Source organism: Gopherus evgoodei, chromosome 12 (assembly GCF_007399415.2).
Source record: "Gopherus evgoodei ecotype Sinaloan lineage chromosome 12, rGopEvg1_v1.p, whole genome shotgun sequence".
NCBI classification, from domain to species: Eukaryota; Metazoa; Chordata; order Testudines; family Testudinidae; genus Gopherus; species Gopherus evgoodei.
The window spans coordinates 4,524,434-4,646,329 of record NC_044333.1 but is presented as its reverse complement, the minus strand read 5'-3'; the positions used below and the strand labels follow the sequence as shown (position 1 = coordinate 4,646,329).

At 50.7% G+C, this 121,896-nt stretch overlaps 2 protein-coding genes across 7 annotated transcripts; both read left to right on the top strand.

Annotated features, from left to right (window-relative positions):
* The first annotated feature begins 13,623 nt into the window (after positions 1–13,623).
* On the top strand, positions 13,624–74,265 carry GFOD2 (glucose-fructose oxidoreductase domain containing 2). Of its 5 annotated transcripts, XM_030581870.1 has the most exons (5): positions 13,645–13,706; positions 35,357–35,452; positions 37,653–37,758; positions 45,505–45,848; positions 71,906–74,265. In XM_030581870.1, the coding sequence occupies exons 4-5, from the start codon at positions 45,590–45,592 to the stop codon at positions 72,802–72,804; spliced, it is 1,158 nt and encodes a 385-aa protein (XP_030437730.1). In that variant the 5' UTR covers positions 13,645–13,706; positions 35,357–35,452; positions 37,653–37,758; positions 45,505–45,589; the 3' UTR covers positions 72,805–74,265. The 5 variants fall into 5 exon arrangements, with proteins under 5 accessions (XP_030437729.1, XP_030437733.1, XP_030437730.1 ...); XM_030581871.1 differs by lacking the exon at positions 37,653–37,758; XM_030581872.1 differs by lacking the exon at positions 35,357–35,452 and having other exon boundaries at positions 13,674–13,706.
* Positions 74,266–102,429: 28,164 nt separating this feature from the next.
* On the top strand, positions 102,430–119,537 carry ENKD1 (enkurin domain containing 1). Of its 2 annotated transcripts, none has more exons than XM_030581741.1 (9): positions 102,430–102,500; positions 105,302–105,406; positions 109,346–109,449; positions 109,969–110,193; positions 114,523–114,695; positions 116,390–116,551; positions 116,710–116,879; positions 117,791–117,927; positions 118,463–119,537. In XM_030581741.1, exons 3-9 carry the CDS (start codon positions 109,365–109,367, stop codon positions 118,621–118,623), a joined length of 1,113 nt encoding a protein of 370 aa, XP_030437601.1. In that variant the 5' UTR covers positions 102,430–102,500; positions 105,302–105,406; positions 109,346–109,364; the 3' UTR covers positions 118,624–119,537. The 2 variants fall into 2 exon arrangements, with proteins under 2 accessions (XP_030437601.1, XP_030437600.1); XM_030581740.1 differs by having other exon boundaries at positions 109,323–109,449; positions 118,463–118,623.
* The last annotated feature ends 2,359 nt before the right edge of the window (positions 119,538–121,896 follow it).

Sequence of the window (121,896 nt, the reverse complement as noted above, 5' to 3'; positions counted from 1 at the left end):
GTTTTTTATTTGGGGTATACCTTGAAGTTGGGCCTCTATTATGGTGTCTTTGAAAACTGTTCATGCAGCTTGCAGGGATTTCACTCTAGTCACTGTACCTTTTAATTTCTGTTTAACCTCCTCATTTTTGCGTAGTTCCCCTTTCTGAAATTAAATGCCACAGTGTTGGGCTGTTGAGATGTTCTTCCCACCACAGGAATGTTAAATGTTGTTATATTATGGTCACTATTTCCAAGCGGTCCTGTTATATTTACATCTTGGACCAGATCCTGCGCTCCACTCAGGACTAAATGGAGAGTTGCCTCTCCCCTTGTGGGTTCCTGTACCAGCTGCTCCAAGAAGCAGCCATTTAAAGTATCGAGAAATTTCTTCTCTGCATTTTGTCCTTCGGTGACGTACCCAGTCAGTATGGTGATAAGTGAAACCCCCCACTGTTAGTGAGTTCTTTATTTTGATAGCCTCCCTAATCTCCCTTAGCATTTCATCATCACTATCACTGTCCTGGTCAGGTCGTCGATAATAGATCCCTACTGTTATATTCTTATTAGAGCATGGAACTACTATCCATAGAGATTCTATGGAACATGTGGATTCATTTAAGATTTTTACTTCATTTGATTCAACATTTTCTTTCACATATAGTGACACTCCCCTCCCCCCCCTCGGCCTGTTCTGTCCTTCCGATATGTTTTGTACCCCGGAATGATTGTGTCCCATCGATTGCTCTCAGTCCACCAGGTTTCTGTGATGCCTGTTATATCAGTATCCTCCTTTACCACAAGGCACTCTAGTTCACCCATCTTTTTATTTAGACTTTTAGCATTTGTGTACAAGCACCTTAAAAACTTGTCCCTGTTTGTCTGCCCTTTTCTGATGTGTCGGATTCTTTTTTATGTGAATGTTTCTCATCTGATCTGGCCCCTACTTTATCCTCTTCCATCCTCTTCTCCTGACTGAAACCTAGAGAATCTTGATCAATAGACTGTCCCCTAAGGGAAGTCTCTGTCCGATCCACGTGCTCCTCTGCAACAAACGGCTTTCCCCCATCTCCTAGTTTAAAAACTGCTCTGTAACCTTTTTAATGTTTAGTGCCAGCAGTCTGGATCCACTTTGGTTTAGGTGGAGCCCATCTCTCCTGTATAGGCTCCCCCCATCCCAAAAGTTTCCCCAGTTCCTAATGAATGTAAACCCCTCCTCTCTACCCCATCGTCTCATCCACGCATTGGGACTCTGAAGCTCTGCCTGCCTGCCTGGCCCTGCGCATGGAACTGGGAGCATTTCTGAGAATGCCACCATAGAGGTCCTGGATTTCAGTCTCTTCCCTAGCAGCCTAAATTTGGCTTCCAGGACATCTCTCCTACCCTTCCCTATGTCACTGGTACCTACATGTACCACGACCACCGGCTCCTCCCCAGCACTACACACAAGTCTATCTAGATGCCTCGAGAGATCCGCAATCTTCGCACCAGGCAGGCAAATCACCATACGGTTCTCCCGGTCATCACAAGCCCAGCTATCTGTTTCTAATGATCGAATCTCCCATTACTAACACCTGCCTTTCCCTAGCAACTGGAATTCCCTCCCCCGGAGAGGTAACCTCAGTGTGAGAGGCAACCCCAGCACCATCTGGAAGGAGGGTCCCAACTGTAGGAAGGTTTCCCTTTGCTCCCATTGACTGCTCTGCTTCCCTGGGCTTTTCATCCTCCTCAACAGCGCAGGGGCTGTCTGACCGGAGGTGGGACAATTCTACAGTGTCCCGGAAAGCCTCATCAACGTACCTCTCTGCCTCCCTTAGCTCCTCCAGTTCCGCCACCCTGGTCTTCAAAGTCCGTACGTGGTCTCTGAGGGCCAGGAGCTCCTTGCACCGACAGCACACATACGCCATACGCCCACAGGGCAGGTAATCGTACATGCACACTGAGCGCAATAAACTGGATAACCTCACTCTGCTGCTGGGCTGCTGCCTGCATTGTCTCCTACAGCTGCCTAGGTTAGCGACAGGGGTTTTGTGTAAATCAAGAAGTTTTGATTATAGTTTAGTTTAAAGGTTTTAAAGACTGGCAGGTGTGCCTCGCCCCTTTCCCACTGCCCTTCCAAACTCCCTCTTGAAACTCCCTGTTAGCTGCCCCTGGGCGCAAAGCTGCACACTCCCAATCTCACCTTTCCAAAGGGTCTGCACTTAGCTGTGTTACATCCCCTTGCACGCTCAGTAGCAGCACCAGAGGATTGCAGTACTTCTACCACTTACCCAGATGGCAGCCCAGACAGGGATGTTTGTCCCTGGAGCAAGCGTGCTGGAATGACTTGAGTGTAGTTTTGCTTCTGGTTTGCATGGACCCCTGGGGTGAGCTGTGAGGATGCTGCAGAAGTGCACAGCTGGCTCGTTTCATGCTCCCTAGTAAAGGGACCCATCACGCACAGCCTGGGGCAACAAGCTTTCACTGAAGGGATTAGCATGCAGGCGTGTGGCAACTTCCTCCGAGGGGCTGGTTTCAGAACCGGGAGCCTTGGGGAAGGTGCCCTTTTAGTGGCTCTGTGCAGGGAGCATAGTGGGGTAGTTTCACCCTGACTTACTTTGTTGGGGAGAGAGGTGTCATCAGAATCCCCTGGTGGGCACCACGTGCTGCATTGGGACCTCTGGAGAGCCCCAGGCTGGAATAGCAGTGGCTACATGTCAGGATTAAAGGTCATTGGCAGTGGTGGGGCAGGAGCTTCTAGGATCTGGTTTAGCGGGGGAGCTGTGGGGCAGGGCTGAGGGGTGTTGCCAGAGTTGGGGGATGGGGTGGGGAGCTGGACTGAGGGGCATCAGCAGAGTGGCAGAGGTGGTGTGCCAGCTTCCCCCACCTACATTGGTTGGCTAGTGGCACCAGGCATCAGGAAAGAGGTAAGGAGGAGCCAAGAGAGGATGGCTTGGGGTCCAGTCAGAATTTACACTGGAATCCCAGAGCTCTCTCCTGTCTCTGTCTGAGTGCTGGCCCCACACGTGCCTTTTCTCCCCTTGTTGTCTCGTCGGTGTACAAGGAATAACCCAGTGGGGTCAGAGTCTTGTGGGCTGTGAGCCGATCAGCGTGCGGGGAACTGAGAGCTTCCTCCTTTGCAAGAATCCTGCCCAGCGCTGGATCTGAGTGACTAAAATCCTATGTCTCTGCAGTATAGATAACTCCTCAAACCTGCTTCCCCGAGGTTCTGTGCCCCCGCTGTTGTGTTGGCCGGGGATGTCACCAGATGTGACTGACAGGCCATAGGACAGTCGTGCTAGGCTGGTAACGGGGAACAACACCCAGGAGCCTTTCTAAACTAGCTCATCTCTGGGTTCCAGCCCTGTTATTTTCAGGTCCATAATGTTGCGTATGCTTCAGGTGTGAGTGTGCCCCAATAGTCCAGTGTCTAGTAAGTCCAGAGCGTGCCACGGGACGCTGGCATGAGGGCGACAGTGTCTGCGCCTCTGGCTGTCTGTAGCATGACTCAGTGCCGCAGAGGAGGGCAGAAGCAGAGGCTGGTTGGTGCCAGCTCTTCTGCCCTGTAGCTCTGGCTCCCAGAGGCTGTGGTGTCCTGTGTGTATGTGGGAAAGTGGTGTCTGAGGGGATCAGCTGGGCAGGGGGCTTCATCTGAGGGTCGCCTGGGACAAATTCTGACCTTCTGGTTGGAGCCATGGTTCCCCAGGGCCAGGGGAAGTACCGATGAACCACGCTTTGCCTGGTGCTGCTGGATGAGTTTCAAGACCTGCTCGACAGTGACTCTGTTTGCCCCCTTTGATAGGCTGGGCAGCTGTGGTTGCTATTTAGGCACTTGGCCCTGTCAAGGAGCCTGGTGGGCCATTTCCTCCCAGAGTGTTGCCGGTAAAGCAGCTGCATTGATCCAGCCCTGGGAGGAGCTGGAGCCATCCCAATGCCCTCCTGCACTGTGGCCCCTGTTCCTGATTGCAGCAGCAGTGGGTACCTGGCATGTAGGGCAGGCTCCTGAGAGAGGAGGGGCAGTGCTTTCCTCTAGGGCAGCCGGGCCCCGGACTCACGCCTGTGGCTGTAGCAGTTGAGTGTAACAAGACTCCTTGCAGAAGGGCTGGATGTGGCCCCAGCTCTGTCGTGTTGACCAGGTTTGGAGCCTGCTGGCTTGAGGAGCGACCAGGCTGTTCCTGGCATGTTTGGGGAGCTAATGTGCAACAGGAGGCATCACACCTGCTTCCCGAATCCCCTGCCCTTCTGCCTCCAGATGCCTGCAGACCCCACAGGCTGCCTCGGTTCTCCCCCGGTGTAAATCGGGACTCACTCCACTGAATTGAATGTCTTACACCAGTGCTATCTGAGACCGGAATCCTCCTGTGGGTCACGTGGGGTATTTCCTGCAGAGTCTAGAGATGGAAACGACCCATTGGAGCAGCCAGTCCCTCTCCCAGGGCCAGGTCCTGCCATGCGTCTCTTCAGGGGCAGTCTGGAGTGTGCGCAGTTCAGCCCTGCGGTGATGGGACCAGCCCATGCTGGAAATGGGCTGGTTGCATAAGTGCCATTGTCATTCATATTGGAATCAAACTGAACATTGGCAGCTGCCTGTGTGTGGGCCGGGGCTTGGCTGACCATGGGGTCCCCGCCGGAGAGAGGGGCCCTGGTTTGTCCAGCAGTTCCCCCAAGGCTTGGCAGGGCAATGGACAAACACACTCACCTATCCCGTGGGGGGCAGCGCAACATGGAGGCTGGTTCACCGCACCAGTGGCCGGGGGAGGATGTTGACTTATTTTGTGCCTTATCTCACTATCTCCAGACCTTTCGGTTACCACTTCCTGCCCCCACTAGGGCCAGGCTATTCCCAATGCTTAGCTCTCCGGCAGCAGGACGCTGCCCGGGGACACTGGCTGCACACAGGGCATGTGGAGGAGAATGGGTCCCCTCTGCAAGAGTTGCTGCATTGCTCTCCACGCTCCGTGCAGCTGCCTGCCCTGCTCGGTCACTGCTGCTGGTGGGCGTTAGCCGCAGCTCCATCAGAGGGAGACCTGGGCTTGGACTATGCCCAGAGCTGCTCTGGGGAAAGCGTGATGTTAAACGGGTTTAGCTGAACTGCTCCAACCCAGGTTTAAACTGAAGGGAGAGAGTCCAGCCCAGTGCCACATCACAGCCTGGGTTAAACCGCTGGAGCTCGGGGAAGGCTGTGGTGCCACATGCCGGACTGTGCACAAATCGGATAGCTGAGCGTGCTCCTCTTACAAGAGGCAGCCTGGGCCACAGGCAGGGCTCTGGGCTCTTTGCCACTGGCCTCCTGTGAGCTGGGCCAAATCGCCTCACCTCTCTGGGCCTCAGTTTCCCCAGTGCTCCTTTAAGTGCTTTAAGAGCCACGGATGGAAAGCCCCACATGCTGTTAGTGGTAGCGTCCAGCTGGCTGTCATGCACGCCCCTAGCTGCTGTGCATGCCGTTAAGGGCAATGTACATTGGTAAAGAACTGCCCCTAAATTGCCTCTGAATCTGCTTCCTAGTTAATGAGGCCTGTTAGGGTTTCTTCTTTAAACTGGCTCCAAACCTCCATGACACTGAGCTGGGGCTGCCATTGGTCAGAGGAGGCGAGGGGGTGGTGTGACTTGTCTCTCCTGCGGTGATTTGTGCATGGGCCCGGCTGGGTGACTGCAATGCTGCTGCCCAGCACCTTGCCACGCCTTCAAGAGTGCCAGGGTCAGAGGGCAATTCCAGGCAGTCGGCTCTTACCATTTAGCCGCCCTTCCCTGGGTAGGGAGATGGGGCCCACTGGCCTCCAAGCGCCAGGTTTGGGAGGCTTTTTAGAGCAGGCCTGCGGTGGGGGGGCGGGAGCCAGCGGCTGCCTAAAGAGGAAACACTGGGTCTCTTTCGTGAGGGCTCACATTTGCCCCCCAGGTGTCCGTCAGCAACAGCGGCAGGTGAATGAATGCCCCGTGACTCCTTCTCTCCGATGAGCTAGTGTTATGGTCTGTGGGCTGTTGCCAGCTCTGTGCACCCCAGCTAGTAATGTGAGATGGAAAGTGTCATCCTAGCCAGAGAGCACCCACAACATGGCCTGGCCACATAATTCATGACGCCAGCCTAGGGGCAGGGCTGTGGTTGGGATCTGGTTCTGGGTGTGCACCTAGGAAGCTGATCACGTAAGAAGAGGATCTAAAATGAAAAGAAACATTTACTTTACGGGCAGTTGTTTTAACCTCTTTTTCTACTCACAGCAACCAGATCACTGTGGGGGTTTTGCACTTTAAATCACAAGACGTGTTCCACGTGTTCACATGTTAGACACATTCCAAATGTCCACCCGACACCCCATTCCTCTTAGAACCACCCTCAACTGCTTTGTTTTTCTTCTGTTCTCCACACGCTTCAAAAGACAAATGCCAGGACCCAGGATGGCTTTATCCCAAATTAGTAGGAAGAGCACAGTGAGGGAGTTGGATTTTGCACGGTGGGCTCTTTGAAGTTGGAAATTGGAGCAGATGAATGCCTTTGGGGGCGTGGGCTTTTCTACAGGACATTTTAAATCTAAATACCACCTGGGTGTGACGCTGTTTAAGGTTAATATCCTCTCTAGTGATTTGAGTTGGGTTTTTATTTTTCATCTGTGCACCTGTGCTCCTCTTGGCTCTGTAGACAGCACCGTGTGGATCGCCTGGCAGTAGGGGGGTTTTGATGACCTCTTCAGTTTCTTTCTTACAGCATATTATAAAGGAAAACCAATCCAATGAAGTACACATTGTAATTTAATTTTCTTCTCCCGATGGCTCAAAACTCAGGTACGAAAAGTTCAGCTCCAGCGTGGAATGTGAGGACACTTGTTCGTTTTGTTTCCTTTTTACCAGCCCTGTCGGCTATAAAAAAATAAATAAATAAATAAATAAAACTCCACAATACAACTGGTGCGTGAGCAGAGTCTTTGCTCTTCCGGATTTATCCTCTTTGTTAATAACATCGGCTAAATGGACATTCTACAAGTTGTGCACATTGGTTCAGTCTAAGCTTAGTATTTGTGAATTAAGTTACCCAATGCTAGCATGAAATTCTCAAAAGTGGCGGGGGAGGAATTTTAACTGAAGAAAAAAATGTAAAACTGTACTGGAAATATGGTAACATTCTGTTGTATTTTGACAGAATTATTTTTATTAAAATACACATCCATGTGCAAGAGCTGGTGTGGAGATGTGTGTTTTGTGAGTCTGCGCTTCATTTGTGCAATCAGGGTTATCTGTCTCCCCAAGTTAACCTCCCACCCCACGCACGCGCGCACACCCTCCGCTGCCTCACTGGCTTGCCTGGGATGCCAACACTACTGCGTTTGTCCTCAAATGATCAGCATCGCAGTGGGAGGGGGAGAAGACAATGCAGTCGTGGACTTTACAGCACGTGCTCCCCCTCCTCCTGTGTATCTGGGGCCTGGCCTACAGCTAGTGGCAGTGACTGGCACCAAAATGCCTTAAACTGGGTTCAGGTCACACTTTGGTTATTTTGCAGACCTGTGTGGACATTCTGATTTCTGCCGCTTTTGATTTAGGGTAAATTTATTAGGATGCTTGTAATCCCCGAGAAGTGTCCTCCCGCAGACTTGCTTGAGAATAAGCATTGCCAGCTCTTGTGATATTTGTTTTTCTTTAACTCTCTCTCTCTCACTCACACACACACACACCCTGCTGTTGGAATCAAGAGGGTCTTGGTAACTGAGTGTTTTTAGCTCTTGTGGTTTCAGATAAAAGCCTGAAACCGTGACCTACAGCCTCAGCAACCAGAGGGCAGAAAAACAGAACCTACAGTGTATTTTAAAATAGCTCCCGCTGCTCGTGTGTGTGTCTGCCCCACCATTGTTTAATGTGTAGGCCATACGGCTAACAAAAGCGGTATGTGAACAGTAATTGGGTTACATCTGCCCCAGAGTGTGTGGACCAACCCTCGTCATGGGCCTATCATAAGCTGGAGCCAGTCCTACAACCCTGCCAGGAAGGACCAGCCGTAACCACCCCAGGTCTCGTCTGCCTTCCATGAGTCCCCTGCTGGGTGCTCCACTAACCACCCTCCTTCCCCTCTGCTTCGGATTGTTCCTTAAAGGATGTTTGGATGGAGAAGGATCTGAGGGGGGTTTGCCCAGGCACCCCTGGCTACCGGTGTCCAGCATGAGGAGGTGTAGGGCACACGGGAGCCAGACAGACAATGCAACTGACCATCTCTGATCAAGGTTCAAGAGCCACAGGCACACTTGAAGTGGAGCGTCCAGAGGCGGACACATCTCAAAGAACCGCAGTTACTGCACATGAGGAGTAATCTCTTCATCATCGGCGTCATCAGGAAGTCCTTCTGAGACGGTCAGATAGAGCCACCCAGCCTCCCTTCCAAAACCAACCCAACCCACCTTCACTCCCCCTGCTGCCTGAAGGCAGGGCCTGCTATGTGCCAGCCATGGGGACCAAAGCTTGGTTCTGTTCCCTGCAGAGAAACTAACTGCTGCTACTGCCGTACGAGTGACTCCCTGTAAGGGCAGGTGTCCCCAGCATCCTAGCACATCACACAGCCAGCCGAGGGGAGGGGAGGGGAGAGGAAGGGGGCAGGTGGGCATGCTAAACAGCAGCGGCGGAGCTGCTGGGGGAACTGGCAGCAGCAGCTGAATAGCCTGAATCAGGTACTTTGCAATGGAAATGAGACCACAGGATGACCTTAACAATCAGGGCTGGATGTGGGATGTCCTGCACAATTCATGCCAGTTGAAAGGTGTGCCCTGCACACTTCTGCTGCACCCATGGGCGTGGCCAACCCCCTGGCTTTGGAAATGATCCACCTGCCCCAAAATCATTAGCTTGTCTTAAAATGCAGGAGGTTTTGAAAAATAAAAAGTTGGAACTTCCTTTACTTTCTAGTATCTGAGCCTGGGGTGACATGTGGGTCATGTTGTCAAGCTTTTAGCTGCACTTGCAAAGGCTAAAAGTGTTGTTGGTTGTTTTTTTTTGGTTTGGTTAGGGTTTTTTTTAAGGAAGCTGACAGTCTTATGTAATCACATGCTACCAGGAGCTGGGGCTTTCTGAAACATACCAACTATCACAAGATTCACTACAGCTTTAGCAACACTGTAGAAAGGGCATTTCTACATCCTTTCCATGCCCTTTCTGGATGGGGGGAGGAGTCATTCCTGTGTGTACTCATTACTAACTGCTAATGTAGCCTCAATATTTCTACACTGGAACTGGAGGTGTAATTTCCAGCTCAGGTGGCCATACCATTCTGATCCAGGTAGCGCAACCAAAATAGCAGTGTAGCCATGGCTACAGAGTGGTGGTCAGGCAAACCACCCCACTTACAATCCCATCTGAAACCTGCACTTGGGTTGGCTCACTTCTCCTGCCACCTATGCAGCTGGGGCACTGAGATGGGGATGGGGGGTTCAGATGGTGTGTGTGAGGGGCGGTGAGGCAGAGTGGGAGGGGTACATTAAGGAGGGTGCTGAAGAGGAGGGTGTATGGGCAGAGCACAGAGGTGGTGTGCGGGGGTGCTGAGGCAGATTCTATGGGGGTGCTGAGGCAGAATATGGGGGGTACAGAGGTGGGGTGTGAGTGGGGGATGTGTAGGCAGGATGTATTAATTGTGATGGGGTCCCTGTGGTGCAACCTGAACCACGGGACTGTGGAGTCCTCCAAACCCACCAACCTGGGCTGCCTCTCCCTATGATACTCATGTCAAACTAGGAGCCTCTGCTAGGCACTGAACTGACACAGCCATCTACAGGTGGGGACACATCCGAGTTACATGAATGATCTCCCAGCCACTCATGAGCCATACATCAATAGGAAGGCTTCAGCCAATTCCCACCAGTTCTCCAGTCTTACACCCCAGAACTCTACCGTCTTGTACTGCTCAGAAGTCTGACCAGTGTAAACTCAATACCAACTTCACCACCCTCAGTGTGGAATGGACACACGCCTGCCTGTGTACTCTGCGCTGAGATTCCCCAAGCACTTCAACCTAAACATACTGTTTTAGGTAAAATAGAAAAGATTTATTAACTACAGACAAATTTTAAGTTGTTGTAAGTAGCAGGTATAGAGCTCAAAGTCAGTTACCTAAGAAATAGAAATAAATTTGAGGTCTGAATTCTAACTGAAACAGACTAAGCAGGATTTGAATCAAGCACTCTCTCCCCCTAACAGATGGTACAAGCAGGTTACAATTCCTCAATATACAGCCTAGCCCCCCTTCCAGCCTGGGACCAAACTTACCCAGTTTGAAATCTTTGTCTTCCAGATGTCCCTCCAGCTGTTGAGATTGGGGGTGGGGAGTGATGACCACTCGCTGCCTCTTATACTTTCTTCCAGCTGCTAAAAAGATCCTTGTAACGAGGATTAGTCTCTTCCCCCCCCCCCCGGTGGGGAGTCTCTGGGGTAGGGGACTGGGTGTTGATGAGCCATTAACGCCTGTCTGGCCAGTGATAGCTATGCCTTGATTGCAACTGAAAGACCTATTTCAGTAACACTCATAGCAATACTTAATAACTTCACATACAATGATAGCGCACACAGTCTAACAGGCTATTCATGTTCAGAGGATCAAGACTTTACAAATGATACCTCACATTATATACTTTGTACAAAACATATAATTATATGACTGGTGATTATGGGAGTTCCAGGGTGCTGCTTTGAGGTACAATGTCATAATGGGTTGGTGGTGAGGTGGGCTCTAAGGGAGGGCACAGAGGTGGGGTGTTGCGGGGGGCAAGGCAGGTTGTACCTGGGGTGCTGAGGCTGAGTGGGGGGAGGGACACAGAGGCAGTATGTGTTTGGGGCGGGCAGAGGTGGGGTGTATGTGGGGTGGGATGCTGAGTGTGTGGGTGGATGCGTTGAGGTGGAATGTGTAGGTAGGGATACTGAGGCTGGGTGGGGGGGGCTGAGGTGGGAACTATGTATGAGGGAGGTACTGAGGTAGTGGGGAGTGGAGGAGGCACTGAGGCAGTGTGTTTGGGGGGGCTCAGAGGTGGGGTGGGATGCTGAGGGTGGGTGAGTGTGGGTGCGTTGAGGTGGGATGTGTAGGTGGAGACACAGGCTGGCTGTGGGGGAGGCAATGGGGGGTGGGGTCTGAGATGGGGTGGACTGAGGTGGGAGGTGAATGAGGGAGATGCTGAGATAGGAGGGAGTAGAGGAGGCACTGGGGCAGTGTGTGTACAGGCTGATGAGGCAGGGTGTGTTGGGGGGGTGCCAAAGTGGGGCCTATGGGGGCACTGAGGTGGGGTGTGTGTGAGGGAGGAGCTGATGAGCAGGGGAATAGAGGGGGCACTGAGGTTATGGGTGTGGAGACAGGGTGTGTGGGGTATGTTGGCACTGTGGCAGAGTGTGATGGCGGTGTGGGGGTGTTGCAGGAGGGCACTGAGGTGCGGTGGGGGTGAGGCAGGGTGTGGGGGGTATGTTGGCGCTGTGGCAGAGTGTGATGGCGGTGTGGGGGTGTTGCAGGAGGGCATTGAGGTGCGGTGGGGGGTGAGGCAGGGTGTGGGGGGTATGTTGGCGCTGTGGCAGAGTGTGGTGGCGGTGTGGGGGTGCTGCGGGAGGGCACTGAGGTGCGGTGGGGGGTGAGGCAAGGTGTGTGGGGTACGTTGGCTCTGTGGCAGAGTGTGGTGGCGGTGTGGGGGTGTTGCAGGAGGGCATTGAGGTGCGGTGGGGGGTGAGGCAGGGTGTGGGGGGTATGTTGGCGCTGTGGCAGAGTGTGGTGGCGGTGTGGGGGTGCTGCGGGAGGGCACTGAGGTGCGGTGGGGGGTGAGGCAAGGTGTGTGGGGTACGTTGGCTCTGTGGCAGAGTGTGGTGGTGGTGTGGGGGTGCTGCGGGAGGGCATTGAGGTGCGGTGGGGATGAAGCAGGGTGTGTGGGGTATGTTGGTGCTGTGGCAGAGTGTGGTGGTGGTGTGGGGGTGCTGCGGGAGGGCATTGAGGTGTGGTGGGGAGTGAGGCAGGGTGTGGGGGGTATGTTGGCGCTGTGGCAGAGTGTGGTGGCGGTGTGGGGGTGTTGCGGGAGGGCATTGAGGTGCGGTGGGGGTGAAGCAGGGTGTGTGGGGTATGTTGGCGCTGTGGCAGAGTGTGGTGGCAGTGTGGGGGTGTTGTGGGAGGGCACTGAGGTGCGGTGGGGATGAAGCAGGGTGTGTGGGGTATGTTGGCGCTGTGGCAGAGTGTGGTGGCGGTGTGGGGGTGCTGCGGGAGGGCATTGAGGTGCGGTGGGAGGTGAGGCAGGGTGTGTGGGGTATGTTGGCGCTGTGGCAGAGTGTGGTGGCAGTGTGGGGGTGCTGCGGGAGGGCAGTGAGGTGCGGTGAGGGGTGAGGCAGCGAGGTGGGTGTTTGTATGGGGGTTGTCCCTGTTGTCAGCATCAGGCTGAGGGATGGGCTGAGGGAGCGGTCCCTTAAGTCAGTGCCAGGTGGGGAAGGCAAGGGAAGGGAATGGCAGGGGTGTGAATGAGGGGGTCAGTGCCGGGTGGGGGCGGTCCCTGGGGTCGATGCTGGGCAAGGGCGGGTGGCGCTGTCCCTGGGGTCGGTGCTGGGCAGGGGTGAGTGGTGCGGTCCCTGGGGTCGGTGCCAGGAAGGGAAGGGCAGGGGTGTGAATGAGGGGGTCAGTGCCAGTTGGGGGCGGTCCCTGGGGTCAGTGCCAGGAAGGGAAGGGCAGGGGTGGGAATGAGGGGGTCAGTGCCGGTTGGGGGCGGTCCCTGGGGTCAGTGCCAGGAAGGGAAGGGAAGGGCAGGAGTGGGAATGAGGGGGTCAGTGCCGGTTGGGGGCGGTCCCTGGGGTCAGTGCCAGGAAGGGAAGGGAAGGGCAGGGGTGGGAATGAGGGGGTCAGTGCCGGTTGGGGGCGGTCCCTGGGGTCAGTGCCAGGAAGGGAAGGGAAGGGAAGGGCAGGGGTGGGAATGAGGGGGTCAGTGCCGGTTGGGGGCGGTCCCTGGGGTCAGTGCCAGGAAGGGAAGGGAAGGGCAGGAGTGGGAATGAGGGGGTCAGTGCCGGGTGGGGGTGGTGCCAGGCAAGGGCGGGTGGTGCGGTCCCTGGGGCCGGTGCTGGGCAGGGGCGGGTGGTGCGGTCCCTGGGGCCGGTGCTGGGCAGGGGCGGGTGGCGTGGTCCCTGGGATCGGTGCCAGGAAGGGAAGGGAAGAGCAGGGGTGGGAATGAGGGGGTCAGTGCCGGGTGGGGGTGGTGCCAGGCAGGGGCGGGTGGCGTGGTCCCTGGGGTTGATGCCAGGCAGGGGCGGGTGATGCGGTCTCTGGGGTCGGTGCCGGGCACTGGTGGGTGGAGCCCAGCAGGGGCCTGGGAGGCTGCACGTCCTGGCTGCGGGGTCACTGTGCTCTGTGCAGGGCAGGGCAGGGGGCTGCGCTGGTGCCAGCCCGTGGGTCTGGCCCTGGTCCCCCCACTCCTACTGTAACCCGCCCGCGGGCGCCCCCTGCTGCCTAGCACAGGGGCTGTAAAATTCGAAGCGGCTCCTTTAAGGCTTGGAAGAGCCCCTCCCTTCCGCGCATGCGCACGAACTGCCGGGGTGGGCGGACTGTCTCCCGCGCAGCCTGGGCGGCGCGCGCTGCACCGTGTGCTGCCAAAGGGGCCGCGCCCAGGACTCACCGCAGCGCCGCGGGAGCGCGCGCTCCCCTGCTTCTCTGCCTCGCGGGAGCGCGCCCCGCCCCGCCCCGCCTGCCCGCCAGGAGGATGCGCCCGGGGGCGAGACGGGGCCGCTGCACTTCCCGGCCCCAGCGCCGCGCCAGGTGCCGCCTCCGGCCCGCAGGTGAGAGACGCGCCCGGCGGGGCGTGGGGCTGGGGGCGTTATGGGAGGAGCCAGGGGAGGGGGGCGTGGGGCTGGGGGTGCTGTGGGGGTGGGTGCCTGGAACTGGGGAGTGTGGGGCTGGGGGTGCTGCGGGGGGGGAGCGGGTGGATCTGGGGGTCTAGGGGGTGCTTGGAGCTGGGATGGGGGTGCCACGGGGGAGGGGTGTCGAGCTGTGGGGGTGCTACGGGGAGGGGAGTGGGGGTGCTGTGGGGGAGGGGTGCTTGGAGCGGTGGGGTGGGGGGAGTGGGGGTGCTCAGGGGAGGGGTGCTTGGAGCTGGGATGGGGGTGCTGCGGGGGAGGGGTGTCTGGAGCTCTGGGGGTGCTGCGGGGAAGGGTGGGGGGAGTGGGGGTGCTCAGGGGAGGGGTGCTTGGAGCTGTGGGGGTGGGGTGGGAGGAGTGGGGGTGCTCAGGGGGAGGGGTGCTTGGAGCTGTGGGGGTGGGTTCCTGGAACTGGGGAGGCGGGAGGGGAGTGTGGAGCTGGGGGTGCTGTGGGCGAGGGTGCTGAGCGAGGAGTGGGGAGTGTGGGTTGGGGGTGGGGGTTCCTCCCACATCCCTATGGCTGTGGGACGGGTTGCACTGATTTCATGCTCTGCTCAGCCCCACTCTTCTGGCTTGGGTCACATCACTGCTTGTCCAGGATCCCTTGCAGCCCCTTGGTGGCACCAGCTCTGGGGAGTGGGGTTTGTGTGTCTTGACATTTAATTCCTGCAGGGAACTAGATTGAGCTTTGAGCAGTAATGTCACAATGACCTTTAAGCAGCTTTGTCTGGCATATCTGATGGCATTTGGGGCCACAGAAACACACTAGCAAATCATCTAGTGATGGCTGGGAAAAGTGTGCGTTTGTCAACAGTTGCTCCCAGTTACATGTGTTGTGCTCTAGTTTGTCCCTGTAGAATAGGTCTCTGCCATTGTTGTGTGGTAGTGATTGACAAATATGGACTTTTAGTGGTTAATAATCTAGTCTTGAAGCCTTTGTACTTGCATATCCTTTGTGTTGCCTCTCTTCTTTTCCCTTCTGCCCATGAGAGCAGAGCAGATGAGCTCTGTACTGAAATGTGTAAGAATTTGCTATGCTAGGAGAACAGCCCATAAGTAAGAAGCATAGAAGCAGATGAGGGACAAGGTCAGTAGTGTTACATATCTGCTCTTGCATTAATTGGTAGCCACTGATTCACCATCATTCAAAATGTTCCTTTTAGGGTTTGTCTACACTGCAACCGACAAAATTTAAGAAAGCTCACGCCCCCCCCCCCGGCGAAAGACAAAAGTTTTGCCAATGCAAGCAGCAGTGTGAACGCGGCTCCTGCTGACAAAGCTGTGTCGACACAGCCTTGTTGCTTAAAGCTGGGTAGTGCAGACAAGCCCTCAGCTAAAGCACAGGACTGACTGGGTGTTTGTAGTGGCTGCACCACAGACTTCCTTTGTGACTTTAGGCAAGTCTCAGTTTCCCCATTGGTAAAATGGGGTTTATATCAACTCACGGGCACTTTGTAGATTATTTGTAAAGTATTTTGAGATTAAATATCTTTTCTACACAAGACAAAATTTACTCTCGGAAGAGCTATGTGGTGCCCCCTAGCAAACTTGTAACATCTCTTGCATCTGCGTGTAAAAGTGCTCAAACTGTTTACACGCATACACAATATCTTTTGGATCAGTACTGTTATGAGCTGGGTGAAATCCTGACCACATTGACGTTGATAGGTGTGAATTCTGTTAACATAACTAAGCATAAGCTACACCTAAAGCAAAAGGTGTGTCTGAAACCACCCAGGACTTTTGGCTGACTATTGTGTTGGGTAGGGGTGTGTTTGCGTGGGAAGAGAGATCACGCACACAAATTGAGACCCTACAAGAACAAAGAGAGAGGGAGAGGCCAGGCAAGAAAGCCAATCAGGAGCATGTAAGCAAAGTTTGACCCTGGAAAAAGCTTGAAAGAGAGCTTTGGGGTCTGGTATTGGCTAAATAAAGAGCCTTGCTGGCTGTGTAAGCTCAGAAAATAATCCTTTTGTTCTTGGTTCCTTCTGCATTCAGAGACACAGGACTTTGTACATTCTTTGCAAATAAACAAGATTGCATCAAATAAAATATCAGACTCCATCCATTTCTACTTCCAGCTGGAATATCTCCAGGGCCCCAAACTTTTCAACCCAGTATTTAGAGTTGCTGAAAGCAAACCTGATTTAGTCCGAACCAGTTCAGCCTGCATGCATCTATTGCCAGTGGGAATGGAACTGAAATTGTTCAGATACTCTCCCACTATTGTCTCATAGTGTACCAGAGTCTTTCAGAATCTGAGTCTGCTGCTTCTGGGAGCTGTGCAGTAAACTGTGGGATAGATACCTGGAGGGAACTGTATCACAGATTATTAACCGAAGTAGTTCAGAGCAGCACTAGTAGGGACTCAGGACAAAGCTTCATGGTTCAGAATACAACTCAGTATGGCTAATGTGTTTGCAGTGGATAGTTTGTGCTTAAAACAGTTCTGTCAAAGCACTTCAGTTGGGAATTATTCCTGTCTGTCTGCAGACCATGTCTATACTACAAACTTTGGTTGATGCAAGTTATGTTGGCATAAAGCCAGCCATCTGTTAGTATACATTGCTTGTGAGTGTGCTTACTTGGCTGCTTGCATCAAAGCTGCCTATACTCACCATGGGGGATATCCTAGTGTGCAACACATCACCATCCAGCACACTCTGTGTTGGGAAGTTTGGAATAGATATTGGGGCAGAAATGAGTTGTGCGGGGATGACTGTGAGCAAGGGGTTGGCTTCCCAGCATGCAGTTGTTCCCCATCCCATAATGCCATCTAAAGCATATAATTTTCACCACTTTTTTAAAAATCCCACCAACCCATGCAGGCTGTCTTCTATTTTTGCTGATCCTGGCAAATCAACTTGAAGCACGCCTTCCATTTATAGTCACTTCTAACATTAAAAAATTGTAAAAGCAGCAAAGAATCCTGTGGCACCTTATAGACTAACAGACGTTTTGGAGCATGAGAATGCTCCAAAACGTCTGTTAGTCTATAAGGTGCAGGATTCTTTGCTGCTTTTACAGATCCAGACTAACACGACTACCCCTCTGATAATTAAAAAATTGATCAGGTATGATGTTCAGAGCATTAATTGATAAATGGTGGCTTGTGACTGACAATACTGTATTAACTTTGTGAGGACTGCCTATTAAAACTGTGTTAATGTATAATTTTAAGAAGTTGATTTTTAAACATTTTCTTGAACATATATTTACATAATTGTTCTAGACTTGTCATGTTTTGTACCTTGTGTTTGTGGGAGAAAAGGCTTTTGAATGATAGCTAACCTGATCTATTTCCAGAGGTGTATTATCAAAATATCCATCAACTGAAGGATCTGCAGCTGAGGAGGCAACAAGTCCCTCCACTTGCCATGCCACAGAGGATGATACCATTGAAATTACGATTTTTACAACTCCAATGACACCTCCCTTTCCTTTCTATCATTAACTTGCCCACGGAATTACACATGCTCCCAGACTGATAGATACGGTGAATTTATTTAAGGACATCTTTTGATCAGCAGAAGTGCAAAGATATGACACAAACTTTATCTTCAGGCACAAATGGGTTTTCCTGGATAATAGTGGCAGAGTGAACCAAAGAGTATTTTCTTTTCATGATAGTTAAAATTCAGTGTCATCGTAGACCATATTTTATACAAAAGTAATCTATTTACGTGATAAACAACCACAATGCATCTGATGTTTAATGTTGCTTGTAAAGTGAGGAGGAAGGACCGGAGAAATGTGGATCATGATGAGCCTCTCTCCACCTTCTGCTTCAAGTGTGCCACGCACATTTCTTTGGTCCTGCCTTCCCTGACATAAATATATAGCAACATGTATATTAAAACCAACAACCTGAAAGTATACCAAACCAAGATAATTTACTGTACATGCTTCTCCCCTGGGAGAGGGTGAGACAACAAACACAATAGCTGTGTAGCAATCTTGCTTACTGCTCAATGAAGGCACTCAGATGACTGTGGTATAAGAACCTATTGAATATGATATTAGAGTGAGCTTTAGTTCATATTTGACTCTTGCCATTAATCTTTCTCTGCATAGTCCTCCTAGACTGTCTCATAAGGTTTATGACGTCTGAGGCAAGCCACGAAATACAGAAATACACAAGATCCAAGTAGTCCCCCGCCCCCCAAGATTTTCATTCAAAAATGTTAATGCCAGAAGGGACCATTAGGTCTTCTAGCCTAACCTCCTGTATATCGCTTGTGTTTGGCTAAAGCCTGTCCTCCAGAAGGAGATGCAGACATTTTTGGTTTAACGACATCAAGATGTGGAAAATCCACCACTTTGCGTGGTATTTTGTTTTTATCATTAAAAATGTATGCCTTATTTCTAATTTGAATTTGTCAGGCGTCAGTTCCTGGCCACTGGTTCTTTTTATGCATTACTCTGCTAGATTAAAGACTCCTTTTGTATGAGAGATTTTCTCCCTATGAAAATACTTACACACTGTAATCAAGTCACTTCTCATTCTTTTTTCATAAACTGATTAAGCTCTTTAAATCTCTCACTGTAAGTAAGCCATTTTCTCCAATCCTCAAATCATTTTTGTCTTTTCTGCACCCTCTCCAGTTTTTCAACATTCTTTTAAAAATGTGGACACCAGAGCTAGACACTGTATTCCAGTATCTGACTCATCAATACCACATGCAGAGGTAAAATCCGCTTCATGCTCCTCCTCGCTGCTCCTGTTTTTATACATCCAAGGATCACATTAGCCCTTTTTGCCACAGCATAGCACTGGGAGCTCATGTTCAGTTGCTTGCCAGGTGTGACCTCTAGTACCTTTTCAGAGTCTGCTTTCCAGATTACAGTCCCCCATTCTGTTGGTATGGCTTGTATTCCTTGTTCCTAAACGTATAACTTTGTATTTGCTGTATTAAAACACATTCTGTGTCCTATAGTTAACATGATAAAGGTTAAGCTATATGTTAATGATTTTATTAAATGTGAGTTCCATGCTGATGAAAGGTGCCATTCTGACAACCTTGGAGACTGAAGACTCTTATCTGTAGGACAGGTTCAGCAAGAACAGTAGAAATGCAGACTTCACCCATATGCAGCCAATGTACCTTTTCCATGTTCTGAAAAGACTGACACTAGTATTTGAGAAGTAGTCATTTCAGGATATAGGTGTACACAAATTTATACTCCATTTTGAGTCTTTTTTTTAAACTGATAAGGTGGATTATTTTTCCTTATGAGCAGCCTCCCCTGATTACTTGATGGATTTGAACCCCTTATTCAACTTTCAGAGAACGAACTGCCACTTTCAATTTTGATCATATTTTTTCTCTTGGGAGAGTCAAATGTGTCCCCCCCCGCAAACTTCTCTCCATGTCTGCCTGCCTTCCTCTCATATTCTGCTTGTAATTCACAGAAATGGGAATACTGGAGTGGCTAAGCAAAGTGTAAGGTTGTATGGGTACCTGTGTTAGGACTTGTATAACTGAGGTTTTATTTGCCTACTGAAATATCAGCAAACATTCTTTTAAAGTGCAGATTATAGAGCAAATATGCAATGGCTCCCTTGGAACCAGTATAGTCAGCAGTGTAAAGCAGTGTGCTTGAGGCACACAGTATATACTGTTCAGACAGCAATACAGAGTTGTAATAACTATCAGTCCTTCATATAGTATAGTTTATGATACATTAAACTTCAAAAAAGAAAAAAAAAAAAGAAAAAACAACCTATGTCCAGTTTGGAGGTGACTAAAAGTTATTCCTGTCTAGCTGTTTGACCTGTGTGAAATAAACATTGGATAAAAATAAGCACATAAATCACCTAGACAATTGGCACTAATTGGGCCCTTTGTTTCTACTTAGTAGAGAGGTGAAGTATTGAATCAGCACCAGACTGAGAGAGGTTATTAATTGTGGGAGGTGTGTGTGGGTGAGAGAGAGAGAGAATGGTATGCCCTTCTGTTAATTTTAATCCATGAGATGTAGGTTTTGTGCATAGACACAAGATTTTAATCTCCATCATATCGATCTGACACATTCCCCCTGCACTAAATTAATTACAAAACCGAACCAAAAAAACACTACCTCAAATACCTTGCCTCTTGTTGAGGGCCTGCAAATGTAACTTTTTTTTAAAAGGCTTTGAGTTGTACCTGTGCAAAAAGTCTGAAATAGCAATATCATAGAGAAAACCTAAAGGCAACCTTTTGTTCAGGGCAGCAAGCTGGCAGAAATTCACTAAATAAGGTACCATGCCAGATGCCTCAAATTGCAGAAGGAAAAATGGATGTTCAGTATGCCTAAGCTTTTTATTTATTTGTTTTTTGTTTTTTTTTATTCTTGTACTAAAGTCTCCCAGAGTGAAGCTCTGAAGCCCCAGTACACGCCATGAAGAGGTGTGGTCTGAGCACAGCACAGGGATCTGTGTACTGGCTCACACCACTTTGACAAGTCATTTCACTTCTCCCTGTCTTAGTTTTTCCAACTCGTAAAATGGAGTAATACTTGCCTCACAGGGGGATTGTAAAAGTTCTCTGTATTACGCTATAATGACATAGCTATTACAGAACTGGTGGGGAGGGGGAAGGCAAGCATTTACAAGTACATCTTCAGTTTAGAAATAGCACTTTAATATGCAAAATGTTAATTTGTTACACTAATCTTTGATATGACCAATAACAGTAGAATTTGAGGAGGAATCTCTCTCATCAACTTTTGTTTGTGTGAAGCACCTTGTGTATAGTTAGTTTCCCTGTAGCTTTCTTGGATCTTTCAGGAGAGAGAGAAATTTTTAAAATGAGAGAATCTAACTGTAACCCACAAAACTGTCAGGGGCATTCAGGAGCAGGGATAGGACCTGCAAATACTTTAAACTCATTTTTAAAATGTTACTATTCAGAGTTGACTATATCAAATTCTCTTCTGAAACTCTATAATGTTTGGGATATAAACTTGTTTATTTAATATTGAATCATATGCTTAATGGACGTAATGGCCTACCTGTGACTTTGAACGTTCAGCTCAGTCTTAGATCCAGAATGTCATCAGCTTTGTGTAATAATATCTGAGTGCGTTTCAGAGATTCATCGTTTTTAAGGACAAGCCTTGGCCATTGTGATCAGTCTTGTCTAATCTGTGTTGTATAGACCATAGAACTTCAACTGGTGATCCCTGCATGGGATGTGGTAACTTGTAGTGGAGATAGAGCGTATCTCTTTTAGAAAGACATCCAGTCTTGATGTAAAGATTTGAAGTGATGGAGAATCTACTGCATTTCTTGGTAGGCTGACCCAATAAATGGAGTGACTCAACCACTTCCTAACTGAGACTTGGTTGAGAATGAGCAGATTGATACTCAGTCTAGACAAAATGGAGGCAATGGTTGTGGAATGGAAGAAGGCATGGGAAGAATTAATGGAGGTAATTTCAACCTCTTTGGTTGGGGAAAGAAATAAGTTTGCTATTTGTCACATGAATTTGCAACCTAGCAATCTTCTTTGTGCTCCAGGCTTTGTTCTTTCTGCACCTGGCTAGAAATCTGTGATTATTTTGTTCAGATGTCTGGGGTCTTCATCACTTTAAGATTGGATTGCTGGAATGTTCTGAGTGTAGGTCTGCATTTTAAGATTTGGAATTTGTCAACTAATGAGGCAGCCTTCTTACTTAGTGATATCTCCCACAGGGATTGCATCACAGCTGCACCCTACCTTTGCACTGGCTCCTAGTTTTGGTTTTGGGTGTAATTCAAGGTTTTGGTTTGATTTAAATTTGTTTAAATGGTTTGAGCTCTCAGTGAGACCTCTCTTCCCTGTGTGTGATACAACTACAGTTGAGAGCAGCTGAGGCATACAAGCTGAAAATCCTCTGTCTTTAACGGAGTATGTTGCTTGGAGGACATTTCAGAGGGGGGCTCTAAAGCTTGCTTTACTCCCCTGCTCCAGCAAAGCCCAAGTCTGACCTTTTGGGGCATGCTCGCAAGGTCAGTGTGTTTTCCCATGCTTTTGAGAAGAGAGAGGTTAAGGCAGATTTAGGCAGCTGCTGATCTAATGGTTTAATTGTTTAAGGCAGAGTAAGCTATTTTAATTTTCTTTTTATACACTTTTAACAATTTAAAGGCAAATAATGCTAAGTATCATAGGCCCTTCTCACATCCTAAGAATACAGTAGTTCTAAAGAAAGCCAAAAGATATATTTTTTTGTCCGCAGTTCAGTGTTGAATGACCATTCATAATTTAGCATAGAGTAGCAGCAGAATGAAATCTCATCAAGCATGACTTAACATTTAAAGGAACTCTGTCCAATTAAAAAATCATTCCTCCTCCTTAAAAGAAAATCTAGTATAATTAGAAATAAAACTTACACTATGAAAGTTTAGAAGGGAAAATTTGTTTTTATTTTTTACATTGTACAACCTTTTGTGTAAATTAAGTTTTGATTTCCTCTGCATTATCAGTTAGGTTGCAGTCTTGTAAAGACTTAGCATGTGCTAAACTTGCTTGAAGTTAAGCGTGTGCATAAGCCTTGGCAGGATTCAGGACCTTAGTCACATTCGCTCCTTTGTGTTGTTTTACGCAACAGGGAAAAGAGAGAGATTTAAAGAAAAATGTGATTGTAAAACCACAGCACTGGAGAGTTACAAAGCAGATTGTTTTTACAGTACCCCACACAATGGAGCTTAGGCCTCTAGGTGCTACTGCATTACAAATAATAAATAATCAAATATTTTAATACCACTTCCATTAGTTAAAAAGGTCTGACTGCTTGTTCTCATTGCACTGTACTTTATCTCACTGTTCTTCTTATCACTCTTTCCTCTAAGGAGCTACTCTTAGTTGATAAAGTTCTAGTTTACTTCCATTTTAGTTTGGGGCCATCCATTCTAGTCTAGAGTGACCAGGGGTGAAAGTACCTTACAGGACTTACCGGTACTGCCGGAGTCCTGAGGGGGGAGGGGGCGTGGCCTCAACCAGAAGAGGCTGGGCTCTCAAGATTTAAAGGCCCTGGGACACCGACTGTGGCTGGGAGCCCCAGGGCCTTTAAATGAACCCAGGGCTCCAAGCTGCAGAGGTGGCTGGGAGCCCCCGGGGCTCAGGGGCAAATTAAAGGGCTTGGGGCTCCGGCCGCCGCGGAGTTCCGGGCCCTTTAAATCCCAGCTCCAGCCTGGGTGCCAAGCTGTGGGAGGGATTTAAAGGGCTGTGGGCTCCCCGCAGCTGCAGGAGCTCTGGGCCCTTTAAATCCCAGCCCCAGCCTGGCTGCTGGAGCTGTGGGAGGGTGGTGGTGTGTGTGTGGTGATTTAAGGGCTCTGGGTTCCCCGCAGCCGTAGGAGATCTGAGCCCTTTAAATCCCGGCCCCAGCCCGGGCATCGAGCTGTGGGGGGGATTTTAAGGGCTCTGGGCTCCCCACATCCGAAGAAGTGAGCTGTAGCCCACAAAAGCTTATGCTGAAATAAATTTGTTAGTCGTCAAGGTGCCACAAGTACTCCTGTTCTTTTTGCAAAAGAACATGGATATCCAGGATAACTGCACCTCTGTTTGTTTTTATACATGACTGTAGTACTCAGATTATGAATTCGTCAGTTGTGAAATTTAATGTTTTAACTGTGCTTTACTTGCATATTGATGCTGACAAGCATTGGCCAGAAAGGTGTAGTTATTTAAAAACAAAATATTTGTGAGTGGAAGTATGTAGAAGATGTAGTAAAATTTATTTCTTGCTATTGAAATCATCCTACCAAAAACTGTCTAGTCTTCTTGTCATAAAGATTTTAAACACAAGCTGAATTGTCAGAGAACAATATTTTAGTTTTACCCCTCAGGTTTAATTCAATATTTCCTCCATTTTGGTTCAGCAACAATTAACTATATCAGGGAAGTATCCACAATTACACAACAAGGACTAAATTGGCACCAGGCAAATGTTATGGAATAAGGTATTCTGGCTTGGGGAGAACAACCCGAGAACATGCTCCATGACCTTTTCTTTGACTGGCACTGGATAATTGTTTGGGATATTTTGTGCATGTGTGTGATATTAGTTTAGACTGTAGAGCAGTATATCCAGAATGAAGGATACTGTGTGTATCTCTGTAATTAGTCATGCAGCCAAACCTGAAGGTGTAGTTTGGAGTTGGAACAAATGAAATTGGCATAGTGGCGCTGTATAGTCTCTGTCCCCCCAACAGCAGTTCGCACAAGCATATGCCGCTCAAGCTGTTTATCTCTGCCTTTGTTCAAGCTTAAAGTATATACATGCAGTAGTTTAATGAAATACATTGTTCTCTGCACATTTCGTTACTGTAAAATTTGTAGATGCTTTTAATTCATAGGATTATGTCTTGTGATCAAAACTTCCGTGGCATTAAGATGTCCTCTTAAGTGTAATGAACTCCCTCCCCCAGCTCTTAATAAGTTGTCTAATAGAAAATTGAAGAGTTCTTTGCCAACAATGGGCCCCTGGAGTTGAATGGCTCACTTTTCAAATTAACCAAAGTAGTTTTGAAAGAGGTAGCAGAGACGCTAGAGTTATTGTATAGAATATATTCCAGGATTGCTTTGAATTTCACAGATTATGAATACAAATGTCTGAGGAATGTCTGTCTTTCACAGAAAACATAACCAAAGCCAAAGGCAATTGTTAGGGGCCAAAATCTCTCACTTTGTAATTCTCAAAATAGCCAGTGTTACAAGAATGATTAATAAACTGCTACCTGTGATATGTGTTCTTTCCGTCAGACAGCTTCATCAAAACATGGGGCTCTGCATGTTTTTCAGAGAGTAGTTGAGTAACCTTATCTCTCTCTCCAAATATCAGTAAAAATGTGAGTTTGAAAGGGAAAGTTTCCTGCAGCACTGTGCAGCTTTGGATGTGTCTCTGTGTTGAAGTCACATGATGGCAAATGGGGGGGAATAATAGTTTTGTTCCTCCAACAGGTCCTTTACTTTAGATTTAAACTTCCAAAAATACACATCTTGCAAGTAAGAAAGAACAAAATAGCTTTATTTCAAATTTTATAACTCCTTACTTGTTTGCACTTAGCCCTGGTCTACATTACAGTGTGAGGTCGACATAATTATGTCAGTGTACGCACTAAAGCCTTGTCCCCCCCAATTTAAGTGCCCTACTACGCCAACATAATAACTCCACCTCCACAAGAGACATAGATCTTATGTCGGAATAGTTAGGGCGATGCATGTCCCTGTAGACACTGCGGGTTACTTACATCAGCTGTTGGCTGTCATTCTTGTCACTTTCATGGCAGAGTCATGACTACCGCCTGGGTGCCCTGCGCCCTTGCTGGGAGCTGGGCTGCCACGTGGGAGCCCAGGTGCTGCCCGGGAGCCCCGCTGTACCATGGCTTCCGGTGCTAGAGATCATGGGAGTCTTTTTGACAAGCAGTATTTGTTGAGTGTGGATATACTCTTTGGTCCTTGTGCTCTGCACACCTGCCACCATTCAGTTCCTCTCATGGCTTAGAGATGGAGCTCAACAAACGGAGAGACCGCCAGCTCCACTGACAGTGTTAGCCAGTAGTTTTACAGTTAGTTTTATAGTCGAATTAGTAATTTTAGGAGTTCGGTTGCCCATTGCAACTTTTAGTTGCTAGAATTCACTCGTTTGGTATGGTGTCATCTGGCTTGGTCAAATGTAAACACTACCTCTCGTGCAAGGGAGCTGTCCCAGCTTTGGCTGGACACTTGAAGTGCCTGTATTGACTGGGAGAATCAGATATCCTCAGTACTGTTATTGTGCAGTTTGCCAGTCTTTCAGCTCCCAAGGTAGGAAGGACAAGGAGGCCTGCTGCCAGGTCTTCCTAATAATCTCAGTGAGACCTGCTTCTGAACTGACTTCACTGGACCTCCCTGTACAGAGACCATCAAAACTGAAGAGCATGAGTTCAGGCCGTTTGCCTTTGAGAGCTCTGACTTGAATTGTGACTATGATAGCATAGTCCTCAGACAGGCCTCCCCCTCCCAGGGTCTGGGAGGCAGGAGCTGTAGGGGGCCACTTCTGGGGGCCCAGTAGGCCCAGAGTGGCCTGGGGGGTTAGCGGGGGGCTGGGAGCAGCCTTCCCTCGCCCTCCCCAGCCATGTCGCTAGGGAGAGGGGGCTTGGGGGAAGGGATCCCCCCACTCACCAGCAGTGGAGAGAAGCGGAGCAGCCCAGCCTCAGCCCACTCCACTCTGGCAGCTCCCAGCTGCGGCACTCCACTTCTCGCCGCCAGTGAGAGCCAGGAGCAGTCCTTTCCCCAACCATAGCGACGGGGCTGGGGCTGGGGTTGGGGCAAGGGAAGTGGAGTGGGTTGGGGCCGCGTTGCTCTGCTTCCCGCCGCCAGCGAGTGCAGGGGGCTGTCCTTTCCCCACACTCACCAGCAGTGGGAAGCAGAGTGCTGCAGCTGGGAGCTGGCGGAGCAGAGCGCGCTGGGGTGAGGTTGCTCTGCTTTCCACTGCTGCCGTTGAGTGCAGGGTCACTGGGGGAAGAGGTGGAATGGGGGCAGCCCGGGGGTGGAGCGGGGGGAAGGGTAAGAGGTGGGGCAGAGAGAGTTGTCCGGGAGCCCATGCCTCCCTAGGGATGGCCCTGCCCCGCCCCTTGCAGTGGGCGTGGCCCGTGGGGGGATTGGCTGAGGGATGGGGCTGGTCGCCAGGGCTGGTGCTGTCACGTATGCAGCACGCAGCTGCCTGGGGCCCCAAATTTCATGGTGTCTTACGCAGCTGCATATACCTAAGGATGGTCTTGTGCCTAGGATAGCATTAGAATCACCCCGCCCCTGACTTTCCTATATGTGTCATGACAAGAGGCTCAAAGACAGGAAACCCATGGGACAAACAGGTAAAATCGGCCCCGAGTTCCATACCTCTGGGTGTCTAGAAAATTCCTCTGCCCTCTCAACAGCTCAGAGTAACACACTTGGAAAACAAAAAGGGTGAATGAAAACCAATGTGGTTATTTCAACGCAAGCCTGTGTGTATGCTCTTTGGGTAATAAAAGTGCTTTGGTGGTTTGTTAAATGGTGTAAGTTTATAAGCAGCCCAGGCCTTAGACATTCTTCTTCAATTTGGGCAAAAACTGTAAGGTAAAAGCCAATCATAGGGCAAGGGTAAGACACCTCAGAGTATCATTTTGGATCTCTCACTTTGGCTAAAGAAATGCTCTAAAAAACTTAAAGGGTAGATGTGAGTCTTGTAGAGGCAAGAGGGGCACAGAATCAAGGCAGTAGTATGTTATTCTGTATTTAGCAAATGCAGTGGCAGATTAATGCACGAGCCCATGGGCCCCATGCCTGGGGGCCCCCGCAGGAGCACTGGAACCTGAGTAGAAGTGGGGGGCCCCACCAGTGCCGGAACCGAAACTGTGGCACTGCTCTCTGTTGCTTCTCTTCCTCCTGAGGCACCATTCCATGGCCAGGCCACAAGCTGGAGCTAGGTAGTGGCCCCAGTCCCTCCACTTGCCTTGGGCGGGGGCTATGTTGCCTGAGAGCAGCCCCCAGCCTGTGTCCCTGCCCCCTGGAGCATGCTGCTGCAGGTTGGACCCAGAGGCGGGGGCTCTGGTCTGGTCTCCTGTCCCCTCCCTGCAGACATGTTCTGCAGGGAGAGGAGGCCCTGCCCCCACTGGGAGGTGGCAGGGAGGCAGCCTCCAGTGCAGCTCCCACTGTTACTGGCCTGGCCTCAGTGGCCATCACGCTCCACCTGGGCTTGCTCAGTGCCCTTGCTGTCAGGCTGCCCCTGCTGGGTCCCTCCTGCTGACAGACTGCCTCAGCTGCCACCTGGGCTTTGTGTCTGTGGCAGCAGCCACATGCAGCACCGCTCCTCCTGTCGCCTCTGGCCTGAGGTTTGCAGTTTGAGGGGGCAACACCCATGCCATTGCTGCTCTGCACCTGCCTGAGCTTATGCTCATGTTAAAAGGGGGGAGGGCCTGGCCCTCCGTCCCCTCTGTTTCTGGTGGCCCCCAGGGGAGTCAAAATGATATTGGAAGGACCAAAATGTTCTTTGTGCCCAGAGCTCCAATAAATCTTAATCTGCTTCTGATCAACATGATGACTTTTGTCCCTACTTCTGTCGATAATTGTTTTGAGTGTAGTTTTTATTAGGATTAGATATTGGAGTTACTTTTTCATAAAAATAAATCTCATATTTAGCATAAATAACCTTCATGTTAAAGGAAAACAAAATCCGCTGGCATTTCTGCCTTTGAATGTTTTGGAGCTACTGAGGCCATGTCTACATCTAAAATTTTGCAGCGCTGGTTGTTACAGCTGTATTAGTACAGCTGTATAGGGCCAGCGCTGCAGAGTGGCCACACTTACAGCAACCAGCGCTGCAAGTGGTGTTAGATGTGGCCACACTGCAGCGCTGTTGGGCGGCTTCAAGGGGGGTTCCGGGACGAGAGAGCAAACCGGGAAAGGAAACCAGCTTCCCCGCGGTTTGCTGTCTCGGTCCCGGAGCCAGCCAGCAAACCGCAGGGAAGGAGACCTGCTTGCTCGGGGTTCCGGGACCGAGAGAGCAAACCGGGAACGCCGCGGTTTGCTCTCTCGGTCCCGGAGCCAGCCAGCAAACCGCAGGGAAGGAGACCTGCTTGCTCGGGGTTCCGGGACCGAGAGAGCAAACCGGGAACGCCGCGGTTTGCTCTCTCGGTCCCGGAGCCAGCCAGCAAACCGCAGGGAAGGAGACCTGCTTGCTCGGGGTTCCGGGACCGAGAGAGCAAACCGCGGCGTTCCCGGTTTGCTCTCTCGGTCCCGGAACCTCGAGCAAGCAGGTCTCCTTCCCTGCGGTTTGCTGGCTGGCTCCGGGACCGAGAGAGCAAACCGCGGCGAAGCTGGTCTCCTTTCCCGGTTTGCTCTCTCGGTCCCGGAACCCCGAGCAAGCAGGTCTCCTTCCCTGCGGTTTGCTGGGTGGCTCCGGGACCGAGAGAGCAAACCGGGAAAGGAGACCAGCTTGATTACCAGAGGCTTCCTCCTTCCACGGAGGTCAAGAAAAGCGCTGGTAACTGTCTACATTGGATTACCAGCGCTGGATCACCAGCGCTGGATCCTCTACACCCGAGACAAAACGGGAGTACGGCCAGCGCTGCAAACAGGGAGTTGCAGCGCTGGTGGTGCCCTGCAGATGTGTACACCTTCAAAGTTGCAGCGCTGTAACTCCCTCACCAGCGCTGCAACTTTCTGATGTAGACAAGCCCTGAGTCACTCTGAGCCGTAGACCACACTTGGCTTTAGAAAGAGGATGATTAATGACCTGTAAATGGAGTTTTTCAAGGGTATTGCTATCTATGGATACATAACAGGAGAAGCTGGCCTTACTAGTTTAACCTAAATTGGAAAAAAAAAAATTACCAGTTAGGTGTGATGAGTGTGGTATTTGTTTTGAGGCAGGCATGGTGTATAATAATAGTGCCTTGTGGCTAAGATCGTAATTTACAGAACTATAAATCTCCAGCAATGCCATGTGATATAGGAAGGTGGAAGTCTACAGCACTACACTGAGAACATTACAGATATGTGACCTTTCTTGAATAAAGTCTGTGTGTCATCAGACCTCTAGAAAGAGTGGGTATCTTAGATATAATTCTGAGATATTGAATAAATGCCTGGAAATACTTGAGTCCAGGTGCATTTCTCATGATTTTGGCCTACTCCCATCATGGTCCTCAACTTAGCAAAATTTTGATGCTTCTGGTTTAAATAGTGAAGCGTGTGCAGATGGGAAAAGTGATCCCATCATGTGAACAGATTGCCCAATTTTGATCCTTAGGGAATGCTGCTGTCTCCTGAAGCTAAAATTAGTTGACTGACTACTTGAAAGTAGATTATCACTATGAAGAATTGATGGAAATGTCTAAATATTGGTATGGGCAAGTTTCTTCACCTTCTGAGTGTTCATAGAATCATAGACGATTAGGGTTGGAAGAGATCTCAGGAGGTCATCTAGTCCAACCCTCCAGTCAAAACAGGACCAACCCCAACTAAATCATCCCAGCCAGGGCTTTGTCAAACTGGGCCTTAAAAACCTCTAAGGAAGGAGATTCCACCACCTCCCTAGGTAACCCATTCCAGTGCTTCACCACCCTCCTAGTGAAATAGTGTTTCCTACTATTCAACCTAAACCTCCCCCACTGCAACTTGAGACCATTGCTCCTTGTTCTGTCATCTGCCACCACTGAGAACAGCCGAGCTCCATCCTCTTTGGAACACCCTTTCAGGTAGTTGAAGGCTGCTATCAAATCCCCCCTCACTCTTCTCTTCTGCATACTAAATAAGCCTAGTTCCCTCAGTTTCTTCTCATAAGTCATGTGCTCCAGCCCCCTAATTATTTTCATTGCCCTCTGCTGGACTCTCTCCAATTTGTCCCCATGCTTTCTCTAGTGAGAGGCCCAAAACTGGACACAAAACTCCAGATGTGGCCTTACCTGTGCCAAATAGAGGGGAATAATCACTTCCTTCGATCTGCCGGCAATGCTCTTACTAATGCAGCCCAATGTGCCGTTGGCCGTCTTGGCAACAAGGGCACACTGCTGACATATATCCAGCTTCTCATCCACTGTAATCCCCAGGTCCTTTTCTGCAAAACTGTAGCAGTGCATGGGATTGTTCCCTGCTAAGTGCAAGACTCTGCACTTGTCTTTGTTGAATCTCATCAGATTTCTTTTAGCCCAATCTTCCAATTTGTCTAGGTCACTTTGGACCCTGTCCTTACCCTCCAGCTTACCTACCTCTCCTCCCAGCTTAGTGACATCTGTGAACTTGCTGAGGGTGCAATCCATCCTGTCATCCAGATCATTGATGAAGATGTTGAACAAAACCAGCCCCAGGACCGACCCCTGGGGTACGCCAATTGAAACTGGCTGCCAACTAGACATCAAGCTGTTGATCACTACCCGTTGAGCCAGATGATCGAGCCAGCCTTATAGTCCGTTCATCCAATCCATACTTTTTTAACTTCCTGGCAAGAATACTGTTCACTGATGTTGGGGTCTGTCACGGAGTCACCGGGCGATGCTCTGGAACTGCTCCCCACCAAGCCAGTCAGGACTTTGGGGAGCCTCCTCTCCCTTGGAGCAGACTTGTTCAGGGCAAGAAGCTCATACGTCTTCACCTCCTGGGTCTCTCCTTGGAGCATTCAGCATCCTCTGCCCCTCCGTGCGCTTCCCACAGCGAGTCCACCCCAGCGGGGTCCTGGGGAAGCCACCGGGTCCTGCACCCCCACTTTGCAGTCAGACGTGACTCTCAGCCAGCCAGTAAAACAGAGGTTTATTCGATGACAGGAACAGGGTCTAAAACAGAGCTTGTAGATACAGCGAACCGGACCCCTCGGCTGGGTCCATTCTGGGGGGGCAGTGAGCCAGACCCCCAGGTCTGCCCTCCACCCTTGACCCCAGCCAGCTCCAGACTAACAACCCCTCCCAGCCCCTCCTCTCTGCTCAGCCCCTTTCCCGGGCCAGGAGGTCACCTGATCCCTTTGTCTCCAACACCTTCAGCTGGCACCTTTGCAGAGGAGGGGCCCAGGCCATCAGTGGCTAGGAGACAGAGTGTCAGGCATTTAGGTGCACTGGCCATTGCTCTGCCAGATACTTAAGAACTGCCATGGGGACACTGAGGCACCAACACAGTATTCAGAGAAAACATTAAGAACATTCCCAGTTCGTCACATCTCTCCCCCCTTCGAGACCAAACTGAGCGAGGTCACTCCAGCCAGTGACCTGGGGAAGTTCAAACCCACCAACGTTCCCATGCATGCCCCAGCATCTCTCTCATCCCTTGGTGTGAGTTACACCAGGACAGTCCAGTCTCACGCCCTCCCTTAGGTCGGGTGTGCTTGATGGCACTTGCAGACCACATGTGGGAAGGTTTATGCAGCCCACACCCTTTGCCACCCCAGTACCCCTGGGGTTCAAGCTGGGATTGGGTCTTTTCCCAGCACTCTGGTCTGTGATTCGGGCTCCCTTGGTTAAGAGCCCCCATCTTGGCCTTGGACAGCTCTGGGCTTGGGCAGCTGCTTCCCACCTTGTGGCCCAGACACAACATCTCTGCCGTCCCCCCTTGCACTTTCCAGCTTTTATCATCAGTCCCACCTCCTTGAGGCAGCCCAGCCCCCTCTTCACCTGGGACACCTGTTCCTCCCAGGTCTGGCTAAAGATGCACATGTTATCAGTGTCTGCCAGGGCCAAGTTCTCCATCCCCCTCAGATTGTCTAGAATCTCCCCAGGCCTAGGCATGGGGTCGGCATCGGACACTGTGATGGCTTTAAGCTTCTGATAGCCCCCATAAAACCAGATCATCCTGTCTCGCTTGGGGATCAGCCCCATGGGTGAGGCCCATGAGCTGTAAAATGGCTGGATCCCATCTAAAGCCAGCATGTCCCTGACCTCTCTCTCCAGGTTCTGGGCTGCTTTCCCAATGACTCTGAATGGGGAATACCTGATGGGGAGATTGGCTCCCACCTCAGGGAAGAGATCCCCCCGGGGGTCTTCCCCCTTCTTCATCCAATCCTCCCTCTTCAGGTTCAGGGGTCCCCTCACTCTCCTCCCATCCAGCAGCTCGAAAGGGAAGAACCCTGTGGATTCCTGGGGCACCACCAGCTGCCTCCTGATTCCCCCCAGTTCTACTTCCCCTTGGGGAGCCCATTCCCGGTACAGGAATCCCTTCTCCGGCAGGACTCTGTCCCTGCAGCCTTCCCCAAGGGGGTTTGCAGCGCTGTGGCCAGCAAGTTCCCTCAGCTTCTCCAAGGAGGGATCCCTCTGCAGCTCGGTCTGGGATTCAGCAGCTGGGGCAGGGAGTGGGACCTGTTCCCTCTCGCTGGCTGGGCCTGGGGTCACAGCCCCCCTGAGCCCTGTCCCTGGTAGCTCCCTCCCTGCTGTGTAATCACTTCCCAGCAGCACGTCTGGACCAGGCAAACCTGGTTGGCAGCCGACCTGCCCTGCCTGGATGTCCCCCCACTCAGCTGGGGTCTCAGCTCCCCCCGTGCTCAGCGCTGCCCTTGCTGTCCCAGTGGGGACAGGCAGCGAGCTCTCTGCTCTGGTCACAGCATCAGAGCCAGCGTGAGCCCCCTCTCCGGTGTGCAGGGGGGCGGGGAGCATCTCTCCCTCCCACTCAGCCACAGGGGGCTGGTTACAGGTAGGCAGGTATCCTGAGCCCAGCAGCCCCTCCCCCCTGCCAGCCAGGTTATTTGCATTTTCACTGACCATTTCCATCCTAGCCAATTGGTTCCCTGGATTTGAATTCAAACCCTCGGCCGTTACAGGAGCGGGGCCTGGATCCTGTCCCATGGGGAGACAGTCACCCCCCAACAGGGCCTCCCAGCCGATATCCTGGAGAACCCCAACTACCAGCCAGCCCGACCCCTTCTGGGTCTGCACAGGGATCTGGGCCATAGACAGGGCGAGGGGCTTCATCCCAGGGAACTTCACCCAGGTCCCACAGTCCCTCAGCATCTGGGGCTGCACCACCACAGTTCTCTCTGTCCCAGGGTCTCGCCCCTGCAGGCGTGTTTCCCCACTGACCCCTGGGCAGCCCCCTATGTCTCTCTGCTCCACCATCACCAGTCCACGCTGCTGCTGCTTCTCCTGCAGCTTTTCCTCGGGCTCTTGCTCTCTCTCATGGTCCTCTCGCTCTCTCGGGCTCTGCTCCCATCCCATCCGTCTCCAATCTCCTGATGGGGAACCCAATCGTGAAGACCCTCGTCTGATTGGGGACCAGACTCCCGGGGATGCCTGGCTGATGCTCCAGCTGCTCTCAGATCCTCTTGTAGCCCCATCTGGGCCAGGAATCCGCTCCTCAGAGCGGTGCTTCTCCTTCAACTGCACGATTAACTGTGCCTTGGTGAATTTCCCCATGCGTAACCCTCTCTTTGTGCACAGGATCACAATGTCCTTCTCAAGGAGATGGTGATAGGCCATCACTTCACCGTTCCCAAGTGGCTCTGGACTCACAGGCCTGTGTGCTCTTGGCTCCCCCATGGTTTCCAGGAAGAACCCCTGGTGTGCCAGCCCTTCTTGTGATCACCACCTCCTTGCCAGGGTCGAGCTGCAGACTCCTCCGCCCCTGGGACTGTTCCTGCAATCCCCCGGGGAACCCTGCTACTGCAAAAATCCTTCTCTCTCCCAGGGTCGAGCGGCAAGCTCCTCCGCCCCTGAGACTGCTCGCTGCAGTCCTCAGGGGGACCCTGTTACTCCAACAGTCCTTCTCGCTGGTCACACGCTCCCAGAGGTTAACCGCCCCCTGAAACCGTCCCTCTCTGAGCCTTCAGCACGCCCGGTCCTCATTATCCCTCCTTTGTTTTACTGCTCCCCAGTCACTTACTGCAAGCAGCGCCATTCACGGGGTGCAGTACGTCCCGCCGCTGCCACCAGTTGTCACGGAGTCACCGGGCGATGCTCTGGAACTGCTCCCCACCAAGCCAGTCAGGACTTTGGGGAGCCTCCTCTCCCTTGGAGCAGACTTGTTCAGGGCAAGAAGCTCACACGTCTTCACCTCCTGGGTCTCTCCTTGGAGCATTCAGCATCCTCTGCCCCTCCGTGCGCTTCCCACAGCGAGTCCACCCCAGCGGGGTCCTGGGGAAGCCACCGGGTCCTGCACCCCCACTTTGCAGTCAGACGTGACTCTCAGCCAGCCAGTAAAACAGAGGTTTATTCGATGACAGGAACAGGGTCTAAAACAGAGCTTGTAGATACAGCGAACCGGACCCCTCGGCTGGGTCCATTCTGGGGGGGCAGTGAGCCAGACCCCCAGGTCTGCCCTCCACCCTTGACCCCAGCCAGCTCCAGACTAACAACCCCTCCCAGCCCCTCCTCTCTGCTCAGCCCCTTTCCCGGGCCAGGAGGTCACCTGATCCCTTTGTCTCCAACACCTTCAGCTGGCACCTTTGCAGAGGAGGGGCCCAGGCCATCAGTGGCTAGGAGACAGAGTGTCAGGCATTTAGGTGCACTGGCCATTGCTCTGCCAGATACTTAAGAACTGCCATGGGGACACTGAGGCACCAACACAGTATTCAGAGAAAACATTAAGAACATTCCCAGTTCGTCACAGGGTCTAGTGTCTGTGTCGTATCAGTTTACTTCCTTAGAAACCACTGTGTGATTTCTAAGAGTTGTCAGGACAGGAAATACACAAAAAGTAAGTCAAAACTTAAAAGGAGTTAAAACAGTTAATTCAGTTTGAGTGGCAAGGGCCCGCAGTTAAATATTTTATGAAGTGGTATGTTTGGGATCATATTAACGTCAAGCAGTTTAGGCCTTCGTAGACTCATTTCATATGCTCTGTAGTTTTGACTCTGTCTCTACATAATTGCTGGAGGCTATGATATTCTTCCTACCACATGCTGCTGCTTGCTTTTTAGCCCCAACCCCACCAAATGTAAGTGTATTGTTGCACTAGCATTCTTCACAGTCATAGAAAACTGCCATTTGGGTAGAAGGCATTATTAGCTGATAAAGTTAAATAAGCATGAAAGTGAAAAGTGTTTCCTATCAGTGAAATGAAATCTTTATATACATAATAAATGTCCTTCAAAGTCCTTTGGTACTAGACTTGTTTGACAGGGTTCCATTTCATGTTAGATGCTTATTAACTGGGAGTGAATTCCAATTGCAGGTGAGCTCTGCAATCTGCCAATAAAAAGAAGCCAAGGAGTATGGCGCTATACGAGTACCAGCACACAGAACAATGAATAGATGTCAAGCACATTGGGTAAATATTTGGTAACTTTTTATAGCCTCCATAAACATTTATTCACCTGAAGCAAAATAAAAGCTCAGTGGTGCTGGGCTTGCTTTGCTATTTCTCTGATTAACTTGCGTCAGAAAGCCAAATATAGTACCCAGAGGCCAGATTATGGCCTCATTTTAGCAGGCACTGCATGAACATATGTGGAGGCCCAGGCTTTGCTCCAGAGTGCTTACTAAGCACTAGCAACTTGTAAAAAAAATTGCTATGTTAATAGTGAGACTCATTTAATTTTACAGTCTCATTTACTGTTTAACTTACAATGTGGCTTTTCTAGGAGGGGAAGATGTGTAGGGAACACTATAAATGGTGCTTTGCTCTTTCTCTCTTACCAAAAGGACAATGCTTTTTGTTGCTCATAGAAGGGTTTGTAGACATTTTTTCATGACAGTTCCCCTGTTTGACCTGCTATTGCTAAGGGTCTGTCAACAATTCTCTTTGACATCCCCATTTTCAGCTTAGAAAGGAGACTGTTGCTCTCCAAAAATGAGCTTTTAAAGAAAAGCAAACATAAATCCTTCCATACTGTTTTAAAGGAAGAAATGTACTTGACTTTGTAACTCTGAAAAAGGTCAAGAGTGGACACGATGTTGGATGTGAATTTGCAATGGGATATATAACAGTCCCCCCAAAGCCAAGCTTGGACTGTAGGTGTCTCGGAATGGGGAGTGGGGGGGCTGCTTTTCGTGTAGTTCTGGTGAGACAACACTTCAAATACTACAGACAGGTTTGGGCAGAGGAAATTCAAAGAAGGGCATTAACTAAATAGCTGGAGGGACTGATTTTTATCAGGAAAGATTAGAAGAACTAATTATGTCTGGATTGGCTAAATGCCTGGCAAATGTGGGGACATAGTAACTGTATACGAGTATCTGTGTTTGCTGGAGGTAAATTCCATGAAGAGAGAGGAATTGTTCAGTGTGTTCCAGAGTAAAGGAAAATGACAGCTGAATATTGGAAATAGTTTTCTAACATGGCAGAAACACCTTTGCTCTTGTATCTTCTTTGTAATGTCATCAGGGACAGTCTTGCTCTGGCCTCTGTAGGGTGTTTTAGGAATAATCGAAGAAAGCTTTTATCTCTTCCTCCCCTTCCCCCCCCCCCTTCTTTGTCTCTCTCTGAACAAGAGAAATGTGGTCCCTTAAAAAAGTTTCCTAAACACAGAAGGAAACATAGTTCCAATTAACTTAGGGTCGCCACCAGTGCAGTTTTCACCTGGACAGTCTGGGTTTTGGCTTGTGTGTCTGGATGCCATTTGACAAGCCCTGACATCTGTTTTTTTGTTTTGTGTTTTTTTAAATGGAGGCAATTGGCGGAGAAAGGGGTGGGGCTTTGGGGGAAGAGCAGGAGAAAGGGGTGAGGCCTCAGAGTCTGGTTACCAGCCATTAGAAAGGTGGCAATCCTAGGTTAGACAAACAGAAATTTATACACATTTGTGTGTTGGAATATTAGAGACAAAGCCACAAGAGTTCTGTAAATTGGTCAGCAAAAGCACATTAAAATGTAAGTCAGTGATAGATGGTGAAGAAGTCAGTTCATTGCAATAGCAGGTATAATGCGGTATTGGGCAGAAGAAATGAAGGAAGTAATATCGGGTTAACAGTGCTACTCAATATGGTCTCGCATTTCCGTTAACAGTGACACTAAGGGCCGGATTGTGATACCCTTACTCACGCATTGAGTAGAGCAATACTCTACCCATAGTGCCACTGAGTCAGTGAGGATATTCAAGGAGTAAGGTATTCTCAGCATGAGTTAAAAGTTGCAAAATCTGGTGCTCAGTAAAGTTTCAGCTCTCTATAGACAGTTCTTATTTTAATTTTAAAATATTTTATTTATCAATAAAATGTCAACGTACTGATGCACTTAGAGAAAGAGGGATGTGGTAAGAGCCTTAATTTCCATAGGTTTCTACTTTATAGGGAAATAAAAACCTATTAAAGGAACACTCTTAAGGAGCCCAAGCAACAAATAATATCTCTCTATGTAGCCATAAATAGGACAAGAACATCTAAGAAAATCAATGGGCATTGGTACATTGGCGATGGCGATCATCTTTTAGAATGCAAGTATATTGGCTGGTAAAGGGCTTGCAAAATACCATTGATCAAATTATTAGAGGTTATATAACTGAAACATGATAGTGTCTGATTAAATATTTCAGCAACAGAAAAATGAACATATAAAACAAGATATATGGAGAGATTACACATGGCCACTTTTTACAAAACATAGTTACATACAAACTGGAATTGTTTACAGTGCTGAAGGTGAGAAATGTAACAAATTTTCATTTGATTTCATATTTGTATTTAGTTATTAACTCATTTTTCTTTTATGTAACTTAAGCAAATGTTAAACCAGAAATACCATAGGAACTGCTTCTCATGCTATATTTTTCATCTATTGTACCTGCAAACTGAGTTGTTTTTTTTAAATGTGTGTGAGCAAAAATAATTTTATCGCTAAGGAACATGCAGTTCTTGTAATTAAATACCCTTTTATTTAAAAATCAATGGGAGAGATCTTATATAAAACTGCTAGTTCAAGAAAACATGTTCTAGCTGTTCTAATCAAGTAAGTTTAGTAAAACTTCCTATCAGTGACACTGGAGCACATTATAAGGGGAAATCCTGGCTGGAGTAAAAAAGCATAAGCAGAACAAACACAGTGAGGAGACGGTGTTTGCTATGGAAAGAAGCTTTTTATAGACAAATGCTGTGGAACATCCTTATATAGTAGGCGTCAGGAATACAAACTGTCCGTTAGCTTTCCTGTTAAAGTAGAGTTGTGAAACTTCATTTTATTGTCATGTCTCCCCCTGCTTACTTTGTTTCACACTGCTTAAAAGACGGTTACTCACCTTTGTAACTGTTGTTCTTCGAGATGTGTTGCTCACATCCATTCCAGTTAGGTGTGCGCGTCGCGCGTGCACGTTCGTCGGAAACTTTTTTTTGTACCCTAGCAACTCCAGTGGGCCGGCAGGTCGCCCCCTAGAGTGGCGCCGCCATGGCGCTCTATATATACCCCTGCCGGCCCGCCCGCTCCTCAGTTCCTTCTTGCCGGCTACTCCGACAGTGGGGAAGGAGGGCGGGTGTGGAATGGATGTGAGCAACACATCTCGAAGAACAACAGTTACAAAGGTGAGTAACCGTCTTTTCTTCTTCGAGTGATTGCTCACATCCATTCCAGTTAGGTGACTCCCAAGCCATACCTAGGCGGTGGGGTCGGAGTGAGAAGTCGCGGCCCGGAGCACTGCAGTTCCGAAGGCCGCATCCTCCCTCGACTGCTGGACCAGGGCGTAGTGGGAAGCAAAGGTGTGGACCGATGACCAGGTCGCTGCCCAACAGATTTCCTGGATGGGCACACGGGCGAGGAAAGCCAGCGACGACGCCTGCGCCCTGGTAGAATGCGCAGTCACACGGCCCGTAGGGACATGGGCCAAGTCATAACAAGTCCTGATACAGGACGTAACCCAAGAGGATACCCTCTGGGAGGAGATAGGAAGACCTTTCATACGATCTGCTACCGCCACGAAAAGTTGGGGGGATTTTCGGAAGGGCTTAGTCCTCTCTATGTAGAACGCGAGAGCCCTACGGACATCCAGCGAGTGGAGCTGCTGCTCCCTGCCTGAGGAGTGAGGTTTTGGGAAAAAAACCGGAAGGAAAATCTCTTGGTTGACATGAAAGGCTGAGACCACCTTGGGCAGAAAAGCAGGGTGTGGCCTCAGCTGCACCTTATCCTTGTGGAAGACCGTATATGGGGGGTCTACCACCAGAGCTCGGAGCTCCGACACCCGTCTAGCTGAGGTGATAGCCACTAGAAAGGCAGTTTTCCAAGAGAGGTAGAGCAGGGAGCAAGTAGCTAACGGCTCAAAGGGGGGCCCCATGAGCCGGGACAACACCAGGTTAAGATCCCAGGTTGGAGCAGGGGGACGGACGTTAGGGAATAAACGTTCCAGCCCTTTAAGGAATCTCGACACCGTCGGGTGAGAAAAGACGGAGCGACCGTCCGCACCCGGGTGAAAGGTGGAGATAGCTGCTAGGTGGACTCGCAACGACGATAAGGCCAGACCTTGCCCTTTGAGGGACAAAACGTAGTCTAAGATTTCGGATACCAAAACTTCCATAGGGCGGAGATTTCTCTCTACGCACCAACAGGAGAAGCGCTTCCATTTCGCTGAATATGTGGCTCTTGTGGACGGTTTCCTACTGCTCAAGAGCACCTCTCTCACAGGCGTAGAGCAGCGCAGCTTGGAACCAGTCAGCCACGCAGGAGCCACGCCGCTAGGTGCAGCGACTGCAGGTCTGGGTGACAGAGGGTCCCGTGGTCCTGGGTAATCAGGTCCGGATGAAGGGGCAGGGGAACTGGGTCGGCTATGGCCAAGTCCAGCAGCATGGTGTACCAGTGCTGCCTGGGCCACGCCGGGGCCACCATGATCACGAGAGCCCTGTCCCTGCGCACCTTCAGGAGGACCTTGTGGACCAGAGGGAACGGGGGAAATGCATAGTACAGGTGGGTCGACCACTGGATGAGGAAGGCATCCGCTATCGACCCCGGCTCCCTGCCCTGAAAGGAGCAGAACGCTTGGCACTTCCTGTTCCCTTTGGACGCGAAGAGGTCCACCCGGGGATAACCCCACCTCCGGAAAATGGAGAGAGCGACGTCCGGGCGAAGGGACCACTCGTGTGACAGGAAGGATCTGCTCAATCGATCTGCCAGAGTGTTCCGTACTCCAGGGAGGAAGGAAGCCCTGAGGTAAATGGAGTGGGCTACGCAAAAGTCCCAGAGACGTATCGCCTCGTGGCACAGGGAGGAGGACCTGGTGCCTCCCTGCTTGTTGATATAGTACATGGTCGTCGTGTTGTCCGTGAACACGGCGACACAACGACCCTGAAGCTGATGACAAAACGCTTGACAAGCAAGGCGGACCGCTCTCAACTCCCGCATGTTGATGTGGAGCCCCACCTCCTCCTGGGACCACAGGCCCTGTGTCCGCAGGGTCCCTAGGTGGGCCCCCCAGCCTAGATCTGAGGCATCCGTTGTCAGGGATACCGATGGCTGAGAGGGGTGAAAGGGAAGACCCGCACATAATACGGACTGGTCTAACCACCAGCCGAGAGAATCTAAGACCTTCTGGGGGATTGTGACTAACATGTCTAAAGGTTGCCTTGCCGGCCTGTAATGACTGATAAGCCACAGCTGGAGAGGCCTCATGTGGAGCCGAGCGTAGCCGGTCACAAAAGTGCACGCCGCCATGTGGCCTAACAGGGTTAGACATGTCCTCACTGACGTCAATGGGGCCGACCGCAAACGTTGAACGATCGCCGCCATGGTCTGGAACCGTTGTAGAGGCAGCGAGGCCCTGCCCACAGTGGCATCCAAGACGGCCCCAATAAATTCCACCTTCTGCGTGGGCCTCAGAGTGGACTTGTCTGTGTTTATCAAGAGGCCCAGATTTGCAAATATGGCGGTGATCATGCGGACATGGCTGTTGACCTGCTGTTCCGACGTGCCCCGAATCAACCAGTCGTCCAGATAAGGGAACACGTGGACACGGTTGCGCCGAAGATGCGCCACGACAACTGCCATGCATTTTGTAAACACCCTCGGGGCCGTGGACAGGCCGAATGGGAGGACTGCAAACTGATAATGAAGAGCCCCCACAACGAAGCGGAGAAAGCGTCTGTGGCGTGGCCAAATGGCAATGTGGAAATACGCGTCCTGCATGTCGAGGGCGGCGTACCAGTCTCCCGGATCCAGGGATGGAATAATGGTCCCCAGGGATACCATGCGGAACTTCAACTTCACGAGGTATTTGTTGAGTTCTCGCAGGTCGAGGATAGGCCTGAGGCCCCCCTTGGCCTTGGGGATCAGAAAGTAGCGGGAATAAAACCCCTTGCCTTTCTCGTTTTCCGGAACCGCCTCTATAGCTCCTTTGCTGAGGAGCGTCTGCACCTCCTGCCGAAGGAATTGCTCGTGAGAGGGGTCCCTGAAGAGGGACGAGGAAGGAGGGCGGGAAGGAGGAAACGAAACAAACTGCAGGCGGTATCCCGTCTGCACCATGCTTAAGACCCAGCGGTCCGATGTTATTTGGGACCACGCCGGGAGGAAAAACGAAAGGCGGTTGGAAAACGGGGGGGAAGGATCCATAGGGGAAACTGTTACCGCGCCCTCGGGCGCACCTTCAAAATGAAGGCTTAGGACCAGGCGGGGGTTTTGAGGAGCCTTGGTTCTGCCCCCCTTGGTTCCCAGACTGCCTGCGCCTGCCGTTCCTGCCGCGGCTCCTGTAAAGGTCCTGCCGCTGGCGGAACTGGGAAAACGGCCTACGTTGTTGCTGTTGTTGCGACCTAAAGGGTCTACGCTGCGTCACGGGGGTGTGCATCCCGAGGGACCGCATGATGACCCTGTTGTCTTTTAGACTCTTGAGTCTGGGGTCTGTCTTATCGGAAAACAGGCCCTGGCCTTCGAAAGGAAGGTCCTGTATAGTGTGCTGGAGCTCTGGCGGAAGGCCGGAAACCTGCAGCCAGGAGATGCGACGCATCGTAACTCCTGACGCGAGGGTACGGGCAGCCGAGTCCGCAGCGTCCAAGGAGGCTTGTAAGGCCGTGCGTGCGACCTTCTTGCCTTCGTCCAAGATGGCCGTAAACTCTTGGCGAGCATCCTGTGGCAGCAGCTCCTTAAATTTGTCCACTGCCACCCAGGAGTTAAAGGCGTATCTGCTCAGCAGGGCCTGCTGGTTAGAGACCCTGAGCTGCAGCGCCCCAGCCGAATACACCTTACGGCCAAGGAGGTCCATCCGCCTGGCCTCTCTGGACTTGGGGGCCGGAGCCTCCTGGCCGTGACGCTCCCTATCGTTCACCGATTGCACTACCAGTGAACCAGGAGTCGGGTGAACATGTAGATATTCATAGCCCCTAGAAGCCATGTACTTCCTCTCGACCCCTTTCGCTGTCGGAGGGATGGAGGCCGGGGACTGCCAGATGGTATTGGCGTTGGCCTGGATGGTCCGTATGAAGGGCAGGGCGACCCTGGTGGGAGCATCAGAAGAGAGGATGGTGACAATTGGATCCTCTGTCTCCGAGACCTCCTCTGCCTGCAGACTCAGGTTTTGAGCCAATCGCCTGATGAGGTCCTGGTGCGCCCTGAGATCCAGCGGGGGGGGACTGTTGGAGGAGGTACCCGCCACCGCCTCATCCGGGGAGGAGGATGATGAGACCCCAGGCACGATAGTGTCCAACTGAGGGTCTTCCTCAGCCCTCGCCTCTGCCTCCGGAGCCACAGCGGAGTCTTGCTGTTTGGACCCTTCCTCCCCTTCCGGGGAGGGAGGGGGGCGAGACAAGGAGGCTTCAGGGGCCCTACGCTCCGCAGTCGCCGGTCTAGCAGGGAGCTGCTGGGGGCCCTGGGCCTGATGGTATGCCCAGGGTGTCCAGAATCCCCACTGTTGTGGGCCTTGGTCTTGCAGCGGCGGATCCCCGAACAGCGCCGCCTGCCGGTCGGTGCCCAGCGCATACCCACTGTCCGTCTGGGAGGATACGGACGGCTGTCTCGAGGGCCACGGTGGGGCCGACCCCGGATGGTAAGGGTCTGCGCGGGCCGGCACGGAGGATCGTCTCGGTGCCGGGGACCGGTGCCGGGAGTCATATCGGTGCCGGGACCGGGATCTATCACGGTGCCGGGATCCTGATCGGTACCGGGTGCCGCTTCGGTACCGGGACCTGCCACCAGCTCGGTGCCGGGAGGTCGACCGGGACCTACCACCAGCTCGGTGCCGGGAGGTCGACCGGGACCTACCACCAGCTCGGCGCCGGGAGGTCGACCGAGACCGGGACCTGCCACCAGCTCGGTGCCGGGAGGTCGACCGGTGCGGCGAGTAGCGTCGGGACCTGCTCCTGGAGTCGCGGTGCCGGTGTCGCCGACTGGAGCCTGACCGCGACCGTCTCGATGCCGACCGTTGCCGCGAGTGCGACCGGTACCGCTGAGGGGAGCGGTGCCGGGACTGCGAGCGGCGTCGGGATCTGGAGCGCCCAAGACGTCGGGACCTGGATGGCGAACGACTGTCTCTGGGCGGCGCCGACAGCATGGGCTTGCCTCTGGACACAACCCGCACCGGAGGTACCGGGGGTGGCAGCCGAGTGGGCTCAGTCAGGGCAATAAGGTCCCGAGCCGAGGCGAAGGTCTCCGGTGTGGATGGGACCACTACCTCAACCCCAGATCTCATGGGGGAGCTCGGCGGCACCGGACTCAACGGACCCGCCGGGCCCGGAGTCAACGGTGCTGACGGTGCCGGCGGCGCCGCGGCCGATGTCGAGGCCGGGCGCTCAAGCCGGGTCTGCCTGGCCGGAGTATCAGACTTCGACGGCCTTGGCTCTGATTCCGGTGCCGGAGAAGGTCGGTGCCGGGGAGTCTTCTCGGTGCCGGAGCAATCCGGTGCCGGTGCCGATACCACGGCCTGCGAAGCCGACGGGTCAAGTGCCGCCTCCATTAGGAGAGTTCGGAGCCTCTGATCCCTCTCCTTTTTTGTCCTCGGCTTAAAAGCCTTACAGATGCGGCACTTGTCGGATCTGTGCGATTCCCCGAGGCACTTCAGGCACGCTTCGTGGGGATCGCTGGTCGGCATGGGCTTCTTGCAGGCCGCACACTGCTTGAAGCCCGGCGAAACAGGCATGAGCCTGGCGCCGGGTGCCGGGAAGGGCTAAGCCCCCGGCGAAGAACTACTTAACAACTATTTAACTAAACTATCTACTTAACAAACTAATTAACAACTATAATGGAACTAGAGATGAACGATAGATAAACGAGAGAGAACTAGGAGAGCTAGGGACGTGGAGGACAGCTAAGCCGCGCTCCACAGTTCCAACGACCGACACGGCGGTAAGAAGGAACTGAGGAGCGGGCGGGCCGGCAGGGGTATATATAGAGCGCCATGGCGGCGCCACTCTAGGGGGCGACCTGCCGGCCCACTGGAGTTGCTAGGGTAAAAAAAAAAGTTTCCGACGAACGTGCACGCGCGACGCGCACACCTAACTGGAATGGATGTGAGCAATCACTCGAAGAAGAACTTAAAGTACTTCTTACATGTACCAAGGTACTGTACCCTCACTGTGAATAGTATTATATTGCTATGATAACTAATAGACACTTTGAGGGGTATTTTAGTTAGACAATTGCTGATGTGAGAATTGGGCAGAAGGGAATTACATCAGCTAGGCATCAGATGCACAAAGAATTTATATTTGAACTGCTACAAGGCACTAATGGTGGTGTATGGAATGAATCAGGCATAGAATGTAAAATGTGGGAAGGAATAAAAGCATAAGCTAAGTACACCTCCTTCCCCTTCCTCTCACTGAAGAGAACACTTTCATCGTATTAGTTGTTAAAACTTTGTTTTTAACTAAATCTTATTGTGCAGTGATGATACAGAGTTTCCCTACAGTTAAATAGCTTGATAGGTTTTTTTTGTTCTATGCAGTAGTGCTTCCCTTTAACCAGGGCCAGCTCCAGGGTTTTTGCCGTCCCAAGAGGCGGAGGTGGGGGGGAAGCTGCGGTCGCGATCTGCGGCAGCTCCAACGGGCTGCTTTCTTCTTCAGTGGCAAGTCCTTCCTTCCGAGAGACCTGCCGCCAAATTGCCGCTGAAGAGCCCGACAGTGCTTCCCCAAGCACCAGCTTGCTGAGTTGGTGCCTGGAGCTGACCCTGTCTTTAACTCTTCATATGGAAGGTTGCTGCCTTTGCACTGCCTCAGGCTTTGGCCTTGGCTACACTGACGCTTTACAGTACTGCAACTTTCTCGCTCAGGGGAGTGAAAGAACACCCCCCTGAGCGCTGCAAGTTACAGCAATGTAAAGTGCCAGTGTAAACACTGCCCCAGCGCTGTAAGCTAATCCCCTTGAGTGAGTCTCTCAGCATTTTGCATACGACACCAAAATGATAGACGCTAACATTCAGTAGTGAATGCATTTGATGTAAAAATGTACCCTTTGGTAATATCCAACTGTAACATTTGCTGTTTTAGGAGCTGTGGTTGAGATGGAAGGCTGAGGAGCTAAACCTTATGCTGGTGGTCTACGTATGAACATTCAGGCTTGAGTGAACACGCAATGAAAATGCTTCCTGGAGTGGGCGTTTTTGGGACTGGCAGCTCTGCCCGGGTACTGGTACCTTTGTTGAGAGCAGAGGGTTTCTCCATCAAAGCACTTTGGGGGAAGACTGAAGAGGAAGCAAAGCAACTGGCAGAGGAAATGAACATTGAGTTCTTCACAAGTCGGACTGATGATATCTTGCTGCATCAGGATGTAGATTTGGTTTGCATCAACATCCCTCCACCAGTAACCCGGCAAATTGCTGTGAAAGCGCTAGGTACTGTGTTTTCTCTTCTGAGTCCCAGCAAAAGTGTTTTGACTATTTGATTGAAAAAACACTTTTTCTAATAGATTTAAATTGGTAGCTGTTGACTTGTCAATGAATAATCAGTAGTACTATAGAAACACCATCCAAATTGTGTTGTATTTTGAGCTAGTAGTGCTGCCTGTAGTTAATTACCTGACACTTCCCATTAGAAGACCCTATTTATAGTTTCTTATAACTTTTTAACTGTTTAGGCTGAAATTTCCCCTGCTGGGTGTCTGCCTCAGGCTGAATTTTTTTTGGAAAGTTTCAGAAAAAATGGTCAGCGACTTTGGAGAATGAGATTAGGGCAGAATACATTTTGTTGCCCACGTTCAAAAAAATTTTTTTTACAGGGGTTTAACAGAACCTCCAGTGCCCCCATGCTGTGGAGCAGGGATGGTGTGGTGCTGGCTCCCTCCCCCTCCCCCTGGGTCAGGGATTTTTTTTTTGCTGTTCACATAAAAAAAAAAAAGACCAAATTTGTCCAAGTGATGAGATTTTGAAAAAATCTGCAGATGCTCAAGAGCCTTGTGAGCTTGGCAGCTAAATTCTTCGACTATTCAGTACTGAGCATGCTCCATCCATTTTAATATAAGAACTAAGGGTCATCAAATGAAATTAATGAGCAGCAGGTTTAAAACAAATAAAAGGAAGTTCTTCTTCACGCACCGCACAGTCAACTTGTGGAATTCCTTGCCTGAGGAGGTTGTGAAGGCTAGGACTATAACAAGGTTCAAAAGAGAACTGGATAAATTAATGGAGGTTAAATCCATTAATGGCTATTAGCCAGGATGGGTAAGGAATGGTGTCCCTAACCTCTGTTTGTCAGAGGGTGGGGATGGATGGCAGGAGATAGATCACTTGATCATTGCCTGTTAGGTTCACTCCCTCTGGGTCACCTGGCATTGGCCACTGTCGGTAGACAGATACTGGAATAGATGGACCTTTGGTCTGACCTGGTGCGGCCGTTCTTATGCTCTTATGTTCTTATCCAGGGGTTGATCTGGGTTCAGTTGCTGTGGGCTCCTATGGCACTGCACATACAAATGGAAAGCCTGGAGAGTATCTCTTGTTGCTCTGTCTGCTGGCACCTGGCAGCATGGTATATGAGGAGGAATCCTCCTGACTGAAATAGAGAGGGGATAAAGGCTGAGCGAAGATAAGGGTGAAAGAAGTGGATTAGACAAGAACTCAGGAGGGGGCGGGCTGAGAGCTGATGGGGAGAGGGAGAGATACTGGGACTGGCTGCACAAGGAGACTGGGAACTGGCTGCATAGGCAGTTTGAGTTCACCAACTTCCTAACCTTTGATTTCTTGATCTTAATGTGTTTATACAGGGTGGTGAGTGCCTATATATAGTCTTGTAAATCTGAAGTTTGACTTCTTGTTGACTCTTAATAGAGATCAAAGTGAATGGGTTTATAGGATTGGGGAATATGTCTTGCTGTATCAGATTGGGTAATCCTTTATTCTCTGCCTTTTAAGTAGATTTTTGTGCTAGAGTAACTTGCTTTTGAAGTATACATCTCATGCTAACCCTTCTAAGATGTCAGTCGGATGTTTGGGGACATGATCTTTGGGTTTTGTTTTCACGTTGTTGTTAGACTTGTATCAAGTGCTTTATTACTGCTAGTCCTAGGTCCCAAGGAACTACTGCGATGGGAAGTTTAATGTACACATGAGAATTCATTGCTAGAAATAAGCTAAAATCTCTTCTAAATGCTGTTTAAATGGGGACTGTTTCACTTGCTATGATACCCTCTGCAGGTTACATGAGAAGTGAGATGAATTTATGTGGTTGAATCTTTTCTGGTAAACTAAGCTGAACATGAGACAAATGTAGGTTGTTAATAAAACTCCCATTTCTCAAAGGTAAGGAAACATGAAATGGCATCACTCCAGTCAAAGGAGGTGAAGAAAATGAAGTTGAGAGACACGTGTTTATGCAGTTAATGGAGAAGTGAAAAGAGAGGGACTGATGGCTTTTAAGAGATCAACAAATAAACTCTGGAACAGCAGAGGATTCTTTATTTTTCATTTATTTTTATTTTTCCTGAAGTGGTCTCGTCTAAAGACTGTCTCATGTGGCCGTTTCAGAGTCAATAGATAATTACTAGCTCTCTATCTTTCAGCTTTTTCTAAATTTGTCTAGGATGTTCCTTAAACACATTTCTGGTAGGACCAAATTCCAGAGACATGCGCATACTGCCAAGAATGTTCTTCCTTGGTCCAGAATTTTGGAAGAACACCTGTTACATGATGGGCTCAGAGATGGCAAGTATGGCTGCTAGGATATCAGCATTAAAATAGCAGTCATTACATATAGAGAATTGTGTGTGGCTGGGGCATACTTGTACTTTACCAGCCAGGAGATCAGGGAACTGAGAATGGCTGGACTGCTATGCAATGAAAGCCAGTCTACCATGTCAGGTGTTGGCCATGGGAGGAGGCAGTGGTGCCAGGTGGCACTAATATTACTTTACATGTTTTTAATTTATTGGTAGCCATAAACAGTTAATTAACAATCCAGTAACACGTAGAAGTACAATCCTAACGTAAGTGACGTAATATTAACTTCGAGCCGTGAGCAAGGCATAGCTGGTCAATGCCTAGATAGTAATCAGAATTAAGACCAGCGTGACTAATAAGTAACCAGTAAGGCAAGAAACTATTTTACATTTATGTACCACTTTTCATCCCAAAGGATCTAAAGCCACTTCATAAAATGTTTCTCTGAAATGCAGTCACCTCTTGATAGAATGCATCAGTTTAAGGTGGAAAGCAAAAATAAACATATCTAACTAACTGAAATGGCTTGGGATGGGAATTTAGGGAGGCAGAATATTAGAAAAACCCAAATTAGATTTTGTTCAGGACACCAGAGCCAACATGGCTGCACTTTCCCTGCTGATCCTTTAAAGAGTTGATTTATGGAGTAGATAAAGAGGGAGCCATTCAGCTGCTCTCTCTTGGCTTAGGTGGGATGGTACTTATTTGAAAGATAAGAGAGATCTTTGTGATGTATGCTTTGTTTGTCAGTCTGGCTTTGTGGGATAATGTATTACAAATGAATTACATGTATGTTTGTCTTGAGGTAGACAGAAAAGGACTCAGTCACTGTTATTGCATTTTTCGATAATTCACCCTTGTGGTTCCTAGACCAGGTGTCCTGTGATGTTGACCAAGTATATTACTGTTAGCATTTGCGTACAGCTTTTCTATCTCCTTATCGCAAGCAGTGGGAGGATTTTTGTGTTTCAGAGCTTGTGTAAACAGGAAGTAGCAAAATGAAGGAAAGCATTTTGGGCTGCATAGACGGAGTTGTCACACATTGGCAGTACTTCAAAACAGGCAGGATTTTTGATGTTTGAAACATAGCTGGTCATTTTATTACGGTTATGACTGAAATTGAAATTTGCTCAGTCCCTCCCAAATGCCTGTGGAGGACAGGGCAATAGAGGTGCATACTTCTAGTTATTGATTATATATCTCCATGAAGTGTATCCACATGCACGTCACTTCACACTGCTCAGAACCATTGATGAGCCTGTGGACTAAGCCATGCTAGGATTCTTTAAAATTTCCTGTGATAGACATTTAATGTCGGATAAGTAGCAGTACTGGTGGTGATGGGATCAACATTGTAACTTACACGTTTGGAGGCAGGAGGGGCAAACTGAAGTGAATCTGGTATTTTGAGAAGTGTTGGGTAGACAGTTCTGGGAACTGCAACCATGTCAGTTAATCACTCAATAGGTGCGTCAAGGATGGTGGTCATATGGTTGCAGAATATTTGTAGTGTAATCTTCCTGCAACTCAGCTGCCAGTGTGCACAAGCCCTGACCTTAAAGGGACCACCGCACTCAGGAGCAAGAGGGGGAATTGATTTTGTGTAGCCTTGAGCGGGGCCGGCTCCAGATTTCTGTTTGTTTTGGGGGGTGAATTCAAGTAATATTCTTTGAAATCTGCTGATGAAAAGCACTGTATAAAAGCTAGGTCTTTTTGATGATTGCCTAGCCATAGCATATCTGAGATAGCATATTCACTGCAAGCCTCAATGAGAACCACAACTGTCTAAATGACCGTTAACGCCCACTGACAAACATTTCTTTTTCTCTTTAAAAAACTAGCAAATTAAGTAGCAGAAAACTTCATTACCACAGATTTAAGGTTGCCCAGTGATAGCTCATGCCCTTCCAAAACATCAAGTTCAGCAAAATCAACCTTTGGCGAACCGGGAAATACAGAGCTAAGGTAAACGCCCACATAGTTAACTCTACCTGCCTGGTGCAGGCAATAGCCACTAGTAATTCTCTGCACACACTCCGGCTGTATCACTGTGTTAGATGTAGCTGTTGAATGGTGGAGAAATAAGTTGAAGCAGCTTGGAAGAGCTGTGATTGTGATATGAGGAGATCTGGGTTTGAGTCATCCCCCCTTTGTGTGTTATCAAAGAGAAAAGGTTTATATGTACCTTGAGGTTCCAGTCTGCATCATTTCAGTACAGAATTATGTAGGCTGTGTCAATAGCAGGGCACTGGGGTGGTCTTGCCATAGGTATCCTCAGTAGTAAGGTGATATAAGTGAGCAGTCTGTGGCTTTAATGATGGGCAGGGGAAATTACAGGTTTAGGGGGTATCCTGAGGTCTAGTGGTTATTAAATTTTACAAGTGTGCTATTTGATCGGGGGAGCAGGCTCTCTGTTCGAGCATAGGGCAAGTGCAGGTCATGCCTGTCTGTTACAGTTAAAAGGCAAAGTGGGAGTGAGTGTGTTTTATGGGCATATTTTGGGGCATTGCTTGAAGAGGGTAGTGTTCAGGTGCATGGGCATTTACCTTAACTATGTAGCCCCTGGTTTTTAGAAGGTTGAGTTCTGCTAAACTTGCCATTCTGGAAGGGCATGCGCTATCACCAGGCAACCTTAACTCTGTGTAAACGACTTTTCTTGCAATTTACTATGAAAGATAACTTGGGTGTAGTATCATCATAGAGATGCTACAATTGTTAGTACCCTATATGTAACAGTTATTCTGCTATGCAAATACCCATATAATTTACCATTTTGCCTAAACCTCTTTGCCACACATTCCACAAAAATAACACCTTCCAGTTCCTTGACTTGTCCATCCATTTCACTTTCTTTCCTGTATGTTTTTACCACAAGGGGGAGTTCAGTGCTTTTCCAGAAGTGCAGCCCTTAAAGGACAGAGCATGAGACAGAGAGAGAGATCCTGGATGGTTCAGAACAGCAAGAACCATCTCCTAGAGCGCATGTACGCAGGGCAGTTTACCAGTTACACCGGTATAACTGCCCTTGTGGACAACCTTATTCCAGAACAGGTAGCTTTTTTGATTTAGCTTAAACTTTGGCCAAAGTTACATAAAGTGAACAGAAAAAAGACACACTTATGTTGGAATAAGAGTGTCCAAGTGAGAGTTATACTGGTATAACTATAGCAGTTTAAATTCACACGTTATTTATACCAGTATAAGTTTCCTGTGTAGACAAGCCCCTAGAGGCAGGGGGAGAAGGGTTGATGTAGTATGTGGGGAGAGATGTCTAAGAGAGAGTACTTATTTAGGGCTCCCTGACCCAGAGTAGGGTGACTAGATGTCCTGATTTTATAGGAACAGCCCTCATATTTGGGTTTTTTTCTTATATAGATGCCTATTACCCCCCACCCCCGTCCTGATTTTTCACGCTTGCTATCTGGTCACCCTGACCCAGAGAGGCACAGCTGTGCTGCTTAGTGCATGGCTGCTGGGTTCCCTTTCATGCAGTTCTTCTGGGCAGGGCTTCAAAGCTGCATAACAGCCATATATGGCTCCTAAGGCCTGCCAGAGTAGTGAAGTACTCTGGATAGCAAGTAACGCTTCCTGCAAGCCTCCCTTCCTCCTCCCAAGGTAGTGCTTGCCCTCTTACTACCTCTCATGCCACTGTGTGGCCCCTGCTGCACTAGTTAGTCATAGAATCATAGACTTAAAGGTCAGAAGGGACCATTATGATCATCTAGTCTGACCTCCTGCACAATGCAGGCCACAGAATCTCACCCACCCACTCCAGCAAGTGACCCATGCCCCACGCTGCAGAGGAAGATGGAAAACCTCCAGGGCCTCTGCCCATCTGCCCTGGAGGAAAATTCCTTCCCGACCCCAAATCTGGTGATCAGTTAAACCCTGAGCATGTGGGCAAGACTCACCAGCCAGACACCCAGGAAAGAATTCTCTGTAGTAACTCAGATCCCACTCCATCTAACATCCCATCACAAGCCATTGGGCATATTTTCCATTAGTAAAGACAAATAAATTAATTGCCAAAGTTAGGCTATCCCATCATACCATCCCCTCCATAAACTTAAGCTTAGTCTTAAAGCCAAATGCGTTAAATTAGATCCACTGCATTTCCTTTGTCTAAAAAATCTGTTACCTTCTCAAAGAAGGAGATCAGGTTGGTTTGACATGATCTATCTTTTGTAAAACCACGTTGTATTTTGTCCCAATTATCATTGACCTCAAAGTCCTTGACTATTTGTTCCTTCAAATTTTTTTCCAAGACCTTGCATACTACAGATGTCAAACTGACAGGCCTGTAGTTGCCCGGATCACTTTTTTTCCTTTCTAAAAGATAGGAACTGTGTTAGCAATTCTCCAGTTATATGGTACAACCCCTGAGTTTACAGATTCATTTCAAATTCTTACTAATAGGCTTGCAATTTCATGTGCCAGTTCCTTTAATATTCTTGGATGAAGATTATCTGGGCCCCCTGATTTTGTCCCATTAAGCTGTTCGAGTTTGGCTTCTACCTTGGATGTGGTAATATCTACCTCCATATCCTCATTCCCATTTGTCATCCTTCCATTATCCCTAAAGTCCTCATTAGCCTTATTAAAGACTGAGACAAAGTATTTATTTAGATATTGGGCCATGCCTAGATTATCCTTAACCTTCATTCCAACCTCAGTGTTTAGCTGTCCTACTTCTTCTTTCTTTGTTTTCTTCTTATTTATATGGCTATAGAATCTTTTTTACTATTGGTTTTAATTCCCTATGCAAGATCCAACTCTACATGGTTTTTGGCCTTTCTCACTTTATCCCTACATGTTCTAACCTCAATAAGGTAGCTTTCCTTGCTGATCCCTCCCATCTTCCACTCCTTGTAGGCTTTCTGCTTTTTCTTAATCATCTCTCTGAGATGCTTGGTCTACAACTCCTGCCTATGATTTTTTCCCCTTTCTTTGGATGCAGGCTTCTGATAGTTTTTGCAACTTTCACTTGAAGTAATTCCAGGCTTCCTCTGCCTTTAGATCCCCAAGTTCTTCAGTCCAATCCACTTCCCTAACTAATATCCTTAATTCTTTAAAGTTAGCCCTTTTGAAATCAAAAACCCTAATCCCAGATCTATTTTTGTTTATCCTTCCATCTAGTTTAAACTGAATTAGCTCATGATCACTCGAACCGAGGTTGTCCCCTACAACCATGTCTTCTATGAGGTCCTCACTACTCACCAAAACCAAATCTAACATGGCATCCCCTCTTGTTGGTTCCTCAACTACTTGGTGACGGAATCCATCAGCTATCACATCTGGGAAAATCTGAGCCCTCTTATTGTTACTAGCACTTGTTCTCCAGTCTATATCTGGGAAGTTAGTCTCCCATGATCACACAATTCCCATTAGTGTTTACTTCATTAAAAACATTAAAGAGGTCTCTATCCATATTCAAATCAGATCCCGGCGGTCTGTAGCACACCCCAAGCACTATCTCAGGGGAGGCTCTAGTAGTTTTCTTCCCCAGTGTGATTTTGCCCAGACAGACTGTCTTGTCCATTCTATCCCTTCTTATTTCTTTACAGTCTACTTCGTCATCGATATGCAATGCTATTCTACCACCTTTGCCTTTATTTCTGTCTTTCCTAAACAGCACATAGCCTTCAATACCTGCACTCCAGTCATGACTACTATTTTACCGTGTTTCTGTTATCCCTATAATATCCGGTTTCACTTCCTGCACCAGTAGCTCTAGTTCTTCCATTTTCTTACCTAGGCTCCTCGCATTGGTGTACAAACATCTTAATTCTTGTTGTTTGGCTTCACTCACATTCTTTACCTGATTAGGCCCAGACGTTCTACCGCCAATATCCCCTATTCGAATTGTATCTACAGTACCCTTCCTCCTTATGCCCATTCTCCTGCCCACGACGGTATCCTTTCTTGCTTCGTTTTCTTCTCTCTCAATGTTTAAAATCTGGCGTGGCGATTACCTGGACATCTCCCAACCATCTCCCCCCAATTCCTAGTTTAAAGCTCTCTTAATCAGTTGTGCCAGCCTCCATCCTAGAAGTCTATTTCTCTCCTTACTCAGGTGAAGTCCATCCTGAGAGAACAGTCCTCTGTCCATGAATGCCTCCCAGTGGCCATACATCCCAAAGCCCTCCTTATAGCACCCCTGCCTGAGCCATCTGTTGATCGCCATAATCTTGTCACACGTTTGTTGCCCTTCTCTAGCAACAGGCAGAATCCCACTGAAGATCACCGGAGCCTCAATTTCCTTAAGTGTCTTCCCCACCCTGTCATAGTCTCCCTTGATACGTTCCACCGAGAATCTAGCCGTATCATTCATTTCCACATGAAGGACAGTCAGCGGATTCTTTCCCGTTCCCATTAGTCACCCCAAAGAGGCTCCTTCCTCTCTGCTCCCTCTGCTATAGAGGGCACAAATAATCTACTTCAATATGGCATATTTTGTATAACTATTTCCTCACCGCTGATGGTTATCTAGTCACTAAAGTTACCAAGTAATTCAGTTTGCTTTAGGACTCGATGCAGCTCTGCCATGTAGATTGGAGTCCCTTGCCTAGTAATTTGGGCCTAATGCACTGTACCAAAATTCCTGTAAAGAGGGTGCATAATAACCAGTGCTACATCTACTAACCTGCTCATTTCAATTTGTTGGAGAGTTGACATGCAGATTTGTGGGGTGAATGCAGTCTCTCTTATGCAGCTGGAGAAGGCTTCAAAGTTTACACTGTGTATCTTGTTCTTGTAGTTTAGAAATGGGATTTTTCTAGATCTCTCTTTCACCTCTTCTAATCATAACTGGTTGTTACGTGAGCTCTCTCGCTAATATGAAATCCTTTAAAATCAAACATGAGAAAAAATCTATCTAAAAACCCAATACAGATTCATTACATGCTGCAGATTGATAAGCAGAGAAATGTCAACAGAATTAGTGTTTACTGCCTGATTCTGCACCCCTTAGATAAGAGTGGCAAAACTTCCATTGACTTCAGTGGTGCAGGGTAAAATATCCTTAGTTCTGATGTACATACTGTATTGATCTCTGCATTGGTTACTAAAACTGAACCTGGTTGACTGCTAAATGACCAACAGAATTCAGAGATAACTAGTGTTCATTCATTGCCCAATGTTCAGGTCATTCACCTCTTTAGTGCAATCAGCAAATTCTAGGAATCCACGAAAGGAGTAAATTATTGAAATTAGCAAATTCAAAAACAATCAACTTTTGTCCTTTTAAGAAGTGTGCAAGCACTTTAGTTTACTATAAAGTAAAATGGCTGAAAGGTGAAACCCTGAAGATAAGAGCTCAGAATGGACATATGCTGGATGACTTGCCTTGTAACCCTAGATCACTTGGGTGAGTTGCTGTAACATTCCATTAATTTTTGTTTTAGTTTAATTGCTTATTTAGTCTGCCTAGGAGACATTTTTAATAGCAGCTTTCCAGATTTTCATGATCTCACAGGAAGAGGTTCTGGGATTAATTCCTTATTAGGTTTGTTTTGGATAAACTAACAGTGTCAAATGAATTGGCTAAGTAAAAGGTAGAGTAGAGCACACTTTTAAAACACCTCAAGTCTTGTAAAATTACACTATCCCATGTGTGCAGGGCAACATCACCTCTGAAGTCCTGTTAAACTTCTGTTGGAAGAGTTCTAGATGACAACATGCAATTGCATTTTAATATTTGCAATACACTTCCATTATTATGCAATATAAGTTGCCTTTAAACTAGAGAGAGTGTGTAATGAGCCAAGGCAAATGGGGGGAAAAAATGCACTGCCATAACTTGAAAAGGAATCTAGTGTAGCTGTCCTGACGATGTGTGTTGGAACTTTTTGGAGGGATTTTATTTTTTTAAAGAGACCAGTCATATTAGCCTACAGCCCCTTTCCGCTGTTTCAATCTGCAGAGTACTTTGTAAGGAACATCCTCTCACAGGCCCACCTGCTGTCTTGGCTCCCTGATCACCCACATATTTTGGTTTTCAAAATATTTCATTCTCTGGCCACTGCTCTAACACTGTGTTCAGAAAATTTGAATAGGTGCTGTCTTTATGGGAACATGTATAACTAAATTTCAGGGAAGACTTTTATTCATCTTTTCACTTAGATCACATTTGTAAAGCCCTGGAGTGTGCTATATAATTACAAAGCATTGAGCAAAGCATTAAGCCTGCTTTTGAATGAAATTTTGCACTATCTCGGATGTAGGTGTTAACTTGGAAGAAGTATTGTTTTGAACACTTTACATTCAGCTTGAATTTTTTTACCTGTAATTTGATGTTTCTTTTGCATTCAGGGAATCATGTGGCTGATTGAAATCTGAATTTGATTGAGTCAGAGTGTCTGCTTCATGTTTCGGACATGGTGTGAATTCAGTCACTATTGATCTTTTTGGAAATAGTAAAACACATCAGGCCATACTGGAACTCATGACCTAGAGGTGAAAGACTCCATATCACTGTGACAGTGTCCTGGTAACTGCACCTGAATCCCCCCCTTCATGGTCCCTCAAGGGCATCCACTTAAGGTTTCAGGCTCCCAGCTGGTAGCTCTCTTAGGCCTTGCCTACGCTGGCAAGTTTCTGCGCAGTAAAGCTGCTTCCTGCGCTGTATCTCCCGAGGTGCACACACTGCCGAGCCACTGAGTGCGCAGAAACAGCACAGCTGCAGTGCTGTAAAAAAACCACCCAACGAGAGGCATAGAGCTTTCTGCGCCGGGGCTACAGCACTGCTGTACCAGTGTAGACACCTTGGTCGATTACAGGTCTGTGATTGGCCTCCAGGAGGTGTCCCACAATACCTGTTCTCGCCTCTTTGGTCATCGATTTGAACTCTACTGCCCTGCCCTTAGGTCACCAACTGTGAGCCCCACCCCTTAAATTCCTTGGGAATATTAAAGACCCTTCCTATTTGCTCGGTGACATGTGGAGTGGTCTCAGCGCATCTTTCCAGATGACTCTGCCTGTTCCACGCAGCAGCCAATCCCCCCCCTTGGAGCAATGCTTAGCTGCTGGACCTCATCAGCATTAGGAAGAGGAGGCTGTCCAGTCCCAGCTGCGCTCCAGCCATAGGAATTATGATACCTATGGACAGGTTTCACAATGCATGACAGAAAGGGGCCATGACTGGGACACACTGCAGTACAGGGTCAAAGTGAAGGAGCTGCGGAACGCTTACCACAAAGCGTGGGAGGCAAACCACTGCTCCAGTGCTGCACCCACGAGCTGCTGGTTCTACAAAGACCTGGACGCGATATTCAGTGGCGATCCCACCTCCACTGCAAAGGCCACTGTGTATACTTTGGTGGCTTGCAGCCAGTCAAGAGTGGACCAAGCCAGGAAGAGGAAATCTTGGATGAGGATGTGGAGAAGGAGAGGGAACCAGAGGCAGGATGACTCGAAGATCAGTGATGCATGCAGCCAGGAGCAATTCTCTAACCTGGAGGAGGCTAGCCAGTACAGCTGTCAGAGCTTGGCGAAGCACAAACAGGAGAGGAGGCCCTGGTAAATGGCTTTTATTTTGGGAATCGCTGAAGCGAGTTGTTGGGGGCAGGAGGGTTGCAGAAACTAGGCTTGTGTCTGTATGAAGCATGTACCATCACATGCCTAGACTGAGCAGTGGAACAGGGTGTTGATTGACTCTCTCACTTCCCAGTCATCTCCCTCAGAGATCTCCACGAAACTCTCATGGAGATACTGGGCAACCCGCTGCCGCAGGCTCTTTGGCAGAGCTGCTTTGTTTCTTGCCCCATTAACGGTAACTTTCCCACCCCACTCTGCTGTAATGTGAGGGGACACCATTGCTGCACACAGGCAAGCTGCATAGGGGCTGGGGTGGAAGCCGCAGGCTTGGAGAAGACCCTCCCTTGATTCTCTACTCACCCTCAGCAGCGAGATATCTTCCATAATGAACACAGCCTGTGGAAAGTGTGGGGACAGGAATGAACACGAACACACACACACACTCTCTCTCCCCCCCCCCGCTATACAATATTGTCCTGTAATACTGATTTCCCCTGCGGTTATTTACCGTTTTGGGGGTCTTGTGGCTCATGTGTGCTTGCCTGGGGTCAGCCACTTAGTGACAGGTATGTGAATAGTGGCTGTGTTTAAAATCGCTGAATCAGTGTTCTGTGTGTTGCAGACCAGACTGCTTCTGTAAAATGATGCATTTTGGCTTCACAGAGGTGACCGTGGGAGCCCAGCCTCCCTCTTTTTGTTATTGCTGGCTGAACGGCTGTGCAGAATTAGAAAGCGGCCACGGAGAACTAACTGCATGGTATCATGATGCACTCCACCGAAAAACAAGAATTGAAGGAGTGGCAGGACAGCGAGAAGCGGGACTGAAAGGAGAACGCGGCACACCAGAACAAGGCCACGGAGCAGGTCTTAAACGTTATGGAGCACCGAGCAGACACCGCTCCAGGTGATAGTAGCACTGCCAACTGAGCAGCTCTGTGCCCGCCCTCCCATGCGCCCCCCAGACACTGCCAACACACACTTATCAACTTCCTGGCTCCAGTCTGTACCCACTGCATTCCACTCCTGCCCCATCACAGTCCAGCCCTGTGGACTCCTGGTACCCACTGCACTCAACACCCGTCCCTCTGCGGTTTGGCCTTGCTGAAGTACAGTACCCGCTGCACTGTACTGTAAAGGACAAGGCTGCATGTGGTACTTGGACGTACACAAATCTTTAACTGTACCAGGACCCCACCTCCTCCTGGGACTTCCCATCTCCCTTCCCCCACACGGATGATGTTTTTTTTTTCCGTTTGTTTTGCTCCTCCAGTTGTTGCTTTTTAATAAAAGAATTGTTTTGGTTTGAAAGCAATCTTTCTTCCATTAACTGAAAGAAAACAGAGCCCTGCAAAGCAACAGGCAATTTCTTAAATTGTCTGCACCAATCACAGTCACCTCCTGGCATTACAAGCACTGCACTCCCAAGCATAGCAACAAATATTAGTGGCTTTCTGCTTCAAATTGCTGCCTCAAGGCATCCCTGATCCTTATTGCCCCATGCTGGGCCCCTCTAATAGCCCTGGTCTTTGACTGTTAAAACTCAGCCTGCAGGCACTAAGCCTCAGCTGTCCAGCTCTGAGTGTAGCTTTCACCCTTCCCTTCACAAATATTATGGCGTATACTGCACCCGGCTATAAGCATAGGAATATTGTCATCAGCCACGTCCAGCCTCCCATATAGGCAGCATCAGTGGACCTTTAAACGGCCAAAAGCACATTCACAGTCATTCTGCATTTGCTCAGCCTGTTGTTGAACCACTCGTGGCTGCAGCCAAGTTGCTCCATGTATTGCTTCATAAGCCACGGCATTAAGGGCTAGGCAGGTTCTCCAGGATCACAATGGGCATTTTGACTTCCTCTACGGTGATCATCTGGTCCAAGAAGAAAGTCCCTACTTGCAGCTTCCTGAACAGGAGAGTGTTCCAGAAGATGCATGTGTCATGCACCTTTCCGGACCAGCCTGCGTTCATGTCTGTGAAACACAGACGACGATTCACAAGCACCTCGAGAACCATAGAGAAATACCCTTTCCGATTAATGTACTTGGAGGCTAGGTGGTCTGGTGCCAGAAATGGAATATGCATGCCATCTGTCACCCCTCCACACTTAAGGAAGCTAAGCCATCCATAGTGTCACGCATAATACCCAGAGTCATGGTCTTTCAAAGCAGGATGCGATTAATGGCCCCGTACACTTCCATCAACACACGTCCGACAGTCGACTTTCCCACTCCGAACTTGTTAGCGACTGATCGGTAGCTATCTGGAGTAGCCAGTGTCCACAGTACAATTGCCACCCGCTTCTCCAGTGACAGGGCATCTCTCATTCTCATGTCCTTGTGCTGCAGGGCTGGGGCGAGTTCATCGCACAGCCCCATGAATGTGGCTTTCCTCATCTGGAAGTTCTGCAGCCACTGCCCATCATCCCAGACGTGCATGACGATGTGATCCCACCACTCAGTGCTTGTTTCCCGAGCCCAAAAGCGGCGTTCCGCTGTGGTCAGCACCTCCGTGAATGCCACAAGCAATCTCATGTCATAGCTACTACGCACGGTGAGATCAGTGTCAAACTCCTCTTGCCTTTGTAGTTTAAGAAATAACTCCACTGCCGCTCATGACGTGTTCTTGAGACCGAGCAGTAGTGCAGGATCCATTCCTGCAGACCAAAGAGGCAGAGCGCACACTACACAAATCGTTGAAAGATGGCGCCAAATGCGGACGGAAGCTCAGGGATTGCTGGGATTCGAAGCAATGCATCATGGGCATTGGGACAGGACCCAGGATGCCCCGTGACCCCCTCCGCCATCACACAACTCTTAGTGGCAGAAGAGGAAGAGGTGCTCTGTGGGATAGTTACCCAGAGTGCACCGCTCCGAACACAATTGTGGCACTTTCAGCAGTAAACACGCTATCTTGCAGGCAGCTGACAGTGTGAACACGCAGCAGCAGTTTCCCTTCAATGCTCTCTAAGCGGCTCTGTAACTCTGCCACTGTAAATGTACTCTTAGGCAAAGACCTGCTGTCTCTCTCTCCCTCCTTACTGGGGATTTTAAGGCTGCACAGCCCCTGCCATGGACTGTGATAACCCCATCAAGCTCGTCTGCCTAAAGGCCAGCGCCTATGGGTTGCTTTCTCTCCAAGAACAATGACCAGGGTATGCCAGCAGTTACAAGTTACCATGCAGCTCTGCCAAAGCAAAATACTTTTATTCTTAGGGCAAAAGAGAAAATATTGGAAGGGGAAAAAAAAACCCAAAATCCCATAACCCAAGTCTACACACATGCTAAGGTTTATCAGAGGTCACCCCCAACTCCAACACAGGGTTCTGGTGCGTATCTGTCTCTCACACCCTTCAACTGCATTTGCTCTTGTGGTTACTGTCATGAAGTGTGGGGAAGACAGGGCCCTGCGCAGCCCTCTCTGCTTGCACAGCTCAACCAGGTCCCTCTTAAGGCGATGGTTATACATCTCCCCGCTGGCCCCAAGTTACTTTAGTTACTGTGGACTCAGACTTGTGTGCTCTCAACTCCCCACAGTTTTCAGGAGGAACTCCTAGTGTGCCAGCCCTTCTCCAGGTCGCCACCTCTCTCCCAGGGTCAAGCTGCAGACTCCTCCACCCCTGTAATCACTCACTAGGGGGACCTCGTTCTTGCAACAGTCCTCTCCTCTCCCAGGATCAAGCTGCAGACTCCGCCACCCCTGGAACTGCTTACCGCAGTCCCCAGGGGGACTCAGTTACTGCAACAGTCTTTCTCGCTGGTCACACACTCCCAGGGGTTAAGCGTAGCTTCTCTGTCCCCCCGAAACCGCTCCTCTCTGAGCCTTCAGCACGTCTGATCCTTGTCAATCCCCCTTCACTTTACTGCTCGTCAGTCACTCACTGCAGGAAGCGCTGTCCACGGGGTGCAGTACATCTCACCTCTGCCACCAGTTGTCACGAAGTGTGGGGGAGACAAGGCCCTGCGCCCCCCACTACCTGTGATTCACCGTGACTCTCAGCCAGCCAGAAAAGCACAAGGTTTATTTAGATGAGAGGAACATAGTCCAAAACAGGTCTTCCAGGTACAGACAACAGGACCCGCTTAGTCAGGTCCATATTGGGAGGCAGGGGGTCTCCCTCTGTTTCCCCAGCCAGCTCCAAACTGAAACCCTCTCCAGCAGCCTCCTCCAGCCACACCCCTAGCTTCTTCTCCAGCCTTTGTCCAATTTCCCGGGCAGAAGGTGTCACCTGGCCCCATCCCCCTCCTGGGCTCAGGATACATGCTCAGCTATCGCCCCTCAAGTGAAGTCACACCCTGATATCCCATCACCAATGTAGACAGTACCTGCCGAATTCCCTCGCAACATTCCCAGGTCAGTCGTCCCCTCTCCCTGCTCTGTCACAGTTACCAGTTCATGTCAAGTTTTAGATCAAGAACAATCTTGGGACAGTTCAGCTGATTCTTAAGTCTGGGCCTTTGATCTCTGTCCTTCCGTACAGGTCAGTGGCCTGCTCCTCAAGGCTAAGTTTCAAAAGGCTGGATTTTTGCACAACCAATGTTAGGGAATTTGCATTAATCATTCCGCAGTGATGCCAGATTCTGCAAGAAAGGCCTCCCCACTGCCCCCAGTGAGCCAGGCACGCACAAATACATATCACTGATATTGATACAAAGGGCTATGAATATTCTACAACTCATACAACGCTGGCCCATCTCAGTATAAGGAGTCTTGAGGTTTTCCCCAAAGATGATGCATGTGGCTACAATATTTGTCACAATCTCATTAACAATTCCCTGAGATCCTCTTGCTGTAAACTGTCCCACCATTATAGTATCAAAATGTCGAAGATTGAAATTAAGTGATATGAAAGAGAACTTGGATATATAGCATCATCATGGGGTGCTCTAGTTATCATGACCCTTCCTAAATTCAGTGACCATCTGTTCCAGTCTGTCCTATCCCCCATCACTAGTGATTGCTGGCTGTTGTCTGAGAGTCCACAATTAGTTAAGCGTTTCAGTTTATTCCTCTTTATTGTCTTTCTTCTAGAAGTATTATTTTTAAGTAGGCGGTGTACTGCTGTAGGTAAGTCTCTTCATTCTGGGGCCTGCTTTCCCTTAACAGGGTATTATCCCTTCCCACCTCTCATCAGTGTATCTTTGAGCTCAGACTGCTCAGCCTGGAGACCAGCATTAATGCTTCTCCAATAGAAAACCAACTAGAGGTATTGGGTTATGGAATATTAGGGGAAAGGAATTGGTTTGTGTGAAGGAATAACAGATTTTTAGATGAGATTTTAAATGAGATGGGGTGCAGAGGCAGAAAGACACAAGACAGCTGTTCCAGGTGATAGGTGCCACAAAGGAGAAGGTTCTTGCCTTAGCAGTGGTGCACTTTTGAGGCTAGAGGAGACTGGGACTTGATGAATGGGGAGGAGAGTAGTGATCAAAGTCCATCTGTGATTGCTTAGCCCACAACAGGGGGATCTCTCCAGTGCACCACAAGCCCTTCTTGGCATGAATCTTTCTTTAGGAATCCTACAGTGTAGAGATTAGGGTTAGGAGGGGCTACCATGAAAGCAGATTGCATTACAAGGGGACTAGGGGGGTGGATGTATGATCTGAAAGTAATGGTGTTCCATGACCCGATTAATGAAAACTCTAAATGTTATTAGTGCCAGGCTTGGATTACGAACCCCCTTTTGGAGGCTAGAAAGAGAGAGGAAGCATGACACAGCTGGGATAGCAGAGAGAAAGTGTGTCATGGTGCAGTCAATCCATATTCTAAGACAAAGCGCTTTCCTATTGTTCCCTCCTTCCTGTTTTGATGCCTTGCGGAATCTTATTTTTGTAACTGGAAGTGCATCACTTTCTAATCTCCTGGTGTCAGTGACAGGGATTTTGTTAAAAGCATCAAATCCTAATACAGCTGCTCTCACTTGTGTCTCTAGTCCTAACACTGTCTGTCATCTTTCCTTTGTGTGGAGTCCATCTGACCTAGGAGGAAACTTTGCTGAGATGGGACTGAGGAGCCTACCTGTGCAAAGATTATTTTATTCACAGGTGACTGAAAGAGATGCAAGCATTTCCAGGGAATATCCTGGGACAAGTCTGTCTCCCCTTTCCTTCCTCCATAACCATTTCAGAGAATACATAAATCCTGCTGTGATCTCAAAACTCATTACAGTCACTAGCTCAGAGCAGTGTGATTCCCCCTGCAAACACCATCTGAGGGGAGCATAAGGAATACAACTGAATGGTTATTAATGAGCGTATTGCAAAGTAACTGCACTGTTACCCTCGCACTCTAGGGCACCTCACCTTTACCCTTCCGTGGGCTCAAGGCATAACCCGGTTAATTTAGGCACCCACGCCCTTTCCCAGTTCCTAGGGCTCAGGGCAAAAGGCACCCACCTTTACCCAGTTCCTAGCACTCAGGGCATAATCGTCTGCTGGTTTGTGGGGCCTTTTACCATTGAAAGAGCCTTACGCAGTAATATCCTTAACCTCTGTTTATTAACAACAGAACAGAATATACTTGTTAAGCATGCAATGCTCACCACTCCAAATAAGACAGAAGAACTTTTCTTGGGGGCTAGTCAAGATTAGATCATCGGCAGTTCCAGCTTCTGCACAGTGTGGTTGGCAGGGTGTTGATGTCTGGCTGCTCTGATCTTGGGCTGTGTCCTGGAGTTCGGTTCCAAAGAACTTCCTCTTTGGATCCTGACTGTTTATGTAGTTAAAACTTGAGTTCTACTTAATGTGGCAGACCCAGGCCAGTGGGGTGCAGGAGTCTGGTAGAGGGCAAATATACTGGTCACTGGCTGAGTAGTTTTCTGTTCCCTGAGTGACCAGAGCAGGGGCTGCACTAGAGTAATCAGGAACCTGCTAGAACCAACTGAGGCAGCCAGACTGATTAGAACACCTGCAGCCAATCAGGGCAGGCTAATCAGGGCACCTGGGTTTAAAAAGGAGCTCACCCCTAGTCAGGAAGTGGGGAGGCAGAGGAGAGGAAGTGTGTGTGAGAGGAGCTGGGAGCAAGAGGCACTGGAAGCTGAGTGAGAAGCTGTGCTGCTGGAGGATTGAGGAGGACAAGCGTTATCAGACACCAGGAGGAAGGTCCTGTGAGGATAAAGAAGGTGTTTGGAGGAGGCCATGGGCAAGTAGCCCAGGGAGTTGCAGCTGTCATGCAGCTATACCAGGAGGCACTATAGACAGCTGCGATCCACAGGGCCCTGGGCTGGAATCTGAAGTACAGGGCGGGCCCGGGTTCCCCCCCAAACCTCCCAACTCCTGATCAGACACAGGAGACGTTGACCCAGACTGTTGGGAAGATCACTGAGGTGAGCAAATCTGCCAAATAAGCGCAGGACCCACCAAGGTAGAGGAGGAACTTTGTCACATTAGCTATATCTTAACCAACCATTTTAAATGAAAGTACTGCAAAACGGTATTTTTCATCAATCCTCACTTCCTTAACCAATCATACGCCACTACCTTAGTCGATTTAAATCTTGCAAAATTAGTTATGCAACAGACAGAAACAAAGACTCAGACAGAAACCACACCGATAAACAATAGAGAAGTAGTATAGATTTCAGTCACAATTGTTGAGTAGTGGTTCCTTGCCAGGCAGAATGCTATCAAAAGTTTTCTTTAAACATCTTAAGATCTGTTTCTTTACATGGCAATGGTGGGTACTACTGGGGCAGGAGCCTTCTTTCCAGACCAATATTACATTGTTTTGATGCAATTTAGTTGGAATGTGAGGATGTGACTCTGCTTCTTAGATCATGGCTGCCGGGGCTCCGTACTGCAGACAAAGGCCTCAGCATTGGGTTCGCTGTCAGAAGGATGCTGCATTAATCACTTTAAACCGTTTTCTTTACATTATTTTTGACTATTTCTTAGTGTCTGCAAGTATCTGTTAAAGTGTGTTTCTCCATTTAGACATCAGTTTTCATTATCTTCCTAAAGTGAGAGGGACATGGTGATGAGGTAAAATCTTTTATTGGACCAGCTTCTTTTGGCGAAAGAGACAAGCTTTTGAACTTACACAGACAGAGCTGTTCTTCCGATCTGGAGTGAGAGAGTTCGTTTCCAGACAGTTTTTTCTACTGTCTAGATTTCAAGCAGCTCTTTTGTATGTGGAGCAATTATCTCCACTGAGACTCAGCTGGAACATGTTGATTTTACATTTTACCAAGACACATTACCTGCAGTGAGCCAAGAAACTACTTCACAACCAAAAGAGCCTCTCGCCCTGTACCCGGATCAAAAGGAGCCATTTCTAGTATTCTGTCAGTGAAGGATCCCTCCCATGCTTGTTTGCACCTTCCCCTTTAATGAAGACTGTAGCAGACAGATACTTTTGCTTAGGCTGAAGATCAGCTGGTACTCGGGAGCTCATGTGTTGCTCCTAGACCTGGCTAAATTAAATCAGAATAGTCATTCTTCAGCTTTAGGGCTAGTCACATATGATCTTTACAGCTGTATCATGATGTAAAGTTAATACTAATCTCTTACTTGCCATCCCCCAAATCATACTGCTTTCTGTTCCGATAGCAACTTCTGACCTGAATGATTAAAAATGCATTACAATACATATACATAGATTACCCGAAATGCAGAATGGGGTATGGTGAGTAACAGTGGACACAGGGACAAATCACTTTCCATACAAAAAGTGTCTTGACATCTTTTAATACCCGCACAGAGCAGACAGGACATCTGTTTTCACAGTTTCATCTGAGTGACGTACGCACAAGTCATCTGCATGGAACCGAAAGCAACTCCGAGGGAACACACAGAGTTTATTACGGTAGAATGATGGGAGATTAATGTACTAAGCAACAAACGCTGCCTAGCCTAGTAGTAATTCCTGTGATTAATGCTGGCTTACAATGACCTCAGGATTTTACCTCCAGGAAACTGTTTTCTCACAAAAAGCAGTGGCACTGCTTTTTGTGAGAAAGGAAGGAAAAAGCTGGCAGCAAAATCAAAGATGCTTGATAACTTGAAAGTTTTCTGCAGAAAGCTGACTGACTTAACTAGTTCTTTGGTTGCTAACCAGAAATGAGTTCAGATTTCTAGCCTGAGGCTTCATAGGGACCTGACAAGGACCTTTCCTCTGTCCAGGGGAGGAAAATATCCAACTGACTTGTTCTTAAATGCTAACTCTCTTTCTAGTCGGTCTAAAACAGTTTCGGATTGTTTCAGTAGGGCATAAACTTCTTGTAAATAAGATGCCTTACTGGCAGAAACCCTATTTGCACCAGATTCAATCATCAAAAGTTGAAAGGATTTTTAAAAAAATACTTAGTCTATTTACTAAACCAGGGCACTGTTTTGGAAACTCTTGGTTTGGCTTTTGTTTCTCACACGTAGGATGATGATTGTTTACTTTAAAGAGTCGTAGGAATGATATCATTTGATTTTTTTTCTCCCTCACTTATTATATCCAATTAAAGGGATATGAACATAACTGAGAATAGTGTTTCCTTGTTCACTAAGTAACAAAGGATTTAAAGTGTGGATCCACCCAGAAAAGTAAGTCTAAAGAAGCTTGTGCGCAAGAACTAAACTGGGTGTGTATTCAGAGTCAGATCTGATCCTTTAGTGACAAAACGGAGTCTTTCTTGTTTTTCTTCCTGTGAGCCCTGCAGAGCCAGCGTGGCTAAATGTGAGTGAAGTGGATTCTGTTCCTCCTGGTATATAATCAGTTATTTACTATGCTGTCGTTGATGAGTAGTACATGCCCGTTCAAGGCAGTGGAGTTACTGGTGGCCATGTTTAAGATAAGATAGCAAGGGTCTAGCTTTACTCTCAGATTCCAGGCTGAATTTGCACATCTGGTAGTCAGGGAAAAAAAAAACAAGTTTTTCACTTGTAAGCTGAGCACCTTTTGAAACAGAAATTGGGAAGAAAAACATGGAGCCCTATGATGCCACTTTTAGAACAGTGTTTCAGCTGCTGAAAAGCCTTTTGATCATTAGATTTGCTGTTCTTGTTTCTACCCATCACTGAAGCTGCATTTATTCAGTTCCTTCTGGAAGAGACTTAAAACTGTAGAAAACCTGAAGAATATTTGGGTTACCACTCTGTGTCTGCTCAAGAATTTGCTATTTGGAGAAGAGGTGTTCACATTCTTTCAGGTGACTGCCAGTGACTAGTGTGTTGGGACAATATTGTAGTAGTATATTTGCACGGATGGATCCCTAAGTGTATTTATTAGAAATAATGTTTTAGAGGAGTCTTTAACTTTGCTGTAAAATTTCTTTCATGGTTTGAATTAGACGTATAATGGCAAGTGCAGATTTCTGTTTGTTCTTGTTCCTATTGGGCAAGAGGAATTTAGTCTGTTTAAATGTGTCTGGAAAGTTTAGAAAACCTGTCTTCTATGGATTTATTGTTAAAGGGTCTAACTATAAAGGGTTTTGAGGTCTAAAAAACCTGCCTTCGGTGAGATTAAAGAACAATAATCTGTTTATAGTTTATCCAAGAGAAGGTTAAGAGTTGACTTGATCATGGTCTGAGTGCCTGTATGGGGAGAGGAGCCCTGATAGTAGAGGGCTCTTTAATCTAGCAGACAAAGGCATGACAAATCTGAATGACTGGAAACTGAATCTAGACAAATTCAGGTTTAGAAGTAAGGTGCATGGTTTTTAACAGTGCAGGGTAATTCACCTTTGGTAATTAACCAGTTGACCATGAGATGTCAGGCATTCTCTGTCATTTGAAGTCTTTACATCTTTCTAAAAGATATTCTCTAGATATTCAGTCAGAAGTTAATGGATTTGATGCAGGAATTCCTGGGGGAAATTATATGACCTGTGTTATGCAAGAGGACAGATTAAATGATTACGTTGATCTCTTCTGACCATAAAATCTATGAAAAGCAAGGACATTCTGAGATAAGAACCAGAATCTGCTCCAAGTGTGGAAGAGCTTCCAGACAAGTGGCTGCTGTCACTTGCCTTGTTTTTTTTTTTAATTTCTTATGTCCAAAATGCTGAAATTTGAGTCTGACACCTGTTAATGTCTTCTGGTTTCAGGCCGATCTCTAATATTAAACGATGAGAGATTGCTCAGTATTTCATCAGAATAGACATTGGGACAAGGGTGAAACAATGCTATTGAATGATAGAGAATGGAGAGTTTGGTTGAAGCTTACAGCGGAGTTGTATGTGCTGTATTCTGTTTTATAATCTATGAAGTTGCATGTCATGCACATGTGCCCACATAACAAGGAGTAGGGTGAAGGATCCAGGTGTATGTTGGAATGTGGGTATTGCATACGAACAGACATAAAAACGGCCATACTGAGTCAGATCAATGGTTCATCTATCCCAGGATCCTGTCTTCTGACAATGGCCAGTGCCAGCTGCTTCAGAGGGAATGAACAGAACAGGGCAATTATTGAGCGATCCATCCCCTGTTGTCCACTCCCAGCTTCTGGCAATCAGAGGCTAAGGACGCACAGAATATGGGATTACATCCCCAACTATCTTGGCTAATAGCCATGATGGACCTGTTGTCTATGAACTTGTCTAATTCTTTTTTGAACCCAGGTATAGTTTTGGCCTTCACAACATCTCCTGGCAATGAATTCCACAAGTTGACTGTGCATTGTATGAAGAACTCTTTCTTTTTTTGTTTGTTTGTTTAAACGTGTTGCCCATTAATTTCATTGGTAATGCCTGATATGTGTGTTATGTGAAGGCATAAATAACATTTCCTTTGCTTTCTCCATACCATTCATAATTTTATATGCCTCTTTCATACCACCCCTCATACCACATCTCTTTTCCAAACTGAACAATCCCAGTCTTTTTAATCTTTCCTCATATGGAAGCTGTTCCATCCCCTTAATCATTTTTGTTGCCCTTCTCTGTACCTTTCCCAATTCTAATATTTCTTTTTTGAGATAGGGTGACCAGAACTGCGCGCAGTATTCAAGGTGTATTCAAGTATTCAGTGGCATTATGATATTTCCTGTCTTATCATCTAACCCAGGGGTTGGCAGCCTTTCAGAAGTGCTGTACCGAGTCTTCATTTAGTCACTCTCATTTAAGGTTTCGCGTGCCGGTAATATATTTTAACATTTTTAGAAGGTCTCTTTCTATAAGTCTATAATATGTAATTAAACTATTGTTGTATGTAAAGTAAATAAGGTTTTTTAAATGTTTAAGAAGCTTCATTTAAAATTAAATTAAAATGCAGAGCCCCCTGGACCGGTGGCCCCGACCCGGGCAGTGTGAGTGCCACTGAAAGTCAGCTTGCATGCTGCCTTCAGAACACATGTTATAGATTGCTTATCCCTGATCTAACCCTTTCCTTGTGGTTTTTAACATCCTGTTAGGTTCTATGACTGCCACTGCACATTGAGCGGCTGTTTTCAGAGAACTATCCACAATGACTCCAAGATCTTTCTTGAGTGGTAACAGCTAATTTAGATCCCATCATTTTACATGTATAGATGGGATTATGTTTTCCAGTGTGCATCACTTTGAATTTATCAACATTGAATTTCATCTGCCGTTTTGTTGCCCAGTCACTCAGTTTTGTGAGCTCCCTTTGTAACTCTTTACAGTCTGCTTCGGACTTAACTATCCTGAGTGATTTTGTCGTCTTTTTTGCCACCCTGATCTTTAGATTATGTATTAATTATATTGATTACCTAAGAATCCCCAGTTCTCACTTTGAGGATTGACAGGTTCTTGTCCCAAGATCAGGCCCAGTATTATTTAAATTATTATGTAGTTGGGAACCCTGATGTGCACAGTTATTACATGCACACTATAGGAACTCTTTTATATTTACAAATACGGTTTATTAATACATTTAGCACAGTCATAAACACTCCAGCTTAGTAAGAGCTACGATAGAATGTGCATCTGCACATCTGTATACTCACACAATCCCTTGCAGAACAACCTGAAATGTTAGCCATCATCTTCTTTATCATCATCACCTTCCCCATCATCCCTAGTGGCTGTCACTCTGGCACCTCCCAAGGACGACATCTCTGTCTCCTACTGCCCATAGGCAGGGATGCCACTTTTATAATATGTTACGCTGATGCTGCTGTTTGATGCATTTTCAGTAGGGGATTTTTCCCTTTTTCCTTATTTGTATTTCCTCACCTTGCTAATATTGGAGTGTCTTTTTCCTATAGGTTAGTATATCAATGATCTCAACTTATTATATACATCAGTTCATTACCGTGGCCATTTTGTGGTTAGGTATCACATTTTTATTTCTGTCCTAACCAGTTATTTTGAGTCTTTCCAAGTTCCAAGTTGTGGTTTACCTGTTAAATTTAAAAGGATATGAACTTAGGAAAGCCCCTGTGCCAGCCTGACTCAACGCATCCTGTATCTAGCTATGGCAGAGGTCGCAGCCATACATGGACCTTACACTTTCTTTCATCACCATCTTTAGCTGAAAGGTCCCAAACATATGTATGCTAACTTGTCCTAGCTTAACATACAAAACGTGGCTTGTAGGTCCCTTGGTTATACCCAAAATATAAACCTATTATAATAAAACCCATAAGAAACTTACAAGAAAAGGTGGGGTGGGTGGGTGGAGAGAGAGAGGCTAGCATTAGATGTATCTTATGTATCGGTTATGTACATCAGTCGGTTTTCAGGACAGTTCTGTGGTTGAATCATGTACCTGTGGTCAAACTTCCCCTTAAAGTCTATTTTCAGCTCCCCAAATACTTGGGGTTTTTCGCTGGGCCATTTATCTGTGCCATGTTTCTGTTCAAAGTTTATAGGCCTCAAGCCTTACGCTAACTTGTTGAAGCTAATGTCTTACAGGATACAGGCCTGTAGGTTTCTTGCGTTACTGCTGAATATAATGCAAAGCAATAAGGCAAGCTATCCCACTGGGCTACACACCTCACTCTTTACCCATTTTTCCAGATCATTTTTGAATATGTTGAACAGCACTGGTTCCTGTACAGATCCCTGTGAGACACCACTATTTACCTCTCTCCATTGGGAAGACTGACCATTTAGTCCTATCCTTTCCGGTGATTGTTGACAATGCTCTGTATGTTTTATCTTGGCACATGCTTCTAGACAATATTAGTTGACGCTATTTAGTAATTTTAAAAAATGAAATGGAATCTAAGTGCCTTTAAGTTAACTGAAAAGCCTTCAAAGTAATATTTTACCTGCATGGAAGAATTTTCACATCTGTCTTGTTGTCTGCAGGTATTGGGAAGAATGTGATCTGTGAGAAATCAGCTACTTCTGTGGATGCCTTCAGAATGGTTACAGCTGCCAGATATTACCCCAAGCTGATGAGCATTGTTGGTAATGTCCTCCGTTTCCTGCCTGCCTTTGTCAAAATGAAGCAGTTAATAGAAGAACACTACATAGGCCATGTGTTGATCTGTGATGTGCGAGTGTACTGGGGAAGCCTGCTCAACCACAAGTACAACTGGATCTGTGATGAACTAATGGGAGGAGGTGGACTGCACACAATGGGCACCTATATTATAGACCTCTTAACTCATCTAACCAGCAGGAAGGCAGAGAAGGTCCATGGCTTGCTTAAGACTTTTGTGAAGCAGAACGCAGCTATCAGTGGAATCCGTCATGTCACTAGTGATGACTTCTGCTTTTTTCAGATGCTTATGACTGGAGGTGTCTGTAGTACCGTGACTCTCAACTTTAACATGCCTGGATCATTTGTTCACGAAGTCATGATCGTTGGGTCCACAGGTCGCCTTATAGCTCGTGGGACAGATTTGTATGGGCAGAAGAATACTGCGCTCCAAGAGGAACTACTGCTTACAGATTCTCTGACCATCAACACAGGCCTTCTGGACAAGTGTTTTAAAGACATCCCCTTGCTGTACCTGAAAGGAATGGTATACATGGTGCAAGCTCTGAGACTGTCTTTCCAAGACCAGGAAGACCGTCGGACATGGGATCACAAACCAGTCTCCATGGCAGCTTCTTTTGAAGATGGCCTTTATATGCAAAGTGTAGTAGATGCCATTAAAAAATCCAGCAGGTCTGGGGAGTGGGAAGCTGTGGAAGTGATGACTGAGGAACCAGATGCCAACCAAAACCTTTGTGAGGCACTTCAAAGAAATAACCTATAAAATATAAACATTCCTGGTGTCCACTATGGAAAATGAGAACAGTTGAAGATGTCCAGACATAACTATAGAAGTTTCTCAGTTTTTAGGACATGTAGGTTCTTATTTAATACTTTGTTTTTTCATACTTGTGGGTAAAACATGTCATGGTCTGATGAAACTGTTCCTCCCTGGGCAGATTATTTTGTTTTTAAACTCGTTTAGAGAGTTTTAAATGTTTTTGGGTTTTGCTGGGGTTTTTAGTGTTTTTTTAAAGCTGAATTTCTGTTTTGGAGATTGTTAGGAAAACTTGAATTGCCCTTTGCACTTGCAATAGCTAAAATGAAGTGAGGGATCTTCTGTTTCTGGATTGTTGGGAGACAGGACACAGTCCCTCTTGCACATAGTTCAGTTATTTTTACAATTTTAATCTGAGTGCGAGTAGAGGAAGATCAGGGAGTATGTACTGTTCTTGCTCTCGCTAATAGGACTTTCACTGACATTTTTTAAGTTTATTTTTCAGCTTGTAAAACTTTAATAAAGAAAAGTGTAACGACATGGCAAATCTCTAAACTTGTGTTCAGAAGAGTAGAAGGGACCGAGCAAAGTCTGTAAGATGCAGATCAGGCTTAGTGTTCTGCACATAGTGACTGTGCTGAATGTTTCAAATTAATTTAAACTGGTATCTAATTACCCCATGGATTCTCCATTGACATTATTGATAAAGTCTCTGCAGCGATCATTAGACGAGTTGGAACACTATGATTATTTCAACTGTTGTTCCATCTGTGTGATTGTTCCTCCATAGCAAATACTTTGGAGAGTAATACCTCACGTCAACTTTTTTCCGCAACTTCCCTCCCCCAGACCAATTGTGAATTTGTGTTCACTGTCTTGGTAGCATGTATGCCAAATCTACATCAGTGTTTCCAGTCCTATATGACATAGTAAAGCCCCTAGTAGCTTACCAGGTGGTGTCTCTGGATTCCTTAATATGCTATCTATTTGATAATGAGACGGGAAGACATTAAGCTTTCTAGGAACTTGAACTTGGATGAAAAAGTAGGAAATATGCCATTACTATACTCTTCTGGGCTGGCAAGGGAATCACTACAATACACAGGCCCTGCTAGGTAAAGAAAACAGTAACTGAATCATTAGGGCAGTGACAGCCTTTGGTTTGGGTGAGCCTGTTTTAAATCATGCACACTGGATAATATTACTCCTCCACATACACACACACACACACACCTTATAGTTTTGTACCCGGTGGGGATAATTTGTGCTGCTGGCAGATCTTGAATGAATTTCCACTCCATCCCAGAAGTATGTTTGTTCATTAAGTTGTCATTAAGAAGGAGAGAATTTTTATTGAGTTTATCTTGTTTACTTGAATGTTTTAATGTTTCCCACTAGGTTTTAACCCTGTATATTTATATAAAGCATTAACATGCAAACATAACCTTTTCATTAAATGGTCCTTTCTGAAAAGTGTGTCTCATTTGTTTTCTGTAGCAATAAACATTTATGTTTGCTGAGGACAGACTTTCATAGAGCTGATTATTCTTTAGACAAACTGAAAAGTACCCCAACAAAGGTCACCAGGAGACCATTGTTTTTCCTTTACTGGCACAAACCTCTTATTTGTAACTTGTGTTTCAGGGCGGTGAAGAATACCTCACTGTAGAACCATTAGTATCTGTTCATTGCAACTGTCCACAGAGATTGGGCAAGTCGCTGCCTGAGGAATTCCCTTAGTTTGGTGCTGCTCTGTTCTCAAGGGAGACTATGTCTAGTCCTCAAGCTGTTACATCACAAGTTCATGGGTCTATGTATATGAGTTAGAGACCATGGTATATAGCAGAGGTTCTCAATCTTTCTCTTTCTGAGGCCCTTGCAACATGCTATAAAAACTCCATGTCACAATAAGTGGTTTTCTGCATATAAAAGCCAGGGCCGGCATTAGGGGGTGGCAAGCAGGGCAGTTGCCTGGGGTTCTATGCCACAGGGGCCCCCATGAAGCTACGTTGCTCAGAGTTCGGCTTCAGCCCTGGGTGTCAGGGTTCAGGGATCTGCCCTGAGCCCCAGGGAGTCTAATGCTGGCCCTTCTTTGAGGCCCCCCCGAAACCTGCTTGAGGCCCTTTAGGGGGCCTCAGATCTCTGGTTGAGAACCACTGGTATATAGAAGTTCAGTCTCCAGCGTCCCTGCCCCTCCCTCACTCCTGGTTGGGGATTGCCTGCTTTCACCTGTCATTTCATACAGGCCACAGAGCCAGTGAGCAGCTGGCTGAGATGATGGTGCTGTTCCTGGTTTACTTCATTTGTCTTCCCTTCTAATTAACGGCTTCTCTGCTTTGTGTCTCTACCTGTATGCAGCTTTTGGTGCAGGAACACCTGAGAAGCAAAATCCCAGCGCCCGTGGTACAAATGGAATACTTAGTTTAGTTTATAAATTGAAATAGTCCTCCATTCTCTTGGCACACTAAACGTCTGCCAGAGACAGGTCTAGCATAATGTCATTTTAGAGGGAAGATGAACTGCTTCTCTGTGCTACTGACAATATCCAGCATTACCTGCTCTGTCCTTGGGAATCTTGCCACAGGGTTTTTGCCTCCTTTGTAGACACTTACTGTCTTATATATTGATGAGCCACCCAACTGATCTGCTAAATACACAGAAAAGACTCACAGGAGTGCAAGGCAGAGCTAGGGCCTTTCTACACAGCAATTTAATGTACTTATCACATTAGCCATACAGTACTCTGGGATTTTCACTCTCCTGTAGCAGTGTCCACACGGGATGTTAACTGGGCAGCGAGCTGGCGCACAGTAGATCCACACACCCTGACTTGCCATGAGGAACTTGCCTTGTAGACAAATCCATAGTTATGGAAACTAGCCTGGTTTCATCAGTAATGATGGGAGGGATAGCTCAGTGGTTTGAGCATTGGCCTGCTAAACCCAGGGTTGTGAGTTCAATGCTTGTGGGGGCCATTTGGGGAACTGGGGTAAAAATCTGTCTGGGGATTGGTCCTGCTTTGAGCAGGGGGTGGGACTAGGTGATGTCCTGAGGTCCCTTCCACCCCTGATAGTCTATGAAATGCACTTTTCTTTCTCTCCACACTGAACCATCTCTCCCACTTGTTAAAGTTTGGCACTTTGTTTTTTGTAGGATTAAGACAGAAGTGACTTAGATACACTAAAAATAGATTTGATACTAGAATCCATTTATATAACCTGTCAGGTTCCAAATAAATCAAAACGAAATGGAAAACAACCAAGCTTTGGTCTTAGAGGAAGTCTTTTCATTTAGGAAGAAACTTCATTCTAACTAAGTGAAACAATGGAAGTAGAGGAGACTGTTTCACCTTGTTTTATACTGTGTACTGGTGCTGGACTTTTCTCATCTGTTGAGTCTTCAATTTATTTAAAGTTAGCTTGATTATGTAAGTAAACCATAACCGCAGCTGTATCCTTAAACGTACAAGTGTTACGTCATTGTCTAGTGACGTGTAACTGAACCACCAGAATACACATCACATATAATTTCTGGCTGCATTAGCTGTGTTCTGCTTTACTCCCTAATTAAGGTGCTGTTCACCCCTGTGCAGCCTAGATGACTGCATTATCAACAAGTGGAACAGGGACAGAGTGCACATCCATCTTTTGTGACAACTTAATTTTGTATTTTAACTCAGAATAATAGAAAACCACTAATTAACTGGTGCTAATCGAAGTCCTCCTATTTCTAGGGTCAGCGGAAAGCACTCAACCATATATCAAGCAGGTTGGTTCAACCTGTCTGTTCTCCTCCATTCAAGCTTAGACAAAAGTCCAATGCGGAGATGAGAAGAGGAAAGAAAAGGGGCTATGGGTGAGGGGAGAAAAGAGATTATATAGTACCTGTGTGCTTTTATTTTATTTATGCTTCAACATCATTTTAGTAACTGATATTTTGTTACACAAGAAATCCTGTATGTTGCAGGGAAATAGGAAAACTAAAGAATGCCATTGTTTCCAGGAAAGCCGGACATATTCTGTAACAGGAAATATGTTGTGACCAGGTGCTGCCTAAAATTAATTACAAGTACAGAAATAGTTAAAACTACAATGAGCCTCTTTAGATGACAGGTTTTTCTGACCTGTGGTTAGGTTTGGCAGAATTTGGCTTTTAAAATTTTGATCATTTCTACATTGGTGTGTTGTGAAGTATTTTTAAAGAGTTCTATCAATTTCTATCGGACAGTGGAGAGGTGGGTCAAACAATAATTTATCAGCTGTAGACACTGAGATTCAAAAACACAAATTGTGAATATTACATGTCAAAATATACAAAGTAAATAACCTTAAATCAAACTCAAGTTCTCAAGCAGTATTTTTCTGACTTTTCCTGTCTGTAAATTTCAATTATATCAATGGAAATATTTTTGTCAGTTTCCATGTAGAGCGAAATCAATGTTTGATGTTCGCCAACTAAAGATCTAATCCTAACAGGTGTACCTCTGGTACTGGGTTGCTGTACAGAGTAATAGGTTTCTAAGGGCTGTGTTGGCCAGTCTAGCAAAGCTTTATCATATTTAAAACCATCCTAGTTGTGAAGTTTTACCCTTTGCTTCTGGCTGTGTGCAGTATGGCCAAGTTTCATAACTCCACTCCAGTTGGTTCAAAATATGTACCCTATAGCAATGAACTACAGAATGACTAACTTGTCTTCTAAATCTGGGTATTGCTGTTGTACAGTGACCTCTACTGGAGGGGAGGGAGAGGATGCTTAAAATAGATTATTCTTTACTGGTGGTGGTTTGAAGACTTCTCATTCAGATTTGGAGTTAGCAGCTATCTCTCTGGCAGAGTTTCACCAGCTGAGTTTGGGCACCTTATATCTGTGTTGACTTAAGGGGGAATGGGGGGAGAATTGATAAAATACAGGTTTTTTTGGTAGTTATTCAATCCATGTCCAGAATTTCTGATGCACCTATAGGAGAAGAAATTTACTCTCAGTTGCTAGATAACTTCGAGCCTTTTAAAGTCTTACCCCTTCATTCCCAGGAAATTCAACAGGCATCTCCCTCTCTCTGAACTGTGGCTGCCACCAGTATGTACAAATGAGTGCTCCAGTGCACCACAGCTGTTAGTCAAACAGGTGGTAAGCAATGTGGATGCAGTATTTCTGTATCTAGTTCCTCCACCTGGTGGGCAGGTGGGCTCCCCATAGCTTTTGCCTAGCTGGAAGCAGCAACGCCTTCTGTTCCTCTCAGCCCCAAGGCAGGACAAAGGAAACCTCTTCCCAGAAAAAACAGGGAGGAAAGTCTGAAAAAGCTTCTCCTGTGTCTCTGTCCTGTGGTGCTAGGGGCAGGTCCATTCTGCTTCCCCATCCCCCTGTGGCTTTGTGCCCAATTGCTGCAGCCAAGTGTAAAACTGATGAATGAAAACTGTTTTTAAATGTTCACTTTATTAATGTAACTTCATAAGTAAAGTTTTATTAATGAAACAACATTCGTTCATAAAACCGGTTACCCCAGTAACTGGCTAATTGACAATTAAGGTGCTTGTTTAAAGCCACAGCATTTAGCCAGTTGCCCTTGTAAGTTTCACTGTCAATGCAATTCCTGCTTAAATCATGGAAACTTGCACTGTTTCAGTATTGTAACTTCTGTTCACTGTTTGCCATATTGTAATTCAAAGTCCATTTTAAAACGCTCACTCCATTTTGTAAAGGCTGCTGCAACCTTCATTTTTGCAAAACCCTGCTGTAATCTTTATTAGTTTAGTTTAGATGTGTGAATGAGGTATGGATGGATGATGAAATCAACCTCTAGGACTAGCCAGTTCTGATGAAATAAAGTTCAAAAACCAACAGCTGAAGATGCAGACAACAACCCTAACAAGGTAAGAAGAGAATATCAGAGGGGTAGCCGTGTTAGTCTGGGTCTGTAAAAGCAGCAGAGAGTCCTGTGGCACCTTATAGACTAACAGACGTATTGGAGCATGAGCTTTTGTGGGTGAATACCCACTTTGTCGGATGCATGTAGTGGAAATTTCCAGGGGCAGGTATATATATGCAAGGAAGAAGCAGGCTAGAGATAACGAAGTTAGTTCAATCAGGGAGGATGAGGCCCTCTTCTAGCAGTTGAGGTGTGAAAACCAAGGGAGGAGAAACTGCTTTTGTAGTTGGCAAGTCATTCACAGTCTGTGTTCACTCCTGAGCTGATGGTGTCAAATTTGCAGATGAACTGAAGCTCAGCAGTTTCTCTTCGAAATCTGGTAGCCATCCTACAGCAAAAAAACTTCCACTACATGTATCCGAGTCCACCTAAAAAGAAAAGAGCAAAGGTACAATAAAAAGATCAGAGCCAGGTCCAAGGCTGAAAGTCACGTCTGCAATTGACGGGTGATCAATCACACAGAACCCAGAGGCAGCATGACAAAGCAAGACCTATAGACTCTGGATTCAAACTAAAGCCTACAAAAAGGATGACTTGGAGGGTAACGTTCTGCTGCCAGTGTGGGAGGGCAGACCCAGTCCTTCCTTGTGCCCGGCTTTCCTGCCAGTTAGCCGCCACAAGCTACAATCCCAAGCTGCAAAATCAAGCCACCGACTCAAGCCATGTTCAGAGCTGGTAACTATACAGCAGCTGCAGAACATCTAATGGGTGTGTGTATGTGTGTAGGTGTTAGTTATTGATCATAAATCAAATTGTGTTATAATAAATGTGGCATCATTGCCTTGCCCCCTGAAATGGTTCTGTCATTTTGTGTGCATAACACAAGCCTGGGCAAGGACTGAACTGCTCTGACCATGCAGCCATGCTCCTTTGTAGTAGCCTTCACATGGACTCTGTGGGAGCAGCAAGACAGCTCCCACCTAATCCCAGACATCCGGGAAGAGGCCCTACAGGTGGACCAGAATTCAGGTCAGAGTTCACGCAGAGTCTTGGGTCTGCACTCCATCCAGCAGCCCTGGCCTGGATAAATAGGGCCTTTGCTTCCCTGTGGTCCACAGCAATTGATTCTTTCAGCTCTGAAAAAAGCTTCCCAAGAGAGCTTCCTCCGTCTACACATGAGCTCCCAGCCCCTCCTACCCTCCAGCATCCCTGCCCTTAAAAGTCTCCCCTAAGTTGGCTCTCAGTCCTCTGAGATCACCCTCCTCACACAGTTGCATCCTCCCCAGTGTACACCCACATCAGCCAGGTGGCCTATTTGAATTATATAGATGGGACCTGGAGCATTTCTCTCTAGTAGTCTCTAGTAGGAATCCAACATCCTCTTGCACAGGGCTGAGAACTAGCCAGGGTACCTCACAGCCCTGCCGGGGCCTGAATGTCTGACTCTTCAGGCAGATGGGCTGAGCCAGAAACACCTCCTTCCAGTCCTAGTGCTGCCTGGTCCTGGTTTCCCTCGGTCAACCTCTTCTTGTCAAGATGCAGTTTCTTACTTCCCAGATACTGCAGTAGGTACCTGGCCACTCCCCAGGCCTGGGTGTAAGATGTCATGGGTGGAGGAGGTAGCTTACACTACCCCTCACTTCTGTGACATTGGGCTGTGAAGAAAGCAGAAGATAATTGGTGTTTGCGGAATCACGGAGCTTCTGAAGGCCTATAGGAGCTTGATTTGCAGACCGCATCTGGCTGTCCCCAAGTCTGTCTTCATCTACCTGACAGAAAAGGTCATTCTGACCCTTCGCTTGGTCCTATTCTTCTCATACTCAGGGCCTGGCTCTCCAATGCTTCTTCCTCTTGAAGCTAGAGATCCCTGGCTTGGTTCTTATCACCATTCCCAGGCGAAGGGTTCTTTCTCCTTTGGCCGTCCATAGGAATCGGCTCTGTCCTGGAGCTCCCCCAGGATGGGTCTGAGGGAGGGCTATGCTAGGTTTGATTCCAAGGCCAGAAGGGGACATTGTGATCATGTAGCCCAATCTTCTGTATAACACAGGCCAGAGAATTTCCCCAAATAATTCCTGTTGAACTAGAGCAGATCTGCTTCCCTAAGGGTCCTGGCTTCCACCCTCCGGGGCTCTGTAGGCAGCTTCCCTGTGGGGGGGCTGTGCTCTCATAACCAGATTCCTTAAGGCAGTGTCTTACCTTTACCCCCCTGTTAAGTTACTCTTGGGGGAATTCTGTGCCAAAAATTTAAAATTCTGTGTGTTTTATTTGTCAAAATAACACAATATAATCATGGCAGTTTCAGTTATTTTGGCAATTTATTTCAAAATACCTGTCAGCAAGTATGTTTGTACCAATGTGGACAACAAAAGAGATTCCTCACTAAGCATATTAGTCAAGAACTTTGAGCAATAATTCATTTAAACTGCACTATAGAAACTTCCTGTACCCCTCAGAAGCAGTGCAAGGGCTTGTGGGAGTCGGGGGTAACAGAGGAGCTGAGGGGGAGGGTAGTAACTGCTGGGAAGGAACCTGGGAGTGAACATGGAGGGTTGTGGGTGTCTGGGAGAAGTATGGAACAGTTGTTGTTTGATTTGTTTGTTGGGGGGGGGTGTTAGGGAGCTGGAGAGCCTCCCCCATGCAGATTCTGCCTGACCCCTAACCTCTCCCATTCAGTTAGGTACATCTGCCCCTGTCCTCATGTGTCCCTGCATCCCCCTCCCATTCAGTCCCTGGCTCGATGCTGTCACCCCACTAGCTTCTGTGCCCCTGCCTCAGTCTGTTCCCCCACTAGCCCTTCTGAATCCATCTGTGACCCCCAAGCAGACCCATATGCCCAGCTGTCTGCCCCCCTCCCTCCAATATCCTGTGTCTCCTCCCCTGGCCCCGCAGGCAGAGCTCTCTGAGAAGGCAGCTTCTGCCCTTGTCCCTCTCCATGGCTGGCTGCTTTGGCCCTGTGCTGGCCGCCCTCTCTTCTGGTGCCACAGCAGCCCCTAGTGACCAAGATGTGTAATTGTGGTGCCTCCCTGGCAGAATCTGTTATCTCTGGGGACATGAATTTTGCGTGTGCGCAGTGACACAATTCCCCCAGGAGTATTAAGTGTCTTGTGTCCTTTGCAGCCTAAAGGTAGTGTCCTGCGCTCTGAGCTGTTTGACTCTCTCATTCTGGAAAGTGACTTCCCTCAGCCTGGGAAGCCTTGCAGCTTGTAGCACTGGCTTGTGCTCCCTGAGTCCTCACTTCCACAAGGAGACATTAGCTCTCTGAATGTGCTGAAGCTTCCTCCCTGAGGTGGTCTTGGCCTTCCACCTTAACCAGGAGAGCTCTAGCTGTTATCTCACTGCCAGACTCAAGGTTGATTGCCCTTCTCTGGAGGTCCCCCAGGTATTTAGGATCAGCCTTTCTCAAACTAAATCCTTCTGCAAGGCCAGGTTCCTCTTCATGCTGCTTGAAGGATCTCATAAAGGGATGAAGGCATCCAGAAAGATTCTTTGTCCTGGATCAGAACCTGCAATTAGCATCCTCCAGTGCTGCCTGCCTCTTGCCCAGGACAGATTCAAGGTCATTCTGCCCCCAAATTACTAGCAAGTGCATGCATTAGGCACCCTGGGCACCTTTTTATTAAAGTTCTCTTGGGGTTCTCTCAGCAGCACTTGTGATTCTAGCATCCTCTGCCTGGAGTATTTAGCTTCATCCCCATCGGCCTGTGATCAGTCTATGGTGCAATGACACTGCATTGCACAGCAAGGACTAAATAAATTTAAGCATTTAATCATTGCATCTTTCAGCCAGGTGTCACTGCAGCTGAGCCCAAGTGCACGTTGCTTTTTTAACCATCTTGGCTCCTTTGAATAAACTCTTGTAGACATTGCTTTTGGATGTGTAAATAGAACCATCAGCCTATTTGAGAATTACCTGGTTTAAAATGTTTATCACTGCGTGAGCTGTACACAGTAACTCCCCACTTAACGTCCTCCCGCTTAACATTGTTTCAAAGTTACGCTGCTGCTCAATTAGGGAACATGCTCCTTTAAAGTTGTGCAATGCTTCCTTATAACGTCATTCGGCTGCCTGCTCTGTCCACTGCTTGTAAGATTCTGTGGAAGAGCAGCGACTTTACAAGGGAGCATTGCACCAGTTCCTCTTCTCGGCCTCGTCCCCCTCTGTCCCAGCACTTCTCCCGCTTAGGAATTTCTGGGAGGTAGGGGCAGGAGCAGGGAAGCACCACATCTCCACTCCTCCCCCTCCCTCCCAGAAAGTCCTAAGTGCCGCCAAACAACTGTTTAGCAGTGCTTAGGACTGGGGGCGTGGGGGGGAGAAGCAGGGATGCGGCTGCTCCGGAGAGGAGGTGGAGTGGCAATGGGAAGGGGTGGGCCTGGAGTGGAGCGAGGACAGGAAGAGGTGGGCCTGGAGCATTCCTGGCAAAGTCGTTGCCTGTTCTTCTCCAGGGAAGCTGCCGCTGCTGCTGTGAAGGTGCTTCCTAGCATCCTTGCCTGCAGTGGGCTGTGCTTGTGTGGGGTAAGCCAGGGGCACATCCCAATCACAGTACAGTACAGTACTGTACAGTATATAATGCCCTTTGTCTGCCCCAAAAGAATTTCCTTGGAACCTAACCCCCTGCATTTACATTAGATCTTATGGGAACGTTTCACTTAAAGTTGCATTTCTCAGGAACAGAACTACGAGTCACTGTATTCTGGCAGCTGGATTGCTGCTGTATTTATTTAGCTCCGTGCTTTTACGTGCATTTTTATATTTAATTAGAGCTGTTCAGAAGCATGTGGTCTCTTTTCGATAAAAGGGTTCATAGCTACAATTTAATTATCTGTCTCTTTTGGTTGTAGATACAGATCTACTTATTTCTTTAAGATGGGGTGAACCACTGGTATAGTAGCCAAATTGGTTTAACCTGAGCCTGTGTGTAACCTGGGGCTGTGTAAACAGCGATAAACCTGGCCATGTGGACAACCTTGCGAGTGAGAGTTATGATAAGACTCTGGTCAGGAAAGCAAATTCATTCAGGTAGGTGGCGACTGCGTCTCTGTAATGTGCCTAGCACATTGAGGCTCTGATCTCAGTCTGTGTCTAGGCGCTGCCATAAAACCAACAGTATAAGCCTAGGGGAGCTTACCCATAGCAGATGTCACATGCCATCAGAGCGGATCTCTCTGGCTTATTTCCTGCTAACTTTATGCCCGTTTGAGAGCTGTAATTCCTGAGCTGACTGCCAGTGTTCCAAATGCCAAGATGATCTCATGCAGCAGAAGGAATAAATGTATTCAGGAGTGGAAAAGTTACATGAAACCCTGTTTGTCAAAGGAGAGAGGGACTCAGAAAACAATTCCAGACAGACCCCAGCAAGTCTAGCAGTGGGGTAGGACTCCTAGGAGGGAAGGAGAACATACAAGAGGAGTGAGAGAAGACAGGATAACTGGGAGTAGCTTCTTTTGTGTTTGGAGCTGGTATTGGGCTTCCCATCTAACGGTGATAGCTGATGGGACACTGGCCAAACCAGTGTTCAGCCTGACCCCAGCATCCCAAGTGACTTGTGCCGCCCTACCCCTTGGCAGAGTGGGAGGAGATTTTGCTGCACAACCCCCCATCCTCTTTTTTTAGAAAACTGGAATGTAAGGAGTGGAATCCCATGTTGTGGCTGGGGAGGTCTCTAATGCCATCTCCTCCAACAAGTCCTCTCTCTGCTGCCGGGGAAGGACAGCTCAAGTGAACCTTGGTGCCTGAAGAGTCTGATTGAACCACAAATGTAGTCACCTGTTGACTCCTGCTCCGAGCCCAAACTAAGCCAGTTACAATGGTGCACTGAATCTTTAGACAGCTCTGAGAGCCAGCAGTTTTAAAGTCTCCCTTTATTTCATGAATGAGTGAGAAAGGCACAAAGGTTAAGGCACCTCCCAGCCATGATGAGCAGTGTCTGGGAGATGCAGTCGCTCATTATGAAGACAATGGCTTTTACCAGGAACGCCCGGCAAAAGGCCAGGCTATCTGAAGGGTTCACTGTAGAGTTTTAAGAAGGCAGAAAGTCAACATGCTCTGTCCCAGGTTTCTTTTATGCTAAACGGACAAGGCAGGAAATTGAAATCGGAGTGATTATTTATACTGCGGTGAGAGCGGTGGCACCAGGTGAGCTGCACAGACACTTAGCATCTTGTCGATGTCGACTTGCATTGACTTGTCAACCTCTGCCTGGGGTGGAGTTCCTGGGGAGCAACTTTCTGCATTATCACTTTTCGCTCCTGAAATGGAGATGCAAGACTGGTGGGTGTCTGAGCTTACCTCCCAGGGCAGAAATGGGTAGGACGAATAGGTCTTGGAAGGCGAATACCAGCTGGTGACTATTTCAGATGGAAACTGAAGGGGCTTCTCTGCTGGGAGAGGTTCTAATCTGTCTGTCTAGGCCCTCTAGAATCTATGGTAAAAGACAGGCTGATGTCAAATGAGGTGTAGTGGACCAGGTGGGTCCAGCTTATCTGGAACAGCTACAGCTGTAAATGGAACAAAAGTGGCAGGATCACTTCACAGGATCACAGGGAGCTGTGGCCTCTCCGGGGCAGATCCCGTGCCAGAGGTCGTGCTGCCATTTGAGTGTCACTGAGCTTCTCCGGATGTAAGTGGGGCCCAGATTAATTCCTGCCCCTGCCCAAACCCACAGCTCCTGGAGCACTGGGGCCGAAGGCTACTGGAGAGAAAGGAGGGAAAAGCTGGGTCAGGTGGTCTGGCCCTGGCTTAGCAGGATCAGGTTTCTCCAAAGGTCAGGGTGAGTTCTGCCAGTGCTATTCAGCTGGGGCCGTCCTCAGCCACCTAACGGGGCAGATGTTTCGAAGTGCTTGTGCCCCTAAACCCAAGGGAGGAACCCACGTGTGGAGAAGTGGTGGTACCCCCACCTCCCACACACACGTCCGTGTGCCCCTTTCAGGGTCCAGCACTGGGGGGCTGCCCCCCCTTGCTCTCCACAGGACACAGCTGGGCTGCCCCTGAAGGAACAGTATGAGCCCCTCACTCTTTAACCCCCTTCTTGCCTCATCCCACATGTCCCTGGCCAGAAGCCACCCTACCTTGGAGCAAACTCCTTCCCTGTTACCTGCTTGGTGAGACCCCTCTGCCTCCTCAATGTTTGCCTTGTCTGGGGCTCCAGCAGCCTCCCCCAGTGCAGCTGTCTCTGGTGTGTTGCTCTCGTCCTCCAAAGGGCTGTTCAGCTCCGGGTTGTCGTAATTTATGTACTGGTATAAGGGTCGCAGACGCTGTGGTCTCCCTAGGGCAGTGATACCACCACCGCTGTAACACTGAATACTCCACACCCCCGCCTCCCAGACCGGGCCGTGAGGGTGCCTTCCCAATGGGCTGCAACAAAGCCTCGTGGCCTCAGGAAAGAGCGTGATCCCTGGGCTACAGAAGGGGAAACTGAGGCACAGGGATGGGACTTGCCCAAGACCACTCTTGTGAAGGAGGTTGGTTCTGTGGCAAAGGCTCCAGCCTCGGATTTGGTGCAGTTTCTGGCTCTGCTGCAGACTGGCCAGGTGCCCTGAGGCAAGTCTGTTGGTTCCCCCCTGTGCACTGGGAATACCAACCCTTCCGTCCCCTCCTTTGGTCTGTCGTTACTCTGTGGTGGGCCAGTCTCTGTGCCTGGGAAGAGCCTGGGGCAATGGAGCTCCAATCTCACACACAGCCTGGGGATGCTATCACCATAAGGAGAAGCTAGGGTGGGTCTGGCAGTGAGGGAGCCTCCCCTGGCTGAATACTCATTGGGGGCCAGCCCTGGGAAAGGCAGCAGGGCTCTTGGAGCATGGTTGCCCTGGGGCCCCAGCTCTTGGCCATTATCTTTGAAAGCTCATGGCGATTGGGGGAGGTCCTGGATGACTGGAAAAAGGCTAATGTAGTGCCGATCTTTAAAAAAGGGAAGGAGGAGAATCCGGGGAACTACAGGTCATTCAGCCTCACCTCAGTCCCTGGAAAAATCATGGAGCAGGTCCTCAAGGAATCAATTCTGAAGCACTTAAAGGAGAGGAAAGTGATCAGGAACAGTCAGCATAGATTCACCAAAGGTAAGCCATGCCTGACTAACCTAATTGCCTTCTATGAGGAGATAACTGGCTCTGTGGATGAGGGGAAAGCAGTGGACATGTTTTTCCTTGATTTTCACAAAGCTTTTGGTACGGTCTCCCACAGTATTCTTGTTGGCAAGTTAAAGAAGTATGGGCTGGATGAATGGACTATAAGGTGGATAGAAAGCTGGCTAGCTCGTCGGGCTCAACAGATAGCGATCAATGGTTCCATGTCTAGTTGGGAGCTGGTTTCAAGCGGAGTGCCCCAAGGGTCGGTCCTGGGGCCAGTTTTGTTCAATATCTTCATTAATGATCTGGAGGATGGCGTGGACTGCACCCTCAGCAAGTTTGCAGATGACACTAAACTGGGAGGAATGGTAGATATGCTGGAGGATAGGGATAGGATACAGAGGGACCTAGACAAATAAGAGGATTGAGCCAAAAGAAAACAGATGAGGTTCAACAAGGAGAAGTGCAGAGTCTTGCACTTAGGACGGAAGAATCCCATGCACTGCTACCGACTAGGGCCCGAATGGCTAGGGAGCAGTTCTGCAGAAAAGGACCTAGGAGTTACAGTGGACAAAAAGCTGGATATGTGTCAACAGGGTGCCCTTGTTGCCAAGAAGGCTAATGGCATTTTGGGCTGTACAAGTAGGGGCACTGCCAGCAGATTGAGGGACATGATCATTCCTCTCTATTGAGCATTGGTGAGGCCTCATCTGGAGTACTGTGTCCAGGTTTGGAGAGTCCAGCAGAGGGCAAGGAGAGGCTGAGGGAACTGGGATTATTTAGTCTGCAGAAGAGAAGAGTGAGGGGGGATTTGATAGCTGCTTTCAACTACCTGAAAGGGGGTTCCAAAGAGGATGGATCTAGACTGTTCTCAGTGGTGGCAGATGACAGAACAAGGAGCAATGGTCTCAAGTTGCAGTGGGGGAGGTTTAGGTTGGCTATTAGGAAAAACTTTTTCACTAGGAGGGTGGTGAAGCACTGGAATAGGTTCCCTAGGGAGGTGGTGGAATCTCCTTCCTTAGAGGTTTTTAAGGTCAGGCTTGACAAAGCCCTGACTGGGATGATTTAGTTGGGGTTGGTCCTGCTTTGAGCAGAGGGTGGGATTAGATACCTCCTGAGGTCCCTTCCAACCCTGATATTCTATGATTCTGGGCTGGAGGAGCACGGAGCTGTTGGTGATGGAAGAACACCCGGGAGGAGGGGGAGTCGAATCTGGCACTGAGGCTCGGCCCTCAGCACTTTAGGAGGTGCCTCCTTGTATCTATTTGGGGAGAGGCAGGACTCGCCCACTCTGTACAATGGGGTCTGTGAGGAGGAGGAAGCAGACCAGGCCCAGCGAGCAGGGCTGCTCCTTAGACCTGAGGCCAACACTGGCTGGTGGAAGATGTGTCAGGCGCGCACACAGCCTGATCCTGTAATGAAACCACAGCCTGGAGCCTTCACCTGTCTGTCCCCAAACCACAGGTCTCTGCTTCCTGAGCTACAGGAGATCCCCTTTAGCTAGTAGCACTAGCAGGGCTGTTATCTTCTCTGGAGGCCAACCGACCGGGGTCTATGGCCGCCCCTGGCTGGCTTAGACATTTCGCTGCCCCAAGCACGGTGTCATGGCGTGGGGGGCGCTCTGCCGGTCGCTGGTTCCGTGGCTCTGGTGGACCTCCCGCAGGCGTGCCTGCGGAGGGTCCGCTGGTCCCACGGCTCCGCCGAAGCATGCCTGCAGGAGGTCCACCAAAGCTGCGGGACCAGAGGACCCTCCGCAGGCATGCTGCCAAAGGCTGCCTGCCTGCCGCCCTCCCGGCAACCAGCAGAGCGCCCCCCGCAGCTTGCCACTCCAAGCATGTGCTTGGCGTGCTGGGGCCTGGAGCCGCCCCTGAAGCCAGCCCCTCATACTGCCAGAGCCAGCCCCACAAAGGCGCAGTCCTGCACGGAGAAGCAGGCGCCTGCTGCCTCCCGCAGGCACAGAGAACAGTGAGCGCTTTCCTCACGCCGGGAAGGGGCAGTGCTGGCCTGTTGTGCCGCGTCGTGTGCACTTACTGTCCGTGCGCAGCGTGTCCGGGGGCAGAGCCGCTGCTGGGCTGGCTGCGAGGTCTGACGAGCTCTTCCTTTTCTTGGCTTTCTTGTGCTGCCTGGTAGAGAGGGGACTGTCCACCTCCCCCCCCTTGGGAGGAAGCTTCCTGAAGTCGGTGTGCTGGAAAACGTGTACTGCAGAATCAGCCCTGTGGGGCAGAGCCAGAGCCAAGGGAACGGTGGCTTTGAGCTGCTGGGCAGAGGAACAGTGTCTCCTGGCAGGGAAGAAGTGTCCCCTGCCTCCCACACAACCTGCACCAGTGCCAGGAAACTTCCAGGGAACTAGCTTACACTGTTTTGACTCCTTCCTGCCCTTCGTCAGGCCGGGAGAGCATTTCCCAGGAGGCGTGGGCCATTCTGCTCCTGCTGGAAGCTCAAGGCATCACAGCTTGAAATGCCCTGCCCCTCTGGTGTGCCCCACCCCTTGACGGAGACGGGGAGGTAGGACCACGCCCCTTGTGCAGATGGGGAAAGTGAGGCAGACAGCGGGACAGTGATTCGTCTGAGGTTGCTCCCCGCGTCAGTGGCAGAGTCGGGAGAAGGGAACCCAGGAATCCCAGTCCCAGTCCCCTCTGACCTAACTGTGAGAGACCAGTTTATCAGTGAATCCGAACTTTGCGCTGGCTTTGGATCGTAGGAGAGGGTCAGGGCGGAGCTGCATTTTAGCCAGAAACCCTGGTGCTGCTGCCTCCCATAGCCTTGGTGCACCTCTCCAGCGGGCTGGCAGGTTCCTCTGCCTCTGGTGGGCTAGCCTCTGCCCTCGCCTCTGGCGTGGTGGGAGAGGCTTCACAAGGCACGCTGCCGCCTGCATGGCATTGCTGAAGCTGGTCACGGTTAGCTGCCAGGCTGCAGTGCAGCTGAATCGTACTCTGGACACTGGAGTTACCGTGACATGGTCCCAGCAGGGATACTGGTTAATAGAACCTGTTCTGGGTCCATTTCCTGACGTGGCATTCATGAGCCTGAAGCTGGCATTATTTCATATGGCTGGGTTCACAGAACAGCCACAGCCACTGAGCCAGCTTCCCCTCTCATGCCCAGCCAATGTGGCGCGGGCCCGCTCAGAGGGGAGCCCCTCTAAGGCAGCTCAGTCTCTGCTCCATTCGGCTCCTGGCCCCTCTGCTGGGTGCCCGCTGTGGTGGATATGAGCCCTGGCCACCAGTCAGGGCCGGCTCCAGGCCCCAGCATGCCAAGCACATGCTTGGGACGGCATGCCACAGGAGACGCTCTGCCGCTTGCCGGGAGGGCGGCAGGTGGCTCCGGTGGCCCTTCCGCAGGCGTCCCTGTGGAGGGTCCGCTAGTCCCGCGGCTCCGGTGGAGCATCCGCAGCCATGCCTGGAAGAGGTCCACTGGAGCTGCGGGACCGGCGAGCGGCAGAACGCCCCCCGCAGTGTGCCGCCGTGCTTGGGGCGGCGAAATGACTAGAGCCGGCCCTGCCACCAGTCTTGCTGGCTCATGTCAGAAAGGTCAATCAGCAGCCATCAGTGGGCCCTGGCTTTGGGTCAATACTGACCTGGTCTGGGTTGGACCCTCTGTTTCTGAGACAAGAGTTCAGGCCCCCGTGTGACCCAGTGTCCATATGCCATTGCGCTAAAGACAACAAACTTCCCCAGTTGTCCCTCCATCCCTCGTGCCACCAGGCCTGGGGGCTGAACGAATGGTGCCATCAGGGGAATGGCTGGGACATGCCAGGCTGGCCCATGACCATCTCATCCTTCGTCCCAGCCCAGACTGGAGGCTCTTCCATGTTGAGAGGTGGCAAACCTCGTAGGGGATGAACATGTGCAAAGCCCATCCATAGGTCCAGCAGCCTCTCTGAGCCAGGGTCGTCAGAGCCCAGTGCACAGGGCTGGTGCAGAATGCAGACAGCCTCAGAACAGGGCAAGTCAGGGCCTTCCAGCCCCTGCAGGATCCCCAGAAGGGCCCGTTTGGGGCCCAACAGCCTCCCTTTCCCCCCAAAAGAGGAGCAGTAGCAGCTGGGAGGAGCCTTCACAACCTGACATCTTCATTCACTCAGCTCCAATGCCCTGTTGCTGCATCACCTTTGGGTGCTGGTCCCTCCTGCTCTGTCCTCTCCCCTCTCACTCTGGCCTCTGTGATTCTCTCCTCCTCTCTCCTGCCATGCCCACTCCCTGCCTAACTTCAACCCCAGGGCCAAGCGACTTCATTCTCACCAGATCACAGGTCTGAGCCAGTGTGTAACCAGGCTGGGCACTGGGACGCCATGTGCTGGCCCCTGCCCCAAGCCCTTTGTGTGTGAGTTGGGGCCCTGATCCCAGCCTCTGCCTCTGCTCTTTGCAGGCGGTGAGCTCGTGGGAGACGGACTGGGCCCGGCACAATGGGGGATGATCCCACTGCAGTTTGATGCTAGTAATACAGCCCCCAGGGGACCCTCCAACCTACTTCGCTGCCTTTGCTTTAAAGCCGGAGGTCAGCAGCCACGCCTGGAGCACGGAGACAGATCGCAGGGGTTTCAGCTCCGGAAAGAGCTCTTTGTGCTTCTGACCCTCTTCGTCGTACAGCTTGGGGTTCACGACCACTCCTTGCCCATCCTCGTCCCACTGGGGAGGAAGATGAAAAGTTACTGCTTGGGGGAGTGTAAGATGAAAGCAACGCTTCTGGAAGGCTGCAGTGCCTGACACAGACGCCAGCTCTCAGCCCAGCCCCGCGACAGCCCAGTCCGTGCTACTCCTCTTTGGTCCTGGAGGGGAAGCTGAGCTTTGCAGTGAACAAGTTGCCAGGGGATTTCTGGACTGTGAAATGCTTAAGCTACGTTTAAAACCCATCTGCATAAGTGATCAGGCATCCATGGACCTGTGCTGCGGTACAGAGCCAGCCCCCACCAGGCCATGGACTGGCTAGCAAGAGGACCTGGATGGCAGCAGAAGGCCTGTGTGCTGCAGCTCGGAGCCTGTGGTGTGAGACATACGTAACATTAGGATAAAATAATGTCATGGTAGGATGCCAGGGCTCTGTGCTGCTATGAGACGAACAGCACGGGAGTGAGACTGCTGCTGAACAGCAAGGCTGCGCAGCCAGCTACTGAGGCAGGACAGTGTGAGGGAGGCAGGTCAGCTGTAACTATCAAAGCCCCCCTTGCAGTGGGATCCCTGGCCAGGGCCTCTGGGGCAGGAAGGTGTCAAAGCAGACAGGGGAAATGTGAGCCCCAAATTTTTCACACAAATGAACCAGAAACTTTGAAAATCATCTTTTGGGGGGCCACTTGTTAAATCCCTTGCGAGGGTGATGTGGAATTGTAACGGAACTGGTAGGTTGCCTTTCTGGGACACAGCCCCTTCCCCGGGGAGTCGAGCCAGCTCCCATTGGGCCTGGCCTTGTCTCAGCCCCACATCGCGGCTGGAGAAGACGCATTCCCCACTCCCCATGCACCTGGCCGGCTCCCCTTGTGAACACGCCTGCTCCAGGCAGCCGCAGCTCTGCGAGCGCGCCCATCCCATGACAGCTCACATTCTAAATGCACGATTGTTCTTTACCTCCAGCGCCTTGATGGTTGGATTGTCCAGTGCGGCTGCCAACTGGGAGAGGAAGCGTCCGGGCATGGCCTTCCCCCCAGGCCTCTTCTCGCTTGGACTCCTTGCTGCAGTGATCATCACCTGAGGACAGGACAATCAGTGACATCAGATACTAGTGCCTCTGGGCTTTGATCTGCTGTCTGATAATGATGCTTAGCCCTAGATCACTGAGCACTTCAGGCAGGGGTCTTTCATTAGCCCCCCAGTCTAGGGGCAGGGAGGTCAAGCCTGAAGAATGTTGCTACCCAGTGCCCCCTCACAAGACCCTGTTACAGCTAGCACAGCTGTGTTGTGGCCCCCCAGCAGCATCTTTCACAGCACAACTGAGTGCAGGCTGTGTTTGGGCATCCAGCAGCCAGGCCAGCCAGCTGTATTGGAGTGAACTATGAGAAAAGTGGGGCAACTCTCCCATAATGCTTCAGCAGGGGAGAGGGTGCCCAGAAGACATGCACCCAGAGCAGTGCACGCTGGGATGTCACAGCACTGGGAGGAATGGCTGACACCCCGGTTGCACAGATGCAGTGAGGGGGGGGGGTATTCCTCGTGGCAAAGATCACCAGGGAGCCAAGCCTGTGGCAGCCCAGGCTGCTGGCAAGGGCATAGCTGCCGTCACTGAGGATGACCCACGCGATGTGCAGACACAAGCCATGTTCAGAGCTGAGCAGGCCCTAGGCTGTTTCCAAACTCAGCTAAGAGCTGCATGTGGACAAATGCCCAGTCTCCTGCCACAGATAACAACTGGCAGTGGGACCAGGGGCTTGGATTCTCAGTTCCACCAAGATCCCTTTATACCTCATGGGCGGCGTCAAGGGGCCGCAGAGTGGATGTCGGTTACGTCTGAATGCATGTTAATGACCTCTCATGCTGCCACGGGGCTAAAAGTGACCTGGTATAAAGGAGAATCAGGCCCATAATTTATTTGCAATGAAGAATCCCACCAGCTCAGGAGTGAGCTATGATAGAACGATCAGGTCCCATACAACAGTTGCTCCTAGGTTCTGAAGATGGTTCATCTGACCAGAGCAGACAGAGATTTTAATGCTATAAAAACCCACTTGGTGAGTATCCCCACCCAGGTTCCGGAGTGAATGAATCTACTCAAATGATCATTTCACTGTACAAATGCAGCATCCCCGCTCTCGTGGCTTTAACTGGAGCCACCTGATGATTGGGGCTTTTGTTTTCTGAAGAATGATTCTATCCTTCATGGTTGCAGAGGAAACCCTGGAAATGGGAACCTACCAGGTTCTGCTGGCAAACAGAAAGCCCAGCACTCCAAGCCACACTCTTATTCAAATTGCTGACTTACAAGGTTGGATCTTGTGGGTCTGGAGGCCTGATTCATGCTTTCTGAACCTGAGGTTTTGGCGATACTGGGAATGCTGAAAGCCCTTCCCGTCTAGTCACCAAGAACCTGACCAGGACGGCCCAAACCAGGGCAGACTAGCAGGATTCAAATATTTGACTTTCAACTCTTTGAGCATCAAATGCTTTCCGCTCAGGTCAGCTCGGCTTTACCAGCGCTCTTTATCCTTTGGGTGTCCCCCATGCTGTGAGATTTACATTCAGTCACATCAAATAACCCTGACCATGGGCAACTCATCCCCTAGCCCTGGGGAGGAGTGGACCACACTCTGCTCTGGTGCTAGGAATCCGGGCTGCCATTGGTTTCGGTGCCCTGCGGCTTTTATGCCGCAAGTCTGCAAACACTCGCTTGCAGCCTGCAGTGGGCCCACCCACAGCAGCCCAGGTAAGCACATGTGCAGGTGTTGGCAGGATCGGGGCCCAAAACGACCTCAACTCATCCTGCGTGCTGAGGCTGTTTGTCTCCCGATGCTGCTGCAGTGTATTCCAGGGGATGGCCACACTACGCTTTCCCATGGAAATGTGTCGGTGTCCTCTAGTGTCGGGGCTTCCCGAATCTAAACAAGGCACCGTTCAGATAGCAAGCACATGGCTTGAGAGGTGTCTTTGGCACTGGGCTTGGTAGTGTAACGCCAACCCACACAGAGGTGTTGGCAGCGGGGATCAAACCCGGGACCTCTGAAGCTAAGTGCATGAGCTGCCAAGGCTGCAGCAGGCGCCTCGCTCGCCAGCTGGCCTGGCCCCTGCCAGAGGGGACAGAGCCCCACACCAAGCAAGAGGGGGTTACAGTAGCAGGTCTGGGCCTCAGGCAAACCATAAATTAACGAACACCCGCTGAGCAGGGTGTAGCAACCCCCTCACCCGGCTTCCAGAGCGTCCCGGTGTGCTCCTGGGAGCCATCCCCCCTGCAACCCCACTGCCAACGATTGGTTCCCTCCCCCTTTCCCAGCCCCAGGGGTACATTTCCCCCTCTCGGCCCAGTGCTCGCTCGGAGCATATCCCCCTTCGTCCGCAACATGTTCCCCGCTGAGTTCAAGCCTGCAGCTTTCAGTCTCATGAAACTTGGCAGCACGGACTTTCCCCCAGGCAGCCAGTGGGTGTCCAGCCTAACGACGTCCCCCTGCCAGCCAGCGGGTGTCCAGTCTGGCACCTGTCCGCTCTGCTAGCTGGCGGGCATCAGGTCCGGTGCCTTTCCCCTCTGCTAGCTGGCGGGCGCCTGGCCCAGTGCCTTTCCCCTCTGCTAGCTGGCGGGCGCCTGGCCCAGTGCCTTTCCCCTCTGCTAGCTGGCGGGCGCCTGGCCCAGTGCCTTTCCCCTCTGCTAGCTGGCGGGCGCCTGGCTCAGTGCCTTCCCCCTCCCCTGAGCCAGCGGGTGTCCGGCCTAACGACGTCCCCCTGCCAGCCAGCGGGTGTCCAGTCTGGCACCTGTCCGCTCTGCTAGCTGGTGGGCATCAGGTCCGGTGCCTTTCCCCTCTGCTAGCTGGCGGGCGCCTGGCCCAGTGCCTTTCCCCTCTGCTAGCTGGTGGGCGCCTGGCTCAGTGCCTTCTCCCTCCCCTGAGCCAGCAGGTGTCCGGCCTAACGACGTCCCCCTGCCAGCCAGCGGGTGTCCAGTCTGGCACCTTTCCGCTCTGCTAGCTGGTGGGCATCAGGTCCGGTGCCTTTCCCCTCTGCTAGCTGGCGGCGCCTGGCCCAGTGCCTTTCCCCTCTGCTAGCTGGCAGGCGCCTGGCTCAGTGCCTTCCCCCTCCCCTGAAGCCAGCGGGTGTCCGGCCTAACGACTTCCCCCTGCCAGCCAGCGGGTGTCCGGCCTAACGACTTCCCCCTGCCAGCCAGTGGGTGTCCGGTCTGGTGCCTTCCGCCTCCCCTGCAGCCAGCGGGCATCCGGCCTGGCGCCTCCCCCTCCCCTGCAGCCCGTGGGTGTCTGGCCTAACAACTTCCCCCTGCCCTGCAGCCAGTGAATGTCCCGCCTGGCGCCTCCCCCGTCCCCTGAGCCAGCAGGTGTCCGGCCTAACGACTTCCCCCTCCCCTGCAGCCAGTGGCATCCATCCTGGCGCCTTCCCCCCACCCTGCAGCCGAGTGTCCAGCCTGGCACCTTTCCCCTCTGCTAGCTGGCATCAGGTCCAGTGCCTTTCCCCTCTGCTAGCTGGCGGGAGCCTGGCCCAGTGCCTTCCCCCTCCCCTGAAGCCAGCGGGTGTCTGGCCTGGCGCCTTCTGCCTCCCCTGAGCCAATGGGTGTCTGGCCTGGCGCCTTCCCCCCACCCTGCAGCTGACGGGGGTCCTGGGTGGCCAGGGCTGAGTGGTCAGACACGCTCACCTATGCCCCTGTCTGAGGTGCAGGCTGAGCCCGTGGCAGGGAATTGCCCAGTGCCCCGTGCCTGGGCCCAGCAGTCATGGAGCACAAGCATGTCCTGGCTCCAGGTTCGCTCCCGGCAGGGGCCGAGCAGCCAGTCAGAGCAGCTGTAAGAGCCCTAGGAGCCAAGTGGGGATTTTGAGTGGGGGGCGGGGAGGAGGGAGAAGAGGAGGAAGCAGCCTATGCTGTTTTGGGGGTCATGGGCAGGGCCACCCAGAGGATTCAGGGGGCCTGGGGCAAAGCAGTTTCTGGGGCCCCTTCCATAAAAAAAAGTTGCACTACTATAGAATACTATATTCTCGTAGGGGCCTGGGGCAAATTGCCCCACTTTCCCCCCCCCCGACAGCCCTTGTCAAGGGGGCCAGAAAGAGCCAGGCAGGTCATGGTGGCTCTGCCCCCTCCCCCCTCGAGTGAGCTCGGTCTCTGGTATTCTGTACACAGAGATGGGGGGCATTGGACTCTACCTCCACCAGCATCAGTAACTGCCCCGGGCTGTTCTTTCTGCAGTAACCAGCTGCTCAGTAGGGAGCTGGAGTCAGGACCGGCGCTAGGGGTTTTAGCGCCCTAGGCGCACGGCAATTTTGCTGCCCCATGCGCTGGTCCCGTGGCGCCGGTGGAGCTGCCACAGTGATGTCTGTGGGAGGTTCACTGGAGCCGCGCGAGCAGCCAACTGTCCGCAGGCACAACTGCGGCAGCTCCACGGGAGCTGCCTGCTGCCCCCTCTGGACACCCTGGACTGCTGGCTGCCGCAGCGGCGCCCTGACCCAAGGTCAGTGCGCCTCCGTGGCAGCTGGCAGCGCAGGGTTTCCCTGGGCCAGGGGACCCCTGCCCCTGTCCTGCCGGCTGCTGGAGCAGCGCACTGACCCAGGGGACCCCCTGGACTGCGGGCTGCAGTGGAGGCACCCTGACCCGGGGGACACCCTGGGCTGCCGTGGCGGCGCCCTGCCCCAGGGGACACCCTGGACTGCCGGCTGCCACGGAGGCGCCCTGACCCGGGGGACACCCTGGGCTGCCGGCTGCCGCGGCGGCGCCCTGACCCAGGGGACACCCTGGGCTGCTGGCTGCCGCTGGCAGCTCAGACTCCCTCTTTGTCCCAGCAGCAGCAGCTACTCAACCATTTAAAAAAAAAATTGGAAAAGGCACCCTCAAATCTCGGCGCCCTAGGCAACTGCCTAGTCCGCCTACATGGTTGCACTGGCCCTGGCTGGAGTGCTCAGCATGCGCTCACCCCAAGCACATCCCCGACAACCCAGCCAGGGATGCGGGGTTCCCCTGGGCCAGCTACTTGGGAGAGTGCCGAGGGACTGCTAGCCATCAGGGAATGGCCTGTTCTCCATGGCCATGGATAGCAGGGAGCTTTGTTGAAGCACATGACTCTGCAGATGAGCTCTGCTCTGTGGACCTTTTGGGGCGCCTAGGTCTTTGCAATCTCCATGCCACGCAGCTATGAGACAATGCAGCCCACAACCAATGGGGCTTATTGATGGCCTTTGTTGGGCGTTTTGGAGTAGGAATGTGCTTTGCCGTGAGCTGACAATGCAGGCTAGATGTGTAGCACTGATCAGCTCAGCCCATATGCTCAGTCTTGCCCTCTCAGTTAAACAAAACGTAAACCACACTCAGGCCTGCTCTGGGAATAAGGGGCATTTGGTGCTGTGATATCACCTTGAATTCCCTGTGCTCTGTGCCACCAAAGCTGCTGCTCTGGAGCTGTCTCCACTGCACTGCTGATGGGTTTCTGGTGTCGTTTCCCTGGTGTCTTTTCACATAAGGTCTGTCGTTAGCTGCATTGTTACTCTGCGACCACCTCTCTTTATGCTGGGACCCTGTTAGATCTCACTAACCCAGCAGGCTTGGGGTGTTAGTGCTTGTATGGAGCTTCCCCCGCAACAGCCTCCAAGGTGGGGCTGCAAAGTCGGTTGATGATTCAGCAGGAGACTCTCAATTTCTTTTTAAAACAATCAGATGTGATTGTTGCTGTTCAGTCACTGTTTTTGCAGAAACCTCTCCTTTGCCCCAATATGAATGTAGTTACCGCACAGAACAAATGGCAGACACTGATCAGAGGCAGCAAAGAGAGCAATGCCTGGAAAGGTTGCCCGACACATCCCATTTCAAGGCCCTCTTTGTAGTTGCTTATAACTTTGCCAAACTTTAACTGTTCAGGCTGAAAAATGTTCATGTTGGGTGTCTGCCTCAGGCTGATTTTTGGGGTTGTGGAGGTGTGGGGGGGATTTCAGCTAAAATGGTTCAGTTTTTTCCAAGAACAAGATTAGGGAAAAATTAATGCTACAGCCCTTTTGTTGAGAAGCTCTAGCACCCTCGCTTTCCCCACGGTTTGTAGCAGGGACTTGCTGTTTGGAGGGGGGTTTGCCCAGGTGTTAAGGTCGTGCCCTTTGCCAACCCCATGAAAATCTGCCCTAATTTAGCCAAGTTCTAAACCTCTGAAAAATGTCAGTTTGCACACATTCCAGAGAGACTTGCTACAGTTTGGCAGCTGCATTCCCTCAAGATTCTTCTGTCTGTACTGAGCATGCTGCAGCTCCTCAGAGCCCCTATGTGTGACCAGACCTTCCCTGTAATTGTGTGTCCTGGCAGCCAGGGGCCGGGTGGGGCCAGGCATCAGGGCCAAGAACAGGGACTGTGTCTTCTGTGCACTGCTGGCTCCCAGACAGCAAGGAGGAGGAATGGTTCTGATTTAGAATGCAGAGGGGTGGGGAGTGGGCCAGGGGAGATGAGGGGTTTGCAGGAACCAGGAATGTGGGAAAAGCAGAGTGGGATGGGGGCAGTAACCAGAAAAGGTGTGTGCGGGAGCAGTGGAGGAGAGAGGTGTGCTACGGAGTGGGACAGGAACCCAGGGGTGTGGCTGGATGGGACCAGAGGGCGAAAGGTCTGGGGGCTATATAGGAACCAGTGGTGCAGAAGATAGGAGCAGAGTGGGAGGGAGGCAGGAGCAGGGAGGGGGACAGAGACAGGCAGGTGAGGATGGGATGGAAAGGTCTGTGACCACTAGACACATTCCCCTCCAGAACCTGGAATGGAACCCAGGCGTCCTGAATTCCACAGCAAAGAGCTGTGAAATGCACCAGCAATGCGTGTCTCATCCCATCCTAGGGCCTGATCTGCATACTCAGCCTGTTACTGTTCCTGGTTGCTTTGTTAGCACACAGGGCTGCTCTGTAGTGCTAACGAGCTGGTCCCTGCTGATAACCCAGTTTGGTTCCATCATGAGATGGAATTTCTGTTTTTTCAGTTTTTAAAAGACAGTTTTAAGGTTACTACTTCAAGCGCCCCTACAGTTAGGAGATGCCAGGGTTAAGACAGCCTGTGCAGCTTTGATTCAGCCTGATTAACCCTAGTGCCTATGCAGTCTTTAATTACATGCATGGGCAACCTTAATTGTGACAGTTCTTGACTTTCCAGTGTGTGACTGTGCTGTGTTTGTGGAGGTAACGTTGGTATAGATCTGGCAAATATAAATAGCTGAAGCGATACTGTCAAATAGTACTAAAAATGTTTTCTTCCCTTCGTTATTAAGACCATCTCAGACAATTGAACTGGAAATGTGCTAAGTGACATTTAGCATCTGCCCCATGTGCAGCCTTTCTTCGTGCTTTAACATTAAAATGAGATGGGGCGGGCCAGAGACCTGGGCCACAAGGCTAATAAGAAAAGGAATAAAATCCATCCAAATATAACAACGCTGCTTAATGACACAGGGATTTTCAGCTTCATAGCAGGGTCCAGACATCAGCCAATTAAGCTGCACGATACCCAGGTGAGGTACTTTAAGTAATTAAGTATAAAACAATTAAGAGGCCTCTTGTTGCTTTCAACCTCAGTTCAGCAGCAGTGATTACAACAGTGCCCAGGCTTAGGGAGAAGCCAGAGGCTGGTTGATGCTAATGTTCAGCTTGTCCTGACACCTTTTATCCACGGGTCTCATAGAGCTGTTTCAGCCTTCTCTGTTCCCGCTGTTTCAGGGGGACTCGGAACACCCTTGACTGCTAGATGTTAAGGCTGGAAGGGACTGTACTGGTCATTTCAGCTGCCTTCCCAGCAGCACAAGCCAGAGAATTTCGGCCGGCGACTGCTGCACGGAGCCCAGAACTCCTGGATAAGCTGGAGCAGAGCTAAGACCCCCCCCCCGCACTCTTGATTTAAAGCTTTAGCAGCGAATCAACCACATCCCCGGGTGAATTGTTCCAACGAGTGAGTCTTCTCATAATTCAAAAATAGCCTGACACTAAGGTGCAGTCATCCAGTGTCAGTTTTCAGCCTGTGGCTGCTGTTTTGCCTTTGCTAGGTTACGGAGCCCTCTGCGATCAGAAATTTCCACCACGAGGAGGTACCTCTAGATTCTTTTTGTATTACAGACCCCGGAACTGACACTCTTCCTGTTTTCCCTGTTCATGGCAAATGTTTGGAGTTCTTGGGCTGCAGGCTGCAATCAGAGCCATGTGGGAAGTTGCATGTATTTGACCCCATGTGGGGGTGAGGGTAGTCTGCCCATGGAGAGCCAGTGGCAGGGCCATTCTTTGAATTAATACAGCCCATAAACTAAGCAGGTCCTGCAAGCAGCTGAGTAAATGCTGTGGGAGGAGCCTCATCCCTGGGCCTCTCCTGAGAGTGCTGCCGTACAGTCAACCCCAAGCAGTCCAAAAGCAGGAGATTAGCTTCAGAAATCATGTATCAGAGTGGTAGCCATGTTAGTCTGGATCTGTGAAAGCAGCAAAGAGTCTTGTGGCACCTTATAGACTAACAGACGTTTTGTAGCGTGAGCTTTTGTGGGTGAATACTCACTTCAGCGGATGCATGTAGTGGAAATTTCCAGGGGCAGGTATATATATGCAAGCAAGAAGCAGGCTAGAGATAACAAGGTTAGTTCAATCAGGGAGGATGAGGCCCTCTTCTAGCAGTTGAGGTGTGAAAACCAAGGGAGGAGAAACTGGTTTTGTAGTTGCAACTGCTCCTGGAAATTTCCACTACATGCATCCGATGGAGTGGGTATTCACCCATGAAAGCTCATGCTACAAAACTTCTGTTAGTCTATAAGGTGCCACAGGACTCTTTGCTGCTTTTTCAGAAATCATGCGATTTAAAACAGATACATGTTGGGCTCCATTTATTTGTCTTCTGCTTTTGTCGGTAACTAGAGGGCTAGAAACATGGACCATGGGAGGGCTGATGAGCGAAGGAAAGGGGGGTGTCATTTTATCAGGGCTCCCCAAAACATCTGTAACCGGAGTGAAATGGGGGGCAATTAACGTGATGTAGCATGGCCCCAAATTTCTCTTGATGAGCTGTCTGTGCAAGAAAGCTGTGCCAGTTTACCTTAAATGAGCTTTTAAACGGATCTGGTGAAAGTAGTGCAACCCTCTATGTAGATGCAGCTTAAAAGTGGCATATTGTGGTTTAGCTTAAATCTGATTTGAACTGATTTAAGCTAAACTGAAATGAGTGCATTTACATGGGGCTGTGGGGAGACTCACTAATTCAGTTTAAAATGTCACTTTTAGTTACGCCAGTGCAGCTCTCCCATGTAGTCAAAACCTAATAGACATTTTTAAAATTGCAAACTAAGTGTGTTGTAATCCTATGACTCTGGGAGCTGGGGCTTTAAGAAAAACACCAGACGTCACATAACTCTCAATACCCTGAGCACTGGAGATGATAAGATGTCACTGGGGTTGGTGTATGCATGAAGCTAGGGCAGTGGTTCTCAATCTGCCACCGTGTCAGCACAGAGCTGAGGCCCATGTGACATTCTCAGGGCCATACAGGGAGTATTAGAGTTGGGCCCCATATGTGGCCCGGAGTGGTAAATAGGTTAAGAACCCTGAGCTGGGGGCACTGGCCGGTGCTGGTCCTGAATGAGGCAGAGTGGGGAGGGGAGGGTAAGAGGTGAGGGAAGTCTGGATTTTCCAGTTCTTTGGTTGCTTAAAAAAGCAAAAAGTTTGGGTTGGAGTGAAAATGAACATTTTGGGCAAATCAGCAAGTTGGAAAGTGTGTGTGTGTGTGTGTGTGTGTGTGTGTGTGTGTGAGAGAGAGAGAGAGAGAGAGAGAGAGAGACAACAGGGAACGGGGGGATCATGGCATGAAAAGGGAGGTCACAACAGGGAAGCGGTGGGGGAAGCAAGACAGAAGGGGGGGGTCATGACACGGAATTGGGGGGCGAATCACAGTGGGGGGGGCGGAAGCGGGCGAATCACCACACAGAGTGGGGGGAGGGGTTTGGGGCGAATCACCACACGGCTCTGTCGCCAAACGGGGCCCGTCCGGCCACCATCCGCCCGCCGGGCTGGGGCGCCAGTCACGGGGCTGGGCACGGCGCAGCCGGCAGGGGGCGCTGCGGGACTTGTCGAGCAGCGAACTACGGCTCCCAGCAGTCCTCGCGGCGGCCGGAAGCGGCGGCGGCGCTGTTGCTTGGAGAAGCGGGGGGCGCGTAACCGCCTGAGAGCGCGAGCGGGTCAGTGCCGGGACCGGGGGACACCGCGCTGCGGGGGCGGGAGCGGGGGCCGGGGCCGGCCGAACCCCCCCCTGCGCTGTGGGGAGGCCGGAGCAGGGCGAACCCCCCCGCTGTGGGTGTGGGGGAGCGGAGCAGGGCGAACCCCCCCCCGCTGTGGGGAGCCCCGGGCAGGACGCGCACACCCCCTTCGCTGTGGGGGGGGGGCGGAGCAGGGCGAACCCCCCCCGCTGTGGGGAGCCCCGGGCAGGACACTCACACACCCCCCGCTGTGGGGGGGGCGGAGCAGGGCGACCCCCCCCCCGCTGTGGGGAGCCCCGGGCAGGACACTCACACACCCCCCGCTGTGGGGAGGCCGGGGCAGGACACGCACACACACCCCGCTGTAGGGAGGCCGGGGCAGGGCGAACCCCCCCTGCGCTGTGGGGAGCCCCGGGCAGGACGCGCACACCCCCTTCGCTGTGGGGGGGGGTGGAGCAGGGCGAACCCCCCCCGCTGTGGGGAGCCCCGGGCAGGACACTCACACACACACACCCCCCGCTGTGGGTGGGGGGGGCCGGAGCAGGGCGAACCCCCCCTGCGCTGTGGGGAGCCCCGGGCAGGACGCACACACCCCCCGCTGTGGGGGGGGGGCGGAGCAGGGCGAACCCCCCCCCGCTGTGGGGAGCCCCGGGCAGGACGCGCACACACCCCCCGCTGTGGGGGGGGGCGGAGCAGGGCGACCCCCCCCGCTGTGGGGAGGCCGGGGCAGGACACGCACACACACCCCGCTGTAGGGAGGCCGGGGCAGGGCGAACCCCCCCTGCGCTGTGGGGAGCCCCGGGCAGGACGCGCACACCCCCTTCGCTGTGGGGGGGGGGTGGAGCAGGGTGAACCCCCCCCGCTGTGGGGAGCCCCGGGCAGGACACTCACACACACACACCCCCCGCTGTGGGTGGGGGGGGCCGGAGCAGGGCGAACCCCCCCTGCGCTGTGGGGAGCCCCGGGCAGGACGCACACACCCCCCTCGCTGTGTGGGGGGGCAGAGCAGGGCGAACCCCCCCTGCGCTGTGGGGAGCCCCGGGCAGGACGCACACACCCCCCTCGCTGTGTGGGGGGGCGGAGCAGGGCGAACCCCCCCCCGCTGTGGGGAGCCCCAGGCAGGACACTCACACACCCCCCGCTGTGGGGGGGGGCGGAGCAGGGCGAACCCCCCCCGCTGTGGGGAGGCCAGGGCAGGGCGCCCCCAGGCGGTGCTGGATATTGTGCCCGGTCTGGGGCCCTGTGTTGCGGGCGCTGCTGGAGGACCCCACAGTGGCGAGGGGCCCCGAGCCTGCTCCGCCCCGATCCCCTCCTCTCCCGGGCGGGGACCCTCCGCCCTGAGGAGCCCGGTGCAGCCAGGAGCGTCCTGCCTGGAGCCAGTCCAGGGACACGGCGGGGACTGGCTCCCTTTGGCCCCGCGCTTATCCCAGGCTCCAGGGCAGAGCTGTGTGCTGCGGGGGGCAGCGCCCTTGGGGGTCTGCCACATTCACTGGGCACTGACAGACGGGTACTGATCCCTGCACCCTGGTCCCCCTTCTCTCCCCAGGGTGCCCGACCCCAGCGGTAACCGGCTCCCTGCCTTGGTGCCCATTGACTGGGGGAGCTTTGTTTGCACTTCTGCCTGGAAGCTGTTTGCCCTCCAAGCCAGCTAAATAAATAAAGCACAAATGCCGAGGCTGGCATGTGGCCAGGAGCGCAGGGCCATTGCCGTTGCGTGGACACCCAGCTAGATGCTGCTTGGCAGCTGGTGGGAAAGAGGTGGCTGGAGCTTGTTTGTTCATAATTCCACTGATGTTGCCTTGGGCAGGGTGTGGGGTCTAATGGTTGGAGCAGGAGACTGGGAATTCCAGGACTCCTGGGTTCTGTTTCTGGCTTGGCTAGTGGCAGCAGCAAAATCTCTTTTCTTGAGGCTTCAGTTGCTCTGTGTAGAAAGGAGGAGCCATGCTGATGTGCCCCACAAGGGTGATATGCAGCTTGGTTGGTATTTCTAGTGCACGCTGGGAGCACCTAGGGGGAGATACCAGAGGAGGTTACAGCATTAGCTGTAAAGGAGGCAGATAAAGGGACTCCTCTTCCTTGAGCTGGGGCTGAGGCCAGAGCCAGGAGTGGAGCCATGGCTGGGCTGGGAGCCAGGGACTGAGGCCAGGGCCACGGCTGAGTCTGGGTCCTGGGGTGAGGCTGGAGCCATGGCTGGGATTGGAGCTGAGGCCCAGCAGCGACTGGCTACTGGGAGCAGAGCTGGGGGTAGAGCAGGGTTGAGTGACAACCCTCTCCTCCTGTAGGGGCTGGCCCGGGCCTGCTGCGCCCTCCCAATGTTCTTCCACCTCCCCCTTCGGGGCACACCCCACAGTTTGGGGACCACTGGCTTAGGCTGTGCCTGCCCTGGAGCTGGAAGGTGTAAATTCCAGCTTGGGGAGCCACAGCCGCACCAGTCATGACTGAGCTAGTGTGCCTGCAATAGCAGTGCTAGTGGCAGGAGGGGCAAATGACCCTAAGTACCATCTCAAGGTGGGGACTACAAATGAGAGCCGATTCCAACCCAACTATATTTAACTAGCTGTCATCTTTTTGTATGGCTGAAAGCTGGCAACATTGGATGTTCAGTGAGATGTAGGGCAGCTGGCTGACCTCTCCAGTAGAAGGATCGTGGGCTTTTCAGGGCTTCAGTGGCTCACACCCTGAATCAGTGGAATGAGGATAATTGCATCCACCTTTGAAAAGTGCTGTGTGATCTGCTGATCTGAGCTGCTGTGTACAAGTTCGTTTCATTGCATCATTTCCAGGTGGGCAGTCTGTGGGAACCATTGGCTGATACACACAGCTCTGAGGTGCTGAGTTCTCTGGCTGCTCCCGGACATCTTCTCCTCGTGTCATCTGTGAGGTACAAGGTAAAGATCCTGAGAAATGTGATCTCTGGGACACCCGGACATTGCCCAGTGGAGAGTTGCATCCCCTTCTCATGTCTGTTATAGGAGAGGTGTAGCCTTACAGATAGGAGCATGCAATGCTCCATCTTCATCCAAGTGGCTGGAACATTGGATGCTGGGTCCTTTAATATCTGCATGGTCCATGCACCCTGTGTTAAGGGTGAGGGAGCTGCAGCCCTTGTAGCCCCACTACATTATCCTACCTGCTCTGGCCACAGAACGCAAATCCCCTTGTCCGTGGAAGGACACTGCTGCCGCCCCAGCCTCATCTTAGAGAGGTACTTGAGTACCCTTTTACCATCTGTTTCAGAAGAGAGCCCTGTTTACCTCCTGTTCTAGGCTGGTGCTGCAGGGTGTCATTTCTGCTTGTTGGAAAGAACACAACTGCTAAGCTGGCTTTGTTCCTACGGGCAGTGTGTGGAGACCTGCCCAGCTGCTAGGGAACAGGTGTCCCTGTGCAAAAGCCACCAGCAAAACTGGCTGCTCTTCAGCCTCTCTGCAAACAGGCTTTGGAGGGCCAGTGGCAGGGCAGAGGCTACAGTGAGGCCCACAGTCTCCATGGCTGTAGTGGGCAGCTTGCACCAGCACAGACTTCCAACAGCAAGGGGTTAAAGGCAGAGGCCTGCTCTGTCCAGTTGCTCTGCATGGAGCAGCCAGCGGGGAACTGTGCACATGAGGCTGGAGTCATGGGGGCTCTGAGCCGTGAAGCGAATTGCACACCAGGTATGTAAATGAGCAGAATCACCCCTGCAGCACCTCCTGCTGGTGACTTCCAGGAATTAGCTTAATTTCAGCCAGGAGCATCCTCTGCAGGCCAGTGAGCCACCTGTCCTTTTGGCCCCAGAGCCCCAGTGCCCCTTTAACTGGTCTACCCCTCCCAGGGGAACCCCTACCCCACTATCACCACTTTGCCTCAGAATTGGCTACTGCCCAGTCTCTATCTAGCCCCCATTCACTTGGGCAGACTGCAGTATCAGCCACTCATCATAGGCAAAGGGGTTTGGACCTGCTGCTCCCTGCAACTCCCAGTACCTCTTGGCCTTACCCTAGGCCACAGCCTGGGGCTTTCCAGGCAGAAGCTCCCCAGTTCCTCTGCCCTGCCCTGCCCTGCCCTGCCCTGCCCTGCCCTGCCCTGCCCTGCCCTGCCCTGCCCGCTCCCTGTAGCCAGACCCTTCTCCCTCCACAAGCAGAAGGAGAGTCACTGGGCTCTTAGCTCACAGCCTTTTATAGGGGCCAGCTGTGGCCTGATTGGGGGTGTGGCCCAGCTGTGGCCACTTCCCCAATCAGACCGGCTTTTAGAGCTGCAGCTTTCAAACCCTACCAGGCTGCTTTTTAAACCCCTCAGGGCAGGAGTGGGTAACCAGCCTGCTACAAGATATAACTTAGGGGTCAGGAAAGCCCCCGTTGGCAGGGGAAGGTGGACTCCCATCCCACCTCTCCTGCGAACAGCTTTTCCTATCACCTCCCTTTCCCCCACATTAAACCCACCCAGAACTAGCTTTCTGACAGCCTCGGGCCTGCTCCTGCTGTCGCTGAAGTTGGGGAAATTTCAGCCACTGATGTGAGCAGGCGCAAGTTCCTGTGATGTACCGTGCCCTCCCTGTTGGCTCTGAATCTGTCCTGTGTCTCCCCAAGGGAAAGGGTAATGCCAGCAGCTCCAAGTGGCACTCTGCTGCCCCTATCCTCTCTGATCTGCCACCAGCCCATGTGGCATTCCAGGTAGTGGAAGTCACCCTGCCTCATCTGGAAGACTATATGCACAGCAAGGCCAGGCACAGCGAATGCTCCATCTATTTTAATCTTGTTGAGAGGGAGTAGAAAGGGAAAGATGGGATAGGTCTGAAATTGTCCTTTGAATTCACTTGGGAGGCCCTGCTGCTGCTATCACAGCCCTCCAATTGAATCATGGCTCCCTCCTGGCTTCAGGGCCAGTGGACTCTCAAATCCACCGCATTATGTCTTTCATAATAGGCTATAAATGTACTTCTGCTCACGGTTCTTTTGTGTTAATCTCTCTGACAAATTTTCTATTGCTGCTGCGTGATCTCTCTCGCTGGTTTCCAAGGGGCTCAGCTGATAACGGCGCACAGCTGCCTTTGCTTTGCTTTGCGCTGCCTGTGTGCATGTTGCGCTGCTGGTGGCTTTCTTATGGGACAGGGACTAGCTCGAAGGAATGACCTTGCCAGGAGGGGAAAGGCTGACAGTGGGACCTCGTGGGCCAAGGTTTTGAAAATGGATCAAGTGAAACCGGAACAAGACACTCTTATTGCAGAGTAGGAGTGTCCACAGCTGGAGCTGGTCCAGAATAGCTCCATGTGTCAACAAGCCCTTATGCTCTCTTACTGACATGTAACTGTCGCCACATTTATCCCCGCTGCATTAGCCCCTGGGGGTGAAGAATTAGCTCTTTGCTAATGGGTCTCATTCCAATAAGAGCTGTACCTCCATGATGACAGGCTTAGGCGGATTAGCCGTTAGCGTCAGAGGCTTCCTTATCCCTGCTCTGTATCAATAATTCATTGGCTTGTAAATGGAATTGAGGCCCCTGTCTGTCCCTGTAGCGCCACTGTGCTCTCCCTGCTACCGCACATCACACCGCAGTGGTGCCGAGACGCAGTGTCGGCGGGAAGGAATCTTCCCTCTGGAGAGCTCGCCTGCCTGGGACAATTGTTGAGCCTGCTAAACGCCGCTCTCCAGGGATGGGGCCTGATCCTGTCCCAGGGAGTTGATGCTCTCAGCTTGGCTCAGGGCCTGGCCCAGTTTTATGATGATTTTCTGAGTGAGGAGCAAGTCTCAGAGAGTGAGCGCATGTCCCCTGGTGGTAGGGGACTCTCTGAATGACTTCCTTTGACGCTGCAAGGGAAGAGGTGCTGGCTGCTCCCGGGTTGGAGATCTAATGTCTGCCCAGCTATCAGGTGGCTAAAGGAAGCAGCAGGTGTGGTTGTGACCAGGGTGCAAAATGAGGATCTGCCCTGAAGAGTGACTGTGCAAGTGGCATTACAGGCCAATTTTTGACCATCTGCTAACTGATAACTAAGCAGCCAGCCCAGTCCACTCCCTGGGATCTGAGGGCCAGGCTGGGCACTTTCCTGCTCATGCATTGTTCTTGGAGGGTGCTGGGCACTCCTGTTGGCTGGGGTTTGGTATTGCAGCCATAGAGGGAGCTTCGGCTTTAAGCTACAATGCCCGCTCCCAGCTGAGGGCTGCAGCAGGGGCCGAAGCAACCTCCAGTGGAGCAAAGCAGGCCAAGCCCCACAGCAGAACGAGGTGGCCGTGTCTGGAGAACCTTGGCCATCAGTTGTGCTGATGGGGCCCCAAGAGAAACCCTCTCACTCCCCAAAGCAGCACAAACCCATCTCAGTCCCTGCAGTGAGCAGCTCAGCCTCTGATACTCCTGGGGAGTGAGATGGGGCTGTTCTTACAGTCACGCTGCAGAGCAGACCCATGGTGACAGCACGTGAGCCAAGCGATGTCCGTCGAAGGGGTGATCCATAAGAACGGCCATACTGAGTCAGGCCAGTGGTCTATCTAGCCCAGTATCCAGTCTTCCACAGTAGCCAGTGCCAGATGCTTCAGAGGAAATGAACAGAACACGGCAATTTATCAAGTGATACATCCCGTCGTCCACTCCTAGCTTGGCAGAGTACAGCAGCAAACATGGACACTTTGCATGGGGGAGTCGTGCTGGTCAGTCACTGCCTGGTGGGGGTTCCCAAGTGATGCTTGCAGCTTGGTCAATGTCCAAATTAGCGGGTGGGTGTTAGTTTTCCCTAGCTGGGTGTGTCTCCAGCAAAGAGCAGCAGCCCAGATGTATTTAAATATTCACGGTGGCCGGTAAATGATTCCCAGGAAAAACCCATCTGGTTTCTGTTCCCAGTGGTGTTCGCTTGTTGATTGCAGCTGCAGAGCCGTGGCCGAGATGTCTGAGGGACCTTCCAGGATCTCGGGACCCATCCCTCCCGACCCTACACTGTTCCCGGACTATTACAAACGCCCCCTGTCAGGTGAGTGCCGGTGGAGCATGCAGCATGGATGGGGTCCTACATGGTCACAAGGTGGCTTGTTCTCATTAAAGCCCTCCCTTCCGTAGTCCCATTTTGCTGCACAGTCACACTGGATACATGGAGGGGGCCAGCATGGTGGCTCGTTGAGGTGCCAGGCCAGAGGGCTGTTCGTTGACCTGGCTTTCCCCAAGTCCAGGCAGGGGCTGAGGGCTCCTGCAGAGCCGGCTTGCTCTGCTCCAAAGGGCGTGGAGTGGGCCTGCTTCTCCCTGCAAAGAAGCTTGGCTCCTCTCAGATGCTGAGTGATCCCAGCTCCCATTGGCTCCAGGACCAGGCTGATGTTAGGAGCAGCGTCAATGAGGGGTGGAGGGGTTGGAAGTTAGGAGAAGGTGGGCTGGGGAGGCCAGGAACCTCTCCAGCCTCATCTGGGGCTGCCTTGGCTGGAATGGGGCTAGCCTGGAGCAAGAGGGAGGGAGGGATGGGACGGAGCTGCACGTCTTGACTCATGCTGTCTCTCTCTAGCTCGAGGGAGGCTGGAAGGGAATGCCTTGAAGCTGGACTTCCTCTCGGGCCCTCTAGCCCCAGATCCCAGCCTGTACCCCACCTGCTACAGTGCCCGCCTTGCCCATCCTGCCCCACGTATCCGCCCCAACGGTCAGGCCATCCTAGAGAAGGGGCAGAAGGGGACGGTCGGGGTCTTGCTGAAGCTGGAGGGGATCTCTCTCTACAGGGAGCCGCCCCTGAAAAGTAAGTGCAACTGAGCAGCTGGAGCTGACAGTGGCTCAGGGCAGGACGAATACTTTGATTGGACGCAGTGGCAAGGCCTTAGGGTGGGGATTTCCAACCGAGTAACAAAGTGGTTGGATTTGTTGGGGGCTGATCCGCTCTGGGTGTGCTGCAATGGGAGCAGCATCCAGACCCTGGGGTTATTGAGATCATTGCCTCACCCTGACTGCAGCATGGCCTTTGTCTGGGGCTAGGAAGGGAGTGTGGAGAGGAGACCTGCTGGTGGAGACCAGGCTGCGGGGCGATCTGGGAGCAAATCGAGCACTTCAGTTTACCCTGGCTCAAGGTTAAGAGTATGGTGGTTAAATCGAGAGGCTTAAAGCTGATGAAAGGAAGTGGTTTTTTACACAACACAATTAGTCTGTGGAACTCACTGCAACAAGACATCATGGAGGTCAAGAGCCAAGTAGATTCAAGGTGATTATCCAGGTGAGAACAGCCATGGGGAGTACCTGGAAAAGGAGGGCTCTGCTGGCCTTGGAATCTATGACCCAGTTCTGGCTCCGCTGTTTGCTGCCCCAGCTCGGCAGCCTGGGGACTGCTCTAACTTGTGCCCACAGAGGACAGGCAGAGTGCAAGGTGCACCAGCTGCTGTCTGTCCCCAATGTCAGTGGGGAACTCCCCTGTCTGGGGAGAAGCCCCTACAGGAGGATTGTGGGTAATTTCTGCAACCTGAGCTGAGGACTTTCTGAATCAGTCTGGTTGGCCCTCAGGCGGGAAGGGCAGATGGCTCCAACATAGTCTGGCATTGCTGTTGACAGCCCCACGCACTGGGAAGGCCTGTGGTTCCCCATCCCACCTTCCCCCTGGGGCAGGAGTTACAGGCAGTAGTTTTCTCCCCTGGGTGCTGAAGTGTTTGTGGTTTGATGCTAAGCGAGAGCATTGGCCCAGCCCTCTGGGCTGTTGGGTAGTGGACGGGGAGGGACAGTCTCTGCATGGATGGTGTTCCAAGAAGGAGTGCTAGGCAGAGATAGGCTCCGTCGCCTAACGAAGAGAGGGAAGAGCATCTTCGCAAGCAGGCTGGCTAACCTAGTGAGGAAGGCTTTAAACTAGGTTCACTGAGGGAAGGAGACCAAAGCCCTGAGGGAAGTGGGGAAGTAGGATACTGGGAGGAAGCATGAGCAGGAGAGCTCAAGAGAGGAGGACTCCTGCCTCAGACCGAGAAAGCAGGATGATCAACGAGTTATCTTAAGTCCCTGTACACAAATGCAAGAAGCCTGGGAAACAAGCAAGGAGAACTGGAAGTCCTGGCACAGTCAAGGAATTATGATGTGATTGGAATAACAGACTTGGTGGGATAACTCACATGACTGGAGCACTGTCATGGATGGATATAAACTATTCAGGAAGGACAGGCAGGGCAGAAAAGGTCGGGGAATTGCATTGTATGTAAGAGAGCAGTACGCCTGATCAGAGCTCTGGTATGAAACCGCAGAAAACCTGAGAGTCTCTGGATTAAGTTTAGAAGTGTGAGCAACAAGGGTGATGGCGTGGTGGGAATATGCTATAGACTACCAGACCAGGGGGATGAGGTGGATGGGGCTTTCTTCAGGCAACTAAGAGAAATTACTAGATCACAGGCCCTGGTTCTCATGGGGGACTTCAATCACTCCGATATCTGCTGGGAGAGCAACAGCGCTGCACAGACAATCCAGGAGATTTTATAAAGTGCAGGGGACAATTTCCTGGTCCAAGGGTAAAGAATGGTGTCCCTAGCCTCTGTTCATCAGAGGATGGAGATGGATGGCAGGAGAGAGATCACTTGATCATTGCCTGTTAGCTTCACTCCCTCTGGGACACCTGGCATTGGCCACTGTTGGTAGACAGATACTGGGCTAGATGGACCTTTGGTCTGACCCAGTACGGCCGTTCTTATGTTCTTATGTTCCAAGTGCTGGAGGAACCAACTGGGGCAGAGCTCTTTTTGATCTGCTGCTCACAAACAGGAAATAATTAGTAGAGGAAGCAAAATGGGAACCTGGGATGAGATGGGAAGGGAACGGGGGAGGCAGTGACCATGAGATGGTCAAGTTCAGGATCCTGACACAAGGAAAAGGACCTAGGGGTTACAGTGGACAAGAAGCTGGATACGAGTCATAGTGTACCCTCACTGCCAAGAAGGCTAACGGCATTTTGGGCTGTATAAGTAGGGGCATTGCCAGCAGATCAAGGGATGTGATCATTCCCCTCTATTCGGCCTTGGTGAGGCCTCATCTGGAGTACCGTGTCCAGTTTTGGGCCCCACACTACAAGAAAGATGTGGAAAAATTGGAAAGAGTCCAGCGGAGGGCAATAAAAATTATTAGGGGTCTGAAGCACATGACTTATGAGGAGAGGCTGAGGGAACTGGGATTGTTTAGTCTGCCGAAGAGAAGAGTGAGGGGGGATTTGATAGCTGCTTTCAACTACCTGAACGGGGGTTCCAAAGAGGATGGATCTAGTCTGTTCTCAGTGGTACCTGATGACAGAACAAGGCGTAATGGTCTCAAGTTGCAGTGGGGGAGGTATAAGTTGGCTATTAGAAAACACTGTTTCACTAGGAGGGTGGTGAAGCACTGGAATGGATTCCCTACGGAGGTGGTGGAATCTCCTTACTTAGAGGTTTTTAAGGTCAGGCTTGACAAAGCCCTGGCTGGGATGATTTAGTTGGGGATTGGTCCTGAGCAGGGGGTTGGACTAGATACCTCCTGAGGTCCCTTCCAACCCTGATATTCTATGATTCTATGAGAGCAGCAGAATATGGACCCTGGACTTCAGAAAACTGACTTTGACTCCCTCAGGACTGATGGGCAGGATCCCCTGGGAGAATAACATGACGGGGAAAGGAGTCCAGGAGAGCCAGCTGTATTTTAAAGAATCCTTATTAAGGTTGCAGGAAATATGGCAGGCGACCAACTTGGCTTAACAGTGAAATCCTTGCTGATCTTAAGTGCCCCAAGGGTTGGTCCTGGAGCTGGTTTTGTTCAATATGTCCATTAATGATCTGGAGGATGGCGTGAACTGCAGTCTCAGCAAGTTTGCAGATGACACTAAACTTGGAGGAGTGGTAGATACGCTGGCGGGTAGGGATAGGATACAGAGGAACCTAGACAAATAAGAGGATTGGGCCAAAATAAATCAGATGAGGTTCAACAAGGACAAGTGCAGAGTCCTGCACTTAAGACAGAAGAATCCCATTCACTGTTTCAGACTAGGGACCGAGTGGCTAGGCATCAATTCTGCAGAAAATGACCTAGGGGTTACAGTGGACGAGAAGCTGGATATGAGTCAGCAGTGTGCCCTTGTTGCCAAAAAGGCTAATGGCATTTTGTGCTATATAAGTAGAGGCATTGCCAGCAGATTGAGGGATGTGATCATTCCCCTCCATTCGGCATTGGTGAGGCCTCATCTGGAGTACTGTGTCCAGTTTTGGGTCCCACACTACAAGAAGGATGTGGAAAAATTGGAAAGAGTCCAGCGGAGGGCAACAAAAATGATTAGGGGACTGGAGCACATGACTTATGAGGAGAGGCTGAGGGAACTGGGATTGTTTAGTCCGCAGAAGAGAAGAATGAGGGGGCATTTGATAGCTGCTGTCAACTACCTGCAAGGGGGTTTCAAAGAGGATGGAACTAGGCTGTTCTCAGTGGTAGCAGGTGACAGAACAAGGAGTAATGGTCTCAAATTGCAGTGGGGGAGGTTTAGGTTGGCTATTAGGAAACACTATTTCACTAGGAGGGTGGTGAAGCCCTGGAATGGGTTCCCTAGGGAGGTGGTGGAATCTCCTTCCTTAGAGGTTTTTAAGGTCAGGCTTGACAAAGCCCTGGCTGGGATGATTTAGTTGGGGATTGGTCCTGCTTTGAGCAGAGGGTTGGACTAGATGACCTCTTGAGGTACCTTCCAACCCTGATATTCTATGATCCCAAACTAGAAAGCTAGGATTCAAACCAGTCCCACCTCCTGTTGTGAGTGGGGATGTCTTCTGACTCCAATGATCGGCTGTGTGATGCTTGTCTTCACCACTCTGAGGGCAGCAGCAGAGGGTGCTAGTGAGTTGCTCTGTGTCATGGCACATTTGAGTCACCCCAGAAAAGCCAATGTCTTACGTGTGCTTACAGGGGGCTCAGTGGGTATGATTCTGTCGCCCCCTGGTGGCTGGCACACAGGGAGGGTAACAGCTTGTTGCTGTTTGCAGCAAATGGAGTAGCTTTGGTAGCAGAGGCTTTGGTCTCTGATGCCAAAGATCGTGGGCATCCACTTATGGCTTGGGAGGGTTTGTTGGTGAAAGTTGTCTCTCCCTGGGGCATGCAGGGAAAGAGGCCAAGGACCATGAGAAGGAGAATGTGAGGCGGATGAGGGAGATCCAGAGGAAATGCAAGGAGAAGGAGCTGGTGCGGGAGCACAGCCAGCCCAAACCCATGAAGGCCTTGTGGAAATCCCAGAAGTATGAAAATGTGGAGTCCAAGGTGAAGGCCAAGTTGCAGGTACTTGCCCACTGCCCTGTAGCCCTTCACGGGCCATTGCCCTGGCTGCCAGCAGCATGAGCCCAGGCGCAGCCCAGTCAGCATGTCCCGGAGATATTGGGAAGGGCACCTCGATTGGGGTTTGCAGGGAGACTACGTCTAGCTCTGCGGAGCCCTGCTAAGTAGCACAGGGGATGGAAGTGTTCCCTTCCCATACTGCTGTGAGAGTGGAGCCATGTCCCGGGTGGGAATACCTGGCTCGGGCCAGGAGGATGGTGGCTATCATGAGGTTAAAGGTGCCTCAATGTGATGGGAAGGGTCTGGCCACTGCCCAAGTTGGGGAGAAGCGGAATCCCCGCTGTGATTCTGCACTGTGGCTGTTGTGAGATGGGGTCACACGCTTGGCGTTGTACTCCTCCTGCTCCCGGCGCTGTGGTCTGTGTCTGCTGCTCTCACCTATGGAATCCACACCATGCATGTAATGGCAGCTCTGTTGTCCCACTCTGCAGGATGGGTCACTGGCCTCATGCATGAAACCAGATCAAAAGGGAAGAGTGCCCCAGCCCCTCAGTCGGAAGGGTCATGAGTCTTAATGGCTCAGTGTGACTTACAGACACTCAGCATTTTAACAAACTGTCACAGGGTCTGTCTATGCCACGCCCAGGCCCCAAGGACCCACATGGCTCCACAGGACAGGCCCCTGACCTCCAAAACTAGGCCCGTGGGCACCTGCGACCCCTATCTCTCTCTATGGCTCCCTGCAGCGAATCCAAGCTTTTGTGGGAGGCTTGTACTGTCTCCTTTAGGGCGCAGCGCTCCGAGGGTGTGTTTGCAGTGAGACCAGACAGCCTTTTCACAACACAGCTGGGTTTATTGTGGGGAATTCCTTAGATCAGCACAGAGAAGTGAAGGTTGACATGGTCCGTCCTGGCCGCACTCCACCCAGCCATGCTGCTGTTAATTCTGTCTCCATCTCCGGAGAGAGCTGCTGAGTCTCCCCAAAAACCACCACTTATCCCCTCCCTGACGACGCACGCAGAGGTCATGTGTTCCTCCAGCTGGAGATTTCCCATGCTGGTGTCAGTCGTTAGCCCCTTGGGGCTCCCATTGTCATTCTGGATCCTCCACTCATATGGGTCGCTTTCAGCCAGTCCTTTAATGCCCCATTCAGCCCGCCCCAGCCAGTGACACACACCCCTCAGTCACACTCTGCCCTAGTTTCCCTTGTTGCAACCACTGGGTGACAATGCGAAGTGCAGAGGGAAACTGAGGCACACAGAGGCATCATAAAAAGATTAGAGAAAATTCCCACTTTGTCACACAGGCATTCTAGTCCCCGCCACCACCAGCTGCAGTGTGAAGTCTAGCCCTGTCTGGGGGCACTCAGCGCACTGCATGTCGGAGTGCTAAATTCACTGACAGCCCATGGGTCTGGTCCTGCAGATTCCTCTCTCATACTCCAGTGTCACGCCATTGAATTCAATGGCCTAATGCAGATGTACACTGGCGGGATCTGGCTTCATGTCTCCGCTGCTGGCTGAGTTCCCTGCCTGGCTGCCTCCTCAAGGAGACCTTTCCGTGGCATGCAGCAGCAGGGCCTGGGGTCGCCCATCTGCCATGGAACTAGTAGGTGGGTGATCCTGGGCTCTAAGAGGCTTTGCCGTGTGGTTTGCCCTGTCCCGGCAGTAATGTCGCTCTCTCTCTGCCTATCGCAGGAGAGCTCTCCCCCGCCCAACCCGGAGTCTCAGAAATTCCTCCGGGCGTATTCCCGCTGCGGCTCCGGGGTCCAGCCACGCCGGTCGCTGTCGCCCAGCCCTGCCAAAGCGAGAGTGATGACCGACACTGAGACTGCAGGAGCACAGCGCACTGATGCCAAGGTGAGGGACTGCACGCCCTGCTCACTGGCTCCTGGTGCTCCAGGATCGCTCCTGCCTCTCACTCGGCACAGGTTCCTTCACTCCAGCCTCAGAAGGCAGCGTGCTGTGCATGGGGGTCAGTGCTGCCTGGCCCCTCACGCTGCTCCCTTTCCTTCCAGATCCAGGTAGAAGGCACCAGCGTCGACTTCGTAAGCCACAATGCCCGCACTGCCAAGCAGGCCCCCATGCGGCGCTCACGCTCCCTGCAGTCACTGGCCGAGGCGCTGGAGCAGAGGCGCCGGGAGCAGGAGGAGTACAACGCCAAGCAGAAGGGCCATGTGCCCCAGTAGTACGTAAGCTCCTGCCCAGCCAGTGCTGCTGTCGCTAACAAACCTGAACCCACTTGCTGCTCCGTGCTTGGGATGGCAGGGGCATCTCTTGCAGTAGCGCCCTCCTTCACAGCAATGAGCTTGGCCCAAGAGGGTCAAATGAAAACCCCGATGAAGCTGCTGCATGTGGGGCAGCGGGGCCAGGGAAGGCTGGACTGGGGGGCCTACTGGCTCTGCGCAGTGGAGCTGCTGAGTGTCAGGTGCTCCAGCTGACTTGCTGGTGCTCAGCCCTGCTGGGAATGGGCACCAAAGTGACTTAGGAACTTCAGACTCATTGAAAGGCTCCTCAGTGCCTGAGTCACTTCCCCTAAGGGCTGAGCATGTCCCACAACAGCCGGTGGGGCCTCCCGAGCGACACCCATAGGGGACAGAGCAACGCTCCCCCCTCCCTGCCTTGCTCAACTCAGGCCAGCGGGGTTTTGTATAGCTGGAGGGGGGCAGAGGGGTTGGCTGGCTCGGCTGGGAACGGGAGACAGAACCTTTCGCTCTGACCTTGGGCCAGATCCAGCTCAGGACCTTGCTGCCCGTTGCCCTATGGGAAGTGAGTTTGGTGCATGTGGTCAGGTTCTGCGCAGCCTGGACACACCCTGTGGTGCATTGCTGATCCCTGGACAGGCCTGGGGCTGTGTGGAGACACCACGGGGCTGATTCCTCCAGATCTGGCCCAGGCCCTTTGTGGGCACCTTGATGTGTGGGAAGCCTGCGCTGCCCGTGCTGTCAGGCCTGTGGTCTCCAGGGCTGTCGGTCACTCAGTAAGGTGACAAGTCACCCCCTGCTGGGCCAGTATCTGTGAGCCTGGCATCCATCCCTGTCCCGTCTGGATCCCGCCCCTCAGCACACGTGCTGACGCACCCTCCTTCTCTCTCGGCAGCCTGCTGGAGCGGAAGGATCACTGGCGTAGGGAGATGGAGGAACGGCAGCGGAACCTGCCCGACCCTGACATGCCACCGGGTCACACCATGATGCCAGAGAGCGAGCGGCTGGAAACCCTGAACAACCTGCACCAGAGTAAGGGGAGGAGACCCAGTGGCTCCCCAGATGGGTGGGGAGAGAGAAGCTAGTGCTACTTTGCAGTGGCACATGCTGTGACGGGACAGCTCTGCTTACTGCCGTGCTAGCCTCGGCCACGGGGTGTCGCTTTTCTAGAATCCACCGAGTTGGCAACCTCACAGTGCTAGTGTGTGTTTCCCCCGCCACGCCAAGCCCCCGGATAGTCACGGACTTCAAGCCCTGCCCCAGTCACAGCCTAGCCACACTTCCCCCACTCCCTCCAGCTGAAGGGTCTGCTGCAGTGCGATGCCCTGAGTGGAATACAATGTCCTGGGGGGGGTCTCACTTACTGCAAGGCAGCTTCTTCACCACTGTGACATGCTGCCTCTGTGCACATGGCTGGGCCTTCTTGGTGGCTGGAGCACGATCAGCTGCCCCATGGGATCGCATAATGGCTAGTTAGCTGATCTCTGGGGAGTGAGAACCAGTGCTTAGTGGCAGAGCAGGAGAGACCTGGCCGTGCCCCCTCTCACCAGCCCCCTTCTGTCTGCAGGCCAGGAGCAGCTGGTGAAGGACCTCGTGATGCTGCCAGTGCGGGCTGACACCCTGAGCATTCAGAAGAGGCGGGTGGAGCTGGAGAAGAAGCTGTCGCAGATCGATGAGGCTCTCAAAATCTTCTCCCGGCCCAAGGTCTTCATCAAGCTGGACTCCTGAGAAGGGGGGGTGTTGTGCTGTGTGTGGATCTGCCACCCTGCTGGGGGCCTCCCGGTCACTCCGCTCTGTGGGTTGGGGGTGGGTGGGAACCAAACTCAATCTGCTTCCACTGGCTGCTGCAGCAGCTCCTGCGTTGGGGATTCTCAGAGCCCAGCCCACTGCTGCCCAGCCAAGCTGGCCCCAGGCAGAGGGCAGCTGGGCCCTTGTGGGTGACAACAGCAAACGAACCTGAGGGGTGCTGCCAGGGGCCATTATCTTCAAGACAGCACCCCAGCCTCTTACTGGTGGGGGGCGCCTGAGGGCAGACTGGCCAATGGCACCTTCTGTGCAGTGTTGCTTGAAAAGCAGCAGGCCTGGTGTTGCTCAGCTGCCTCTCTGCATGGCTGGGCTTACTGGCCTCTCGCTTACATTGTTTGTAGGGAAAAGCAGGCGCAGCCTCTGCCTGGCACCCCCTCTCCGGCCTGCCTTCCTCCCAGGCTGGAGCTGGGAGCCACAGGGGGCGTTCAGAGGGAGATCCTTTAAGGCGGGAGATCGGCAGCTCAGTGGCTTGGGAGAGTCTGAGCATAACCCTGCAGCATCCAAGCTCCCTCTGCTGCAGGGGTTGCGACACAGCTGGGCCTGAGAGCCAGCTCCCTGCCAGCCCAGGCTGGGTCTCTGCATGGCACTCCTCTGGCCTGGCCACCGCTCCCCTGCCACCCTCTGCCGAAGGCTGTGTGCCTGGGACGGGGGGCAGCCCTGAGCCGTGGCTTGTCCCACTGCTAGGGATGCTTGGTAGGCCAAGACTAGCAAAGGGACAGGTAACCAGCCATGGGGATCCTGTCCCTGCTGGCAGGGAGCTGGCGCTGGGGAGTGGGGAGCTTGGAAACCCTTCTGGGGATGTTGGACAGCTTTTAAATAAAGGAGTTTGTAGGTATTGTGTGCGACAGGTGTGTGAGAGAGGGAGGGCTGCCCTGTGCTGTGTTGGCAGGTGCGGAGGGTTCAGCCGGCTGAGTGGGTAGAGTGTTGGGCATTGGCAGGGCCCGGGGTGGGGAATGCCAGGCTGGCAGGTGGGGGCAGTGCATGGTTGGTTGGTGTGCGGGCAGCGGGAGCTGAGGGGGGAGCCTGCAGGGTGCTTCTGGGAGGCAGGGCCTGGGTAGCCTGCACCTTTCATGCTCCTTGGTGCTCCAGTTGTACGCACATGTGGTGCCAGATGCTGCTGTCCTCCAGCTGCACAAGCCAGCCAGGGAGCCGGCTTAGCTGGCCCTGGCCAGGGCGAGTCCCTTGGCTGGGTACAGCTTGTCCAGTAGCGCTGTGCTCCCCACCTGCCTGCTGCATAGGGGGAGGCAGAGATGCCTCCAGCTGTTCCCAGCCCATCCCCACAGCTGAGGATTTGGCCTCCTGTCTGGGACTGTCACTGGTTGCTGCTGCTGCTGCTGCCTTGCAATGGGCCAGGGAGGGAAGAAGAACCTCCTGGCGGTGGAGGAGCAGCTAAAAGCCTGTAAGTCTGGGGAAAGCCAGGCCAGGCCTTTGTGGGCTTGCACATTCTGCTGAAGCTAGACCGGTCTGCTGCTGGAGGCAGGCGGGACGTGACATGCAAGCCCTGGACCACAGCGCCCTAGCCGGGCTCCCACCGGGGCTAGCTGGTAAAGATGGAAAAGGCTTCAGGCAGTGCAGGAACCCCTGAGCTCCACTAGAGGTTGCAGGCGCTGGGTGTGAGATGGAGACTTTCCCTTCCCAGTGGCAGAGTCCAGCCCCTCTCAGCCGTGGTGGCCGTTCCGTTCCCCTGCCCCATGGGTGACCCCCCCATTGCAGGCAGTGCTAAGCCACACAGCTCTCAGGCTGGCTTGGTGGGGATGCTGCCACACAGTCAACACAAATCCCTTCCACAGCACCAAACTGTGCCCCACAAACTAGCCAGGCTCAGAGTGTGAGCAGTTCCTGCTGCGTGGGTAGAGCTGTATATACAGGGCAAGCAGCTCTGGGGTAGGAACAGGATTGGAATCTGCCCCCCTGGGTTTTTGTAGATCTCCAGTCTTGTGCCGTGAGAATGGGAGCGGACCGGGCTCTGTGCCGGCGGGCAGAAAGTGTGTGTGTTGGGGAGATGACTCCTAAATGGAGAACGTCACTGCTGAGGCATGTGGTGTAGGGGGCTTTGTTACAGTTTTTGGCTGCTGGGGCCCTGCTGTTGTGGGGCTAAGGTGGTGGCTTCAGGAAAGGGAAATGGCAGAAGAGCTGGTGCACTGGTTGCAAAAGCAGCAGCAAAACCACAGTTGTGTAAAGGAGCTGAATGCAGAGGAGTTGTGACTGATGTGGCCAACTCCCAGCCGGCTCTGAGTAGGTCCTACACGCGCTCCTCCCCACCTAGGCAAATCAAACACCAGCTCATGCTGTCCTGTGGTTGCCCTGTGCTGCTGGGGGAAATGGACAGGGGAATGCCCCCTGGCTCAAGAATCTCACAGCTCCGCATATGTCGGGAGGAGACTGCCGCATGGATGAGTGTTGGGCTCTCGAGACTGGATTCCCCACAGTCCATCATTACCCCTGTGCAAGGGAAGCATGACCTGCTGCCGCCTCAGGATGGCAGCATTTCCCCCTCACTGGGCCCAGGGGCAGGCTGGGGGATATCCACCCTGCTTCGTCCCTGTCTGATGCTCAAAGGCCCTGGCCAATACATCAGCCAACTGGTGCTAAATTTGGAAAAGGAGCAACTCTAGCCAGGTAATTGTGCAGTATGGACACATTGTGCATTATTAGGCTTCTTTTTGTTCTTAATGTACCTTTAAAAACTCCTCCTTATTGTCCTTAACTTTGCTGGCCATAGATTTCTCCATGTGTCCCTTTGCTTCCCTTATCAATGTTCTACAATATCTAGTTTCTAACTTTATATTAATTACTAGCAAGTTCCCCTGTCTTCCATGGGTATTTTTTATAGCTGCCCTCATTTGCCCTCTAAGCCAGGTTAATTTGAGCAATATGGCCTTTCCCCTCAAGTATGGCTTTTTGGGCATCTAGTAAAGTGTTCTTAAACAATTCCCAATTATTATTCACATTGTTCTGATTAAATTCGTCCTCCTTGCTGATTTGTCTCCTAGCTGTTTTTAGCTTTGTGAAATTGGCCCTTTTGAAGCACCAAGTCTGTCTGTCTCTGTTGTGGACTTTATTCTGTTTGCACACTAGACACGTGATCAAGTCATGAGTCCTTCTACCATTAAGTTTCTAGTTCCGTGATCAGTTCCTCTTTAGCTATTTGGACAAGGTCTAATATAGAACTCCCTTGTGTTAGAAGCAACATTG

Excerpts from the sequence above, each read along its gene's own strand:
- GFOD2 (XM_030581869.1), top strand. The coding sequence starts at position 45,590 with ATGAAAATGCTTCCTGGAGTGGGCGTTTTTGGGACTGGCAGCTCTGCC. Across the intron at positions 45,849-71,905 it reads AATTGCTGTGAAAGCGCTAG|GTATTGGGAAGAATGTGATC; the intron begins GTACTGTGTTTT and ends TGTTGTCTGCAG.
- ENKD1 (XM_030581741.1), top strand. The coding sequence starts at position 109,365 with ATGTCTGAGGGACCTTCCAGGATCTCGGGACCCATCCCTCCCGACCCT. Across the intron at positions 116,552-116,709 it reads CACAGCGCACTGATGCCAAG|ATCCAGGTAGAAGGCACCAG; the intron begins GTGAGGGACTGC and ends CTTTCCTTCCAG. Across the intron at positions 117,928-118,462 it reads CCTGAACAACCTGCACCAGA|GCCAGGAGCAGCTGGTGAAG; the intron begins GTAAGGGGAGGA and ends TTCTGTCTGCAG.